The 121,896-nt window shown below is 38.9% G+C and overlaps 4 protein-coding genes across 7 annotated transcripts; 1 reads left to right on the forward strand and 3 right to left on the reverse strand.

The window, feature by feature from the left end:
- Nucleotides 1–33,910: 33,910 nt before the first annotated feature.
- On the reverse strand, nucleotides 33,911–35,205 carry LOC106089135 (uncharacterized). The gene is made up of 2 exons (XM_013254912.2): nucleotides 34,996–35,205; nucleotides 33,911–34,934 (listed from the first exon to the last, which is right to left on the reverse strand). Exons 1-2 carry the CDS (start codon nucleotides 35,131–35,133, stop codon nucleotides 33,924–33,926), a joined length of 1,149 nt encoding a protein of 382 aa, XP_013110366.2. The 5' UTR covers nucleotides 35,134–35,205; the 3' UTR covers nucleotides 33,911–33,923.
- Nucleotides 35,206–51,007: 15,802 nt separating this feature from the next.
- On the forward strand, nucleotides 51,008–83,228 carry LOC106082218 (protein TRC8 homolog). 3 transcript variants are annotated; one of them, XM_013244601.2, is made up of 8 exons: nucleotides 51,008–51,139; nucleotides 51,521–52,306; nucleotides 72,906–73,476; nucleotides 73,539–74,079; nucleotides 74,135–74,309; nucleotides 78,228–78,424; nucleotides 78,486–78,680; nucleotides 82,652–83,228. In XM_013244601.2, the coding sequence occupies exons 2-8, from the start codon at nucleotides 51,955–51,957 to the stop codon at nucleotides 82,949–82,951; spliced, it is 2,331 nt and encodes a 776-aa protein (XP_013100055.1). In that variant the 5' UTR covers nucleotides 51,008–51,139; nucleotides 51,521–51,954; the 3' UTR covers nucleotides 82,952–83,228. The 3 variants fall into 3 exon arrangements, with proteins under 3 accessions (XP_013100055.1, XP_013100057.1, XP_059219477.1); XM_013244603.2 differs by having other exon boundaries at nucleotides 51,009–52,306; nucleotides 78,243–78,424; XM_059363494.1 differs by lacking the exons at nucleotides 51,008–51,139; nucleotides 51,521–52,306 and adding an exon at nucleotides 71,490–71,538.
- A 481-nt stretch (nucleotides 83,229–83,709) lies between these two features.
- Nucleotides 83,710–105,057, reverse strand: LOC106082216 (F-box/LRR-repeat protein fbxl-1). 2 transcript variants are annotated; one of them, XM_013244599.2, is made up of 8 exons: nucleotides 104,914–105,057; nucleotides 97,304–97,726; nucleotides 90,087–90,411; nucleotides 89,405–90,023; nucleotides 89,175–89,342; nucleotides 87,338–87,445; nucleotides 84,368–84,463; nucleotides 83,710–84,300 (listed from the first exon to the last, which is right to left on the reverse strand). In XM_013244599.2, the coding sequence occupies exons 2-8, from the start codon at nucleotides 97,385–97,387 to the stop codon at nucleotides 84,165–84,167; spliced, it is 1,536 nt and encodes a 511-aa protein (XP_013100053.1). In that variant the 5' UTR covers nucleotides 97,388–97,726; nucleotides 104,914–105,057; the 3' UTR covers nucleotides 83,710–84,164. The 2 variants fall into 2 exon arrangements, with proteins under 2 accessions (XP_013100053.1, XP_013100050.1); XM_013244596.2 differs by lacking the exons at nucleotides 97,304–97,726; nucleotides 104,914–105,057 and adding an exon at nucleotides 94,700–94,980.
- Nucleotides 105,058–110,441: 5,384 nt separating this feature from the next.
- Nucleotides 110,442–116,342, reverse strand: LOC106082233 (uncharacterized). The gene is made up of 8 exons (XM_013244624.2): nucleotides 115,898–116,342; nucleotides 114,218–115,153; nucleotides 113,947–114,150; nucleotides 112,239–112,383; nucleotides 111,983–112,183; nucleotides 111,654–111,858; nucleotides 111,520–111,595; nucleotides 110,442–111,460 (listed from the first exon to the last, which is right to left on the reverse strand). The coding sequence occupies exons 1-8, from the start codon at nucleotides 116,144–116,146 to the stop codon at nucleotides 110,468–110,470; spliced, it is 3,009 nt and encodes a 1,002-aa protein (XP_013100078.1). The 5' UTR covers nucleotides 116,147–116,342; the 3' UTR covers nucleotides 110,442–110,467.
- Between the last annotated feature and the right edge of the window lie 5,554 nt (nucleotides 116,343–121,896).

The raw sequence follows: 121,896 nt of genomic DNA on the forward strand, positions 1-121,896 counted from the left end.
ATATCCAACAACTGTGCCAAGTACAGTTCAAATCGGTTCATAACCTGATATAGCTGCCATATAAACCGATCTTGGGTCTTGACTTCTTGAGCCTCTAGAGGGCGCAATTTTTATCCGATTTGAATGAATTTTTGCACGAAGTATTTTGTTATGATATCCAACAACTGTGCCAGGTATGGTTCAAATCGGTACATAACCTGATATAGCTGCCATATAAACCGATCTTGGGTCTTGACTTCTTGAGCCTCTAGAGTGCGCAATTCTTATCCGATTGGAATGAAATTTTGCACGAAGTATTTTGTTATGATATCCAACAACTGTGCCAAGTACAGTTCAAATCGGTTCATAACCTGATATAGCTGCCATATAAACCGATCTTGGGTCTTGACTTCTTGAGCCTCTAGAGGTCGCAGTTCTTTTCCGATTTGAATGAATTTTTGCACGAAGTATTTTGTTATGATATCCAACAACTGTGCAAAGTATGGTTCAAATCGGTTCATAACCTGATATAAAGGGTGATTTTTTTGAGGTTAGGATTTTCATGCATTAGTATTTGACAGATCACGTGGGATTTCAGACATGGTGTCAAAGAGAAAGATGCTCAGTATGCTTTGACATTTCATCATGAATAGACTTACTAACGAGCAACGCTTGCAAATCATTGAATTTTATTACCAAAATCAGTGTTCGGTTCGAAATGTGTTCAAATTTTGACAAATTTTGTTCAGCGATGAGGCTCATTTCTGGTTGAATGGCTACGTAAATAAGCAAAATTGCCGCATTTGGAGTGAAGAGCAACCAGAAGCCGTTCAAGAACTGCCCATGCATCCCGAAAAATGCACTGTTTGGCGTGGTTTGTACGCTGGTGGAATCATTGGACCGTATTTTTTCAAAGATGCTGTTGGACGCAACGTTACGGTGAATGAACACATTTCGAACCGAACACTGATTTTGGTAATAAAATTCAATGACTGTGCAAAGTATGGTTCAAATCGGTTCATAACCTGATATAGCTGTCATATAAACCGATCTTGGGTCTTGACTTCTTCAGCCTCTGAGGGCACAATTTTTATCCGATTTGAATGAATTTTTGCACGAAGTATTTTGTTATAATATCCAGCAACTGTGCGAAGTATGGTACAAATCGGTTCATAACCTGATATAGCTGTCATATTAACATATCTGGGGACTTGACTTCTTGAGCTTCTAGAGAGCGCAATTCCTATCCGATTTGGCTGAAATTTTGCATGACGTATTTTATTCTTACTTTCAACAAATGTGTCGAAAAAGGTTCAAATCGTAACCTGATATAGCTGCCATAAAAACCGATCTGGGATCATGGCTTCTTGAGCCTCTAGAGGTCGCAATTCATATCCGATTTGCCGGAAATTTTGTACGACGGATCCTCTCATGACCATCAACATACGTGTTTATTATGGTCACAATTGGTCTATAGCCCGATACAGCTCCCATATAAATCGATCCCTCTATTTTACTTCTTGAGCCCCCAAAGGGCGCAATTCTTATTCGAATTGGCTGACATTTTACACAGGTCTCCAAGATATAATTTAATTGTGGTCCAAACCGGACCATATCTTGATATCGCACTTATAGCAGAGCAAATATTTTCTTATATCCTTTTTTTGCCAAAGAAGAGATGCCGGGAAAAGAACTCGACAAATGTGATCCATGGTGGAGGGTATGTAAGATTCGGCCCGGCCGAACTTAGCACGCTTTTACTTGTTTATGATATCACAGCACACTTTTTTCAGCATCAGCCACTGTTTGGCTGTTACTGTAAACTTCTCCGAAATACTTTTCTTTGAGTGTAGTGTTTCTCTTAGGATCACATACCACTGTTATGACTAAGTTAAAACTTCAAACATTTGTAGGATCGACTTCAATTCCCCCATTGTCACCAGCATGTGAACGACGACTGAGTGACTGTTGGTTGACCAATGAAAATGAATTCATCTATCCATGAGCCAGCATAGATGCTGTTGGTGATGGTGTAGCCGAGGCTGTGTACTCCTCTATAAATCAAATAAATTATGTGTTAACAAAGTGCATTGCTATTAAATTATTAACTATAGCGGTATCTCTCATAGATTTCTTATTGCATTTTAATGCGTTTTTGTCTTCGTTCATGCGTTTATGGTCAAATGTGAGGCGCAGTGTTTTTTTTTTTTCAATTTTTCAACTTTTTTTTATTAGTCATTTCAGTTTTTGTTTGGTTGCTCTGCAGTATCTTTACAGGTGGGAAAATTCCTATGATTTGTAACAATCATTTTGAAATTCACAACAACAAGCTGTAGCTGCCCCTTGGCCAAAGTGGTTGCTGTGTGATGGACAAGGAATTTCTCGAACAAGTGCCTGAAATGGCAGAGAATGTCAATCATTCACACACAAACCTCTCTCTCTCTCTCTCGCTCAAGCTTCCTGAAGATGTAGCAGCAGCAAAAGGAAATCATCCCAATTGAGCCCATGGACGATAACTGGCCTGGCTTTCTAATGACTGACTGTCATTGAGAATTTCTGCATACAAATCAATGATCAAGAATTTCCTGACTTTTATGGTTAATTATACGATATTGGTCCAGATTGTAAATACGAACGCATGAATATGTATTCGTCTGAATGAATTGTGCAATTACAAAACTAACGAGGGTTTTCATTAAAACATCCAAATGAATTCAAGAGTCTACCTGCTGGCAAATGCTTTCTATGGAATTTCTAATAAAAACACTAGTCTACAAGGATATCGTTTTATTTTTAAGGCAGTATGAACCTGTCTTAAAAAAAATTATATTTAAAGAAATTTTATCTTTTTTAAAACAACAAAACGAGTGGGTTCAAATCCTGACGCTCACAAATATCCCCCTCCTAATGCTGGAGATATTTGTGAGTTGCTACGCCATGCCTATAAGCTATCTAGAAATTTCTCCCCAAAGAGTTGTCGCTCTGCGGCAAGCCATTCGGACTCTGCAATAAAAGAGAGTTCCCTGTGCAATCGTAGCTTATGTTCTAGAGGTCGGGTCCAAGAAAGGAACCTTTGGTAGCACCCGAGGTATCCTTATATCACCCCATAGCAGAGAACTGCAAGCGGAGGCATTCATTTTGTCATACCGTTTGCAACACATCGAAATATCCATTTCCGACCCTATAAAGTATATATATTCTTGATCAGCGTAAAAATCTAAGACGATCTAGACATGTCCGTCCGTCTGTCTGTTGAAATCACGCTATAGTCTTCAAAAATAGAGATATTGAGCTGAAACTTTGCATAGAGCCTTTTTTTGTCCATAAGCAGGTTAATTTTGAAGATGAGCTATATCGGACAATATCTTGATATAACCCCGATATAGACCGATCGGCCGATTTAGGGTCTTAGGCCAATAAAAGCCACATTTATTATCCGATTTTGCTGAAATTTGGGACAGTGAGTTGTCTTAGATCCATCGATTTCCTTCGCCAATTTGGCTCAGATCGGTTCAGATTTGAATATAGCTGCCATATAGACCGATCATCCGATGTAGGGTCTTAGGCCCATAAAAACCACATTTATTATCCGATTTTGCTATAATTTAGGACAGTTAGTTGTGTTAGGCCTTTCGACCTCCTTGTTCAATTTGGCCCAGATCGGCCAAGATTTGTATATAGCTGCCATATAGAACGATCCGCCGATATAGGGTCTTAGGCCCATAAAAGCTACATTCATTGACCGATGTCGCCGAAATTTGGGACAATGAGTTATGTTAAGTCCCTCAACATACTTCTGCAATATGGCACAGATCGGTTCAGATTTGGATATAGCTGCCATATAGACCGATCTCTTGATCTAAGATTTTGAGCCCATAAAAGGCGCATTTATTGTCCAAGGTCGCCGAAATTTGGGATAGTGAGTTGTGTTAGGCTCTTCGACATTTTTCTGCAATTTGGATCGGTCCAGATTTGGATATGGCTCCATATAGACCGATATCTCGATTTAAAGTTTTGGCCCCATAAAAGGCACATTTATAATCCGATTTCACCAAAATTCGATACAGTGACTTACGTAAGGCCTTTCGACATCCGTGTCATATATGCTTTGAACGTGGTGTTTTGGTATCACTTCCAACAACTGCGCTAAGTATGGATTAAATCGGTCTATGTTTTGATATATCTGCCATATAAACCGATCTTGAGTCTTGACTTCTTGAGTATTGATTTCGTGAGCCTTTAGAGGGCGCAATTCTCGTCCCATTTTACTGAAATTTTGCACGTAGTCTTTTGTTATCACTTCCAACAATTGTGTTTAGTATGATTTAAATCGGTTCATAATCTGGTATAGCTGTCATATAAACCGATCTGGGATCTTGACTTCTTGAGCCTCTAGAGGGCGCAATTCTCATTCGATTTGGCAGAAATTTTGCAAAACAGCTTCTCTCATGACCTTCAACATACATGTCTAATATGGTCTGAATCGATCTATAGCTTGATACAGCTCCCATATAAACCTATCTCCTGATTTTTCTTCTTGAGCCCCTACCCGGCGTAATTCTTTTGAAGCACTCATTAGGAATAATTCGGATATTCCGATTTGCGCCATTCTCTGCTAAGTATAAATCATAACAAAACACCTCATGCAAAATTTCAGCCACATCAGATGAGAATTGCGCGCTCTATTGGCTCAAGAAGCCAGGATCCAAAATCGGTTTATATGACGGCTATACCAGATTATGAACCTATTTGAACCATACTTAACACAGTAGTTGGAAGTTATAATCAAATACTTCGTGCAAAATTTTAGTCGAGAATTGTGCCCTCTAGAGGCTCAAGAAGTCAAGACCCAAGATCGGTTTGATCGGTTTATATGGCAGCTATATGAAAACTTGGACCGATTTGGCCCAATTACAATCCCAACCAACCTAAACTAATAAAAAGTATTTGTGCAAAATTTCAAGCGGCAAGCTTTACTCCTTCGAAAGTTAGCGTGCGGACGGACAAACGAACAGACGGACGGACGGTCATGGCTAGATCGACTTCAAATGACATGACGATCAAGAATATATATACTTTATGGTGTCTCGGACGCATATTTCGAAGTGTTACAAACAGAATGATGAAATTAGTATACCCCTATCCTATGGTGGAGGGTAAAAAAACGCCACGGAAAATGTCTTTTGGTAGCAGACCAAATTTTAATAAAACCCAAATATAAACCAATATCCCCAAAGATTTCTTTCGCATGCATTTAACAAGGAACTTTCATTACATCTTGTATTCGCTTAAAACAGCCGATTCTCATACTATTATCAACCATTCATCTTTCACTACTATCTGCTACCAGAACTAAAACTTTGCCATCTCTTTAATCAGCTCGATCTTTAAAACTTCTTAAATTTCTCAATAACTGTTTATCTCTAAATTCACTCTACATAAATTGTGTCTTCCCAAGTAGAAGGACTGTCTTCGCCTAATGATCCAGCCAATCAAATTTATGAATATAATGGATTGTAGGCATACATTTTCGTCAATCTTTCATCCCTGCATGTTCTCATTAATATTTGGCTAATATTTATATGCCAAGCCCGTACAGGAATACGCCAATGGGGCCCTAATCCATTCTTTATGGTATAAACAAATGTTTTATTTATTTCATTTGGGGACTTTTTGATTTTATTGAAATTGATATCCTTTCAATCGATTGTTGGCGGCAACAGAAGCAGCAGCAACAGCAGCCGCCTCAGGAGCACCGAATCAGCCATCCAATTATCGTTTGCATTTTTATACGCTTTTGGCCGAAAGAATAATTAGGTTCATGATTGACATGTGGGATAAGACGACATACACTTGGAATGCCGTAGCAAATTATCGAACGGCTACTGTTACACTGCAAACGAACAATGTTGGCATGGCCAATATAGCCACTCAGCCAACAACTACACGCCATGAGGGAAGCTCAGCCTCTAAGGCTTATCTCTCTGCTGCTCTGCCATAATGGATGGAATGGAAGAAGTCGTCCCTGCGCGATAGCAGTAGGACCTAAACATGGATGATCCACAGGCTTATGAGATTTCTGTGTATTAACAAAATGCCCGATAGTGGCCTGCTCTGGCCCCCTCCCCATAGCAGCCTACCCAGCCATGACAAACCCATTCAACGAAATTCGATGGAGTCTGTTTTGTTATGGCTGCTTTATTGAGTTAATCTGATGTTAAGCCAGATAGCAAATCCTCTTCTCTGCATGTGTGTGTGTGTGTGTGCGAGTGAATGAAGAAAGCCTGCAACTGCTCCTTTGGTTAGCTTTAACTCTTCCCCAGATCGCATTGATCGCTGCCCGAATCAGAGACAATGACAATACAAAACGGGCCATCATCATTATTTTTTGGGGTGCAAGAACTTGTTTAACTAACTTTCGTTACCCAGAAGTCTGCAAATGGCCAGCAGGACCCAGAGTTGTGGCGGCAAACTGTATCGCAGAATATCAACAACATATCACCAACTTAACTCGTGAAGAGCAATTACAATATGTTTAAATGCTAAGCACAACGATATCTTATTATTTTCTGCAAATAAGCCTTGCAAGCCTCCTGCCGTCTGCCATCGAGTCAAGAAAATCAGACGGTAGATGGAGCTCGTTTTGAGGTTTGCTTTTATTTTTGTTATTTTTTGTCATCCGCTGCGCATGTCAACGATTAATTCTTTAAGTTGCCCATCGTCACTTGTATGGGGCATTGTTTAAAACAAACAAACACACACACACACACACCCAAACAAACACTTTAACAATTCTAGCAATAAACATTGTAAGGCACAATTGGGATTTAAGGATCGGAGGACACTGTTTCCGTTACTTCCAGAGCAGTGGCATGAATGTATTTTCATTTCCTCATTTTCTCAGCAACCCATCGAAATCTCCATTTTCAAATGGTCCATGTAAAACTCAAAGAGGATCATATTTATGTTAAGTTTGAAGCAAAAATGTTTTTTTCAAGCATTTCATCAGCATGGAAACAGTGTAAAAGCACACTTGACAAAACTTTGTTTTATTAAACGCATACATCCAACTTCCAATGTCCAAGGAGATCTCATTTTGTGTTCTAACCGAGGTAATTGTGTGCGAAATGCCGAATTAACGGGCAATTGCGAGAGAGCATTGTAAGCGATTGTGTTATCGATGGCGTTGCGCCCTGGAGCCACTTTTATTTATTTGCAATGTGTCGATAATGGAGGATCATCCTTAACACAGCAAGAAGACAAACTGCAAGTCAAGCACGGACATCGCGCAACCAACTATGTGAGTGTGTCGTCACACGAGAACGACTCAACGACAAAATGACCACTGGACAAGTGGTCGGTCGGTCACTGCAAAGAGGATGAGTTTGCAGTTGTGTTTGCAGCATTTTAGAAGTGGACGTTTTTCATTTGCCCAGGTTGGAGACTGATGTGTCTGGGCGATTAAGTTCTTATATTCAGTGCTAAGACGAATTGACTGAATCCATGGACATATTGCCCGAATAACTGACTGACTATTTGGTTAAATCAGCTGACGCAGCGTGACGACTGTATGGGAAAGATGGTTGAATTATGGAACAGTGGGTTTTTCAACCTACTCGTATTACCACAAATAAGGATTGTAATTTCAATCACCGGAGGCCACCGTGTCGCAGATGTTAGCATGTTGGCCTATGAAAGCCTGAGTTGGAATCCTGGGGAGAACAGCAGAAAAAGTTTTCAGTGTCATGATGGCGATATTTGCGAAGAATTAACCAGTTAAAAACTTCTCTGCTAAATTTCGTGGCAAATGACATGATTTCCATTGGGAATGACATGACCCCCAGAGGGAATAACATGATTCCCAGAGGGAATAACATGATTCCCAGAGGGAATAACATGATTCCCAGAGGGAATGGCATGGTTCCCTTAGGGCATGACATCATTGCCTGAGGGCATACCAGGCTTCCTATGGGGAATGACATTTTCCCTTAGAGAATGATAAAATTTGGAAGGAATTGCATGATTCCCATTTGGAATGACATGAATCCCTAATGGAATGCCTTGGTTAGCTTTGATCAATCCGTAAAAAATGTTGTGACTACCATAGGGAATAACATGATTCTTTTAGAGAATAACATGATTTCCAGGCATAAAAACATGATTACCATGGAAAATGAAATGGCCACCATAGAGATTAGCTTAGTAATGGCATCACTACCATGGTTAGGTCAGGTTGAAAAGAGGGTATAGATATTAATCCACCCCATGCCACTGTGGGCATACACCTAAGCCAGTAATCGGCTTGTTGTGTGCTCTAATAACTATAAAGTAACCCCGAAAAAGAAAATTTTAAGTTAGAAATTCTGTGCTGCTTACAAAATCCTTGTTTTCAATACCACTACCCTAAGTTGGTTTATGTCTGGTATTGTGTCCCCACCTAAGACGCTCCAACGTCTCATCATCTTCCCCCATGCCCTACACATGCTATCACTTGCATCGCCGATTTCACATAAGTGAACTTGTAGTCCTATGTGTCCCGTTATGATACCAATAGCTGTACTGACCTTCTTCTTACTTCCTTTCAGTAACAGCCTCGTCTTCTCACGATCTTAATCCCCCCATAGGTTTTTCGCCGTCCTACCGACTATTTCGCTGTTCCACAGTGTTACATGCGCATTCGTCGCCCACTCCTCAACTCTAACGGTGTCGAACCGAAAGGCTTCGGGTTAACCAAGTTTATTGACGGCAGTCACCTGGTCTTCACCACCAAATCGTCTACCCTTTCATTTCCCCCTACTCCGTTTTTGCCCGGCACACAAACGATGCGAATTTTCCCATCCTCAATAACATGTTCCCTCAAAAAATTTACTAAATATCCGTAAGGAATGACCAGATTTTCATAGAGAATGACATGATTCTGGTAGGGAAAGACATCACTCCCATAGGAAATGACATGATTCCCTTAAAGAATCAAGGGAATAACATGATTTTGATTAGAAAGGGGATTATTCCCTGAGGAAATGGCGTGATGATGATGATGACAGGGAATGACATGATTCCCATATGTAATGACATGATTTCCTTAAGGATTGCATGATTGCCATAGGGAATAACTTGATTTTTATAGGAAATGGGATAATGCCAACAAGAAATGACATGATTCCCAGAGAGAATATAAGGATTTCCCTAAGAAATTAGATGATTCCATATATAATCACATGATTCTCTCAAAGAAAGGCATGATTCTAGTATGGAGTAACATAATTTTTGTGAGGAATGGGAAGATTCCCATAGGGAATATTATGATTCTCTTAGAGAAGAAATTGATTTTCAGAAATAAATTTGTGATTTTCATAGAAAACCACATGGCTTCCATAGAGAATGATAAGATTAGCTTAGAAAACGGTATGACTTTTCTAAGCTACATGACATGATTCCCTGAGAAAATTACATGATCCCATTAAGGAATGACATGATTACCATAGAAACTGACATTAGATCCTTATGGAATGACTTTTTCCCTTAGGGAATGACAAAGTTCCCTTAAGGAATGGCCATATTTCATGATTCTCTTAAATAGGTACACAATTTTCAGAGATAAATATGGAATTTCCATAGAATTAAGCCTGGTCAACATAGAGATTGATATGATTAGCTTAGAAAATGGCATGACTACCGTAGGGAATGATATGTTAATCATAGTGAACGGCATGATTCTCAGAGTAAGTGACATGAATCTCTTAGGGACTGGCATGATTTCCTTATGAAACGACATGTGCCCTTAGGGAATATAAAATTTCATTAAGGAACGGCCAGATTTTCATAGAGGATGGTTCTCGTTGGAAATAACATGACTCCATTAGAGACTGACATGATATCCAAAAGTATTTACATAATTCCCGTATGGAATGACATGATTATCCCTAGGAATTGCATGATTCCCATATGTAATGACATAATTCCCGTAAGGAATTGCATGATTCCCATAGGGAATGATATGACTCCCATTGGGAATCACAGGATTATCATATGGAATGCCATGATTTCCTCAAGGACTTGCATGATTCTCATAGGGGATAACATGATTTTTATAGGGAATGGGATGATTCCAATAGAGAATGACATGATTCCTAGAACATTTCATGATTTCCTTAAGATATTATATGGTTCCCATATGGAATGGCACGATGCCTTCAAGGAAATGCATAATTCCCAAGGGGAGTAACATGATTTTTATATGAAATTTTGATGATAACCATAAGGAATAACATAATTCTCTTAGAGAATAATTAGATTTTCAGAGATAAATATATAAATCCCGTAAAAAATTTATATGGCAACCGTGGAAGCTACAGTAGCAGTGGTTAGCATGTCCGCCTACGACGCTCAACGCCTAGGTTTGAATCCTGGCGAGAACATCAGAAAAAAAATTCTGTGTGAAATATTATGCTAAACGTAATCCTCAAAGAAGACGACACTTCTGTGGAAGTCCGTTCGGACTCGGCTACAAAAAGTAGGCTCATATCATTGAGCTTAAACATGAATCGGCAGCACTCAATGAAATGTGAGAATTTTCCCCTGTTCCTTTATGGAATGTTCAAGGGCAAGTTTCATCAAATAACATGATTCCCATAAGGTCTTATGTGATCTAGGAACATGATTCCAATAAGAAATGAAATGACATAATTTTCCTTGGAATTTCATGTTTTCCATGTGGAATGACAAGATCCCTTTAGAGATTTCTAAAGTGAATGACATGATTCCCTCATGGAATTTAATACTTCGCACATGGAAGCCGTTTCAGGACTTGTATAACTCCTATAGGGAATGACGTGATTCCAATAGGGTATGACATTTTTCCCTTATGGAGTAACATCATTCCCATAGGGACTTTCATAAGGAATGGGACATTTCCCGTAAGGAATGACATGTTTCTTATATTGAAGGACTTAATTTCCACCAGATATTGTAATTGCGGATTTTTCATATAGTCGGCGTTGACATTGCATTCTTTCTTCTGTCGGTTATCAGCTGTGACTTTTAGCTTGCTTTAGAAAAAAGTGTAAAAATAGTATATTTGATTAAAGTTCATTCTAAGTTTTATTAAAAATGCATTTACTTTCTTTTAAAAAATCCGCAATTACTTTTTGGGCAACCCAATATAATTTCCTTAAGAAGTTGCATTCCCTGAAGGAGTTACATGACTTGGTAGAAACATGATTTTCGAAGAGTGACATGACCCTTTTTAGGAGTTGCATGATTATGGAACAACATGATTGTAGTAAGGAAGGACATGATTGTCATAGGGAATGACATGATTCCCTCAAGGAATTGCATAATCCCATATGGAATGTCATGATTCCCATAAGGAATTGCATTATTACCATAGAGAATGATGTCATTCTCCCATAAGGAATAACATAATTTTCATACGGATTGGGATGATCAACCAAGGCAATGACATGATATCCATAGGGAATCCCATTATTCCCCTATGGATTGACATGATTCCTTCAAGTAATTGCATGAGTTTGGAGCAACATGTCATGATTTCCATAAGGAATTGCATGATTACCATATGGAATGATATGACTCACATAAAGAATAACATAATATTCATACGGATTGGGATGATTCCCTAAGGCAATGATATGATATCCATAGGGAATCACATTATTCCCTTATGGATTGACATGATTCCTTCAAGGAATTGCATGATTATGGAGCAACATGTCATGAATCCCATAAGAAATTGCATCATTACCATAGGGAATGACATGACTCACGTAAAGAATAACATAATATTCATACGGATTGGGTTGATTCCCTAAGGCAATGACATGATATCCATAGGGAATCACATTATTCCCTTATAGATTGACATGATTCGTTCAAGGAATTGCATGATTATGGAGCAACATGATTGTCACGAGGAATGCGATAATTCCCTTGGGGAATGACATGACTCCCATAGGGAATTATATGATTCCCATAAGATATTGCATAGTTTTCATCTGGAATGACATGCTTCCCTTAAAGAGTTACATGGCTCCCACAGAGAAAGACACGATTCCCTTAAGAAGTTACATTACTGCCATAGATAAAACATGATTTTCATAGAGAAAAGGATTGTTTGTTTAGGAAACGACATTATTCCCATAGACAAACACATTATTTCCATTCGGAATGACATGATTCCCATAGGGAATAATTAAATTCCCTCAAGACATTGCATAGTTTGTATGCTTCCCTTAAAAAGTTACATGGCTCCCACAGAGAACGACATGATTCCCTTAAGGAGTTGCATTGCTCCTATAGGTAAAAAAATAATTTTCATAGAGAAAAGGATTGTTCATAATTCCTACATGGAGTCTTACGATTCCCAAAAGGATTTGCATGATTCCCATAGGGAACGACTTTATTCCCTCAAGAAATTGTACCATTTCCATATGGAATGACATTCTTCCCTCAAGGACTTTCATGGTTCCCATAGAAATTGACACGATTCCTCAAGGATTTACATAATTTTCATACTGAATGATATGATTCCCTTTGGAGTTCTATAATTCCCATTGGGAACGACATGATTCGCTTAGCGAATTTTATGATTTCCGAAGGAAATTAAGTAATTCCTATTGGGAAAGGAATAATTCCCATAGGGATTGACATGATTTCCATAGTTAATAATGAGATTCCCGAAGTGAAAGACTGCATTCTGTTGTAGAGACTAGATTGATTACCAGAGAGAAAGAGAGCATTCCCAAAGAACATATCAAGATTGACTAATTCCTTAAAGAAATGCCAAAATGTTCTTAGGGAATGACATGATTCCCATGACACAATTCTCTTGATTATCGTTGGAAATAACATGATTCCTATGGAGAATGGCATGGCTTACATAGATAATATCATGTTTCCCATAGGGAATGTCCACAATTCCCAAAGAAAATGGCATGATACCCATGGGAATATCATTATTCCCGAAATATCATTCCTTAGGGAATGACACAATTTTCAAGGAAAACAAAATGAAGGCAAAATGCTTTATTTTTAAACCCACCATCATAGGATGGGGTTATACTTCTCTAGTCATTCCGTTTGTAACACCTCCAAATATTTACCTAAGACCCTAAAAAGTATATATATATTCTTGATCGTCTCGAAATTTAAAGTCGATCTAGCCATGTCTGTCCGTCCGTGTGTCGAAATCATGATAGCGGTCACAGATACTTTATATTGATGGAAGTCGTTGGGGATTGCAAATGGCCCATATTGATTCAGATTTGGATATAGCTTCCATATAAGCCCATAAAAATTTGAACATAGTATTCTATTATGACTTTCAAAAACTGTACTAACTATGGTCCATTAACAGAATCCATGGTGGTGGGTTCCCAAGCTTGGGCCCGGCCGAACGTAGCACGACTTTACTTGTTCATTCTTTGAATTAAAGATGTAAACGGCATTTTGTATTTCGTCCTGTTCTCTCCTGTCTAACTCCACTGGGTGTCATTGAAAACCATTTTTATGTATCATCCAAATTTGATTTACTCCAACCAAAGTGCAACTGTAGCTCAGAGGTTAACATGTCCTCCATAGAAGCTGAATGTCTGGTTTCAAATCCCGGCGAGAACATAAAAAAATATTCAGCGATGTTTATCTCCTACTAGCGATAGTGACACTTTAGAGCAGCGATGTCCAGCCTATTACGGTAACTTTGATGGCAAGTCGCACGTATTCTTATTATCTTTGTTTCAGTAGTTGTTGAGACAGTATTCTATCAATATGTAAAAAATCATTTTGAGACAATCCCGGCGAGAACATAATGAAAATAGTCAGCCTTGGTTATACCCTCCTAACGCTAGCGACACTTTAGAACAGCGATGTCCAGCCTTTTACGGTAGCGTTGATGGCAAGTCATACGTATTCTTATTCTCTTTGGTTAATCGTTGATGAGACAGCAATGTTAGGAGCCATATTGAAGAACTAGGTTAGAAACTTGATTACATAGGGTTTCTATTTATAAGTCCAACATTTTCCATATTCCAATGAATAAATACCCTTATGCTATACATAAAGAAGAGATCCATTAAAAACATCAAACAATTTCCATAGGAGGTTCCTATTTTTTTTCCAAAAGTATATGGTGTACATATAGAGAAACTTAAAATTACAAACAAGTAAGAGCGTGCTATATTCGGCCGGGCCGAATCTTATATACCCTCCACCATAAATCGCATTTGTCGAGTTTATGCGCGGAATCTCCTTTTAGGAAAACAAAGAATATTAAATAAGAACTGTTATGCTATTGGACCTATATCAAGTTATAGTCCGATTCGTACCATAAATGATTGCTGAACATTGTAAAAGTCATTGTGTAATATTTCAGTTCATTCGGATAAGAATTGCGCCTTGTAGGGGCTCAAGAAGCAAAATCGGGAGATCGGTTTATATGGGAGCTGTATCAAGCTATTGATCGATTCGGACCATATTGAACACGTATGTTGAAGGTCATGAAAGAAGTCGTTGTACAAAATTTCTGCCAAATTGGCTGAGAATTGCGCCCTCTAGAGGCTCAAAAATCCAAGATCCCAGATCAGTTTATATGGCAGCTATATCAGTTTATGTACCTATTTGCGCCATACTAAGCACAGTTATTGGAAGTCATAACAAAACACTTCATGCAAATTTTTAGCAAAATCGAATGAGAATTGCGCGCTCCATTGGCTCAAGAAGTCAAGATCCAAGATAGGTTTATATGACAGCTATACCAGATTATGAACCGATTTATTGTAAATCAAATGTCTCTACTAGGAAACAAGGAAACATCTGGTTTTGGTTGCCCTGGATTTACCTTCAATTTTTATAATGAATCCAAAATTTTTAGCTGCTCTAAGAACCTTTATACCACTGTCCTTTTTAATGTGATCTCCATTCGCATAAGTTCTTGGAAATCCTACGTACCTTGGCTATGGTATGATTGCGATGCCAAACAGATCTTTATTGTACGATTGGTTTATTTATAATAATTAGGTGTTCCACGTTTAAATATCTTCGTATGTAAGTTTTTTAAGTTTGACTTAAGCAGTAGTCCTGGCTTTGGAAGGGTTTATACATACATATGTGTTTATTTTAGAGTACCAGTGGATTATGTGGCCAACACCAGAAGCTTATCGCAATCTCTGACGTTTTTGTTTTCCTGTTTGCCACACCACATTTTCTCGGCTGGGCTGCAAGTGCAACAAATATCCCAACAAAACAACAGCACCATGGCCAGCGGCATTCCAGTTCCAATAAAAGTCTTAAATGCTTTTGATGAGGACACTCGGAGTGCAGCAGCATCGGTCTTTGCTGCTGCAATTCACAGTCACTGTTTCTTTGTCTCTTTGCGAGAGATATCCTCTGGCATTAATCCTTACTTTTTGGCCTCTGGTTACAGCAAGCAGCATCAGGCTGCCTTTCTCAGCTCATAAACTTTTTAAGCTCGCACCTTTTGATATTTGAATGCCCACTGCCGAGTTCTGACTCCAAAGTTGTTGTTTTTATTTGCTTCTCGGCAATAACAGTCGATGATTGCAATCGATTTTTTATTCCTCCCTAGTTACTCATGGTGTGTCTGTTGTTTTGTTTTTTTTTTTTTTTTTTCTTGGTCTTGGAAGCTTCTTGCAGTTCATTCCGTTTGTAAATTGCCCGCATTAACATGGTTGTTCGATTTATTAAGTAACTTCAATTTGCGTTTCGATTACGCGTGTAACGCCTGTTTTATGCCGGTGGTGTTTGAACAGTTCTCTTCCAAGACCTCAATCTTCCAACGAAAACGTTTGGTCCAAACCACCTCATGTTGGAAGGTTTGCTGAGTGTCATTCAATGAATGGGGGAAAGGTAATTAAATGTGGTAAAGAAGCAGGCAATTAAGGCAGATGGTACTAGAACTTATGAGAATTGTGGGGGCTGATTTCAATCATAATCAAACTTCATTATTATGCTTTGTCACTTTTGAAAATGTGTACCAAAATAGTACTAGAAGTACCAAATTCTGTACCAAATTTTTTCAATATTGCTAAAAATTAAGGGGTGTATAAAAATTCGTACTTTTTGGTCACCAAAAAAAGTGCCTACTATATTGAAAGAGCATTGTTTAGATACAAACTTAAGATACCAAACAAGTAAAAAGGCGTTAAGATCGGCCGGGCCGAACTTTGGATACCCACCACCTCGGACATATATGTAAAACACCTTTATATGGCAGCTATATCCAAATCTGGACCGAACTATCCCATAATGCAGAAGTATGTGAAGGGGCTTAACTTAACTCACTGTCCCAAATTTCGGCGACATCGGACAATAAATGCCCCTTTTATGGGCCTAAAACCCTAAATCTTTATGGCAGCTATATCCAAATCTGGACCGATCTGGGCCAAATTGACGTAAGATGTCGAAGGGCCTAACACAACTCATCATCCCAAATTTCAGCAAAATCGTCTCGTTTTCTCACGATCTGGATCCCCCATAGGATTTTTGCCGCTCTATCGACCATTTCGCTGTTCCACAATGTTGCATGCGCATTCGTCGCCCATTCCCTTAACTCGGACTGCGTCGACCCGAAAAGCTTCGGGTTAACCAAGTTTATTGACGGCAGTCCCCTAACCTTCACCGCCCTGACCTTCACCGCCGTCTGCCCTTTTATTCTCCCTTACTCCGTTATGGCTCGGCACCCAAACGATGCGAATTTTGCCATCCTCAGAGAAGGCGTTAATCTCCCTCTTACACTGCAAGACTGTTCACTACCTTACGGTCCTGGTTGTTATTGCCCTTATGGAAATTTTAGTGTCGGTAAAGATGTTCACACTCGACGTCCTCGTGTTAGCACCACACCACTTCACGCATGCCGTTATCGCCCGAATCTCTGCTTGCAGGACCGTATTATAGTCAGGCAGTCTTACACAGATCTCAGTCACTGGGTTCTCAATGTATACCTCCAGGCCCACTCTGTCCTCTAGCTTTGATCCATCCGTGTAACATGGTCTTCCAGACGGCAATGCTAGGGTTCCTTCAATCCAAGACTGTACCATGGCAGCAATGCCCTGTACTCGACTTCAAGGTTCATCTCAGGTACCCGATCGGAAACCGGTTCCCTTCTTCCAGGTTTCCTATCGTCGCCTCGATTATACCGCGATGGTTTGAGCTGCTCCCATCCTCAATCCATTCTCCCATCGCCTTAAGTCTCATAGCCTTAGTGGCTGCCTCACACTTAATCTGTATGTCAATGGGTGGGATATCTAGAATAGTCTTAAGTGCCCTAGTGGACTTGGTCTTTATCGCCCCGCCTATGCCAAGACAACATGTTCTCTGTTGTGTGGTCCTTATGTTGCACTTTTTCTCCATAGCAGTCCACCAAACTACTGAGGCGTAAGTAAGTATTGGTCTAGTCACGCTACTGTAGACTCAGTGGACTATCCTCGGATTCAGGCCACATTTCGAGCCTAAGGTCCGTCTACATAGTGCCCAACATCTGTGAGCCTTCTCAGTACGCTCCTGAAAGTGACACCTGCAATTGAGTTTCCTATCCATCACACCTAAGTATTTGACCTTGTCAGATATCGAAATCATCTTAATGAGGAAACGGGGTGCGTTAAATTGCCACGCCTTAATCTTCTCGTGAACAGGCATATTTCAGTCTTCTCTGAGTTAACATTGAGACCTCTGGGTCTAGCCTAGTCATATGCCATATGCAAGACCCTTTCGGCCCTTCTGCACAAATTTTCAACTTAATATCTGAAGTATTAAAGACTGTAGCGTGATTACAACAGGCGGACACACGATCCGACAGACATACGGACATCGTTAAATCGCCTTAGAATTTTTCGACGATCAAAAATATATATACTTTGTAGGGTCAGAAATGGATATTTCGATGTGCTGCAAACGGCATTCCTAATGAATATACCTATGCAAAATGCAAATTTTGCCCATGAACATTCCACTAAGGAACAGAGGCAAACTTCTCACATATAAATGAGTGCAGTCCGATTCAGGTTTAAGCTCAATTATAAGGGGCCTCCTTTTTATAGCCGAGTCCGAACGGCGTGCCGCAGTGCGACACCTCTTTGGAGAGAAGTTTTACATGGCATAGAACCTCGCAAATGTTGCCAGCATTAGGAGGAGAAAATCACCGCTGAAAATTTTTTTCTGATGGTCACGCCAGGATTCGAACCCAGGCGTTCAGCGTCATAGGCGGACATGCTAACCTATGCGCTACGGTGGCCTCCATACGGAATATACTTATGGTGGTGGGTATAAAAACAAAATTATAGCCATCTGTTTCTTCATATGTTGTCCATAATTTTTAAACCACCTTCCTTTAGTTGCTCACATGCATAGGCATAACCACCCAAAAGCGACCTATCGATCGTTTGTCCGTACACTCACCACACACATTCAAAAGTGTGTTATAATTATAATTGCATTTGCTCTGGCGCTCCCTGGATGTGTAACTTGAGTCGACTTTTTGCACCCAATGGCCATTTGTGGTAACAATCGATTGGCCATCATCAGTTATTTTAGTGCTGCAGGCAGCTACAAGGAGCAACTGTGCTACTCTTTGCCTGGGCATTTTCACTGTATGGGGATATTTACCATTGGCCCATTCGCCCATTGGCAGCAATTGGGAGCAATGCTCACTAAGCATAGGCGTTGCTGACCAAATTGCCAATTCATTTAAATGAAAAATTGCTCAATTATAAATTGAAAATTGAGTTGTGATTATTAAAAGCTCCTACAATGATGATTAAACGCCTATAAAAGCAGGAATTAACAAATGGATACGAATGTCAGGTACAATCAAGACCCCTCCATCTTCGAAGAGGGTATGGCCATTGGCAGTAAAGACTGTCGGATGTTGGCTGTTGTGTTCAAGGGGCACACCGTAAATGGCCAAGTTTACAAAATAAGCGCTAATAAAAGGTGGGTTTCCATTATCGCAATGAGATAACAACAGGTTAACAGTTGCCCTGAATACCCAAAGTGACAGCTTAAAATTTATATCCATCGATAAGCCATAAATGGACAGCAATGGATACACAACACACTACGATATACACATATAGGAAAAAGTTATTTGTTTATTTTTTAAAAATATATTTATTATTATTATATTAAAAATCTTAGATTCAAGCGATTTATTCTTTACAATTTTAATATTAACAAGTAAAAAGGTGTTAAGTTCGGTCGGGCCGAACTTTGGATACCCACCACCTCGAGTTTATATGTAAACCACCTTTCGTCAAAATCCGGTGTAAATTGCATTCATTATGCCCATTAGCAGCTATATCGAAATATGTTCCGATTTGGACCAAATACTAATCGGTACAAGTCATTCAATTGTGTATAACAAAATATTGGTCTATTTAGAAGCTATAACTAAAAATAAACCGATCTGAACCATATACGACACGGATCTCGAAAAGCCTACCACAACGCATATTCCCAAATCTCGACGAAATCGGACAATAAATGCGCCTTTTATGGGCCCAAAACCTTAAATCGAGAGATCGGTCTTTATAGCACCTATATTCAAATCTAGACCGATCTGGGTCAAATTGAAGAAAGACGTCGAAGAACCTAACTAAACCCGCTGTCTCAAATTTCAGCGACATCAGACAACAAATGCGCCTTTTATGGCCCCAAAACATAAATCCGAGAGATCGGTCTATATGGCAGCTATATCCTTATCTTTACCGATCTGTGCCATAATGCAGAAGTATGTCAAGGGGTTTAACCCAACTCACAGTCCCTAATTTCGCCGACATCGGACAATAAATGTGCCTTTATGGGCCCAAAACCTTAAATTGTGAAATCGGTCTATATGGCAGCTATATCCAAATCTGAACCGATCAAGACCAAATTAAAGAAAGATGTCGAAGGGCCTAAGACAGCTCAACTTTCCAAATTTCAACAAAATCGGATAATAAATGCGGCATTTATGGGCCTAAGACCCTAAATCGGTGAATCGGTCTATGTGGCAGCTATATCTAAATATAGCCCGATCTGAACCATATTTGGGTCCTATGTTGGGTGGCTTAAAGCTACTCATTGTTTCATAATTTACCAAAATCGGTTAAAAAATAAAGCTTTTATGGGCTTCAGACCATTTATCTGGAGAACGGTCTTTATGGCAGCTATATCTAAATAAAGTCTGATCTGTGCCATATTTCGGTCGGATGTTGAGAGGCTTAAAACTGCGCACTATTTAAAATTTCAGCGAAATCGGATAAAAAATAAAACTTTATCGGCAGATCGGTCTATATGGCAGCTACATCTAAATATAGTTTGATCTGAACCATATTTAGGTCAGATGTCGGGAGGCTCAAAATAACCCACCGTTTTAAATTTCAGCGAAATCGGGTAATGAATAAAGCTTTTATGGTCTTCAGATCCTTTATTGGGAGATCGGTCTATATGGCATTATATCTAAATATGAACCGATCTAATCCATGTCTAGGTCAGATGTCGGGAGGCTTCAAATAACTCACTGTTGCACATTTCAGCGAAATCGGGTAATAAATAAAGCTTTTACGGTCTTCAGACATATTATCGGGAGATCGGTTTAGCTATATCTAAATATAGTCCGATCTGAACCATATTTGGATCAGCTTTTGGGAAGCCTTGAACTCGGTCTATATAGCAACTATATCCAAATATGGTCCGATTTGGGCCGTTCAATAACTTAACCAGCGTGCATCAAAAAGAAGTATCTGTGCTGAACTTCAGCTTAATATCTCAATTTTTTAAGGCTCTAGAGTGATTACAACAGACGGACGGACAGACGGACTGGCGGACAGACACACGGACATCGTTAAATCGTCTTAAAATTTTACGACGATCCGAAATATATATACTTTGTAGGGTCGGAAGTTGATATTTCGATGTGTTGCAAACGGTGTGGGTATAAAAACTAGTAAAAAATATGCAGTATGAAAAGGGGTAGAGATATCTCCTTAAAAATTGGAATGGTTAGAGCAGAGATGCTAGAGTGTGCAAAATTTCAAGCTCCTAAGTTTTCGGATAGCCTTTTGGCAGTCCCCTGAAGTTGGTATCCTCGGTATTTCGAAAATTTGTTGGAGATACCAAATCTTCGTTCGTGGTCCGATTCCCTAAATGTTTTTGCTAGATAGCGTACAAAAATCCCTACACAGAGTCCGCTGGAGGTCTACAATGTCTCGTCTTGTTTGGGGTTATTCGACATACTTTTGAAGGAGTAAAGCTGGGCGCTTAAAATTTTGCAAAAATAATTCCAATTAGTGTAGGTCGGTTGGGATTATAAAAGGGCCATATCGGTCCATACTTAGATACAGCCAATATAAACCGATCTCCAAATTTTACTTCTTGAGCCTCTAGATGGCGCTATTCTTATCCGATTTTGCTGAAATTTTGCACAATGACTTCTTTAATGACCTCTAAGTATGGTTCAAACCGGTCCAAAACCTGATATAGCTCCCATATAAATCGACCTTCCGATTTGACTTCTTGAGCCTGTAGAAGGCGCAATTTATTTCGGATTAAAATTTTGTACTATGAAATTTTGTTCTATTAGGTCTTCTATGACATTTAATGGATGTACCAAGTATGATTAGAATCAATCTTAAACCGGATATAACTCCCATTTAACCGATCTCCCGATTTTAGTTGAGATTCTAAAAGACTTCTTGAGATTCTAGATGACGTAATTCTTATCGATTTTGCGGAAATTTATCACAATCACTGTATCTATGACCTCTAACAAAAAATTTATGGTCCAAATCGGTCCATAACCTGATACAGCTCCCATATAAACCGATCTCCCGAAGGCACTTCCTGAGCCCTTACAGGGGACAGTTCTAGCTTAATTTTCTTGAATTTTTGCACAACTACTTCTCCTACAACTTACAATATAAGTGTCATATATAATGTGAATCGGTGTTTAACGTGATACAGCTCCCATATAAAACGATCTCCCGATTTTACTTCTTGAGGCTCTAGAGGGCATAATTCCAATCCGATTTGGCTGAAATTTGCACAGTGACTTTTTCTATGACATACGTTCTGAATATCGTCTGAATCGTCCTTTAACTTGATGTACAAACCGATTTCCCTTAAAGCACTTCTTGAGCCCCCATAGGTCGCAATTCTTATACGATTTGGCTAAAAATATTCCCAATGGCAAATACCATGGTCTCCAACATCCAAGCCAAGTATGGCCCGAATCGGTTCATAACCTGACACAGGTCCAACAGCATAGCAGTTCTTTTCCATTTTCCTTTGTTTGCTTGCAAAGAGATACCGGACAAAGAACTTGACAAATGCGATCCATGGTGGAGGGTATATACGATTAGGCCCGGCCGAAAATAGCACACTTTTAATTTTTATGACTTCTAAAAACCATGGCAAATTCGATCGATAAGTTGATAGAGCTCATATATATGTAAACAGGTTATTCATAGAACCTGTCCCATACGATCCATGACGGAGGGTATAAGCCCTGCCGAACGTTAAGCGCAGTTACTTGTTTTGAACTAGAATGCACTTTTTCCCGTTTCCGGCCAAATACTCATAGAAATACCCTAACTCAAAATGGTTCATATATTTAAAATGATAAAACTGATCCGTAATAGTTTCTAAAATTTTTACAATATTCTAGTTTTCTCTTAAAGTAAAAGAACTGAAGTTTCTGTGTCACTGCGTTGGCTTATTTTTTTTTCTTCGCATAATCTATGATAAGTAACCAACCAGTTGAAGTCTTAAGATAGACAATAGAATGAAAACTCACACCTTGCTAGAAATACTGCCAGTGCCAGTCAGCTTAGCACAGACATAAATCGATTAGTAAATGTTTGCACATAAATCCTCAATGGGATACAATTATTTCAATCAATAATGCCCAACCACAAATACATACATATGTGAATACATTCAGACAACACACACATTTACATTTATTCGTATATATATATTCGCAATCATCAGTGGCAATCAAGTAAAAATCCAATTAACTCCATAAAAGCCAATGTCAAAGTTTTTTTTTAATTTTAAATCCCCTTACAAATAGGGATGCCATTAGGAGAATTGTGGAATATGACAGGTTCTTTCGATGATTTGTAGGTTAAAACTAGTAGAACATGAATGAAGTCATAACAGAAGATTGTATGCTAAATTTTAATACTTGAGCCCTATAGGTGTCCAAGAAGGCAAACTGGGACATTAGTTTATATAGGAGCTATATACTAGTAAACATAAGCCAATTTGTTCTACATACAATTTACATCGACCTACATCAATAAGAAGTATTTGCGCAAAATTTCGAGCGGCTTCTTCAACTCGTTCAAAAGTATGCATGCTTTCGAGAGATGGACTGACACTACAAGATCCACTTAAAATGTGGTATATAAAGTTTGAGTAAACTTCAAAGCGTCCAATATATTGAGGTGTTACTAGTCGACTTTCGACTAATCGATTAATCGACTTTTTGTGTAAAAAAGTCGAAGTCGATTTTTAAGTTTAAAAAAGTCGAATAATCGACTTTGAAGTTAAAACAAGTAGAAAAAACAATAAAAACAAGTAAGATCGTGCTAAGTTCGGCCAGGCCGAATCTTATATACCCTCCACCATGGATCGCATTTGTCGAGTTCTATGCGCTGTATCTCTTTTTAGGCAAACATAGAATATTGAATAAGAACTGTTATGCTATGGGAGCTATATCATATTATAGTCCGATTCGTACCATAAATGATTGCTGAACATTGTAGAAGTCATTTTGTAATATTTCAGTTCATCCGGATAAAGATTGCGTCTTGTAGGGGCTCAAGAAGCAAAATCGGAAGATAGGTTTATATGGGAGCTGTATCCAGCTATTAATCGATTCAGGCTATATAAGACACGTATGTTGAAGGTCACGAGAGAAACTGTTGTAAAAAATTACAACCAAATCGGATAAGAATTGCGCCCTCTAGAGGCTCAAGAAGTCGAGATCCCAGATCGGTTTATATAACAGCTACATCAGGTTCTATACCGATTTACGCCATACTTGGCACAGTTATTGGAAGTCATAACAAAACACCTCATGCAAAATATCAGCCAAATCGAATGAGAATTTCGCGTTCTAGTGACTCATGAAGTCAAGATCCAAGATCGGACGAGAATTGCGCCCTCTAGAGGCTCAAGAATTCAAGACCCAAAATCAGTTTATATAACAGCTGTATCAAAAAATGGACCGATTTGGCCCATTTACAATCCCAACCGACCTATACTAACAAAAAGTATTTGTGCAAAATTTCAAGCGGCTAGCTTTACTCCTTCGAAAGTTAGTGTGCTTTCGAAAGACGGACGGACAGACGGATCAAGAATACAATCAAGAATACATATACTTTATGGGGTCTCAGACGCATATTTTGAGGTGTTACAAACAGAATGAGGAAATAAGTATACCCCAATCCTATGGTGGAGGGTATAAAAACCGATCTGAACCATATACGACACGAATGTTGAAAAGCCTAACATAAGTCACTGTGTCAAATTTCAGTGAAATCGGATCGAGATAACGGCCTATATGGCAGCTATATTCAAACTTCGACCTATTTGGACTAGGTTGTAAAAAAATGTCGAAGAGCCTAACCCAACTCACTGTCCCAAATTTCGGCGACATCGGACAATAAATGCTGCTTTTATGGCCCCAAAACCTTGAATCGAGAGATCGGTCTATATGGCAGTTATGCAAATCTTGATCGATCTAGGCCAAATTGCAGAAATATGTCGAGGGACTTAACTTAACTCACTGTGTCATATTTCGCCGACATCGGAAATGCGCCTTGCATGGGCTCAAAACCTTAAATCGAGAAATCGATCCTTGCATGGGCTCAAAACCTTAAATCGAGAAATCGATCTATATGGCAGCTATATCCAAATCTGGACCGATCTGTGCCATCTTGCAGAAATATGTCTAGGGACCTAACTTAGCTCTATGTCCTAAATTTCGCCGAAATCGGTCAATAAATGGGCCTTTTATGGGCGCAAAACCCTAAATAGAGAGATCGATCTATATGGCAGCTATATCCAAATCTGATCCGATCTGAGCCAAATTGAAGAAATATGTCGAAGGCCCTAACACAGCTCACTGTCCCAAATTTCAGCAAAATCCAATGATAAATGTGGCTTTTATGGGCCTAAGACCCTAAATCGACGGATCGGTCTATATGGACGCTATATCCATATCTGGACCGATCTGGGCCAAATTTAAAAAAGGATGTCGAAAGACCTAATACAACTTACTATCCCAAATTTCGGCAAAATTGGATAATAAATGTGGCTTTTATGGGCTTAAGACCCTAAATCGGTGGATCGGTCTATATGGGAGCTATATCAAGATATAGTCCGATACAGCCCATCTTCGAACTTAACCTGCTTATGGACAAAGAAAAGAATCTGTGCAAAGTTTCAGCTCAATATCATTATTTTTAAAGACAGACTGACGGACTTGTAAAATCGTCTTGGGATATTAACTCTTGGCTTGTTCTCCTACATGGACATCCCTAGTCAATAGACAAGTAAAAGTACTCAGACATAAATGTGCAACATAAAAACCCATATAAAACTCATGTTGTTGCAACATAATTTCCACCCAATGACTCTCCAAAGCACATTGCCCGCTGACCATTGCCACTATTTTGCCAAATCCGGACTGCAGTTGGGGTTTTTTTTTTGTTTTTCTATAAAAAGGTAAAAATTTGTTATTGATCTGTAAAACTTAACAGTTACCAAGAATTGATCATGGTTAACACTTTACTCCAGTTTAGGTCCAAAACATGCTTGCATTGGCAAACTTGCCTTCATGAAGTTTCACACACTCGTACACATCTTTCGTGGCCAGGCTTCAGCGTGTTGGGATACGAGTATATATGGCGGACCACTTACATGGACCACTAGCGATTTAATGGTTCATGTGTGTGTGTGTGTGTCAGAGATCTCTGTCGGTCGTCTGGTAATGGTGTTAACGCTGCTTGCTCCTGCCATGCCTTGGTGCTGATGATGTTTGCCCAGGAATATCAACCCGCCAGCCAGGTTGTAACCCAGCGTTTGCCACTGTGCGCGCGCTATTAATAAAGACTTTATCTATTAGTGGTAATCGCTAAAATCCTTTACCTCAACGACAGCCAATTCGACAGTCGAACAAACGTAGTGGTAAATGGCCATGGAAAAAAATAGCCTGCAACTTAACTTGTGGCAAATATTGTGTCCAGAAACGCATTCACATGTCGTTCAAGTCAACATTCGTAGGGGCACTGCAATGCACCACCGCAGCAGATACCTCTCTAGCCCATGTGGCGATGCATTCTGGCCAAGATAAAATGAAATGAATTGTCAATGTTTAGTGTCTGCCTGCCTGCCTGCCTTTTTCCTGGCCTCAATTGCACCTCACTCTCAGTTATGGAGTGAACAAATGATGCTGATTAAAATGACGATTGCTTCTGTTTTGGAGTTTTTCTCTCCCAGGAAAAGATAACGCCGAACATGGCTACTTACATAGTATGTATTCCTCTTTCCTACATGTATATATGTTTGAATCTTAAGGAAAACATTTAGAACAAGATTAGCTTCAGCTTCGTCTCTGGATTCGGGAAGATATGAATGAAGCTTTAAACTGGAAATCCAAGCTAGAGCTAAGTTCAGTGGTGAAAGGATAAGGGCGGTCATTATGTTTGGAGAAAGTGACAAAGTTATATCCACAAACATCCTTCCCTATAGGGAACCAATGGGAGACTTTTCTGAAATCAATGAGTGCTTCCCAAACACAGACAAATCGAGAAAATTATGTAAGGGTATATAAAGTTTGAATAAACGTCAAAACGTCAAATATTTTCAGGTGTAACAAGCGCTCTAATAGCCGATTTGCTTGCGTCCTATTCCTATCTGTTACAAATTGTGTAAGTAACTGACTGCAACTATTTCCTTACCTAACCTACAAAAGGTATGTTTAAGTTATTAAACATACCTTTTGTATTGAAAATGGCTTGGTATGGAGAAACATGGTCCCGAAAGTGGGTATGAATTTCGTGCTCTACTCCCAAATAGCTTTCATTTGAGGCCCATATTGCCATGGTTGAAAAAATTTCTCCAATTATGTTCAATTTAGGGGTGTTTTTTGAGTGAGGAGGTCCCCCAGGCACTTAGCCCTGAAAAAAATATCAGCATCATGATCTACTCTCAAATATCATTTATTTTAAACCGATATTGCCATTGCTTTAAGGGGGGTTTACAGGATGAAGCGTCCCCCAAACACATGACCCCCCAAAATTGGTTATCAAATTCGTTTTCTAATCTCAAATACCTTACATTTGAGGCACATATTGGCATGGTCGAAAAATTTTTACTCTTTGGGGGATGTTTTGGGGAAGGGGTTATGCCCTAAATACATGGTCTTACATTTGGATATCATATTCGTATTCTACTCCCAAATACCTTTATTTGAGCCTCATATTGCGATAGTCAGGAAAAAGTTGCTATTGTGGAGTATTTTGGAAAAGGGGCAAACATGACCGGTTTGACCGGTTTTGGGGGATGGAGCGGCCACTCAGTGACTTGGCTTTGAAGATATATATCAGATTCGTGTTCTACGCTAAAAAACTTTTATTTGAGCCTCATATTGCAATGGTCAGCAAATACTTCCTATTTGGGTGGTGTTATGGGGGTGGGGTGGCCCCATAGACACTTTCCCGAATATTGATGTCAGATTTTTGCTTTACTTCCAAAGGCCTTTCATTTGAGGCAAATATTCCTATGGTCATAAATTTGTCCTCTTTGGGGGATAGGCGGCCCCCAAACACTTGGTCCCACATTTGAATATCAGATTCGTATTTTACTCGCAAATGCCTTTCATTTGCGTCCCATATTGCCATGGACGGTATATATGTCCGATTTAGGGGTGTTTTGGGGGTTGAGGTGGTCCCCCAAACACTTAGTCCTACAATTGGAGATCAGATATGTTTTCTAATCTTAAATACCTTTCATTTGAGTCCCATATTGTGGTGATTGGCCTATATATATATATATATTTGGTAAGTTTTGGGGGTGAGGCGGCCCCCCTAGGTACCACATTCGAAATTTGGATACCAAATTTTTGTTTTTGTTTTTTTGTTTTTATGTTACTATAAGAGAGCACACAAAATTTGGCTTAAATCGCACTCCCATTTCCAAGATCTGGCGTTTCTGAAACTTAGGGTAAGGGGGAGGGTCCGGGCCCCTTCTGATATCAAAAAATGTAGTACCCTATTTTCACCACGGGATCATTATGCACCATCTGTGAAAATTTCAAGAAAATCGGTTCAACCGTTTCTGAGTCTATAAGGAACACACAACCCAACAAACTGACAAACAAACACAAATTGATTTTTATACCCACCACCGAAGGATGGTCGTATATTAATTTTGTCATTCCGTTTGCAACACATCGAAATATACATTTCTGACCCTATAAAGTATATATATTCTTGACCAGCGTAAAAATCTAAGACGATCTAGACATGTCCATCCGTCTGTCTGTTGAAATCACGCTACAGTCTTTAAAAATAGAGATATTGAGCTGAAACTTTGCACAGGTTCTTTTTTTGTCCATAAGCAGGTTAAGTTCGAAGATGGGCTATATCGGGCTATATCTTGATATAGCCCCTATATAGACCCATCCGCCGATTTAGGGTCTTAGGCCAATAAAAGCCACACTAATTATCTGATTTTGCTGAAATTTGGGACAGTGAGTTGTGTTAGGCCCTTCGACATCCCTCGTTAATTTGGCGCGGATCGGTCCAGATTTGGATATAGCTGCCATATAAACCGATCCGCCGATTAATGGTCTTAGGCCCATAAAAGCCACATTTATTATCCGAATTTGTTAAAACTTGGGACAGTGAGTTGAGTTAGTCCATTGGACATCCTTCATCTATTTGACCCAGATCGGTCCAGATTTGGGTATAGCTGCCATATAGACCGAACTCTCGATTTAAGGTTTTGGGCCCATAAAAGCCACATTTGTTATCCGATTTAGCTGAAATTTGGGACGCTGAGTTATATTAGGCCCTTCGACATCCTTCGTCAAATTGGCTCAGATCGGTCCACATTTGGATATAGCTGCCATAAAGACCGATCCTCCGATTTAGGGTCTTAAGCCCATAAAAGCCACATTTATTATCCGAATTTGTTAAAACTTGGGACAGTAAGTTGTCTTAGGCCCTTCAACATCCTTCTTCAATTTGGCTCAGATCGGTCCAGATTTTGATATAGCTGTCATATAGACCGATCTCTCGATGTAATGTTTGGGCCCATAAATGGCGCATTTATTGTCCGATATTGTCGAAATTTGGGACAGAGAGTTAAGTTAAGCCCCTCCATATATTTCTGCAATTTGGTATAAATCGATCAATGTTTGCATTTAGCTGCCATATAGACTGATATCTCGATTTAAAGTCTTGGGCCATAAAAAGCGCATTTATAATCCGATTTTACTGAAATTTGAAACAGTGACTTATGTTAGGCTTTTCGACATATATGTTGTATATGGTTCAGATCGGTTTATTTTTATATACAATATATCTACTAAAAAGACCAATATTTTTTTATACACAATTGAACAATGACTTGTACTTATTTGTATTTGGTCCAAATCGGATCATATTTCGTTATAACTGCTATGGGACATAAGGTATGCAATTTTCACCGGGTTTTTAAGAAAGGCCGAACTTAACGCCTTTTTACTTGTTATATATAAGAATCATCATTGGGAATATCTCCCAATAGACCCTAACTATGGTCAATGTTTAACTTCCATATTCTTAAGAATCAATAGATTGACAAATTGTTTGCACATCAAACAGGAAGTCATTTTAAAAACATTAATTATAAATACGTAGCATTTAAACTAAATGTAACGGTGACTGCTAGTAACAGAGAGTAATTAAATTGTTCCCCTGAGACTTGGTGTCCTCGGTGCATCATTGGACTAAACAATGCTACACAAAGTTAGCCATTGAGGTACATATTAAAAATGGAATTAATTACACCAAACCATACCAAAGCTTATGAACCAAGTAGTTAGACCATTTTCTTGGTTGGAGGCTACTGCTGTAAGTTGGTTGGTTGGTTGGTTGGCCGGTTGCAGCAACTAATAAAATGGCATCTTAACAACCTCCAGCTACCTCACAATAAAGTGTTGCCACTTTGTGACAATTACAAGTGGTTAAATTAGCACATCTTACCATAAATAGCTGTTGCAAGTTCTGTTTAAGTCATGTACGTTTATATGTGGTTGGGTTCTCTTACAATTGTTGCTGTTTATTCTGGCTTGGTGATGAATAGGGGGAGTTTGGCAAATACTGGTAGAAGCACCATATTAGACAAACTTGTCTCTGTGTGGGTGAATAAATTTTGTTAACTTGTAGGAGAACATCATGAACATGGGAGAATGAGGAAAATTTAATACGAATAAAACCTTCAAACTAACGACCTTATTCACAAAAATTAATGTAGATTTGAAATATTTTTTTATACCCACCACCATTTTGTCATTCCGTTTGCAACACATCGAAATATCCATTTCCGACCCTATAAAGTATATATATTATTGATCAGCGAAAAAATCTAAGACGATCTAGACATGTCCGTCCATCTGTCTGTTAAAAATCACGATACAGTCTTTAAAAATAGAGATATTCAGCTGAAACTTTGCTCAGATTCTTTTTTGTCCATAAGCAGGTTAAGTTCGAAGATGAGCTATATCGGACTATATCTTGATATAGCCCCCATATAGACCAATCCGGCGATTTAGGGTCTTAGGCCTATAAAAGCCACATTTATTATCCGATTTCGCAAAAATTTGGGACAGTGAGTTGTGTTAGGCCTTTCGACATCCTTCGTCAATTTGGATCAGATCGGTCCAGATTTGGATGTAGCTGCCATATAGACCGATCCCCCGATTTAGGGTGTTAGGTCCATAAAAGCCACATTTATTATCTGATTTCGCTGAAATTTTAGACAGTGAGTTGTGTTAGGCTCTTCGACATCCTTCATTAATTTGGCCCAGATCGGTCCAGATTTGGTTATAGCTACCATATAGACCGATCCTCCGATTAAGGGTCTTATTGCTATAAAAACCACATTTATTATCCGATTTCGCTGACATTTGGGACAGTGAGTTGTGTTAGGCCCTTCGACATCCTTCGTTAATTTGGCTCAGATCGGTCCAGATTTGGATATAGCTGCCATATAGACCGATCTTCCGATTTAGGGTTTTAGGCCCATAAAAGCCACATTCATAGCCCGATTTCACTGAAATTTGGGATAGTGAGTTGTGTTAGGCCCTTCGACATCCTTCGTCAATTTGGCCTTGATCTGATCAGGTTTGGTTTAAAGTTTTGAGCCCATAAAAGGCGCATTTATTGTCCAATGTCGCCGAAATTTGGGACAGTGAGTTAAGTAAAGCCCCTTGACATTCTTCTGCAATATGACACAGATCGGTCCAGATTTGGATATAGCTGCCATATAGACCAATCTCTCGATTTAAAGTGTTGGCCCCAAAAAAGGCGCATTTATAATTCGATTTAACTGAAATTTTACACAGTGACTTATGTTAGGCTTCTCGACATCCAAGTTCTGCATGGTTCAGATTGGTTTATATTTAGATATAGCTACTAAAAAGACCAATATTTTGTTATACACAAATGAACAATCACATATATATAACTTATGCATTGTATAACTTATGTATAATAATAAATATAAGTCATTGTTGAATTTTGTATTTAAAATTTCAAAAAAATCGGGTAATACAATAAATAAAACTTCTATGAGCTTCAGATCGGCATATCGGTCTAAATGGTAGCTATATCTAAATATAGTTCGATCTGAACAGTACTTGAGTCAGATGTCGGGAGGCTTAAAATAGCGCAATGTTTCAAATTTCAGCGAAATCGGATAATAAATAGAGTTTTATGGGCTTCAGACCCTTTATCGGCAGATCGGTCTATATGGCAGCTATATCTAAATATAGTCCCATCTGAACCATATTTGGGTTCTATGTTGGGAGGCGTAGAGCTACTAACTGTTACAAATTCCAGTAAAATCGGTTAAGATATAAAGCTTTTATGGGCTTCAGACCCTTTATCTGGAGATCAGTGTATATGACAGCTATATCTAAATATATTTCGATTTGATCAATATTTAGGTCAGATGTTGGGAGGCCTAAAATAACCCACAAGTTTCAGCGAAATCAGGTAATAAATAAAGCTTTGATGGGCTTTAGACACTTAATCGGCAAATCGGTCTATATGACAGCTATATCTCAATATACGCGATCTGAACCATATTTGGGTCGATTTGAACCATATTTGAATTAGATGTCGGGAAGCCTTAAACTACTCACTGTTTTAAATTTCAGGGAAATCGGGTAAAACATAAAGCTTTGATGGGCTTTAGACCCTTTATCGGCAAATAGGTCTATATGACAGCTATATCTGAATATAGTCTGATCTGAACCATATTTGAGTCCTTCGATGGGAGGCGTAAAACTACACACTGCTTAAAATTTTTAGCGGCAGATCAGTATATATGGCAGTTATATATAAATATAGTCCGATCTGAACCATATTTGGATTTGATGTCGAGAAAACTTAAACTACTCACTGTTTCAAATTTCAGCGAAATCAGATAAAAAATAATGGCATTAGAAACTTTATCGGCAGATCGGTCTATATAGCAGCTATGTCTAAATATGGTCCGATTTGGTCCGTTCAAGAACTTAACCAGCGTGCATCTAAACTACCTATTTGTGCCAAATTTCAGCTCAATACCTTAATTTTTGAAGGCTCTACAGTGATTACAACCGACGGACGGACAGACGGACATCGTAAAATCGTCTTAGAATTTTACGACGTTCCGAAATATAAATACTTTGTAGGGTCGGAAATTCATATTTCGATGTGTTGCAAACGGAATGACTAAATGAATATACCCCCTATCCTACGGTGGTGGGTATAATGTGCTATTTGAGAACGGATAGAGATAACACTTTGAAATTTGAAGTGGTGAGAGCTGAGGTGTTATTGAGATCATCACCAAAATTGCAAGGTTCTAGATGTTGATGACGCCTCTTAGCCCTAAAATTGGTAACTTCGGCAATTTTTCGGGTTGCTTAATCTTCATTTATAGTCCGATTTTTATACCCACAGTCATAGGATGGGGGTATACTAATCTAGTCATTCCGTTTGTAACACCTCGAAGAATTGATCTAGGCCCCGTCCGTCCGTCTGTCGAAATCACGATAGCGGTCAAATGCGTAAAGTTAGCCTCTTGAAATGTTGCACTGTGATACTTAATACTGATGTAGGTTGTTGGAGAACGCAAATGGGGCATTTCGGTTTAGATTTGGATGTAGCTCCCATATGAACCGATCTCCCGATTTAACTTCTTGAAGCCTTGGAAGTCTCAATTTTTGTCCGATTTAGCTGAAATTTTGCATGTGGTGTTCTGCTACGAACAAATGTGCCAAGTATGGTCCAAATCGGTCAAGAATCTGATATAGCTCCCATATAAACCTATCTCCTGATTTGACTTCTTGAGCCCCTGGAAGCCTCAATTTTTGTACGATTTGGACTAAATTTTTCATGTAGTGTTCCAACAACTGTGCCAAGTACGGTGCAAATTCGTCTCCCGATTTTACTTCTTGAGTTCTTACAAGTCGCAATTTTTGTCCGTTTTGGCTAAAATTTTGCATGCGGTGTTCTGTTACGACTTCCGATAAATGTGTCTATAACCTGATAGAATGATTTGGACAGTACAACCGGTCTCTCGATCATCGTTGTTTGGTTCTCAGAAGCTTTATTTTTTGCTGGATTGGCAAAAGTTTGGTTTGTAGAAATCTCTTTTTTCTTGGCTTAAGTATCGCTCTCGTCCAAAGCATTATCACCAAATAATACTTCCTCGTCTAAGTACAAAGATTCAGCATTTCCTTCACCATAATCACATTCTTCTGTTTGACAAGAGCAAGCTTCACATTCACACACTGATTCGCATATAGACAGCTCTTCAGTTTTGCCACTGGAGCAAGGAAAACAGGAAAACTCTTGCGGTAAACTGATTTCCAATTCGTTCAAATCATCTGCTTCATATTCCTCAAGCTTGACATCAAACCAACGACAATCAAAAGGGCCTTGACTATAGCCAGTGTTGCATGATTTGGCCAATTGATCATAGGTCAAGTCAGAATCGCTTGGCTTTAAAGCAGGGCACGTACAAGGTTTCCTAGAGACGTTCAACAGATCCTTTGCCTCTTCATTATTCGTTTCGTTTTCCTGCTTCATCCTGATTTCTTTTACGATTTTTTGATACATCTCCTCATAGGGATCTGAAACTTTATGCATTCCAGTTGTTACCTTAGCTGCCCTTAGACCTTCTCTGGCCAGTCGCTTAGGACATGTCGTGCAAGTACACTCTTGATTCTCATTCGGCAAAGATCTTTCACAGATACGATCATATAACCTCTTATATAGGCCTCTGATTTTGGCCACCACATTTTTTTGGGTAACCATAAACATACCCTCATAGGCAGTAAAAACTTGAGCAGTACGAGTGGCAGCATGTGCCCACATACATTCCGCAGTATGTTTTAGTTGAGAATGTAACCAGGGATTGGGAACCCCACCTTCTCCGCTACCATGGTAAAAAGCTCGAAATGCACGCTTTACTATGGAATACGACATTTGAACTTCCATGGGTTGCATATCACATTTGCCTTGTAAGTCATGCAATAGATTCTCCCGTAACAAACGTTTCTTGGGTATGGCGTCAATGCGTTGGAGAAGTTCTTCAAAATGCAGGAAATATTTGGTGACTACTTTAGCGGACAATCTTGCTTTGCGAAGTGAAATGTGACAGATTTCCATAACCTACTTAGGGGCAGAACAAGGTTAGTGGTATATTAAAACCTCTCAATTCTAATGATCTTACCTCAACTAATGTTTCAGCTACATCTTGCACATTTTCCATATGAATTTTGGCCGCTATTGCCTTGTAGGGACAATTACAATAGTTATGGGGCTGAAAACATTCGCATTTATAACTCTGTATAAAGCGTTGAGGAATCATTGCAGGGACTGTTATAATTTGGTTGAAAAAGTCATAAAACTAATTCAAAATTTAAATTCAAAGTAAATTGTCATTGAATACACTAAGAAGGGTAATGTTGTATTCAGTTGGAATTTATTTAACTCTATCATTACCAAATGGAAAACAAAACTAAGCATAAATCAAGTAACAGCTGTCATAAACCACCCACTGCGCCTTCTTTAACTCCCTAATATGTTTTCAGGGTGGGGACACTTCGCCTCGAATGCGGATATCGAATTCGTGCCATTGTAGCCTATGAGGCTAAGAGCGTTCGAATCCTGGCAAGAACATCGGACTAAGCGTTGGTTATCCCCTCTTAATGTTGGCGACATTTGCGAGGCACAATGCCATGCCTGGTCATTAAAAAATTTTTCCCAAAGAGATGTCGCACTGCGGGACGCCGTTCGGACTCGCTTATAAAAAAGGTCCCTTATCATTGAATTTAAACTTGAATCGGAAAGCACTCATTGATGTGTGATGCTCGGTTCCTGGTGTTTGTAAAAAGTAGGGTAATGAGAAGTGCTTGTTAGGGGAGGGATGGCACCTCATACATTTCGACTCAAATATGGATATCAACTACGTGCTGCACTTCCAAATTCCTTTAATTTGAGCCACACCCCAAAACAATTGGCTCCAAAATTGGATATCAAATTCGTTTTCTACTCTCAAATGCCTTTAATTTGAGTCCCATATTGTAACCCGCCTCCACCCTATATCTAAAAATCATATAGCTTATGTTTCCTTCCAGACAAACGCACACAATCTATGATAATTTTAAGAAAATCGGTTCAACCAAGTATCATATAGTCATAATGGGTCTGATGACGTTTTTGAGGGGTGGCGTGACCCCCTATACCTCGATCTGATTTTGTTCAACCAAGTATCGTATAGTCATAATGGGTCTAATGGCATTTTTGACCCCCTATACTTCGATCTGATTTTGTATGCCAGATTCGAAATCTACTCCCGATATCTTTCATTTGAGCCCCATATTGATATGAACGTCCAATATGTCTGGGGGAGTTTTGGGGTTGGGGCGGCCCGATGGGTACTTAGACTCAAATTTGTATACCATATTTGTATTCCACTTTCCAATGCCTTTCATTTGATACCTATATTGTCCCGATCGGTGCACTTTTGATTTTGGGTTGTGGTTTTGGCATAAGGGGGAGCGTCCGTCCCCCGTCCGATATCGGAAAATTATATAGCCCATGTTTCCTTCCAGACCAACCTACGCAATATGCGAAAATTTCGAGAATATCGGTTCTGCCGTTTTTCAGTCTATACAGAACAAACAAACCGAGTCCCATATATCCGTGATTGGCTAATGTGCCCATTTTGGGCGTTTTTGATTTTGGGTGGTATTTTTGGGATAACGGTGGAGGATCCGCCCCTTCCGCTATCAACAAATTATAAAGCCTATTCCATCTTCCTGGCCATATTCGTAATCTACTCCCGTATACCTTTCATTTGAGTCCCATATTGTCATGATCGTCAAATAAACCTATTTTAAGGGGTTTTGGGGCTGAGGCGGCCCCCAGGTACTTGGACCCAACTTTCAACAACAACAACAATACCTTTCATTTGAATGCCATATTGTCCCGATCGGTCCACTTTTATTTTTGGGTTGTACTTTGGGGTTAAGGGGGAGGGCCCGCCCCCCTCCCGATATCAAAAAATTATATAGCCTATATTTCCTTCCAGACTAACCTACACAATCTATAGGAGACCCCTATACTTCTACAGAAATCTCTTCAATTGGCAAAGGCGGGCATTGAATTATTTTTAAACCCTCCACCATAGGATGGGGGTACACTAATTTCGTCATTCTGTTTGTAACACCTCGAAATATGCGTCTAAGACCCCAAGAAAGCACACTTACTTTCGAAGGAGTAAAGCTAGGCGCTTGAAATTTTGCACAAATACTTCTAATTAGTGTAGGTCGGTTGGATTGTAAATGGGCCAAATCGGTCCATGTTTTGATATAGCTACCATAGGGTCTTGACTTCTTGAGCCTCTAGAGGGCGCAATTGTTATCCGATCCGGCTGAAATTTTGCACGTGGTGTTTTGGTATAACTTCCTAATCCAAATCGGTGCATAACCTGATATAGCTGCCATATAAACTGATCTACTGCTTATACTTCTTGAACCTCTAGAGGGCGCAATTTTTATCCAATTTGGCAGAAATTTTGCACATATCGTTGAAAAATTACTTCCAACAACAGTGCCAAGTATGGTCTAAATCAGTCCATAACCTGATATGGACGCCATATAAACCGATTCACAGAAAACACACTTATGCGGAAGTTTGTGTAGCCAATTAACTGGAGGTCCACATGTCAACATTACAAATTATTCGTCATTTTCTCGAGGATCTTTGAATAATCAAACCAAGTTACAGCTTGCTTTGCTATCCCCACTTCCGTCATGCGCAGTTACACTTCGGGAATACCCGATCAGACCTCATATCGGAGAATTGTGTTTCTTTAGTAACTGAGGATACTGGAATCTTGGAATAATGAAGTTAATCCAAGGCTTGTCATTACAGAATTTATGGTAAAGGAACCCTTGAGAAGCCTTAAGTCACCCGGACCCGATGGAAAATTTCCAGCGTTAGTACAGAAGGAGGCCGAATATCTAGCGCCCCATCCGGCCCCTATTTTCACGGCGTGCATATACTCCGAAAACCTGGCAGGAGGCAAGGGTGGTATTTATACTCAAGCCCGGCGAGGCAAGTTATGCGACACCAAAGGCCTTCAGACCTATAAGCCTTACGTCTACTCCTACCCTTCTACTTAAACCGATGGAACGCGATAAAGAGTAAGACATCCAGCAACTGCTCAAGTACGAACAGCACGCCTATGTCAAGGGGAGGTCGGTGGATACTGCCCTGCATTAGGTTGTGCATAAAATAGAAGAATCCTTTGATGCCAAGTGTACACATTGAAGGTATAAATTGACATTGAGGGGCTTTTAACAGTGTGCGGACCGACACACTGATCCAATTCGTAGACCAGTACCGGGTGGACCAGGTCTTTAGAGTCTGGATATACCATATGCTAAGGACCAGATGGATAAATTGTGGTTCACATCAAGCAAATGTAAGGGTTTCTCCCTTACAGGGCACGCCACAGAGGGACATTTTGTCGCCACTCTTATAGGTGACCACCATAAATTACCTATTACGGATGCTGACTGAGGAGGGATCTGAACCCGTCTGCTGCGCAGACGACGTTATAATACTTCCAAGGGGGTAAGGATCCGAAGCAGCTTTGCAGAAAGGCCGAAAGGGTCTTGCAGATAGCATACGACTAGGATACACCTATGGGTCTCAATGTTAACCCAGAGAATAATGAAATCTGCCTGTACAAGAGGAAGACGAAGGTGGGCCAATTTGATGCACTACGTTTCCTCAATAGAACGATTTCGATATCTGACAAAGCAATTACTTACGAATGATCTTGGGCAGGAAAAGACTTGGAACGCTCACATTCAGGAGCGTACCGAGAAGGCTGACAGATGTTGGGCACTATGTAGACGGACCGTAGGCTCTAGATAGGGTCTGAATCCGAAAATAGTCCAATGGCTCTACAGGAGCGTGATTAGACCAATACTTACTTATGCCTCAGTAGTTTGATGGACTGCGGTGGAGAAAAGGTGCAACGTTAGGAAATAAAACAGAATCGTAGAAAATGTTATCTTGGCATAGGCGAAGCGATGAGGACCAAGCCCACTAGGGCACAGGGAACTATTTACGATCCATTGATATATAGATTAGGTGTGAGGCAGCCACTGCGGCTATGAGACTTAAGGCGATGGGGGAGTGGATAGAGGATAGAAGCAGGTCATACCACCATGGTAATTTCTAGGCAACGATAGAAAAACCTAAAGCAATGGAAGAGGTTTCCGATCGGATACCTGAGATGACACTTTAGGTCGACTGTGAGGCACTGCGGACAGCGGCACAATCTTGGATTGACGGAAACCTGATATTGCCAGAGGACAGAGTGGGCCTGGGGCTCTACATCGAGAACCCAGGGAATGAAATCTGTTTTAGACTGCCTGACCATAGTAGGGTCCTGCAGGTGGTTCTCCGGAGGCCACCGTAGCGCAGAGGTTAGCATGTCCGAGGTTGGATTGACGGAAACCTGGTATTGCCAGAGGACAGAGTGGGCCTAGGGGTCTACATTGAGAACCCAGGGAATGAAATCTGTTTTAGACTGCCTGACCACAATAGGGTCCTGCAGGTGGATCTCCGGAGGCCACCGTAGCGCAGAGGTTAGCATATCCGCATATGACGCTGAACGCCTGAATTCGAATCCTGGCGAGATCCTCTGAAATAATTCTAAGCGGTGGTTTTCCCCTCCTAACGCTGGTAACATTTGTGACGTACTATGCCATGTAAAACTTCTCTCCAAAGAGGTGTCGCACTGCGGCACGCCGATCGGACTCGGCTATAAAAAGGAGGCCCCTTATCATTGAGCTTTAACTTGAATCGGACTGCACTCATTGATATGTGAGAATTTGCCCCAGTTCCTTAGTGGAATGTTCATGGGCAAAATTTGTTTTTGTAGGTGGATCAGCGAGCGATCACAGAATGCGTGAGGTGGTATGGGACATCGAGTGTAAACATTTCGACGGACACTGAACTGGACTTCAGGGCAATAACAACCAGGAGGGTAAGGTCTCGAACAGTCTTGAAGTGTAAGAAAGAGATCAACGCCATCTCTGAGGATGCGACAATCCGCAGCGTTTGGGTGGCAGGTAAAGCGGGGTAAGGGGGAATGCAAAAACAGGCAATTGGCAGTAAAGGGCAGAGGACTGCCATCAATTAACTTAGTTAACCCGAAGCCTTTCGGGTGGACGCAGTCCGAACTAAGGGCGTAGGCTACGAAAGCGAATTTTTGCCAAGTGCTCAAGACTTGGATAATGCTAATAGAGGGTCACGATGAACTCATTAAAGTTCGAGACGTCTAGTTCTTAGACGTAGTCCTATAAACACACATGTAAGTTTATTTCACTTGATCCCACTCCTTGCCATATTAAACCTATGAGATCATGTCCTTGTGACCTAACCCCAGCTTACAACTTACTTCACATATCCGCCTCAATTCTATTGTCTCATTTACACCTATATCGAGAGACAGAGAGAGAGAAAAAACGAATTCCTGGAATGGTGTCATTGGTTAAACACCTTTCTTTAGTAATTGTATGTCATTTCCTGCTAATTCGATCATTTTATCATGTCTCTTGCACACAGTAACAACAGCACAAAAAATTACAATTGACCTTTTAAACAAATAAACTCCCAGAGCAAAGTAATAAATCTCCAAAGGAAGCCTAAAACAGAGACGACTTCTGCTCAGCCACATACTTTCAACACCCAAAAAGCCCAACGTAACATTGGCGCAGAAGGAGAAGAGCAAAGGCGAAAAATAAACTCCAAGCCAAGAAGTAATCCACAAGAATCTGTTAACGATTCCACACAACACAAACTTAATTTTCTTTTAAAACTACGATGTTGCTTACAAGGGACGACAATGACACTGGTCCAACCAACAACTCCATATGGAATAGACAAAGGCATTTCGAGCAGTAGCGAGAGTAACCCATGTGAGGTGAGATGAGTTGAGGTGGGAAAGGCAAGCTAAAAGGCCATCTAAAAATGTTGTAGAGCATGTCTAGTTTAAGCTTAAACATTAAACAGCCAAATCGCTGATCACAATTTAGTGCAGCCTTTGCTAGAGTTTGTGGCAAAAAACAGTCACAACCCCAGCCAGCCAGCCATCCAGAAGCCATTGATTTAGTCTAACCATCCATCCATCCATTTGCCCAGTTAGCTTCAAGTACACCTCTCTGAGGTGCTTAAGGAGTGCACCAATGCCACGTATGTTGTTGTTGTTGTTGCTGTTGTGGTGGTGCTTAGTTGATTTAACTTTAAAGCTATTACTTAACATCAATTCGTATGGCCTTCTGGAATTACAAACAACTTCATCGCCAACACCAGCCAGCATCAGGGCCCCACCAGGCACACAATGCTGACGATGACGACGGCGGCGTCGACAACCAAGTGCCGCCTGGCTGCCAGCCTTGCGAGGACCAGTGAACTGGATGGACTCAAGCCTTTAGCAGCAAGACAAGGGAGTTTCTCTTGAATTTCTGTATTTCTTTCCGTTCATTTCCATTCTAATAGTTTTGCTATTAAAGCAACATCGCTAGCCTCCTCCCCGCACACCCGGCAGCTTCAACTCTCAAAGCTGTAATCGTTTAACTCCAGTCTGAGGAGTCGTCTAGGGGAAAGGACAACCAACTGACTACCTTTAAACGTTGACTTTGGGGGTTTGGTTGGTTGGCTGGTTGGCTGGTTTGCTGAATGGCTGGCTGCCCGGTTGGATTGATTCTTTCCGGTGAACATTTTGCGCGAAAAACGTGAGCAAAGCAATTAATTAGTTGTACACAAAAACCCTTTTTTCTTTCTTTTTTCGCTCCCGATGCTGTAGCTGCTGTTTTCATTTAACGTTTCACTGCATCCATCCATCCCGCCTTTGTGGCATATGTGTGAGAGAGTATGCTAGTGTGTGTGTGTTTGTGTTTACTTTGGTCTTTTGTGGAAAAATTTTAATTGGCAATTGTTGTGCGCTTTGTATGGTCATAAAAATTCCTACACTTCTTCATGTTCTGCTCCTTTGCTTCTTCTCCTTGAGAAGAGCGCGCGCCGCACTACTACGGCTGCTGCGCACACAGCTAACTTAGGCTTATTTATTTTAAAAAGTTTCCCCGCAAAATATCACCACAGCCGTTAGTGACGCTGCCCCGTCTTTGCAATGACTGAATGAATTCAACTCTGTGATATTGGTTACACTCAGAGAATAATGGACGTGTTGCCAACCTAAGAAATGCCAAGTGGCAGTCTAGAGGGCATAATTAGCTGTGTTTGGGAACACAAAAAAAAATTGTGGAAATTTTTACTGGAAGTCGTTCGCGTACTTTATTTGCCTGCCTGAAGAGAACGCGAGAGAGAGCAAATTTTGACAGTTAGAAAATAGAGAACATGCTAATTTCTACTGTGACTCTTTTTGCCAGTAGAAATTTGCAACAGATGTTTTGTAAAGGACAGCTGTTTTCTGAAAAGCGGTCGTTACTTGAAAATACAAAACCTAACACCAAAATGGATAAAAAAAAGCAGAGGTAAGTAAAATACAGGTAAAAGCGTACTAAGTTCGGCTGGGCCAAATCTTATATACCCTCCACCATGGATCACATCTGGCTAGTTCTTTTCCCGTTATCTCTTTTTAGGCAAACATATGATAAAAGAAAAAAATTGCTATGATATTAGAGCTATATCAGCTTATGGTCCGATGGTCCGGACCATAATTAAACTGAATGTTGAAGACCATAGCAGAAGTCGTTGTGTAAAATTTCAGCCAATTCGAATAAAAATTACGCCCTTAGGGACTCAAGAAGTAAATAAGGGAGATCGGTTTATATGGGAGCTGTGTCAGGCTATAAACCGATTCAGACCATAATTGACACATAAGTTGAAGGTCATGAGGGAAGTCGTTGTATAAAATCGGATAATAATTGCGCCCTCTAGAGGCTCAAGAAGTCAAGATCCTAGATCGGTTTATATGACAGCTATATCAGGTTATGAACCAATTAAAACCATATGTTGCACAACTGTTGGAAGTCATAACAAAACACTTCTTGCTAAATTTCAGCGAAATTGGATAGGAATTGCGCCCTCTAGAGGCTCCAGAAGTCAAGATCCCAGATCGGTTTATATGGCAGCTATATCAGGTGATGAACCAATTAAAACCATATGTTGCACAACTGTTGGAAGTCATAACAAAACACTTTTTGCTAAATTTCAGCGAAATTGGATAGGAATTGCGCCCTCTAGAGGCTCAAGAAGTCAAGATCCCAGATCGGTTTATATGGGAGCTATGTCAGGTTATGGACCGATTTAAACCATACTTTGCACAGTTATTGGAAGTCATAACTCTCAGGCTCAAAAAGTCAAGATCCTAGATCGGTTTATATCACAGCTATATCAGGTTATGGACCGATTTGAGCATAGTTTTTGGAAATGATAACAAAACACCTCATGGTAAATTTCAGCCAAATCGGGTTCAGAATTGCGCCCCCTAGTGACTCGAGAAGTCAAGATCGAAGATCGGTTTATATGGCAGCTATATCCAATCCCAATCGACCTACACTAAGTAGGCAAAATTGCAAAATTTCAAGCGGCTAGCTTTACTTCATCGAAAGTTAACGAGTTTGGTTAGATCGACTTAAAATGTCATGACGATCAAGAATATATATACTTTATGGGAATGACGAAATTAGTATACCCCTACCATATGGTGGAGGGTTTAATAAAAATATTATTTATTGGTATTTATTATATATGTTTCATTTTTATTTTTTTTTTTTTTTTTAATGAAGATTCAAGGCAGAAAACTCGCCAAATAAAGTTCTTATTTTATCTCAAGTCGGTTCTACATTAGAAAGTAAGTGCAAAATTTTCCGGAATTATTTGGAAATTCTTGAAATATTAAAACATTGCATCCTTCCAGACACCAAGAAAAGAGCAATGATCGGGTTCTTAAGTGTTTTGATGGAATCATTCTCATCAGAGAGCTACTATGAAAACAACACCGTTCCTTTGAATTTGTTAAAGTGGGAAGATGCTGTCATGGTATTTAGTGGGTTTGGATGCTGTCATGGTATTTAGTGGTTTGGCACAGTGTCCGTAGCCGCTAAATGACCAAATAGAAAGCTCAATTTGTCTAGCCACAATATCAGCACACCAAGTGCTGCCGACAGGGGACTTGAGAACGTTGTTTCTACTTTGGTGTACGGTGATGGCATGTAAAGCAGTTGTAGTCCTACGTAGCCTTCAAATAGCGTGCTGATGCTCGGCGAATCGAAATTGTCCAACGGGAGGATCGGAAGTCCTCATGTGTCCCTCATGTGTCTTGGCTACTGATGAAAGAAGACAGATCGGTCTATACGACTTCCGCTTGCTCGTGTCCTTTCCAGGTTCCAATAGCGGGATTACACTGCACATCTTCCAAACATCGGGTACTATAATAGTGTTCAAACAGGCAGATCCAGATTCTTCGGCATCAGTGTAGAGATTCCGTCTGGGACCAGTGCCTTGCGCGACTTGCGCCACGGATGACATTCGTAGCATCGTGCACTGTAAATTGTGATGGCTGTCCACCGGCACAGAGATCATGGATACGACAAATGGCTCCCATTATAGCCTTGTCACTCTCGGGCTAATAAATTGACGTTTATCTAAGGAAATTACCTCACAAGTATAGCCAGCATTTTTTATTTAAAAACAATTGTTTTCCTAAGCAAATAAAAAACCAACCAAAACAAAAATCATTTGTTGTTCTTTTGAATTGTGTATGGATGTGTGATATGCATGAATATGCATATCACACATCCATACACAATTCTTAAAAACAGTTGCATATTTTGGTATTTTTATCGATTATTCAGCCATGATATCGGATTTATTTGGGATGCAAAAAGTGGGATTTGTTTTTGTATGATAAAACCTGCAAAAAAACAGGATTTAGCACATAAATCTCGAAAGGGCTATAAATCGAAACAGAATGAACGCGTTGAACTTTGTTATATTATGTTTCCACTTTGAGCAAATCTAGATTTCCGACACATTTTTCCCATACATAATATATACAGTAATATTTATAGTCGTCAAAGTTTAATATTGTTTAACTTTTGCCAGGATGCACTTATAAGGTGAGGTCATGCGAATAGCTGATTACAATTTTATACCCTCCACCATAGGATGGGGGTATACTAATTTTCTTCATTGCTTTTGTAACACCTCGAAATATGCATCTAAGACCACATAAAGTATATACATATATACCTGATCGTCATTCTTAAGCCTCTAGAGGGCGCAATTCTCATCCGATTTGGCAGAAATTTTTAACAACGGCTTCTCTCATGACCTTCAACATACGTGTCTAATATGGTCTGAATCAGTCTATAACCTGGCAGCTCCCATATAATTCGATCTCTCAATTTTACTTCTTGAGTCCCCAGAGGGCGCAATTCTTATTCGAATTGGCTGGCATTTTACACAGGTCTCCAACGTATAATTTAATTGTGGTCCGAACCGGATCATATCTTGATATCGCTCTAATATCAGAGCAAATTTTTTTTCTTTTATCCTTTTTTTTGCCTAAGAAGAGATACCGGGAAAAGAACTCGACAAATGCGATCCATGGTGGAGGATCTTAGCACGCTTTTACTTGCTTTAATTTAATTTTTTCCCAGAAGTTTGATATATAGATTTAAATTTATTTTGTATAAATTCTTAGCTGAATCCATGGTGGTGGGTTCCCAAGATTCGGTCCGGCTGGACTTAGCACGCTTTTACTTTTTTTTGGCAGAGTGTTGTGTACCATTTTTTCGTCTGCTTGATTTTGTTGATTTTCCAGATCCAGAAATTTTGCGACTAAGATGGGATGCGTTCAGAGGGATCTGGGTCTGGCTGACAAACATCCAGCACGTTGGCGTCAATCCTTGCTCTGTGGGAATTGAGGCGACTGCATCTGTCAGATCGTAATTGAGCCAAAACTACTGTGGTTTGCCGGGGGAGGTCAATTTCTTCAGGTGAAATGGGAGGCGGTCGTTCTCCAAGGACCACATTGACCCGGTAGCTATACACCGCATCTGCTACCGGGTCTGCATGAATGTTGTCTAGACACGCTTGATCTAGAGGCTCTCTTGTGGACCTCACGCTCTAGATCATGTAGATCTACCTTAAGACTTCTGCGCGATTAATACTTAACCACAAAATGATGATTTGGATGATATTTGCGATAACAGCTCAGAAGGTGTTGCTTAGACAGCATGTATTTATGTCTTCGCACGGGTAGGATTTGTAACTCCTGTTGGAGATGGTCCATGTGAGAACTGAGGAGTCAGTAAAGTTGGCAAACCAAACAAACAAACAAAACCAAGGTTAATAAAGTCAATTGGAAGTCATGCGAAAAACCATTGTACAAAATGTTAGCCTAATCGGATGAAAATAGCGCCCTATGTAGTCGGATTGCATATTTTTATTTAGTTTTCCAAAAAATATAAGTTTTGCGATTGTATCCATCGGAAACATATCAATCGATATTCCGTCAAAAAAATAAAAATCGATAGTGACATCGATATTTTGCTAGCTCTAGGAGACAGCCCGTCGCAGTTCGAAGAGCGGCATTCTGACAGTTCTGAATATTATTCCACTGCGTGTCACTGAGTTGACGAGACCACACTGGCGCTGCTCGTTTCTACTTTTGATTTTATCACAAATTGTAGTGGCATTTGAAGAGAATTTAAAAGAGCTGTCAAATGTGACACTTGATGGTCGGAATTGTCACTCCGTCGACCATCACTTTCAGCTCCTTACGCATCTCAGCGTATATTTAGTGAATGTGGCTGAAGATTTGGTGGCAGATATCTTCAGACCTCTTGCAGCGAAATATGAGGCAATTTCGTTGAGGTAGACGTTCAACCTATCGCAGATGTCATCAATGGGTGGTGGTCTGATGCCGTGATAGTACAATCGTCCGCATATGATACGATTTCTATGCCGACTGGAGGGGGTGAAATGGAGAATAGGTAGAGGTTAAACAGCGCCAGAGATATCACCCCGCTTTGGGGAACTCCCTGTTTCACTTTTTAGGTAACCAAGATTCGGCCTGGAAGAATTTTGTACGTTTTTACTTGTTACGACTAGGACCTAACATCCCAGTTTGCCTTCCTATCCCTTAAAGTTTCTCTGAGTGTATGCATCAGTCATTTTAGCAACCTACAGCTTTTGTCAACGTAACACCAAAGTCATTGGCAAACAGCCCATATTTTTACATAGGGAAGGACACACACATATACACACCACATATTCAATACAAATGGGTTACCCACATATACACATTTCACAACATTCATTGGCTTCATTGTTAAATCCACTGCGCCATAGGAAATTTTTCTTTTGAATCAGCATAAGGCATTTGATGTCATATCTGAGCGATTTGCAAGGACTTCAGTCTTGACAACACTTAGCCTAGCCTTGTTGTTGTTCGTTGCTCTAAGAAGATTCCAATTGGAATTGGAGTTTAGTTGTCGAATTAAGCATACGACTGATTAAACATATCAGAAAGTTGTCGTTCTTCTACTACTGTTCAACTGTTGTACTTGGCCATGTTCGCCATGGACAGACGAACGGGCGAATGAGTCGACATGGACACAATTTCATTTGAATTGGCAGCGATGAATGATTCCGATGTGTTTTCTGAATTAATGTAAATGCTTAATTGTTGTTGTTTTCACCGAGGCTTAGTCTGAACGAGCCAGAGTCTCTTTCTCCCTGTCTCGGTTGGCCTTATTCCAATGCCAAATTAATGGTCAATCTGTGAACGGATTAACAGTGAAAGATTGCGCTGGTAACAAGAAAAGTCTTGACCTTTTATTTTGTGGTAATTAGAAAATTAACTGGAAATCATTGGTGTGTTGGGATACTTACCATGGCGAAAAAGTTTCCAAAAATAGATGGTGCTTCAAAAATACGAAGAAAGTGGTGCATAACTGGTAAGCTATTGTTAAACACCCTTGAATGACATATTCTAATTTTGTTATCCCCTTCTAATGCTGGCGACATTTATGAGATACTATGTCATGTAAAAACTTCTCCCCAAAGAGGTGTCGCACTGCGGCACCCTGTTCGGACTCGCCTATAAAAAGAAGGCTCCTTATCATTGAGCTTAAACTTTAATCGGACAGCACTCATTGATATGTTAGAAGTTTGCCCCTGTTCCTTACCGTAATGGAATGTTCGTTCGTCACGTTAGCATGACTTTGGCAATTCATATTCAGTTTAAAATCAAAGGCAAAGAATAAGGTTTAAAAATAATATACTCGCCTTAAAGTATGCAACATTTTTTGTTTCGTATAGAAAAATTTTATTAATCAAACATTTTGTCGTACAATAAATCGCCAATGCAGCTCAAAAAAAGTTATCGTTAAATACATAAATACGTACAGTGGTTCAGAAGAAAATTTTATTCGAATAGATAACGTCACGTCAAGCCGAAAAATATCGGTCAAACGCTTTAGGTACTTAAAAATGTAATGTCATATGTTTGAACATGAAAAAAAATTTGTCCTCCTTTAACTGTCAAGGCGGACATGCTAACCTCTGCATTATGATGGCCCTGCAAAAGAGTAACGACTCCAAATCGTTGAAATTTAAAATCAAAATTCGTGCTCTCTATAACTCGATGAGAATCCACTGTTAAGGGCAGTATGCACCTCTGGCGAAAATTTCGTTTCCATAAAAAATGCAGTGACTAATCCTAGGCAAAATTTTCGGTTTAAACGTGGTGTTCCATTTAAAAGGAAAGCTCTCAACCTTGGACATTTCCCTGAGGCATTTCGAATATATATGGCTAGCGTTGAACTATGCGCATAAATTAAAAAGTCGTTCGCGTATATGATTGTGAGTTTGTCATGAAGCAATAGATTGAACAGGTCTCAAAGGAGATAGCCGCAGTACAAACTTGAAGAGCATGCTGTTGTGGAGTGCACTTTCATAAATCCGAATTTGAAATTCGAGATGGGATCAACGGTTAATTATTATTCAATTTTCTCCTTTAGGACATTTTTCAAAATTTTTCCCGACATTTGACAACAGTGAAATTGGACGAAAATCTGCGAAAGTTGTATATATGTTTACGGCTTTCGGATAATAACAATTGCTTATGCAGTTGTTGTATTTAATAGCGAGTAATTTTATTGGAACATGATTCAAAAGAAAATTGGAGATGTCATCGCACACATTACATATCTTCCCATTACTAATCACAGACGGGATTCTCAAAAGAATTGAAGTTGTTCGTAGATGAGTATAAATGATTTAAAACGAATTTGATACATGACTCCACCCTTGAAAACAAATCATCAACAGTGTTATCAGGATATGTTTCGGAAATGAATTTCTTCTTCCTGATATTGAATAAATTTCTATAAATGCAGGCGGACCTTTTGTTGAAGAGCGCTAAAGGCCTCAACAGAATGAGCGCCGAGTTGAAAAATGCAAAAATTAAACAATTTTTAGCTTTGGCGACCAAAAATTCTACTTAGCGTGTGGCAATACAGAATGACTTTTCCGCGTTGCTTTTATGGAATTCGTGTACAGATTTGTATTTTTGTAACGCGACGCACAAATCCAATGCTCAACGCCTCCATTCTGTTTTGGTCTTAACGCTATTATCTTATTTGTTATTGTTTTTAATAGCTGGATTTACTAGGATAAAACCAGGATTGACTTATGAGGTGATGGCATGCGAACAGCTGAGTACAACTTTTTTTATTTTTTTTTTTTTTCTGTAAATCTAAATGTCAAAGGCTTGATAACACAGCTGTGATTTTTTTCTAAATACGATATTCCACACATAAGGAACAAAACAGTGTTATAAGGGTGAATTTACAAATATTAAAAAAACATTTGAGAAAGACAAGTGTAAAACATGCTAATAATTATGTCATGCTAATGACCCTATCTCTTAATTGTACCATGGATGTATTTATTGTTGTTATTATTTTGCCGCCAAGACATATAACCCAGGTAGTGTACAACAAACCGCTGAGTATAATTTTTCTCGCGAAGTGCACTATCTGTCAACGAGTTTTGGTTGTGTAAGTTCATTATAGTTAATAACCACAATAGACTCAAATCTACTAATTATTGATTTTGACAGATAGTGCGCTCAATGTTTGGTTGCAAGGCGGATTTAAAAAGATGGTCTCACACAAACAACTGTTAACAGCCGGCCAGTTTGGACAGTATTAAGATGTCAGATTTTTGTTTGCATCCTCTTTGTTGTAATCTTCTTTTTCGCATATTCTCTGCTCATGTACGTACACAAATTTCTTTTTGAGTGTTGGCAAAACGACGGTCTGGTTGATGGCAAGACGGCGGATTGCACCATATGATTTTTGGTTGTTGTAAAGGGTGACTTTTTTGAGGTTAGGATTTTCATGCATTAGTATTTGACAGATCACGTGGGATTTCAGACATGGTGTCAAAGAGAAAGATGCTCAGTATGCTTTGACATTTCATCATGAATAGACTTACTAACGAGCAACGCTTGCAAATCATTGAATTTTATTACCAAAATCAGTGTTCGGTTCGAAATGTGTTCATTCACCGTAACGTTGCGTCCAACAGCATCTTTGAAAAAATACGGTCCAATGATTCCACCAGCGTACAAACCACACCAAACAGTGCATTTTTCGGGATGCATGGGCAGTTCTTGAACGGCTTCTGGTTGCTCTTCACTCCAAATGCGGCAATTTTGCTTATTTACGTAGCCATTCAACCAGAAATGAGCCTCATCGCTGAACAAAATTTGTCAAAATTTGAACACATTTCGAACCGAACACTGATTTTGGTCATAAAATTCAATGATTTGCAAGCGTTGCTCGTTAGTAAGTCTATTCATGATGAAATGTCAAAGCATACTGAGCATCTTTATCTTTGACACCATGTCTGAAATCCCACGTGATCTGTCAAATACTAATGCATGAAAATCCTAACCTCTAAAAAATCACCCTTTACAAACGAGACCACCTTAATTGTTTCGCCATGGTTTGGATGTTGGGCAACTACTTCTACCTGTAAATTAACATATCTTGGTCTATGAGTAGTCTTGACTTTTTAATCGATTATTTGATTCGCTTAAAGTCGATTACCCGATATCATACTCGATTATTTGTTTAATCACTAAATATCGAATATTGACTTTGACAAAAAGTCGACCAATCGGTTAGACCAAAAAAAATTAGTCGAAAGTGAAGCAAAAATGATAAAATAATTTATAGAATATAAGAATATAATAAATACCCAATATACGTTTTCAAAATCAAAGCCTACAAACACCAAGTGCTACAGTAAATAAAAAAGAAAGAAAAAAACACATAGCCGAAAGTTCGGTGATTGAATCGTTTGTATAGTGGGTTTATGTCCGTCCGTCATCGTCTTGCTGTCATTGTGCATTGCGAAAAAAAGAAACGAACCTGACGGAGAGGCCTTTAACATTTCTTAGCATTTTAGCGTGCAGTTAATAATAGACCAATCCAAAGGAATCGGGAACTGAATTGAACTCTAGACAACATTTTCTACACCAAAACAGCGGTCGAGGTGACACTTGTGTTCTTCCACAAACTAACATACACACAACAGCACTACCAACCGAGCAATCAACAACCAACCATCTCCAACTAAATTAACCAAAGACAACAAACCAACCTAAAGAAGCATTCCTTTTTCAGACTGCACTCAAAGAATTCCTAGCAAGAAATATCATACACACACACATACACCGTAGCTGGCTCTTAGAGAAGGAAGACCTTGAGAATATTATTGCAAATAGCAATACGTGACGTGAGCTGCCCCTTTGCCTATCAAACAGCACAGCACATCAGCCAGCCGTTCATTTATTATATTGCAAAAACCCCATCAAAGACCAGACGCATTTCAAAATACGGCATACATTCGGCCAGTTAATGAGATAAAAATTTTTGTTGAATGTCGCTTGTTGTTGCTGCCCGTCTAGAAGTTACTTTTTTTTATTTGCAAAATCGTCAGCTGTGGAGGAGATTGTAAAACAACAACATTGCTGAGGTGGCCGGAAGAATTAATATATTTCGAAAGAAACTGTTTTCTCAACTGAGACGAAAAGCCCCACCGTCGACACCATCGCACAATGTCGATAAGAACCAAAGTTTTGGGCATGGTGGATGTGATGATGCGAGTGCCGCCCATTTTAGTTATAGATGAAATCCTTAAAATAGACATGGGTTGGCCCAGCAGCGGAGGAGGAGGCGGCGGAGGTGGTAGTGGTGCTAGCAGCCTTGGCGCCACTGTGACTGACGCCGTCACTGTAGAAGACGCTGCAGGCGTCGTCGAGTCCATAGTCTCCCCTGCCAGCGGTGGTGTTGGTGGTGCTGGTGTTTTAAGTCAATCCTTTGGAGGACTAGTCGATGAATTTGCAAAAGACACACACATCTCGGACCTGCTTGGACTAACATTAGTCAAATTTCTCATCTGTCTGTTGGGTGAGTGAGTTATTGCGGATTAATCATATGTTTTTTATTACTCTTTTTTTCTGTTTTCCCTATTTCATCATCTCGTTTTGCTGTTTGCATTCGTGTACTTGTTTATATTGTTGTTGGATTTTTGTTCATTCTACTTTGACCTGTGTGATGACAGAATGGCATCTCAAAACGAAAAACGAAAATTTTTGTTTTGCTTATTTATTTATTTTTCGTTTTTTGGTTGAGGGGGTGGTTGAGGGGGGGCACGCCACCATCAACCTGTTAGGCAAATCAATAAGAAATGCAAAAATTATAAACAAATTGCTTACACCACATGATGCTAAATGTTTTCAAAGGCAAATATTGCTTATATGTATTTATTTGCTTGCGTGAGTGTGCTAAACACAATGTATAAAAAAAAACTATGTGATTTTTTGTTTATTAAATCAGACCAGAGATGTCATGCGAATTCAAATAACACAGATATTGAGGTTTGTGAATGGTATCCGTCAGGCATCATTTTGAGTTTGGTAACTACCATTCTGGACCAAAGATTTATTTGTTCCATTTGGAGACATATTATAGGACTTTTTTAACGTCATTCCATTAAGCAGCCAAATAATTAGTTTTTTTGTCTTGGAATGACGGACAGTATTGGCATAATTTTATATAAATTAAATTAAAATAAAAAAATTAATTCCTAAGCCAATATGCGTTCATAACAATCAAGTATTTTCGTAATATTTTATGATCATTTAACGAAGAAAAGTGAATTTTAATGACATCGACATAAAACCGCACCTACTTTTGAAAGTAGTAGGCTTATCACCACATTTAAGTCGATCTAGTCATGTCCGTCCGTCCGTCTGTCGAAAGCACGCTAACTTCTGAATTAGTAAAGCTAGGCGCTTGAAATTTTTCACAAATACTTCTCATCATTGTAGATCGGTTGGGATTGTAAATGGGCCATATCAGTCCATCAGGTATAGCTACCATATAAACTGATCTTTGATCTTGACTTCTTGAGCCAATAGAGGGTGCAATTCTTATCCGATTTGGCTGAAATTTAACAAGAAGTCATTTGTTATGACTTCTTTAACTACCAGAGGGCGCAATTCTTATCCGAGTTGGCTGATATTGTGCATGAGTAATTTGTTATGACTTCCAACAACTGTGCTAAGTATGGTTTAAATCGGCGCAAAACTCGACTAGCTACCGTATAAAACGATCTTGGATTTTTTTTTATTTATTTATTTCACTTCATGCAATGCGAAGCCATCAGGCCTATAAATAATCACACGATGCATAAGACGTACTTTTTCTAACATAAGTTAAAAAACTACTCAAACCTGATTTTTACTTCTTGAGCCATTAGATGGTGTTATTCTCATACGATTTGGCTAAAATTTTGCTTGAGGTATTTTGCTATGACTTCCAAGCAACTGTGCTAAGCATGGTTTTAGTCGATACATAACCTGATATAGCTGTCATATAAACCGATCTGTGATCTTGACTTTGTAGTCCTCTAGAGGGCCTCATTTTTATCCGATTTAGCTGAAGTTTTGCATGAAATGTGTTGTTGTTGTTGTATCAGTGTTGTACACTGAGGCGGCAGCCCTTGCCGATGAAGGAATCCATCGGGTCAATCCGGTACGAACAACCAGCTGCCATGGGATTGAAATGTTTTGTTTTGATTTCCAACAATTGTAATAAGTTTGGTTCAAATCGGTCCATAATCTGGTAAAGCTGCCATATAACCGATCTTGGATCTTAACTTCTTCAGCAACCAGAGGGCGCAATTCTTATCCAATTGGGCAGAAATTTTGCATAGAGTACTTTGTTTTGATTTCCAACAACTGTGGTAAGTTTGGTTTAAATAGGGCCATTACCTGATACAGCTTCCATACAACCTGATCTTGGATTTTGACTTTTTGATGCACTAGATGGCGCAATTCTTATCGCATTTGGCTGAAATTTTGTATGAAGTGCTTTGTTATGACTTCCAACAACTATGCTAAGTATGGTTTAAATCAGTTCATAACTTGAAATACTTGCCATATAAACCGATCTTGGATCTTGACTTCTTGAGCCACTAGATGGCGCAATTTTCATCCGATTTGGCTGAAATTGAGCATGAAGTGTATTTTATGATATAGGTGCCATATTAACCCATCTTGTATCTTGACTTCTTGAACCAATAGGGGGCGCAATTCTCATCTCATTTGGCTGAAATTTTGTATGAAGTGTTTTTTGTTGTGACTTCCAAAAACTGTGCAAAATATGGTTCAAATCGGTACATAACCTGATATAGCTGCCATATGAACCGATGTGGGATCTTGATTTCTTAAGCCTCTGAAGGCGCAATTCTTATCCGATTTGGCTGAAATTTTGTACAATGGCTTCTCCCATGATATTCAACATGTGTGTTTAATATGGTCTGAATAGGCAGTACAGGAGATGTGGCATTATAAGAGCATGAACCAGTCGTTCCTTAATATATCGAGGTAATACTAAGTTAGTGCTATAAAGCTGGCGCAAGCCAAGAGTTATCTTGGCGACAACATTATGTGCAATCATTCGATTTTCACATTGAATATCATGAACAAATCCTTTTTCATCCCCATTATATACCAGCCTCAACGCCTGAAGTAACATTTGTTCTGAAGAAAAGAGCCTTAATCTTTGCCGCATTCACAGACAGACGTCTAGTTGTTTTTGCAGTCTTCATTCAATAAAAAGTCCAAAAAACCATCGATATAGCTCTCATTTTATGTGCTTTAAAATCCTTTATTTGTCCGTCTATCCTCTGTCTATATTTTTTTGCCCATAACTGTATATTTTAACAATTAAGAGCGTGCTAAGTTCGGCCGGACCGAATCTTATATACCCTCCACCATGGATCGCATTTGCCGAGTTCTATGCGCGGTATCTCTTTTTAGGCAAACAAAGAATATGGAATAAGAAATATTATGATATTGGAGCTATATCCAGTTATAGTCCGATTCGGACCATAAATGAATGCTGAACTTTGTAGAAGTCATTGTGTAATATTTCAGTTCATTTGGATAAGAATTGCGCCTTGTAGGGGCTCAAGAAGCAAAATCGGGAGATGGATTTATATGGGAGCTGTATCAAGCTTTTGATCGATTCAGACCATATTGGACACGAATGTTGAAAGTCATGAGAGAAGACGTTGCGCAAAATTTCTACCAAATTTGATGAGAATTACGCCCTCTAGAGGGTCAACAAGTCAAGATCCCAGATCGGTTTATAAGGCAGCCATATCAGGTTATGTAACGATATGCACCATACTTTGCACAGTTATTGGAAGTCATTACAAAACACCTCATGCAAAATTTCAACCAAATCGGAAGAGAATTGCACGCTTTATTGGCTCAAGAAGTCAAGATCCAAGATCGGTTTATATGACAGATATACCAGATTATGAATCGATTTGAATCGTACTAGGCGCAGTTGTTGGAAGTGACATCAAAACACTACGTGCAAAATTTTAGTCAAATCGGACGAGAATTGCGCTTTTTCTAGAGGCTCAAGAAGTCAAGACACAAGATCTGTTTATATGGCAGCTATATCAAAACATGGACCGCTTTGAATCATACTTAGCGCAGTTGTTGGTAGTAATGCCAAAACACCACGTGCAAAATTTAAGTAAAATCTAGAGGCTCAAGAAGTCAAGACCCAAGATTGATTTATACGGTTTATATGGCAGCTATATCAAAACATGGACCGATTTGGCCCATTTACAATCCCAACCGACCTACACCAATAAAAAGTATTTGTGCAAAATGTGCAAAAAAAGCGGCTAGCTTTACTCCTTCGAAAGTATGGATGCTTTCGACAGACAGACGGACGGACTTGTCTAGATCGACTTAAAATGTCATGACGATCTTCTTCTGCCTTTGCTTGGGCTTCTCCTGCAAAATATTGGGTTGCCCAAAAAGTAATTGCGGATTTTTTAAAAGAAAGTAAATGCATTTTTAATAAAACTTAGAATGAACTTTAGTCAAATATACTTTTTTTACACTTTTTTTCTAAAGCAAGCTAAAAGTAACAGCTGATAACTGACAGAAGAAAGAATGCAATTACAGAGTCACAAGCTGTGAAAAAATTTGTCAACGGCGACTATATGAAAAATCCGCAATTACTTTTTGGGCAACCCAATACGTGCTGACTTGAGAAATTACACCACTAACTTGTTTTTTTTTTAACGAATGGGACTTTTGAAATCTGGCTTTTAGTCTATAAATAAATGGAGGGTATTGGACTGTTCCTCATGTGTCTTTTCTTGGATCTGATGCATTTTAAATATCTATTCTGGTTCAATTGCTATACTCAGTCTTATGAGGGCATCTCATTATGACCAGGTGTTAATTCGAGTGGTTTTAGTAATTCCTCAATGCATTTTCCAGTTTTTGCTTCATTAAATACTAAACATGCTTGATGGGGCTCAGGTCTTAGATCAAAAAAACATACGAGCCCAGTCATTCTCTCAATGAGCTTGCTGTATCTTTGTATTTGTTACATTGTTGTAGGATCTAATGAGCTGGTAACAGTATACTCCAAATATTTAACAGTATTGTCTACTAACTAAAGCATGACTTGACAACCATCATTCACACTAAAAACGTGTCCCCCTTTGTTTCCTAATGGATCGTGGTTCGTGGGAGAAACACAAATGCAATTCATTGAAAATGTTTGTGCGAAAGTTACCTTTCTCCTTTGAACATTGTGATATCAAAATGGCATTAAATTTTAAATTTTCATTCTGCTGTGCCTTATCCAAAATAATTTGTTCATTCAAAACAAATAAGACAAAAAAAAAGAATGGAAAAACGTAAAAACAATTGCAATGCGATGATATTGGTTTCTTTTCATTCTATAAACTTACAAATGTGGTGCTGATAACGAATCTACGTACTATTTTGGTTATTTGGTCGGCCGGGGCGGATTTGAATGGATTTGTGTCTTGTTATCACTATCAGCTATCGCCCGCCAAAGCCCCATAAACGCAATCCACTGCTATATTATTATTGGAGAATTTTTATAAAAATAAACCATAATAAATTTTTGTTTACCAAAAATATGCATAATGACGTTGTATAGGTCGAGTTTAAGCTATAAAAATATATAATAATTAGCCGAACCTGGCCCGGTCCGCTGCGCCTTCTTTTACTCTCTAATATCTTTTTTATGGCTGGGACACATCGCCTTGAATGTGTATTCCGAATTCGTCTTATGCATAATGACGTTGTGTAGGTCGAGTTTAAGCTATAAAAATATATAATAATTAGCCGAACCTGGCCCGGTCCGCTGCGCCTTCTTTTACTCTCTAATATCTTTTTTATGGCTGGGACACATCGCCTTGAATGTGTATTCCGAATTCGTGCCATTGTAGCCTATGTCCGCCTATAACGCTGAACGCCTGCGTTCAAAACCTGGCGATAATATCGGACAAAATTTAAAGCGTTGGTGATCTCCACTTTTTAATGTTGGCTACATTTGCCATGCATGGTGATGTAAAAAATTGTCCCCAAAGAGATGTCGCACTGCGGCACGCCATTCGGACTCGGCTATAAAAAGATTCCCTTATCATTGGCTTTAAACTTGAATCGAAAAGCTTTTATTGATGTGTGAGAAGTGTGTCCCTTCTCGGTTCCAGGGTAAACTTTTACCTCACTCCCAAATACCTTTATTTTGAATCCTATATTATAGTATTGATAAATATTTACGTTTTAGAGAGGCACTTGGACCTTAATGTAGATATACGCTTCGTGCTCTACTTTCAAATACATTTTATATGAGCCCCATAATGACATGATCGGTAAATAAATTATGTTTGAGGGTGGAATGGACCCCAGGGATTTTGTCCCAAAAATGAGTATCAATTTCCCGAAAATCAATCAATTTCAACATCAAATAGCTTTTATATAATAGGGAGGTGTTTTCGGTTGGGGCAGTTCCCAAAACACATGCCTCTTCAATTGGATATAAAATTTGTTGTTTTCTCTCAAGCACCTTTCGTTCATGTTGTCAGAATGGATGAAGAAGCTCCAGCAAAGAAGTCTTTTGAAGGCAAACACGGTGGTACACGCCAACCCGGGAAGACCAAAAGCCCGATGGAAAGATCAAGTTGTGGGAGACACCTCGAAACTTGGTGTCAGATATTTTAGAATGAGCGCAGAAGTTCGAGACGCTTGGAACGCTATTCTACGTTCGGCTAGTGGAACAAATATTCTATCATAGCCAATTAAAGTTAAGTACCTTTGGTTCTTTATTGTCGTGATTGGTCTATATACCTATTTGCCTGGTTTTGGACGGCCACCAAGGCACCCGACCCCAACATTTGAAACCATGTTTTGTTTTGACTGTAAGAGTGCAAAAAATTTTGAACGAATCGCATTACCAATCTTTTGAAAATTAAGGTAATGAGAAGTGCTTTTTAGGGGAGGGATGGCACTCAGACATTTCGACTTAAATATGGATATCAAATTGGTGCTGCACTCCCAAATCCATTTAATGTGGGCCCCATATTGCCATGGTTAGTAAATAAATGTTTGGAGGATGTTTTGGGGCGGCCACCGTCACTTTGCCCTGAAAATAGTTATCAAATTCGTTCTTTACTCCAAAATACTGTTGATTTGCCACTATCGTAAATGAAGTTCAGTTTAGGGAGTGCTTTTGGGCGTACCCCAAAACACTTGGCTCCAAAATTGGATATCAATTTCGTTTCCTACTCTCAAATACCTTTCATTTGAGTCCCATACGGCCACCAAGGCACCCGACCCCAACATTTGAAACCATGTTTTGTTTTGACTGTAAGAGTTCAAAAAATTTTGAACGAATCGCACTACCAATCTCCGAGATCTAGTGGCTTTGAAAATTAAGGTAATGAGAAGTGCTTTTTAGGGGATGGATGGCACTCAGACATTTCTACTCAAATAAGGATATCAAATTCGTGCTGCACTCCCAAATCCATTTAATGTGGGCCCCATATTGCCATGGTTAGTAAATAAATGTTTGGAGGATGTTTTGGGGCGGCCACCGTCACTTTGCCCTAAAAAAAAGTTATCAAATTCGTTCTTTACTCCCAAATACCGTTGATTTGCCACTATCGGAAATGAAGTTCAGTTTAGGAAGTGCTTTTGGGCGTACCCCAAAACACTTGGTTCCAAAATTGGATATCAAATTCGTTTCCTACTCTCAAATACCTTTCATTTGAGTCCCATATTGTCATAATGGGTCAATCAATCAATTTAACTTATTTTTGGAAGAAAAGCGCCACCTAGAATTGAACATGGTCGGCTAATATGCCCATTTGGGGGTGGGGCGACCTCCTATTATTTGGACCTAATTTTTTATGCCATATTTGTTATCTTCTGCCTAATACTTTTCATTTGAGTCCCATATTGACATGAACTTCGAATATATCTCTTTAGAGAAGTTTTTGTGTTGGGGAGGCTCGCTGAGTACTTGGAACCAAATTTTATTACTATATTCGTTTTCTAGTCTCCAATACCTTTTATTTGGTACCCATATTGTGCCTATCGGTCCACTTTGAACGTCGAATACATCTGTTTAGTGGAGTTTTTGTGTTGGGGAGGCTCGCTGAGTACTTGGAACCAAATTTTAATACAATATCGTTTTCTAGTCTCCAGTACCTTTCATTTGGTACCCATATTGCGCCTATTGATCCATTTTTGGTTTTGGATGGCGCCCCCATCCGATATCTAAAAATTATATAGCCTAGCCAGATAAACTAACACAATGTATGAAAATTTGAAGAAAATTGGTTCAGCCATTTTTGATTCTACGAAACAAACAAAAAAACCAAGTCCCATTTAGTCATGATGGGTCATATGGCCATATAAGGCGTTTTTGGCGGGTTAGCTGAACCCGAACTGAACTTCGATCTGATTTAGTATGCCAGATTCGTAATCTACTCCCGAATACCTTTCATTTGAGGCCCATATTGACATGAACGCCCAATATGTCTGTTTGGGGGAATTTTAGGCTTGGGGCAGCCCGATGTGTACTTAGACCCAAATTTTAATATCGTATTCGTATTCTATTTTCCAATACCTTTCATTTGATACCCATATTGTCCCGATCGGTCCACTTTTAATTTTGGGTGGTGTTTTTGGGTAAAGGGGGCGGGGCCGCCCAAACACATGACCCCAAAATAGGTTATCAAATTCGTTTTCTCAGCTCAAATACCTTTCATTTGAGCCACATATTGGCATTGTCGAAAAATTTTTTCCCTTTGGGGGTATTTTGGGAAAGGAGTAGACCCCCAGAAAATTGGTCCCGAAAATGGGTATCAATTCTTGCTCTGCCCCCCCCCCCCCCAATACCTTTCATTTAAGCTCCACATTGACATGGTCGGTAAATATGCCCGATTTAGGGGGGTTTTGGGGATTGGGGTGGTCCCCCAAACAATAAGCCTGGAAAATATATCAGCAACGTGCTCTATTCTCATATATCTATATATCATTTATTTGAACCCCATATTGTCATTGCCCTCAAATTCGTTTTCTAATCTAAGTCAGCAAATATGTCCGGTTTGGGGTATTGGCCCTAAAAACTATGCATATTTAGTTCCACTCTCTTTAAGACCTAAATTGTCTTGGTGAGCAAATACGTCCTATATGGGCGTTGGCCCCTAATTTTGATATCAGATACGTGGTCTACTCCCACTTACCTTTAATTTGAACCCCATATTTCCATAGTCGGCAGGGCGGCCACTCAGTGAGTTGGCCTTGAAAATATATATCGGATTCGGGTTCCACTTTAAAAACCCTCTTATTTGAGCTTCATATTGCAATAGTCAGAAAATACTATTTGGGTGGTGTTGTGAAGATGGGGTGGCCCCATAGACACTTTTCCCGAATATTGATATTAGTGTGCTTTACTCCCAAAGACCATATTTCTATGGTCGTAAATTTTTCCCCTTTGGGGGATGTTTTTGGTGAGAGGCGGCCCCCCAAACACTTGGTCCATATTTGGATATCAGATTCGTATTCTACATTCAAATATCTTTTATTTAAGCCCCATATTCCCATTGTCAGTAAATAAATAAGTTCTGTTTGGGGGGTGTTTTGGGAAAGGGGTGGACCCCCAGAAACGTGGTCCCACATTTGGATATCAGATTCGTATTCTACTCGCAAATGCCTTTCATTTGAGTCCAATATTGCCATGGTCGGTAAATATGTCCGATCTAGGGGTGGTTTGGGGCTTGGGGTGGTCCCCCTAGCACTTGGTCCGGCAAGTGGATATCAGATACGTTTTCTTATCCTAAATACCTTTCATTTGAGTCCTAAATTGTCGTGATTGGTCTAAATATATGTTTGGTAGGTTTTAGGGTGGGGCAGCCCCCCTAGTTACTCCATCCGAAATTGGGATACAAAATTTTTATTTTTTAGGGTGCTATATGAGAGCACACAAAATTTCGCCTAAGTCGCACCACCCATCTTCGAGATGTGGCGTTTCTGAAAATTAGGGTAAGGGGGAGGGTTCGCCCCCTTCAGATATCAAAAAATGTAGTACCCTATTTTCACCACGGGGTCATTATGCACCAAAAAAATCAGATATCAAAAAATGTAGTACCCTATTTTCACCACGGGGTCATTATGCACCATCTGTCAAAATTTCAAGAAAATCGGTTCAACCGTTTCTGAGTCTATAAGGAACACACAAACATACAAACAAGCACAAATTGATTTTTATATATAAGATTTATCACGTATAGAGTTTCATCTTGTGTGTTTAGACTTTAAAGTTGCTATCAAAAAGCAGTAACATTTAATAGGTCCTAAAATAAAGCATGTATCACTTGTTTGCCTATAGCAAGCTGGATGAATAAACTTATCGAAAAATAATCGAAAAGCGATAATTGACTTATATGTTTAAAATCAACCGCAGGTCCATATTAACTCATCCACATTTGCCCATGAACATTCCATTAAGGAGCAGGGGCAAACTTCTCACAATGACTGCTCTCTGATTCAAGTTTAAGCTCCGAGTCCGAACGGCGTGCCGCAACACGGCGTCTTTGGGGAGAAGTTTTTACAAGGCAAAGTACATCACAGATGTCGCCACCATTAGGAGGGGAACCACCTTTGCTTTTTTTTTTTTTGTGACGTTCTCGCCAGGCTTCGAATTTTTTATATTGGGTTGGCCAAAAAGTAATTGCGGATTTTTTAAAAGAAAGTAAATGCATTTTTAATAAAACTTAGAATGAACTTTAATCAAATATACTTTTTTTACACTTTTTTTCTAAAGCAAGCTAAAAGTAACAGCTGATAACTGACAGAAGAAAGAATGCAATTACAGAGTCACAAGCTGTGAAAAAATTTGTCAACGCCGACTATATGAAAAATCCGCAATTACTTTTTGGGCAACCCAATATAATTTAAAACTTTCCAATTGCACTTCTCTAAATCAAGCTTGTCGAATGTCTCATTATATTAATATCTCATCTATCATTTTCGACATCATCATCGACAACATCATCTGGTTATACTAGTTTATAATGAAACTGAATTTTCGTTATAAAAGCATTTTTAAACTGGACCGTGAATTATAATTGAAAATGGAGTTTAAAATAACTCACATTAGCCAGGCTTTAAGATTCCAGTTTTGAATTTAAAGCATGCAGCCTTAGCCTATCAAATTCGATTTGAACCTTAATGTTGGTAGCATAGAATTAAGTTATTGAAATGTCAGTTTTATACCTTTTGCATGCTTAATTAATGAGTTGCTTTGAGAGACTAGCATTGGAAACATTTCATCAGAACTGTATGCTGTCAAGTTTTCATATGATTTATTTTATATGCAATTTAAATGTATCTATTATCACCTAATCTAAAGTAGGTTCATGCTGCGTGAACTACTTTTGGCTGTGATAAAAACCGTAAGGTGGAAGCGGTCATATACTTATCATTTATTGCTTGTCAACAATTTGTTATCTGCCAAAATGCCACTATTTTGGCTCGTTTTTAGTTGGAAATGCTTATGCGAAATCACATTAGATCATAATTGTTTTGATATAAGTTAAGATTTCATAATCTAAAAATGGCAACAAATGGGCGCTTTTGGAAAATTTTTCAACTGCCAGTCATCAATTGCCACCACTACACTTCAACTACAGCATGGCATTACTATATGAGCACCACACGGATTGAAATTCTGAGGTACGATTTGTTTGGTGTTCAACGTCATCACGAGAAGTTCAGCTGGGAGCTACCGCGCCCGTCCACAAGTTTCGAGTGGTGGGATGCTTTGTATTGAGTAGACAGTGAAAGGCCGTCCTGTGATACTCATCAATACGAAGTATCTATGAAAAATTTCATTCCTTCAAACACTATCGTGATTTCGGCTATCTGTTGAACGAATGGACGAATATGGATAGACTGATTTTGCTCATTAACGACGATGGGTATAAAAATACCCATCGTCTACCGGGCCCGTCCACATGTTTCGGGTGGTGAGATGCTCTTTATGGAGTAGACAGTGAAAGGCCGTCCGACACAGGCTGTTCCTTAAATACTTATCACCTGTGATACTCGTTATGACAAGGCGAGTTATGAGAGGCCATTGAGGAATCATAACAAAGGGGAATATTCTGGAGGTTGCGATTCTCATTGCAAGGGTCTATGTATAGAAACCACTGCTTGCCGACTTCGGACAATAAATGCGCCTTTTATGGGCAGCTATATCCAAATCTAAACCGATCTGAGCCGAATTAAAGAAGTTTATCGACCGACTTAACACAACTCACTGTCCCAATTTTCAGCAAAATCAGATAATAAATGTGGCTTTTATGGGCCTAAGACCCTAAATCGGCGGATCCGTCCACATGTCATCTATATCCAAATCTGGACCGATCTGGGCCATATTGGAGAATGATATCGAAGGGCCTAATACAACTCACTGTTCCAAATTTCAGCAAAATCGGACAATAAATGTGGTTTTTATGGGCCCAAAACTCTAAATCGGCGGATCGGTCTATATGGGGGCTATATCAAGATATAGTCCGATATAGCCCATCTTCGAACTTAACTGGTTTATGGACAAAAAAAAAGAATCTGAGCAAAATTAAAGCTCAATATCTCTATTTTTAAAGACTGTGGCATGATTTCAACAGACAGACGGACGGACATGGCTAAATCGTCTTAGATTTTTACGCTGACCAAGAATATATATTCTTTATATGATGGGAAATAAATATTTCGATGTGTTGCAAACGGAATGACAAAATGAATATACCCCATTCCTTCGCTGCTGGTATAAAAATTAAGTACTCGGAGCAGGTCTGGTATAGACACATCTCGCCTGCGTCTGGCGCTAGTGACATCTACATGGAAGAACATAGAGGTCCGGTCAGTTACTACCCTACCCCAGTTACCTTCGGTGGGTATCTGGTAAGTTATGCAGCGCCAGTGAGGTCTCGTCAGCTCTGTGAGATGCAGTGGAATAATATTTAGATCTGTCGGAATGCCGCCCTCCGAACTGCGACCGGTTGCCTCCTCAGTTCTCATTTGGACCACCTCCATCAGGAGACAAAGATCCTACCACTGCGAAGACATAACTACTTGCTGTCAAAGCAATACCTTTTGGTTTGTTATCGCAGAGACCATCCAAATCATCACATTGTGGATAGACATCCAACGCTCAGAAGCCTTAAGGTAGATCTACATGATCTAGAGCGTGAGGTTGAGCGCTATAAGAGAGAACCTCTAGATCAAGCGGCATATCAAGCAAGTCAACAACGTTCATGCAGACACTGTAACAGATGCGGTAAATGGCTACCGGTTGAATTTAATCCTTGGTGAATGTAATATGATAACTTGTTATACTCGTATTTATAAGAAACTTTTGATGAAACTAAGTAGACTAGCTTGTTTCTTTAATGTTGTTTGTTTGAAAAATATAATAAAAAGAGTCAGTTTGTTGACAGAAGCTTTACAATTGTTTGCGGAAGAACATCACAGGACACGCCAATTGCTCTATTGTTAAAAGCGACACCCAATGTATTTGTATTCATTAAATCGGAAATAACTGATGAAGTCCGGGCGGCAGAAACAGAAGCAGCAGTCCCTGAAGTACCAGGAAATTGTCTTTGAACTGTATTTACAGGAACGGAAGCAGAAGAATTATAGACGGAAGGTACGGAAGTAATTACGGAAGGAGGCACTGAAGTCTGTGTTTGCCGAAGATTTGCACAGGATACGCCAATTTCGCTGTTATTAAAAGCGACACTCAATGTATTTCTAGATATTAAATCGGTTGAAGTCCGTGCGGCAGAAAAACAAGCGGCAGTTCCAAGAACCAATTCAGTTTGATTTGTGGACTCACCATTACATTGAAATGACTGAAGCAAATTTTCAGGATCGGCAGTTGCGGAATTAATAACGGGAGTTTCATTCAAAGTATTGGATGACATTGTAGTGACAGTTACAGATGAATTCCCAGCAGAATCAGAAGAAACCACATTTCCAGAAGGCAATTCAGTCTGCTTTGATGGACCACCGTTAACTTGCAAAGAATCATATAATGTTCTCAATTGTGCAATTGACGCTGTTTCTGGAAATTCCACATTTGAAGCTTTCAAAGCTGAAAGAATTCTTTCTCGAGTAGGGCGTGAATCCATATTTAAAAAAAAATTTTTTTTTTTTGAGTCTTCTTTTTTTTATTTATTTTTTTTTTTTTTTGGGAACCCCACACCTGAATTGTAAAGCTTCTGTCAACAAACTGACTCTTTTTATTATATTTTTCAAACAAACAACATTAAAGGAACAAGCTAGTCTACTTAGTTTCATCAAAAGTTTCTTATAAATACGAGTATAACAAGTTATCATATTACAGTGAACCACCGCCTCCCATTCCACCCGAAGAAATTGACCTTCCCCGGCAAACCAGAGTAGTTCTGGCTCAAATACGTTCCGGTAGAGACAGCCGCCTCAACTTCTACAGAGCAAGGATTGATGCCGACGTGCAAGAGGTATGTCGCGATTGTGACCAGAGACCACACGATACACATCACCTGTTTAACTGCCCAGCCAAGCCCACTTGACTCAGACCCAGATCCTTTTGGAAGCACCACATTCTAGTTGCAAAACAAACTGCTACAACAACAACAACCTCCGGTAGGTGGTTGTGTGTTAATGCCCGAGTTTAATTAATTAATTGAATACTGTCTGGTCATAATCGCCTGTTTCTATGAGACTTTAGTGCACAACAAGTTATATGGAGTTCTCCCCTAGATAACGACCAGCGGGGCATAGCTTTGGCAAACCAGATTGAAGGCTCCATGTTCTGCACAGTGAATGAGGATGCCTCAACTAGAATTCCTCATAATACTCAACATCAACCGACCTCCCGACTTCATAGCGCCTGACATTTATTAATCACAAGAAGACAAGAAGGCCAATTGGATCGTCTTCAGAGATTACACCAATCGCCGCTGACACATCCTCTTATGTGTTAGTTGCTGAGAGGAAATTCCGTGGCATTAACGCAGCAATCGTTCGCTGTATACCACCCGGTTGAATACACCAAGGGGTTGTGGGATTGACCCGATGTATTCCTTCATTTCCTTCATTCAACAACAAGAACTAATTTCCCGGCGCAGGTAGTGGTACTCGTCAAGGGATTCGTTGCACGGGCCACACAAACCCGATAAATCGGCGTACTGAATCTAGAAATAAACAGGGTACATAAACGGAATATTTGACTTGGCACCTGAAACTATGTAACTTTGGTACCGCTTTAGGCAAGCTGTGGTATACTGTTAAATCACTCTCAAACCCCAGAAGAAATGATGAAATGACCTCAATCACTTTTGGCAACATAACTGTTACTGACCCGTAGAAATGCGCCAGGTTGTTCAACCGTCAATTAATGGATCATCCCGAGAGGGACAAGGCTAGGAGGATAGTCATTGGGCGTATACGTGGTCTCCGAGCCAAAGAACAACCATCACAATTTACCGTGGACTAACGGTAGCCGGTTGTACGTACCAGATTAACTCGATGAATTCCTCCATCGGCAAGGGCTGCCGCCTCGGTGTACAACAACAACAACCATGGTTAAGTTACGAATGTCATCAATGGCTCCAAGCCATCCAAGGAGTTGGGCCGGACGGAATCTCTGCACTGATGCTGAAGAATCTGGATCAACCTGAAGTCGAGTACCTTACAACTGTCCTCAACATGTCGTTGAACATTCTTATAGTACCCGATGCCTGGAAGATGGGCAGAGTGATTCCGCTACTGAAGCCTGGAAAGGATCCGAGTAAGGGGGAGTCGTACAGACCGATCTCCCTACTCCCACCAGTAGCTACGACGCTTGAGGCAATACACCTCCCGATGTTCGATGGAGAAATTCCATTTACCGAGCATCAGTATGGAGTTCGAAGACTGCCTAGCACAACAACTGCTTTGATGGACGGAGTCATACCGATACAGAAGCCTGGAAGGGACCCGAGTAAGGAGGAGTCGTTCAGACCGATCTACCTACTCTCACCAGTAGCCAAGACGCTTGAGGCAGTACTCCTCCCGAGCTTCGTTGGAGAATTTTCATTTGCCAAGCATAGATTTCGAAGACTGCATAGCACAGCAACTGCTTTGCATGCCATCACCGCACACCTTTGCCCAGGCTTCAGTCAGCACAGGCCATGTAGTAGGACTGTCCTCGTGGCACCGGACCAAACAAAGGCATTTGACATGGTCGGGCATATCAAACTATTTAGGAGTATATATAATTGTAACACATTTGTTTTGCCCGAGGAGGCTTATGTATTGGTATTAAGAATAATATAAATAAATAAATTTTGTACAACGTTTTCATAGAAGACCTTAAACATACGTGCCAAATATAGTCTGAATCGGTCCATAACCTGATATTACTCCCAAAGGAGGCGATTTCCTTATTTTACTTCTTGAACCCCCATAGGGTGCAATCCTTTTCCGAGTTGGTTGAAATTTCGTACAGTGCCTTCTACTATGGTCTCCAACATTAAAAAAAATTATAGTCCGAAAGCGGCCCATAGCTGAATAAAGCTCCAATAGCATAGCAATTTTTATCCATTATACTTTGTTTTCCTATAAAGAGCTACATATCAGGCAAAGAACTTCACGAATTCGGTTCTACGGTCCTTGAAGGGTATATAACACTCGACCCGGCCTAACTTAGGACGCTTTTACTTGTTATATCCTCCACCATAGGATGGGAGTATACTAATTTCGTTATTCTGTTGGTAACACCTCGAAATATACGTCTTAGGCCCCATAAAGTATATATATTCTTGATCGTCATGACATTTTAAGTCGATCTAACCATGTCCGTCCGTCTGACCTTCCGTCCGTCTATCTGCCGAAAGTACGCTAACTTTCGAAGGTGTTAAGCTAGCCGCTTGATATTTTGCACAAATAGTACCTATTAGTGTAGGTCGGTTGGAATTGTAAATGGGCCAAATCGGCCCATGTTTTGATATAGCTGCCATATAAACCGATCTTGGGTCTTAACTTCTTGTGCCTCTAGAGGGCGATATTCTCATCCGATTTGAATGAAATTTTGCATGTGGTATTTTGGTGTCACTTTTTAACAACTGCGCTAAGTATGGTTCAAATCGGTCCATGTTTTGATATAGCTGGCATATGAACCGATCTGGGGACTTGACTTCTTGAGCCTCTAGAGGGCGCAATTCTTATCCGATTTGGCTGTAATTTTGCACGTAGAGTTTTATTTTAGTTTTCAAAAACTGTACAATGTATGGTTCAAATCGGTTCATAACCTGATATAGCTGGCATATAAACCGATCTTGGGTCTTGATTTCTTGTGCCTCTAGAGGGCGCTATTTTCATCCGATTTGAATGAAATTTTGCACATGATGTTTTAGTATCACTTCCAACAACTTTGCTAAGTATGTCTTAAATCGGTTAATAACCTGATATAGCTGCCATACAAACCGATCTTGGGTCTTGATTTCTTGAGCCCCTAGAGGGCGCTATTCTTATGCGATTTGGCTGTAATTTTACACGTGGTGTTTTATTATAGTTTTCAAAATCTGTACTATGTATGGTTCAAATTGGTTCATAACCTGGTATAGCTGCTATATAAATCGATCTGGGATCTTGACTTGTTGAGCCTCTAGAGGGCGCAATTTTCATCCTATTTGGCTGAAATTTTGCATGAGTTGTTTTGTTATCACTTTCAATAACTGAGCTAAATATATCACAAATCGGTACATAACCTAATATAGCTGCCATATAAACCGATCTGGGATCTTGACTTCTTGAGCGTCTAGAGGGCGCAATGCTCATCCGATTTGGCAGAACCTTTGTACAACTGCTTCTCCCATGACGTTCAACATACGTATCCAATATGGTCTTAATCGATCTATAGCTTGATACAGCTCCCATTTAAACCGATCTCCCGATTTTGCTTCTTGAGCCTCTACAAGACCCAATTCTTATACGAATGGACTGAAATATCGGATCGGACTATAATTTGTTATAGCTCCAACAGCATAATAGTTCTTATTCATTATTCTTTGTTTGCCTAAAAAGAGATACCGAACAAAGAACTCGACAAATGCGATCCATGGTGGTTGGTATATAACATTCGACCCGGCCGAACTTTTTATTTTAATTAGGGCCCATTGTGGTCGCGAAACCACAATAAAAAATTAATTTTCATAATATGATAAACCTCATTAAAAATAAAAATCTAATCGTGTCGGTCAAGTTTGTTAGTTCTCGTTCTATGATCAATACCTTTATATTCGAGGGAATATTTCAAATTTTCAAAAAAATTAATGTTGCATGTGTCCTACTATATCTTAAATGAATGAAAAAAGTACAATTGGCTTTATATTCAACAAATTTTTTTTTTAATAAATGCATTGCTAAAAGGCGATTGCTAGTTGGCCGGCATTTAGAATTTGTAATTTTAATGAATTTTTTTTTAATGTCTTTGAGAAAATGATTAGGCATTCGTTCTATTTGCAGGGAAAATGCAGTAAAAATACTTCGTCATATACCCAGTTGCATATATTTAGTTTTTTGTTCTGCTTCAATTAAGCTGCTTTATCCATAACAGCAATTGGATTATATGTCAGACCGCTTTTTATACACACCACCGTAGGATAGGGGGTATTTTCATTTAGTCATTCCGTTTGCAACACACCGAAATATCCATTTCCGACCCTATAAAGTATACATGTTCTTGAACAGCGTAAAAATCTAAGACGATCTAGCCTTATAGACCGATCCGCCGATTTAGGGTATTAGGCCTATAAAAGCCATATTTATTATCCGATTTTGCTGATGGGCCACCCGACATCATTCTTCAATTTGGCCTAGATCGGTCTAGATTTGGATATAGCTGCCATATAGACCGATCTCTAGATTTAAGGTTTTGGGCCCATAAAAGGGGCACTTATTATCCGATTTTACCGAAATTTGGGATAGTAAGTTGTGTTAGGCTCTTCAACAACTTTCTGCAATTTGGCCCAGATCGGTTCAGATTTGGATAAAGCTGCCATATAGACTGATCTCTCGATTTAAAGTCTTGGTCCCATAAAAGACACATTTATAATCCGATTTCGCTGAAATTTGACACAGTGACTATATTTGGATATGGATTCCACAAAGACCAATATTTTGTTCTACAAAAATGAACAATGACTTGTACTTGTTATTCCACTCAATATCCGTGTCGAATTTGGTTCAAATCGGACCATATTTCCATAAATCGGACCATATATTGATAAAGCTGCTATGGGGGCATAAGGTATGCATTTTTCACCGGGTTGTGATGAAAGGAGGTGTACATATATACCCGTGGTGTTGGGTATCCAAAGTTCGGCCCGGCTGAACTTAATGCCTTTTTACTTGTTTTTCTTTATCAAAACAAAAGCCTTTTATACTTTCTGTTTCACACCTTGTTCGCATTGCATTTTCTATAAATTTTCATTTAGTTTTTGTGCAGTGATTGTGTAATTTTTAGTATTTGTTATGAATTTTAGATTCTCTTAGATTATTTGTCGATTCTTTGAAATGAAATGAAAGTGTATGAAGACAGAGGGTTTATATAGTTCACAATGTTGCTATATAGTGTTGCGCTGCTAGATCTGCATAAGATTCTATACGGCACGGGATAGCTGTAAGCATCACACAGGCTGGAACATTGAGGCCCGATGTGTGTTCATTGCTGTCAAGAGAAGCTTAGCTGTGAGCTACTGGGAGAATCGCCACATCCACATGAAAATGGGGCTACAACTACTACTACTAGTTGTAGTAGTTGTTGGGCTTGAATTGCCCAAAAATTAATTGCGGATTTTTCACATAGTCGGCGTTGACAAATTTTTTCACAGCTTGTGACTCTGTAATTGCATTCTTTCTTCTGTCAGTTATCAGCTGTTACTTTTAGCTTGCTTTAGAAAAAAGTGTAAAAAAAAGTATATTTGATTAAAGTTCATTCTAAGTTTTATTAAAAATGCATTTACTTTCTTTTAAAAAATCCGCAATTACTTTTTGGGCAACCCAATATCTTCAACAAGGTCCTCAAGTTACTTGCTGGCAGCACTTGGGGTGCATGCAATCCCATGGCAGCCGGTTGTACGCACCGGATTGACCCGATGGAATCCTCATCGGCAAGGGCTGCCGCCTCAGTGTATGTGTTCGTCTTTTTTCGCCATGGGAGAGGCACATCCCGGAGTGCCTTCTCCGCACGCTTCTGGTCCGTGCCGGGATTGAAAAGAACCCCGGACCCTGGTTCTGTTCGGTTTGCCAGAACCGCCTTCATCATCGGTCGGTGTCGGTGAGATGTAACCGGTGCATGGAGTGGGTACATTTCCGGTCTTGCTCTGGCCTCACTTCACTACGGGAGTATAGTCATACTGGCTGTATCGCAAGGTGCTGTGTGAACATAGCCAGCAGTGAGTCACAAGCGTCGTCGTCGTCGTCGCCTTCGGCGTCCTCGGACTATGTGACCCCCCCGACCTCTCCAGTACGGCAATTTACGCAACGGCAGCATCCTAGCCCTAATATTGCCAGGCCAGTGCCGGGAAGTGTATCGTTTTTGTAGTTAAACTGCAACGGACTTCGTGGCAAACCTTGTTGACCACGTACAAAGCAATTGGCCGGTCTGTGGTAAGTTATACAGCGCCAGGTCTACACAACATTCTTGCAAACACGGTAGCAGATGCGGTAAATGGCTGCCGGTTGAAGGTAGTCCTTGGAGAACGACCGCCTTCCATTGCACCTGATGAAATTGACCTCCACCGGCAAACCAGAGTAGTTCTGGCTCTATTACGTTCAGGCAGATGCAACCGCCTCAATTCCTACAGAGCAAGGATTGATGCCGACGTGCAAGATGTATGTTTGTAACCGGGGGACCGCACGATACACGTCACCTGTCAGACCCACTCGACTCAGACCCAGATCCCTGTGGACGCACCCCATCTTAGTCGCAGAGTTCCTGGATCTTGACACTCAACCGAATCATGCAGACGAAATATAGAACACAATAAACTGCTACAACAACAACTATCTTCTAAAAAATGTTTAATCTTTTTCCTTTTTTCGTTTCTTTACAGGCCTCATATGTGCTTTATGTATAGTAATGCTATGGACCAGACATTTGGTGATGGTGTATATGTTTGTGATATCATTGGGTCTAACTTTCCTCTCACACTGGTCCAATGTGTCAGCGCTGGCGATAATGGAGAACAGTCCCTGCATATTGGAGGATGTATTGTCCATGAATACGACGCGTTTACTTGACACTGGCAGTGTTGTGGTGGCCATAGCTCCCCATGTGGTGGCGCAATGGTTTATGGGAATGCTGTTTGCCTACATACATCTGGGACCTCGTTATACCATACTGCAAAAGGCTATGCCAGTGATTTTTGCTAGTCCCATTATTTTGGCCACTCTACCGCTAAAGCCAAGAATGCTTAAATATTTACCCTTAGTTGCCGACGCTGTTCCTTTGATGTTGACAAAAATCACACTTTTAATCAGCGCCATGGATGCTGGAAAAACGGTGTACAATGGCTATCAGTATGCCATGAATTTTGTAAGTAACTTTGGACTCTCAGCGCTGATTGAAAATGAATGGCAGCGTCTCAATGTGCCAAGTGTTTTAAGGGTATTCTGGACCATAAGGTACACAAGTGAAATGTGATATCTCATAAAAATTATTTACCATAACTAATTCTATGTTTTAGAATCACCCAAGGATTTGTGTCAATGATGCTACGTGACGAAGTTAATACCACCAACATTTTACCCACCCTACAGACGCTATTGGTAGATGGCTGTGGAACTTTGACAGCTGTCTTAGGCATGACCTCGGTTATATCAGTTATTTCCCATTACATTGGCAAGGCCTTCCAATGGTATCTCTTGACCTTTGACAATGAGGAGGAAAAATCTTTGGGCACCGTTTCGGCAGTGCTTTTCTACATTTTGGCTTTGCAAACAGGCCTAACCTCTTTGGCTCCCGATAAGCGTTTTGTACGTCTGTGCCGCAATTTAAGTCTGTTGATAACCGCTCTACTGCACTTCATTCACAACATTGTCTCACCAATTCTAATGTCACTGAGTGCTGCTCGTAACCCATCGCGCAAACGCCATTTCCGTGCCTTAACCGTATGCGCGTTTCTAGTCCTGGCTCCCATATGTCTATTGGTGGCCTTATGGCGTCGTCATTCTCCCTCAACATGGTTGTTGGCCGTAACGGCTTTCTCTGTAGAGGTTGTTGTAAAGGTAGATTTGTTGAAATTGAAAAAAAGTACAAAGTCATGAAAAGTTTTTCTTCTAGGTTCTTGTTTCCTTAGCCACTTATACCTTATTCCTGCTGGATGCTTGTCGCCAAACCTTTTGGGAAAAACTTGATGACTATTTGTACTACGTGCGTGCTTTTGGTAACTCCATTGAATTTTGTTTTGGAATTTTACTCTTTTTTAACGGAGCTTGGATTTTGGTTTTCGAGTCGGGTAAGTTGAAAATGATCTTTGATCTCCTTCGTTGGTTTAGTTTTCATTGCCTTTTAGTTGGTAGTCTTATCATTTTATGATTTTGTCTTGTTAAATTTTCATGTCATCGCAAATTTCTTGTATCGAAATTAGCCAAAAATTTCATAATTCCAAGTGTCGCCCCTTCTTTAGTAGGGGTTTATTATCAATTCGGAAGTTCATTTATCAGGTTGAAGATGATTGTTTGGTATATACATATACGTCTATGGCTCTAAAGTACATTTGCAGTTTACAATTTGTAAAAATTAAACTCCAAACTCCTTTGATTTCCTTATTATTTTTTATTTTCTAAAATTATGATTTTTTTCTTGGGCATTGATATGACGAAACGACTTGCCAATAGGCACTATATGCGAACATTTTTAAAGTTGGGAGTGCTGAGTTAATACTCTTGACTCTTACAACAATGGTCTTGAGTTCTATTATCATCACATTAACGATTCTAACATGGAAAATCCCAGTTTATGAATATATATGAAAGGCCACCGTGGCTTATCGCTACCTCCATATGCAAATATGTGGTTACAGCAACAAATAGAAGGTATTCCTCTAGGTAGACTTATTTGCGAATAGGCGTCTCTAAGCGTCATTCCGTTCGTTATAAGCAAAAAACGGACCTTTATGTTATAATTGAGTCTAAACTCTTATCGGACTGATATGAAAGACATTTTTTTGGGGAGAGAACCCTTGTCGACAACCTACTACGAACACGAATACGTTTTCATGCAGAGACGGTAGCAGATGCGGTGAATAGCTCCCGGGTGAATTACGATCCAGCAGATGCAGCCGCTTCAATTCCTATAGAGCAAAGATTGATGCCAACGTGCATGACATATGTCGCGATTGTGACCAGGGACCAAACGATACACGTCACCTGTTTAACTGCCCAGCAAGACCCACTCGTCTCAGACCCCGATCCCTCTGGACGCACCCCACTTTAGTCGCAAAGTTCCTGGATCTTGATACTCAACAGAATCAGGCAGACGAATGATAGAACAAAGCACACTGCTAAAACAACAAATACGAAACTTCTCTAACTTGGTCGTTTAAGATTTCTAGCTAGTATTTGTCTGGTAATTTGTCTCTGGGCGGATGGGCCGTGCGGAGGTATGGCAACTCGCTCTGTAACTGACTGGTCGACATGAATTCGTAGCACGAAATTATTTCTTTTTCGAAGGAATTCCTGAATAAATTTCTGGCTCATGACATACCACAAACTTGGTTCCCGGATATGAAGGTATTCCGAAAAATGGGAAGGCGGACGAATATGTTATATGGTCTTTCATACGTGCCATTTGACGAACTACTGAAAATAGAGATAGAGGTAGTAGAGGTGATGCCCAGTGCGGAGTCGGTGCCGAGGTGGGAATAATGTAGAACTGTCAGAAAATTTGGCCCACTGAAAAATTATTGACCCTATGGCTGCGCACATGGCAATCCCTCCCTGCTGTAAACTGTCTTAATGAGAATTATGAGAAAAAGACGATCAAACACTTGTTTTGCTAATGTCCGTGCCTTCATGGTCAAAGGCTTTCCATCTGGGGGAGGCGGTTTTTCTCCGATTCGGGGCGATCCGGCAGTCGCATTGGTTTCGACGGTGGACCCGACGTAATCCTACATACGCGGTCATGTCTGCGTAAACGCGCTGGACCGCTAATTGAAACACCAACCAGAGACTCAAGTAGCGTAGAGCGGTGCTACGGGCATGCACATGCTTGTCGTCGTTTTTGATAGGTGCTTGCTGCCCGCCCTACTCTCTTAATTTTCTCCATCTCCCTATTTCGTCTGTTCTGGGGACTCACACAACATCAACAAATTTTCATCTACAGGCCTTCAAGTCAAATGACCTTTATGTTGGGATGCCCATTTAGCTTAAACCTGCCTGTTGCGGGGGAGGACATTTCGAGACAGGTATAATATCAGCTTACAACAAACTTCCCAGCTAAGATAGCGAGACTCGCAGTCGAGCGTGATGGAATTCATCAAGCTTATCAAAATGGCTCTAGACTTGGGGAACTAAATCTAGAATTCAGTAGGATATTCAACATACATGACTGACCGGAAAATAATCGCCAGGATTTTGAACCGCATTTAGCACCCCAAGAGTGATCAGCTAGAAGGAGAGGCAATCTTCTCATCTATAATCTTCAAGCTGGTGATTGAGCACAACAATTTGCTGCGTTTCAAGTGATGAACGTCTGCCGTACCGCCCCAGGCGTTTCGCCCGGAATACTCTACTTAATGTTGAAACAGTTCTTGACCAAAATTTTAGTTCCTGACCAAAATTACTTATTTGTCTTTGAAGAACGAACACTTTAGTTGTTCCCGATCTCTGGAAATTGATGGCATGATTCATAGGAAAGATTCAAATAATGGGGAGTTTCATACTCCCACCCGCATCCAAGACACTTAGGGCGTTACTTTTTCAGAAGTGGCTGTCCTTGCCGATGAAGCGATGGAGTCTTTCACCGTCAATCCGGTACGCACAACCCGCTGCCATGGGATTGTATGGGCAATTTTCTAATCATCAACATGGGTTTCGTAAACTGTCCGGTCCTTGTGGCATTTGTACTATCGAAGGCTTCCTTTACTATAATCGGACTTCCCTTGCTTTTTGAGAACATGCAGCCGAAATATGTTGTCTGTTCGCCAATCATATGTTGAATTTAGGGATAAAAGGCCGAAGAGTTAAAGTGATCTGCAATGCCCACCACTGTTTAGCATCTGCCTACCCTTTATTCCATTGCCTCCTGCAGGGTTCTGCAAGTGTTTGCTGCTTGTCGCCAGAAACAATACGGCATACTTAGCACTTTTTCGAGATAACTCTCTTTTTATTGGGTTGCCCAAAAAGTAATTGCGGATTTTTCATATAGTCGGCGTTGACAAATTTATTCACAGCTTGTGACTCTGTAATTGCATTCTTTCTTCTGTCAGTTATCAGCTGTTACTTTTAGCTTGCTTTAGAAAAAAGTGTAAAAAAAGTATATTTGATTAAAGTTCATTCAAAGTTTTATTAAAATGCATTTACTTTCTTTTAAAAAATCCGCAATTACTTTTTGGGCAACCCAATAGATCTAGACCGAAATGTAGCGAAAGGTTACTGGGTGAACACACCATACGCTGTAACAATATTAACAGTAGATCCAAATGCATTTTTGTAAGGAAACATTAAAGAACATTAAAATGCTCCAAGTTAGTAGTTTTAGGTTGCAAAAGGGGGGACTCATCGGGAAGGCAATTTTGTCACCCAGTGTTTCTCAAATGCCTTTAGTCTTCAAAGACAAAGTATTGCTAAAGTCAGCTGTTGTTGCATAAAAGGTGACTGATTACCGGCACTGGCCACTATTACGAAGTGAGCTATCTATCTATTTAATTGATCATATTCAATTTTAATTCTGGCGGATTGAAAATGGAAAATAATAGGAACAGCTAATAAGGTTTCAGCAAAGGATTATATCGTTAATTTCTTTCCCCATCTTTCACATTTCATCCATCATTCAAACGCTGTCAGACTGATACAAGACTTGATGTAAGCTATTAATGACAAGTTGTAATAGTATCAACATATTACTTCGAAAGTCATTGGAAATGCCCTCTCTCATCCACATTAACTTGCCATGAAATTTTCATCCATCCCATCATTATTCACCATCTTTTCATTGTTGCATAATCCAAACAACATATCCTTTCATTACATTCCAAACATCTATCCTATAAGGCTATATAGTATCTGCAAAATTTCCTAAAAACAAAAAATCAAAATTATAACAAACAAATCAAGCAACAAAAAGTGTTGAAAATGAAAGAATACAAAAAATTGCGTGTGCATGTAAATTTTTTTTATTTGGTTGATTGGTACCGTATAATATAACTTGATAGCACAAAATGCTACAGGCGGCGCCATACGAGCCATTATGATGTGTATCCATGCCTACTTCAACATTTGGTGCGAGGCTCGAGCCGGTTGGTCGGTGTTCATGAAGAGAAGATCAGCGGTACATAAAATATCCACACTTCCCGAGGCGACACCCGCTCAACTTCACGCCTTTGATGATGTCTGTGCTATTTGCTATCAGGTGAGTTAAGCACTATGATGTGTCCAGCTTTTTGTATTAAAACTTGAATTTTTTTCTTTAGGAAATGCACTCAGCCAAAATCACTCGTTGTCGTCACTTTTTCCATGGTGTCTGCTTGCGCAAATGGTTGTATGTTCAGGATAGATGTCCTTTGTGTCATGAAATTATGATGTATACAGATAGAACTGATGTAACAGATCCAAATGCTATCCAACAACAGGAACAAGCTGCTCCGGTGCCAATACGTAACAGAGAAGTAAGTATCAAAGTGAAAGATGACCCATTGATAGTTTAACAGACAGCATAGGAAAAAGAAATTTGTGTGCAAAAAGTTTTTGCCACAAATATTGAATGTTGCAAAAATGGTTCACCACGGTTTATAGCGTTATCATTAGCTAAAATTTATTGGGCAAAATCATACCAGAGAAGTAAGTACCAAAGTGAAAAGTCAATCCCACGCCAGCCGGTTGTACGTACCGAATTGAGCCGATGGAGTCCTTCATCGGCAAGGGCCTCAGTGTACAACACACTGCTACAACAACGGCTGGAACTTCAATCTGTGTTGTGTTCTTCGTTATCACGAGAAGCTTAGCTGGGAGCTACCGGGCGCGTCCACAGGTTGCGGATAATAGCATGCTCCATACGGAGTAGCTGCAACTGCAGTCGCGGACAATCAGCGATTTCGAGTGGAGGGTCTCAGTGAGAGGCCGGATGGTTTCGGCTCTTGCTTAAATACTGAGTGCCTAGATGCTCGCTACGACAAGGATACTCGATACGCCATCATGTTACCGCGGCGATAGGTCGTAAAGACCGGAACTAGCTTGATCGCCTATAAGAGTTTGACCAGGATCACCAACTCCCCATTCAAATGTGGCTACATCAACAACGTGAAAAATCAAATGATGGCTAAAAATGGGGAAAAATTACCTATTGATAGTCTAACATAAAATATAGACAACGGCATGTTTAACAAAACGAAATTTGTGTGCAAAAGTTTTTGCACCAAATATTGAATATTGCAAAAATGATTTATATTCGATGTTTTGTTTTGAGTGGACAACTTTCACAACACCCAACAGAATTGTGACTTGGCTTATATGACGATTATTACTTACGAATATGGCGAGTACAACCATATGGAGAGTACACCATGAGATGGGGGTATACTAACTTCGTCATTCTGTTTGTAACACCTCGCAATATGTGTCTGAGACCCCATAAAGAATATATATATTCTTGATCATCATGTCATTTTAAGTCGATCTAGCCATGTCCGTCCGTCCGTCTGTCTGACGAAAGCACGCTAACTTTCCAAGGAGTAAAGCTAGTTGCTTGAAATTTTGCACAAATACTTTTTATTAGTGTAGGTCGGTTGGGATTGTAAATGGGCCAAATCGGTTCTTGTTTTGATATAGCTGCCATATAAACCGATCTTGGGTCTTGACTTCTTGAACCTCTAGAGGGCGCAATTCTCGATCGATTTGACTGAAATTTTGCACGTGGTGTTTTGGTATCACTTCCAACAACTGCGATAAGTATGGATTAAATCGGTCCAAGTTTTGATATAGCTGCCATATAAACCGATTTTGGGTCTTGACTTCTTGAGCCTCTAGAGGGCGCTCAAGGTTGACTGAAATTTTCCACGTGGTGTTTTGTTATGAGTTCCAATAACTGTGCTAAGTATGTCGCAAATCGGTACATAACCTGATATAGCTGTCATATAAACCGATCTGAGATCTTGACTTCTTGAGCCTCTAGAGGGCGCAATTCTCATCCGATTTGGCAGAAATTTTGCACCACGGCTTCTCTCATGACCTTCAACACATACGTGTCTAATATGATCTGAATCGATAAATAAATAGCTTGAAACAGCTCCCATGTAAATCGATCTCCCGGATTTCGCTTCTTGAGCCCCTACAAGGCGCAATATATATTATAAATATTACACAACAACTTCTACAATGTTCAGCATTCATTTATGTCCTGAATCGGACTATAACTTGATATAGATCCAATAGTATAACAGTTCTTATTCAATATTCTTTGTTTGCCTAAAAAGAGATACCGCGCACAGAACTCGACAATTAAGATTCGGCCCGGCCGAACTTAGTACGCTCTTACTTGTTTTTTGTTTTAATTTTTTCGGCGTTGTAACGTTTTTGATATTTAGGAGGGTCCGCCCCAATCGGCTTATGTTTTACCCAATTGGGCCGGACCCTCCCCCTTACACCAATTTTCAGAAACGGCAGATCTCGGAGGTGGGTGGTGCGATTTAAGCCAAATTTTTTGTGCTCTCTTATAGTAACCTACAAACAAAAATTTTATATCCAAATTTCGGATTGGGTACCTGGGGCTGTGCACCACCCCCAAAACCTACCAAATATATATATACACCAAATCACGACAATATGGGACTGAAATGAAAGGTATTTTAGATTAGAAATTGTATCTGATATCCAATTGTCGGACCAAGTGTTTGGGAGACCACCCCAACCCCCATAACACCCCTAAGTCGGACATATTTACCGACCATGGCAATATGGGACTCAAATGAAAGGTATTTGCGAGTAAAATAAGAATCTGATAACCAAATGTGGGACCAAGTTTCTGGAGGTCAACCCCCAAACTGGACTTATTTACTGACCATCGCAATATGGACCTTAAATAAAAGGTATTTGAGTGTAGAATACGAATCTGATATCCAAATGTGGGACCAAGTGTTTGGGGGCCGTCCATCCCCGAGAACATCCTCCAAAGAGGAAAAATTTACGAAGTAAAGCAAGAATCTGATATCAGTATTCGAGAAAAGTGTCTATGAGGCCACCCCACCCCCATGAAACCACCCATATAGGAAGTATTTGCTGACCATTGCAATTTGAGGCTTAAATAAGATGTTTTTTAGAGTAGATTACGAATCTGATATATATTTTCAAAGCCAAGTCACTGATTGGCCGCCCCCTATGGAAAAATGGGGCTCAAATGAAAGGTATTTGGGAGTAGACCATGAATCTGATATCAACATTCGGGACCAACTGTCTAGGGGACGTCCCACCACTATAACAACCCCCAAATAGGACGTATTTTGCCACCATGACAATTTGGGTCTTAAAGAGAGTGGAGCTCGCTATTGATAATTTTTAGGGCCCTTACCTCTTAAATGAAAGGTATTTGAGATTAGATAACGAATTTGGTATCCAATTTTTAGACCAATGCCAATGTGGGATTCAAATAAATGATATTTGAGAGTATTTTACGACGCTGATAATTTTTAGGGCTAAGAGTTTTTTGGATGTCAAATGATAGGTATTGGGGAGTAGAGCGCAAAATGTATACCCATTTTCGGAACCAATTTTCTTGAGGTCTACCCCTTTCTCATATGGAGCTCAAATAAAGGTATTTGAGAGTAGAATACGAATCTGATATCCAAATGTGTGAGCATGTATTTGGGGCACCGTTCCTTCCTCAAAGAGTACAAATTTACCGACCATGGTAATATGTGGCTTAAATGGAAGGTATTTGAGATTGGAAAACTAATTTCATAACCAATTGTTGGGGCCAAGTGTTTGGGGACGCTTCATCCCATAAACTCCCCTTAAACCAATATGAGCAATATGAGGTTTAAATAAATGGTATTTGAGAGTAGAGCCCAATGGTGATATATTTTTCAGGGTTAAGTGTGTGGGGAACCACCTCATCTCCCAAAACACCCGTAAATCTGACATATATATGAACCGACCATTGCAATATAGGGCTCAAATGAATGTTATTTGGGAGTAGAGCACGAAATTGATACTCAATTTCGGGACCACGTAACACACCAACCACCACCCTAGATTCCTTCCCATTCCCAAAATCCCCATGAGAATATCGGGCTCAAGTAAAGTCTTTTAAGAATGGCCCTAAACCCTCCGAGCGAATTCATAGACCAATTAAGATCATATGGATTCAGATAAAGGCAGTTATAGTGTTAGTCAAGCGATATACCATTTTCGCAGCATGGCAATTCACTAAAAGGTCTTTAATTGCCGAAAATTAATATTCAAAGGATAATTTTGTTCCATATAAAGTAAAAGAAGGCTCAGCGGAGCAGGCCGGATTCAGCTAGTATAGTGATAAACATTCAATTCTCGTAAAAAATATAATTTTTGTAAAAAAGTCGTTAAAAATATTTTTTTTAGAATTTTTTACCGAAATGACTATTTTGATTATATTTGATCATTTTTTTAGGACAATGCTTTGGATAACAGAAGTCGTTCCACAGATGAAAATAACTCATCATCGTCAACATCTGCCAGCCTGTTGTCAAGTAGCAGTGGTAGTAGTGCTACTGCTGCTGTGGGAAGTGTTAGCTCCAGCCTAGGGAGCAGCAATTACACAATGGCCAGTACTACCGCACATCCATCACAGACGGCGGCCAATAGCACTAGTGCATCGACAACATCCACAACGGCGGCTGTGGCTACAGCGGCAGCGAGTAATACGACTCATAGTTTTCGGTTTTCACCCGACCTTGATGTACAGGATTAACTATAATTTAAAATAATGTTATACATAATAATAAATAAAGCAAAAAAAAAAACCAATATAATATAAATACTATAATACTTTAGGTGTACTTATGTATAAAAGAATTGAAAAGAGAATCCACTTAGACACACACAAACACCCAAAAAACCAACTACAAACATATACATTAAATTTAAATTAAATAAAAAAAAACAAGACCATACTCTTAAGATACGAATTCTATTTACGATGCACTTTTGGCGATTTAAAGAAAACAAAAAAAAAGGAAGAAAAAGAAGAGAAAGAAGAGAAAGTTTTTTTGTTGCATGTGTTTCATAGAAATTAAATACTATTTGTGTATATTTTGTGTTGATTTATAATTTGTTTTTAGAAAGAAGGAAACTTTGCTTGATTTTGTTTTTATAAAATAAAAAAACTACCAAAATATGAACAACTCTTTGAGTTTCTTATTTGATGTGAAAAACTTAAGATGCAAATGCAACCTACTAAAGGCAGCTGTTCCTTTATGACTTCCGTTCCTTAAAAAAAAAGTGTACTTTTCCAAAACTTTATCCTTGATATGTAAACATCATCATTCAAAGATTCCTCCCTTCTCTCTTACCCTCTCGCTCTGGCGATCTATCTCTACCAACTTGAGTTTAGTTTAGTTATTACAAAAGAACGCAGAATTCCCCTCTCCCTCACTCTCCTCTAATAAGATAACTATGAAAATATTTATATTGTGAAGTCTGAATCATGATGAAATCTTAAGCAGAACATAAACAAACAATTAGCAATGTATATTTTTTAAAAATTTAAACAACAACAAAGTTAATGTTTTAGGCTAATTTTATAATGAAAGTGAAAATATAAACATGATTAAATTATTATTATTATTATTTAAACATCTTGGTTTGGAACGAAAAAGAAGAAGATGATTAACTTGGGAGACCCCCCTAGAGAGGACAAAGAAAAACTTGCATTAAATTATTATACGATTGTACATTGAATATAATATGGAAAAATATATAAAACAACAAAACTTAAAAAAAGTGAAATAATTACAAAAAACCAAAAAAAAAAAAATCTTTTAATTCATCTAATTGCTTTGGCAAACATAAATTGACGTTTCTATACAAATTTCAAAGACATTTCATGTAAGGCACTGCTTTGCTTATTCTTTTGGAGACTTATCCTCCCTGTTTCTGGTGTCTTCCCTATGGCTGGCTTGCACCTAATTGAAAATCAAATCGTTGTAGTTACTTAACAAGTGATATGGTGAGACACGGCAACAGGTTGTGGTGCGCACCACGGTTACACGATCGGCACGTTCAAAGTTGGCCTTCACTGTTTCATAATAGCGGCCATCACTGAATTATTGAAAGACGAATATTAGATGGTTTAAAATGTTTTGGTTTTTTTAGTTTGAGTACTAACCTTAATACCATGCAACGTAGTTTTAAACATTTTACACGCAACAAGTCAATGGCCTTTTGACTTTTGTCCGAAAAACGTAAATTATCTGGATCCCATCTAAAAAAAAAACGAGAAAAAAAATTAATTTATACCAAAGACAATTAGATATTTAAAAAAATCCTTAATATCAAACGGCCTGAATAATCCCCTAAACAGTAATTTTTTTAAATTCGTGTCTTCATGTTACATTAACTTAATAAAATGGAAAAACAAGTAAAAAGGCATTAAGTTCAGCCGGGCCGAACTTTGGATACCCACCGCCTCGGCTGTATATGTAAATCCACTTTCGTCACAATCTGATGAAAATTGAATAACTTAAGCACCCTAATTCGGCACGGACATTGAGTGGTCTAATATATATGTCACTATTCAATTTTGTAGAACAAAATATTGGTCTCTTTGGCAGGTATATCCAAATATAAACCGATCTGAGCCATATTAAGATCGGATATCGTGAGGCTCAGAAAAACTCACTATTTCATATTTCAGCAAATCGGTTAAAATTTTTTAGCGAAATCAGTTAAAAAAAGCTTTTATGGGCTTTAGACCCTTTATCTGGAGATCGGTCTATATTACAGCTGTGTCTAAATATAGTCCGATCTGTGCGGTATTTGAGCCGGATGTTGGGAGGCTTAAAACTGCACACTATTCCAAATTTCAGCGAAATCGGATAAAAAATAAAGCTTTTATGGCCTCTTTCGGGAGATCGGTCTATATGACAGCTATATCTAAATATAGTCCGATCTGAACCATATTTAGGTCAGATGTAGGGAGGCTTAAAATAACCCACTGTTTTAAATTTCAGCGAAATCGGGTAATAAATAATGCATTTATGGGCTTCAGACCCTTTATCGGGAGATCGGTCTAAATGGCAGCTATATCTAAATATGGACCGATCTAATTCATATTTAGGTCAGATGTCGCGAGGCTTAGAGTAACCCACTGTTGCAAATCTATATATAAATATGAACACATTTAGGTTAGATTTGTGGAGGCTCAAAATAACCCACTGTTGCAAATTTCAGCGAAATCGGGTAATAAATAAAACTTTTATGGCCTTCAGGCCCTTTTTCGGGAGATCGGTCTATATGGTAGCTATATCTAAATATAGTCCGATCTGAACCATATTTGGATCAATTGTCGGGAAGCCTTAAACTATTGGACCCTTTATCGGAAAATCGGTCTATATAGCAGCTATATCCAAATATGGTCCGATTTGGCCCGTTCAAGAACTTAACCAGTGTGCATCAAACAGACGTATAAGTGCCAAATTTCAGCTCAATATCTCAATTTTTGAAGGCTCTAGAGTGATTACAACACACGGACGGACAGATACAGGGACATCGTTAAATCGTCTTAGAATTGTACGACGATCCGAAATATATATAATTTGTAGGGTCGAAGATTGATATTTCGATGTGTTGCAAACGGAATGACTACGGTGGTGGGTATAAAAATGAAAAATCGAATCACTTTTTCGTCAACGCCATGCAATGGTGCCCAATGTGGTCTATATGATAATGAAAGGAAATTTGGTTTTTGTCCAGTTCTTCGAACAATGTTGTTCCGAAAGCCCATAAACTAAAAGGACATACGTAGTTGTAACATAACATACAAAGCTTAATCCCTCTAGGATCTCAAGAATGAGAAACGGTTTCTATGGGACTTATACAAGGTTAAAATCTACCTAGCGTGGATGGATGAAGTTGATGATGACCAAATCAAAGCATTAATCGAATTAGATCGTCATGTAACTGAGCGTTCATTATCACATAAAAAGTCTTGGACTGGTGAAAAAGCTTGATATTTGGGTACCACATGTTTTGAAAGAAATTCATTTAACAAACCGAATCAACGCTTGTGATATGCACCTTAAACGCAATGAATTCGATCCGTTTTTAAAACGAATCATAACTGGAGATGAAAAATGGATTGTTTACAACAACGTTAGTCGAAAACGATCGTGGCCCAAGCATGGTGAACCAGCTCAAACCACTTCAAAGGCTGATATCCACCAAAAGAAGGTTATGCTGTCTGTTTGGTGGGATTGGAAGGGTGTGGTATACTTCGAGCTGCTTCCAAGGAACCAAACGATTAATTCGGATGTTTACTGTCAACAATTGGACAAATTGAATACAGCCATTAAGGAGAAGCGACCAGAATTGGTCAATCGTAAAGGTGTCATATTCCACCAGGACAACGCTAGACCGCACACGTCTTTGGTCACTCGCCAAAAACTGAGTGAGCTTGGCTGGGAACTTTTGATGCATCCACCATATAGCCCTGACCTTGCACCATCAGACTACCATTTATTTCGATCTTTGCAGAACTCCTTAAATGGTAAAACTTTCGGCAATGATGAGGCTATAAAATCGCACTTGGTTCAGTTTTTTGCAGATAAAGGCCAGAAGTTCTATGAGCGTGGAATACTACATTTGCCAGGAAGATGGCAAAAGGTTATCGAACAAAATGGCAATTATATATTTGATTAAAGTTCATTCTTAGTTTTATTAAAAATGCATTAACTTTCTTTTAAAAAATCCGCAATTACTTTTTGGGTCTCTATGGCAGTTATATCCAAATATGGTCCGATCTGGACGTTGTTCGACACAATGGGGTAGAGGTCTATCAAAACGCACTGTTTCAAATTTCATCAAAATCGGATGAAAAATGCTCCTTTGCTCCTTTTATGGGCTCAATACTCTATATCGGGAGATCGGGCGGTCGGTCTATAGGGCAGCTATATCCAAAGTATGCACCGGATTGACCTGATAGAGTCCTTCATCGGCAAAGGCTGCCTCCTCAGTGTACAACTGCTACAACAACAACGTTCCTTCGCTCACACACAGGAACTTGAGGAGGATCATTACCTCCACATGCAAATATGTGGTTACTACAGCAAACTTCTTAAATTCATTAGTTTTTACTCACCTCAATTCCAAACGTTCCAAATTTGTGCAGGCTGATGCAATTGTATCCATCAATTGATCAACATGAATATTTACACCCAATTTCTCAGGTGTACCCATTACCAAAATTCTGAAATATATAAAAGATACAATTAAAATACAGTAAATTATACAAAAATTATAACAAAACTTTATCTTGGACCACCCGGGTTTAAACTAAATATTAATTTATATGTCAATAAAAAATGTGTTTACTTTCATATCTTAAATCACGTCAATTTGGGGTACAAACCCATGTGTCCTCAAATTTGGCATGTTTAATTTTGCATGTCCTCAAAGTCATAAAATTTTAGTTTCTTATAAAAAATTAAAAATTGGACATATTTTTACAAAAATAGCCTTTTAACATTTTCCATTAGCATAATTCTGTTCCTTTTTGGTGTAAATACTGAGGAGATTTTCTATAAGTGTGCAATATTGTGGGTCCCTATTACGTTTGCAATTTAAAAGTATGTTCTAATTAGGGAAATGTGATAAAAATCTTAATGTTGGACGGGATTGCAAACTAAATATAATTTAAAACACCATAAACAAATAATAAAAATGATTTAACAATGTCCCCAAACTGCGATAGTTTCTTCATTGTGTTTTCTTCGACATGTCCTCAAAGTTGAAAAGTATGAGAGCAACGTGATGGCTGTGGCTTGAACCGAAAGTGAAGGGTAGGCGTAATGTCCGGTCTGACGTGACCCATAGATAGCAGCAGTTTTAGATGGTGTAGGGATCCCAGAGACGAATTTCGGCTAATCAATCAGTCGACTATTTGCGTAAAAAAGTCGAAGTCGACTTTCTATGATTAAAAAGTTTAATAATCGATTTTGAAGTCGAATGGTCGAAAAGAAAACTACACAAAAAAAGCTGCACAAGTTTAGCTTTGCTAATGTTGCTGCTTGGTAAGAACTGTTTCCAATTTTACCTTTCATTGCTCTTTAGTTTACTCTTGTTGCCATAAAAAACTCGTGCAAACTTTGGCACATATTCAAGCCAAATTTTGGGATTACACCATTTTAAGCTGAATTTGGCAAAAATGTATTTTTTATCCGTTATGTTAGAAGATGGAAGTCTTCTGAAGGCAAAGAAGTCTTCTGAAGGCGACCATTAAATCAAAAGGGGAAGACCAAAACTCCGATGGAGTGACCAAGTGGAGAGCGACATCTCGAAACTGGGTGTCAGAAAATGAAGAAGAAGCGCAGAAGATCGATGCGCTTCTTCTTAAGCCTGCACCAATTTGTCTAAAATGTTATGCAACTTTTTCTCGCCCTGGCGAAAGTATAATCCATGAACGAATCGGCCAATACTTTATAATAACCAATTTCAAGCTTTAATTCGGGGTTCAGTCAATATTGCATTTAAAACTTTTCTTAATACCTCCCCTTAACGAAAATACAAAGAAGTGGAAAAAGTTTACAAAAACTTGTAAACTTAATAAAAAAAAAATTGTCTTTTTGATAAAGTCGAAAAGTCGACTTTTTATAAAGACAAGTCGAAACGTCTAAAAGTAGACTTTTCGTCCCAACTTGGGATGCCTAAGATGGTGATCCGCTGCTAACCAAGGTGACAGATACGTAGTGGCAAACTTTCACTGCTCATGGGTGAGTCAATGAAACTACTAGGACGCACCATCATTGAACACTTACTTACACAGACCCCAACATTCTTTCAAATAAAGAATTTTGAATATAACTTTAAGCATTCTAAAGTAACACCATTATTTCTAAGAAAATTCGATTTGGTACCACTGGGGTATGTCCGGTAAGAATCGTTATTGCAATAGATTGATAAAAAAAACCATTACTTACTTTGCATTAGTCAAAACGGGTAAAATACTCATCCAAAGTTGATCGGTAATATGAGGCATACCGGACAAACAACAGGCACCCAATTGTTGACCATGGCGTGTCAAAAACTTTTGCAAACCATCATCGGTAATATTATCCGAAGAATCCAAATCGATGGACACCAAAGACCTATAAAACATTAAACATTAATTTATGTGCAGAAAAAAAGTCTGCCATATTCAAATACCTACCTAGGCATACCAGATTCCATCCACATCTTCAATACAGTATCATTGAAACCATTGATTTGACCAGCGGACAAAAATCTTAAATTGGGTATACGGGTCAACATATCAATCAAACATTCGGTGGACAAATCGGTGGCTGTAATATCCAATTCTTGCAGAGCACATTTATCCCAATCGGCTTGCATCACAAACTCCGACTTCAAACTGGTGCCATTCATTAGCAAACAGGTCAAGCGTTTTGAGCGTTGAATCAGGGTCTTGAGGGTGGAACCGGTGACTTTATTACAAAAATTCACAGCCAAGCATTCCAATTGGATACAATTGGAACTGAAGGCATCAATGTGGGAGTCATCAATAAAATTAATGCCATACAAATTGATGACACGCAAATTGGGGGTGGCCGATTTCAACTTGTGGACATTGATGACTTCATAGATTTCCTCCTCCTCCTCTTCGCACTTCTCATAGGTGCCGATGAGATGTAGAACCTCTAAGCCATTGATGAAGTTGTAGATTTTACGCATAAAACCTTCCATAAAGATGACCTCAGACAAGCAGATGCACATGTAACGCAGTTTGGTGGGAAAGGCCTGCATTTCACTGAAATCGTGAAGCTGCATAGCTGTAAGAGAAGAATGTCTACGAGTTTTAATCCGAGTCTGATTTTAATGATCGCAGAACTTACCTGTGGAGAAATCCAAGAGCATATGTGTTAAATTGGGACATTTGGCAGATAGTTCATGTAGCACAGTATGGGTGATGAGTTCAATGGGCAATTCAATGTAACGCAGAGTGGGTCCAAAACGTACCGCAATCAAAGACAACAAGGATTCCAATGAACCCACATGCAAACCGGATACTTCAGGTCGTAGGGAGACATTTTTCCATAGGCGTGTATCGTAGGCAATTTGACGCCAGCGACGACATACTCTTGCCAAACGACAAATTTCACGATGTGAAAGATATGAGAAAATTTGTAGAATCACCTTGTCGGGAAGCTTTTCGATTGTCTATATATTGAAAAGAAAGGAAATATCTTAATTGTTTTGTATTATAGATAAATAGGCCTGGATTTAGGAATTTTGTTGCATCCGCATAAAATAAGGCATACTAGAAATATGTTGTAATAAAAAATTATCATTTTGGTTTTCAGAATGCAGCTGTGTATTAAAATGTCACTAAGTTGGCATACTCGTTCAAGCAGGTAAAATCAATATAACAGTAACTGCAGTCTTTAAAAATCGAAGAAGAAGCTGCCAAAGTGGGTCTTGCAGGAAACCGCAGATTAAACCAAGACAGAGAGAGAGAGAGAGGTTGTTGAAAGCTTTAGGACTGTTCGCGTACTTTTTCGGTAAAAACTTGCAGGAGAGTAAGCACAGCCTTTACTCTCTCTGGCTGTGAGAGGAAAGCGTAAGCACAGCCTTTACTCTCTCTTCCCATTTATTTGAATTAAACAGCTGGTTTTCATAAATCAGCTGTTGGATGCTGCAAATTTTTGCTGGAAAACTCCAGTAAAAATTAGCAAGGTGTCGAATTTCGCCATCACGCACTCTGCCGCTCTCTCTGGCAATAAAATATGCGAACAGTTTCCAGTAACAAATTTGCACAAATTTTAGAGTACGCGAACACATATTATAAGGTCTGTTCCCGTACTTCTCCAGTAAAAATTTTAAGGAGTGTAAGCATAGCCTTTACTCTCTTTTGCTAATACTTATTTAATTTAATTGGCTATGACAGAACATTTGTTCCACTAGCCGAACGTAGAATAGCGTTCCAAGCGCCTCAATATTCTGGGCTCATTCTAAAATCTCTGACATCAATTTTCGAGGTGTCTCCCACCACTTGATCTTTCCATCGGGCTTTTGGTCTTCCCGGTTTGCGTGTACCACCGTGTTTGCCTTCAAAAGACTTCTTTGCTGGAGCTTCCTCATCCAATCTGACAACATGGCCTAGCCAACGCAGCCGTTGTATTTTGATGCGTGTAACTATGCTATCGTCTTATACAGCTCGTGGTTCATACGTCGCCTATATTCTCCATTAACGCAAACTGGTCCATATATTTTACGAAGAATCTTTCTATCAAATACTCCATGCACTGCCTCATCTGCTTTCACAAGTACCCATGCTTCAGAACCATATGACAGCACGGGTAGTATCAGTGTTAGGTTACGGTGGCGCAGAGGTAGATAAAGTTACTATCTCAAAGATGTGGTTCCCAACTTTCTCCATTTTCTTTATCTGCTCGGTTGTACAATGTGTTTTGGGAGATGAAACCATCCATTTCGTCTTATCTCCATTTTTAATGACTCTGTTTCGATTCTTTCAAAGGCAGCAGTTATTACTTTCGGTGACCGACCTATGATGTCGATGTCGTCGGCATAGGCGAGTAGCATGTGTTCTCTTGTGATTAGTGTGCCATATCTATTCACATCTGCATCTCGTATAATCTTCTCCAGCAGGATATTAAAGAGATCACACGATAGGGTGTCTCCTTGTCTGAAACCTCGTTCGGTATTAAATGGTTCGGAGAGATTCTTTCCCATTTCTACTGAGGAACGCGTCTCAGCAAGTGTCATCCTGCAGAGTCTTATTAATTTTGCAGGGATACCAAACTCAGACATGGCTTGAAATACATTTGAACGTATAGGAGTATCGAAAGCGGATTTGAGGTCAACAAAGAGATGGTAGGTGTTGATTTGTCCTTCTCGGGTCTTTTCCAGGATTTGGGCCAGTGTAAATATCTGATCTAGGGTGAATTTATTTATTTATTTATTTAGCGCGTCGCCTCCGGTCTTAAATATTTCAGCGGGTAACCCGTCGGCTCCTGCTGCCTTGTTGTTCTTCAGTCGGGTCACTGCTACGTGGACCTCATTCTGACTAGGAGCTATACATTCCATACCATCATCATTGGTTGGTTCTGCGGCATCCTTTGCCGCCAACGTCGGACACTAGCAGTTGGGTAAAATGTTCTTTCCATATCCTCTGCAAGAGTATGTGCCTGCTCCAAAGCCATCGGTTTGATGTTTAATTCTTTGGTAAAATTTCCGAACTTCATTCTGACTCCTGTACATCTCAATTCGCTCACACTTACGCCTTTCCATATCTGTTTCTTTCTACGGAATAGACGTTACTTCTCTCTCCTTTTCTCCCAATACCTCTTCTTCTTGTGGCGCGTTGCTATTGATTGCAGGGTTGCTTTATATGCTGCATTCTTGGCTTCAGTAGCATCTCGACACTCTTGGTCGTACCATGGGTTTCTTGGAGGAAGCTTCCGGTACCCAAGCACGGATTTCGTGGCATTTTCCATGGAGTGGGGAATAGTTTTCCACTGCGTCATTATCTCATCGGAACAAGGAGGGCTTTCATCAAGCAGTTTGGTCAGTCGAGTGGAGTATGCCGCTGCCATCTGTTGTGTTTGCAGCTTCCGTGCAGTGTCAGATCGTACTTTCCTCGCCATGTTCAAACGGGTGCGAACCTTTGCTGCAACAAGATAATGATCCGAATCTATGTTCGCTCAACGGATCGATGAATGCCTTACATCTATCACAACGTGATCAATTTAGTTCCTTTGTAAATATTTTTATGTTGAAATCTGGTGCTACTAACTACCATGTTTTTTGCCGCGGCGAAATCTATCAGCCTCAACCCATTACTGGACGTTATCTCGTGGAGGCTTAACTTTTCGACTGTCGGACCAAAAATGTCTTCCTTCCTTATCTTCGCATTAAAATCTCCCAGAACGATTTTAATATCATGGGCGGGGCAGCGGTCATATTCTCTCTCTAGGCGCTCGAAGAAAATATCCTTTGTCTTCCGTCGTGGCACGGACACAAATAAGGCTGATGTTGAGGAATTTGGCTTTTATGCGGATTGCGACTTGCGGATTCCGTTTGTACTATTCCTTTGTTTCTCATAGTTTTTCGGGGGCGGGCTACTGGCCCAGCGTCGCAACCGCATGGGTTTTGTGGGATTGCACATGTATGCCTCGTTGCGGCGAGCCGCTTGCTCCAAAATTCGACGCTCGCCTCCAGCCGCCCCTAACCTTGGAACAGGCGCTCTTTTACTATTTATTTGAATTAAACAGCTGGTTTTCATAAAACAGCTGTTCAATGCTGCAAATTTCTGCTAGAAAAATATAGGTCGTGGCAGTTGTCCAACAACAAAATTTTGAATGTTGAGTCAAAATCAGTGATCAGTACTACTCTGATTTTGACTATGTTTCTAGTTCGCTCCATTTTTCGGTGTTATGGTTCTTAACAATAATACACACACAACCAAAACTCGTTGATAGATAGTGCACTTCGAGAGAAAAAATTGTACTCAGCTGTTTACGGTACACTACCTGGTAATTATATCATGGTTACACTGCTGTAAGTAGTTAACATTCCTGCTTTTACAGAAGTAGTGGTAGTGAGTCATACTCGCGCTAACTGGTCATTCAACAGTTCCATATTTTGAATAATAAATTGAACTTGCTGTCCACAGAAATTATGCCTTTGCTATATCATAAGCATGTTCCTGTCAAGACAGACAATATTAAGGACCAATGCCAGAAAAATCATTTGGTTTTGTACTGTTTTGTGGTAAATCCGACAAGGTAGTAATCACATCAGTGACAGAAATGGATTGTAAATATATGAACGGCTAATGATGATTTGATGCAGACGTTGATTTTAACATTTATATTTCGGAAACTTATATTGAGTAGATGAGTTTTTTTTTGATAATTTTTTTGTGAGGTATGCTTTGAGGCAATTCCCGGTTTGTAGATCGTGTGTAAACTTACTTTTGGTCCACGTTTGATTAATATATACAATTTTAATAGGGATATTATCAATTATCTTAACGAGCCGCATTGACAAATGTTCATTGATCATAATTTTTGGTTTTAAATCACATGCATTTGGACACATTTAAATTATAGAAAAATTTCTATTATTTTTGTGTGTATTTTTGTTTGTCCATTTCGGTATTCGCTTTTTTGGTACATTGTTGCGGGTGTCATTCGTGTATTCAAAATGCTCCACAATTTTGATTTTACTTTTCATTTGGCTTATTCTATATTTAGATTTTTTCCTTCCTTTTTTATATGAAACAAAATGAACACATTTTTCTAAAGAATTGAATTATTATATGGAATATTTGAGGTAATTTACAAGATTTCTTAAATATGTTTGAATTTTTTTGACCTTTTCCTCTTAAATGTTCATATTTTTATTATTTATTTGTTAATTTATTGTTTCCTTTTTGGTTTTGTATAACGAACTTGGCACAATTATTTTTAGACACAAAACGTACCGTATCTGCGAAGGGGCTACGCACTGTACCGTCCGAAAGATACACCTGGGATGCCTCCACCGCCAATTGGCCCCAGATATCAGTAGACAAATCCATATTAAAGAATTTACGTTATTTATAAGGATGTAAGGGAGATTGTGTACTTTTTATTTTAAAAAAATGTGCTAAAAGCTTATGTAAAAAACGATTTTAATTTATTCTACGATATCTGCTCAAACGACCGACAGCAACCAACTCAACGCTATTACTGTAAGGAATCTCCAAAAAATTGAGAACAGAGTCATTCTAAATTTAGTTAGAATCAAAGAGGTAACATCTATGGATGAGAACCAATTAGTGAGTGTGGGAGAAAGGAAGAGAACGTAATTTTTCACGCATAGTCTTTGTGAAAGTGTTGCCGTTACGAACTTTTAGATAAAATTTGAAATTGTGATTCAATTTCGATGAAATTAAATAACATAATATAAAATAAAATAAAATAAAATAAAAAAATCAATTAAAATAGAATAAAAAAATCTAAATCAAACAAAAATTTAAATAAATAAAATGGCATTAAGTTCGGCCGAACCGAACATTGGATACCCACCACCTCGGGTATATATGCAAACTACCTTTCGTCATAATCCGGTGAAAAATGCAAAATTTATGCCCTCATAGCAGCCTTATCGAAATATGGTTCTATTTGGACCAAATTCGATACGGACATTGAGTGGTCTAATAAGTACAAGTCGTTGTTCAATTTTGCAGAACAAATATTGGTTTGTGGTAGTCATATTCAAATATAGACCGATCTGAACCATATTCGATACGGACGTCGAAAAGTCTATCATTACTGTGTCAAATTTCAGCGAAATCAGATTATAAATGTGCCTTTTATGGGACCAAGACTTTAAATCGAGATATCGGTCTATATGGCAGCAATATCCATATCTGAACCGATCTAAGCCACATTGAGGAAGGATGTCAAAAGTCCTAACACAACTCACTGTCCGAAATTTCGGCGAAATCGGCCAATAAATGCGCCTTCTATGGTCCCAAAACCTTAAGTCGAGAGATCGGTCTATATGACATATGTATTCAAATCTGGACCGATCTCAGCCAAATTGAGGAAGGATGTCAAAAGTCCTAACACAACTCACTGTCCGAAATTTCAGCGAAATCGGCCAATAAATGCGGCTTTTATGGTCCCAAAACCTTAAGTCGAGAGATCGATCTGGGCCAAATTGCAAAAAATTTTCGAAGAGCCTTACTCAACTTACTCTTCCAAATTTCAGCGAATTCGGACAATAAATGCACCTTTTAGGGGCCCAAAACTTTAAATCGAGAGATCGGTTTATGCGGCAGCTGTATCCAAATCTGGACCGATCTAAGCCAAATTAAAGAAGAATGTTGAAGGGCCTAACACAACTCACTGCCCCAATTTCGGTGCAATCGGACAATAAATGCGCCTTTTATGGGCCCAAGACCTTATACCGAGTGATCGGTCTATACGGCAGCTATATCCAAATCTGGACCGATCTGGCCCATATTGCAGAAAGATTTCGGCGGGTCTAACTTATCTCATTGTCCCAAATTTCGGCGACATCGGACGATAAATGCGCCTTTTATGGGCCCAAAGCCTTAAATCGAGAGATCGGTCTATATGGCAGCTATGTCCAAATCTGGACCGATCTGGACCAAATTGCAGAAATATGTCGAAACACCTAACACAACTCACTGTCCCAAATTTTGGGAAAATCGGTTCATAAATGCACCCTTTATGGGACCAAAAGATCGGTCTATGTGGCAGCAATTTCCAAATCTGGACCGATCTGGGCTAAATTGAAGAAGGATGTCGACTGGTCTAACACAACTCACTGTCCCAAATTTCAGCAAAATCGGACAATAAGTAAGCCTTTTATGGGCCCAAAACCTTAAATCGAGAGATCGGTCTATATGACAGCTATATTCAAATCTGGACTAATCTGTGCCATATTGCAGAAGTATTTCAAGGGGTTTAACTTAACTAACTTTCCCAAATTTCGGCGACATCTGAAAATAAATGCGCCTTTTATGGGCCTTAAACCTTAGATCGAGAGATGGGTCTATATGACAGCTATATCCAAATCTGGACCGATCTGAAGAAAGATGTCGAAGCGCCTTACACAACTCACTGTCCGAAATTTCAGCGAAATCGAACAATAAATGCCCCTTTTATGGTCTCAAAACCTTAAGTCGAGAGATCGGTCTATATAGCAGCTATATCCAAATTTGTAGGGTCGGAAACGGATATTTCGATGTGTTGCAAACGGAATGACAAAATGACCCATCCTTCGATGGTGGGTATAAAAAAAAGAAAATTAATTATAAATTTGCTTGTATAAATTTAGCTTGTGGCAACCCTTGTCAACAGTAAAGATCTGCATCTCTCAACAATGCTATTGTTTTGGTTGGGGGCTTACCAACACATTCTCGCATATTAAGCCCATTGACACAAATCAGCTGATTTTTCAACTCAAAAAAGGAAGGCATTGAAATGAGATTTTTTGTATTTTGTTTGGGATGAAGATGCAAAGATATAATGAGAAAAAACGATACTCTTGAATTATTCTTTTACATACTCACCAGTTTCTCTTTGGATACCAAATTCACATCATCCCGACCGCCAATGGCCGATTGGTGGGCTGTCAAAACATTCCAATTATCCATGTTTTAGATGCTTTTTTTTTATTTTGTTTTAATGCTTCTCTTTTTTTTTGGAGGGTGCGTAATGCAGGAAAAGCAATCAATTCGATCAATTGCAGCACGTTTTTTGTTTTGTTTACGTTTTTTGTTTTACAAAAGTGTGTGTGGTTTGTTTTTTGTTGTGAATAAAGGAACCAAGCCGAATAACAGGTGCTACTGATGGAATGGTTCGCCAGAACGATTGGGCAAAATATGTTTGGGTATGTATTTTTTTCTTTTATTTTGATAACTTTGCAATTTTGAAGTCGAATTCTTTATGAGAATTCTTAAAGGTGACCAGACAGTGTGCTTGAAGGAAGATACCTAAAAATAAGATGGAAAAATCTGTCTATGCTGTACTTGAAATCCCATTCTTTAATATTTTCACATCTTCAGAAGAATAAGTCAAGTACAACAGGTGAGTCATAACAGATTTTAAGTCATTCTAGGTTAAAAAATGGTCTACGGGTGCCAGAAAGGAGTACTGTATATAAAACAAATGGGTTTGTTTTAGGAACAGATAAAATGTTACATAAAATGTTTTACGTTTTGCATGGCTTCAAAGATTTATTGATCCGATTCGCACAGTGGTATCCTAGGAATTTTAAAAAAGTTTTGAAAGTTTGCTCCCATATACAAAGAAAATGTTTAAAAAACAGTTATATAACGGAAATATGAATGTTGTTCTCGTCAAGACGTGAAAATAATTTTATTACATGCCTCTCGATAGTATGCTCTGTTGAATTCCTAAGTTTGGTTACAAGACTTTAAGGAATTTTTGTGTGCTTTTGCGTATTGCTAGCATCAAAATTAATATAAATCATACGCACAATGGGCTCAATGTCCCTTGATTTAGTGACGAGCATGCACAACTTTGAAATGTCTATATCCTAAACTACTGTTGTGGTACAGGGTATGATAACTTAGTATTATTTTTTCAAACACCCAAAAGGAAAAGTGACATATCCATTATTAAGATTTAAAAAATTTGTAAATTGTTTTTTTTTTTTTCGAGGCAGAGTTATATGACGTAATGAGGACCAAAACTACTCACTATAGCAAATTTTAATTTAGTTTATAGATGCAATAACTAAGCCAAACAAGGCCTTATATAGTTACAAAATTAACAACATTAATGCAAAATACTCCATAAATATAATCCGATCTCGACCATACTCAGTACAGATGTCGAGGGGTTTAAATAACCTGATTCACTGAAATTTGGAAACTCAATGTTCTAAATCCCAGCGAAATCAGGTCTCGGGTTTTCCAATAAGGATTTGACTCATGAAACGTACTCTTCATTAAATCGATTTAAAGTATGGTGTGTGACTTGTGGCACCGTCCAGTTGAAACCACATGTCATCCAGGTCCATATATTCGAATTCAGGCTAAAACCAGTAAGGAAAGGCAAAAGTAGGGCGAAGCCGACTATATAATACCCTACACCACCTAGTCTACGTACCAATTTTAATACACAGAACTCATTTCCAAATCTTGTCAGACTTAAATTTTGCACACCTCTTGGAATATCGAATAAAATCTTGTACGATTTTCTTACGATAGAACAAAAATTCTGAATATCTACAGCCTTAAAAAGTCATATCGGATAAAAGATATCTAAATCTAGGACGTCAAATATATTGGGTTGCCCAAAAAGTAATTGCGGATTTTTCATATAGTCGGCGTTGACAAATTTTTTCACAGCTTGTGACTCTGTAATTGCATTCTTTTTTCTGTCAGTTATCAGCTGTTACTTTTAGCTTGCTTTAGAAAAAAAGTGTAAAAAAAGTATATTTGATTAAAGTTCATTCTAAGTTTTATTATGCATTTACCTTCTTTTAAAAAATCCGCAATTACTTTTTGGGCAACCCAATAATATCTCACATCCAATATTGTAGAGATCTGACCAAAATTGTGGCTTCTACTGCCTCAAAAGTCCATATCGGATGAAATATATATATAATAACTATATCAAAATCAGGACCGATTTTATTGAAATTTTGCGCATGTATTGGAACGCCAAATAAAACAACTCATGCTAAATTTTGTAAAGATCGGACCAAAATTGTAGATTCTACAGCCTTAAAATTCCATATCGGATGAAAGATATATATGGGAGCTATATCTAAATCTGACGATATTTTGCGCACATATGAAGACGCATAATAAAACACTTCGTGCCAAATTTGGTAAAGATTGGACCAAAATTGTGGCTTCTACAGTCTAAAAATTCCATATGGGATGAAAATATATATGGGAGCTATATCTAAATCTGAACCGATTTTTTTTAAATCAATAGCGTTTGTCCTTGGCCCATGAAGTGACATATGCAAAATTTCATGATAATCGGAGTATAAATGCGACCTGTAACTTGATCACAAGAATACATGGACAGACAGACGGACATAGCTGAATCGAATCAGGAAGTGATTCTAAGCCGATCGGTATACTTAACAATGGGTCTAGCTCTTCTCCTTCTTAGCGTTTCAAACAAATGTACAAACTTATAATACCCTGTACCACAGTGGTGGTGTAGGGTAAAAAGAATCAGTGAGCATGGTTTGGTAGCGTTGTTCATAACGTGACGATTTGCATCGTCGATGAAGAAGCCCAATGACACAGCCGGCATGCAAACAGCACCAAACATTTATTTTTTGTGGATGAAGTGTTAATGAGGCACATGTTGATTTTCACCTGACCATTAACGCATATTTTGCTTATTGACGGATCCATTAAGCCAAAATTGAGCTTAGTCGCAAATGGAGTTAAAGGTCTTAAAGTAGCGGTCACCGACTCCGAATTTCGTTAGTTAATCTTTATGATTTGCAGACTTTGTTCGTTCGTCTCAATACCATGATGAAAATGTAGGGTTTCCTCGTAGAAAAAAAAAACAAAAAAAATATGTCATATGAAATCGGTTAGAGTTAACTCTTTGAAATTTGAATTTGTTGGAGCTGGGGTGTTATTGAGATCATGTGCAAAATTTTAAGGCTCTTGGTGTTCCGGGCGTCTCGTCTGTCAAAAGCACGCTAAATTTCGAAGGAGTAAAGCTAGCCGCTTGAAATTTTGTACAAATATTTTTCTTAGTGTAGGTCGGTTGGTATTATAAATGGGCCAAATCGGTCCTTGTTTTGATATAGCTGTTTGATATAGCCATATAAACCGATCTTGGGTGCAATTCTCGTCCGATTCGACTGAAATTTTGCACGTAATGATTTGATATCACTTCCAACAACTGTGCTGAGTATGGTTTAAATCGGTTCACAACCTGATATAGCTGCCATATAAACCGATCTTGGGTCTTGACTTCTTCAGCTTTTAGAGAGCGCAATTCCTATCCGATTTGGCTATAATTTTGCACGTGGTGTTTCGGTGTCACTTCTAAGCTCTGTGCTAAGTGCGGTTTAAATCGGTTAATAACCTGGTATAGCTGCCATATAAACCGATCTGGGATCTTGACTTCTTGAGCCTCTAGAGGCCGCAGTGATTATCCAATTTTGTTGAAATTTTGTTCAACGGCTTCTCCCATGACCTTCAACAAATATGTGAAATATGGTCTGAATCGATCTATAGCTCGATACAGCTCCCATATAAACCGATCTTCTTATTTTGCTTCTTGAGCCCCTACAAGATGCAATTCTTATCCGAATGGACTGAAATATTACACAATGACTTCTACAATGTTAAGCATTCAATTCATTTATGACCCGAATCGGACTACAACTTGATATAGCTCCAATAGCATAACAGTTCTTATTCATTATTCTTTGTTTGCCTAAAAAGAGAAACGGCGCCATGGTGGTAAGGATTTTGGAAATCGGAGCACAAATGAAGATTTCAGACAATTTTTCGAAATGCGAGGTGCCCTATTTTAGGGCCCTGCCAAAGGTGCCCGGATCAACATAACCCCTGAGCTCCATTTTTATCACCAATCCAAATCATGCATCAAAATGAAAATTGAATTGAAAAATGCCAAATTCGGACAAAATTTCAAGAAATAAAAATCAATAGTCGAATATCCTCGAAACCACAGGAGATATTGTATACCTCAAGCTAACTTTTTTGTAGGGATTTTTGAGCAACACAAAAAGAATTTTTGGATATCGGATCACAAATAAGGATTTGGCATCCCGAACAATTTTTCGAAAAGCCAAGGTGCCCAACTGTAGGGCCCTGGCAAGAGGCGCCCGGAACAACTAGGGCCTTGAAATTTTTCACATGATCTAAATAACACCTCAGCTGCAACAATTTCAAATTTCAAATATTCATCTCTATGCGGTTCTCATATGGCATATATTTTTACTAGTTTTTTTTTCGATTCTATCCCACTGTGCGACGTCCAAAGTTAGATGTAGTACTTTCAACAGAAATCAGATGAGTATTTTAGGTCCTAGCATTAAATTGGTAAACTAAGTACACATTTTTATAGTATTTATTATATAAACACAAACAGCACCCCGCACCACTACTGTGGCTGTGATATAATGTATAGCTCGACTCAGATATTCCTCCTAATTCGCATATCATTTTTGTGCCGTTTGTCCGTCCGTGTTTTTTTTTTGTAATCAAAGTGAAGATCATTAGATTTGTTATCCAGTCACCACAATAATTTTAACATATCAAATTTTTAACCCAAAGACAAATGCTATGAATATAAAACGATTGGCAGGAAGGATATATGGACAGACCATCATTTTTATATCTCAGCCACAGGAGTGGTGCAGGTTACAGCTTTTATAATAAATTCCATATAAATGTTTCATTTGTATACCACTTTCATGCTAGGACCTCAAATTAAAAAGCTTTTCATCCAACTTTGGACGTCATGTCGGCACGGATTATCCTCATATTATTTCGTATTTTGTTTACTTGGATCAAAAAGGAAAAATTGGGTATAAAAAAATACTTTTTGTTTTTTGGGACACTCTAATGCACACGTTAGAGAGCCTTTAATATGAATATTTTGCCTGAGAATACCAAACGCTTTTTGGATTTTTACTCTACTGACTTAATAATTTTATTCTTACTTGAAAACTCCCAACCCCAGACCATGACCCCGTCATTGTTCCACAGCATTGTTTTTGTGTACCACGCTGCTGTCAGTGTTGGGTTCTTATAACACGTGTTATACAAAACGTATAAGTAATCTGAACTAGCCATCACGCATACGTAGACCTCTAAAAATACTTCATCAATGTTTCGCGGGAAATAAAAAATTTCTTGAAAATCCAACATAAATCTCAAATTGTAAGTGGACATAATCCCTATTTTGAAATATTCTACGATGAACGAAACCACATTTAAGACGTTTCCCATGTTTCAGTGGATATAATCATTTATTTTCGATAAGTGAATTATATCCCCGAAGCAAATGCTCAAATACAAATTTGGTACATAAATACATATGTATGTATTGTTCTAAAATTGCTAGTGGCTGATATAAGGTGAGGCCAGGGCCTCCAAAGATTCTATCAAAAAAGAAATCGACACGTTTTTGCTTTTTATTCCCTTCATTATAGGATGGGGGTATTCTAACTTAGCTCCAATAGCATAGGAATTGTAATAAATGTGGCAAAATCGGGTAATAAATGTGTCTAAGACCTAAAATCGGCAGAAATAGTCCATATGGGGGCTATATAAAGATATAGTCCAATAACAATTCCAGAAAGAGTTCGGGATATAAAATAAGCATACGGATGGATATATGGGAAGAGGGGGCTAGATCGACTTAAAATGTCATGACGATCAAGAACACATATACTTTATGGGGGCTTAGACGAATATTTCGAAGAGTTACAAACCTATGATGGAGGGTATAAAAGTCTTATGAAGGGAGAACTTCCCCCCTTTCGTCATTCTTCTTCAATTTGGCTCAGATTGGTCCTGATTTGGATATAGCTTTCATATAGACCGATCCGCCGATTTAGGGTCTAAGGCCCATAAAATCCACATTTATTATCCGATTTTGCTGAAATTTTGGACATTGATTTGTGTTAAATCCTTCATCATTTTTCATTTTAGCTCAGATCGGGCAAGATTTGGATATAGCTGTCGTATAGACCGATCTCTCGATTTAAGGTTTTGGGCCCATAAAATGCGCATTTATAGTCCGATGTCGCCGAAATTTGGGACAGTAAGTTGTGTTAGGCTCTTCAACATTTTTCTGCAACTTGGCCCACATCGGTACAGATTTGGATATAGCTGCCATATAAACCGATATCTCGATTTAAGTCTTGGCTCGATAATAGGCGCATTTATAATCCGATTTCGCTGAAATTTGACACAGTGACTTACGTTAGGCTTTTCGACATCCATGTCGTATATTGTTCAGATCGGTTTATTTTTAAGATATAGCTACTAAAAAGATCAATATTTTGTTATACACAATTGAACAATGACTTGTACTTAATAGTATTTGGTCTTAATAGTACTTGTACTTAATAGTATGGTGGTCTCCGTTAAAATCACTTTGGAGAATTCATTTTGGTTATTTTGTTATACATTTCGCCTAGTTTCATAAGGCCTTGCCAAATATGCCTCTGGAAGTTGTTTAGGCATCCATGTTTTTTTTTAAGGTTTAAGTGTACAACGAGCTATTATGGCTTTCACCGGGGACTTATATCAAACGCAAGATCATCCAGGGCGTGTGTTAGATAAATATTATTTTGCAAACCATCAACAGAGTAAATCCTTTCTAAAATTCCCAATGAACGAATCACACTGTGCATATCAATCTCCTTTGTTTGTTTTCCAATGTCCATTAAATTGAGATGAATCATTTGAAAAACCAGCAGAAGTTCGACCTCCAATAACCAATGGACAGATTATTGTTGTTCACGGATAGGTGCAGAATCAAGCACCATTGAAAATAATGCTCAGTTTTACACGAAACAAAGAAGCAGATATGATTTTTTTTTTCATTTCTTCGTTTTGCAAAACATTTTTTTTTTCAAACGGTTTTTTGATCTAAGCAATCTTCGCATGGGCGGACGAAGAAAAGCCAAGCAATTTAAAAGTGCCACATGCTCTATCGAAATATTTTGTTGTATGTGTGTGTATATCGGGCGGACTTCATAAATTAAATTTGCATCTAAGGGCATTGGCAATAAATTTGGCAAATTTGTGTGCTTGTTTTTTTACACACAATTTTTAAAAAAATTATATTTACCCATTGTGTTTTTTTTTTGATTTGGTTAGAAAATGTTAGATATGGTTTTAGTTGATTTCAAAAAATTTTATAGTTTTTCAATATTAGTTGTTAATTTTGTTTTATTTTTTTTCCTTCAATTGATTTCTAAAAATATAAATTTCAAGGGTCTCTTCTTGCAGAAATGCAGGCGAAATTTAAAACTTTTCACTTTGAAACTACCTTTTTGTTATCGTTTCAAATTTAAATTGCATTAACAAATTCACTAATAATATTTAATAAAAATTTTGATTTGATACGAGTTTTCCAAATTCACTCTTCACCGATTTATTATCTCAATGCAATGATTTTTGGCTAATACCTAGACCTTGCATAAGTATATTTCTGTATGCACTTATTTGTTATATCTGGTCTAGACATGCAGGCCTGTTTCTTTATTGGCTGCAACAGTGTTTGGTAGTTGAAATTTTTTCTGGTATGATGTCGATCTCACTGCAATTCCCGCACAACTGAATACAAATTTTAAATACTTGGTCGAGATAGAACCATCAAGGAGCATATTTCCGTTGTAAAGCCAACAAGTACAGGGAAAACAACACATGTGTGCGTGTGTGTGTGTCGATTCATTCATTTGTACTCATACACTTCATCTCTCATATGAGTACTTTTTTCAAACTTGTAAATAATTTTCATTCGGGTCATTCCATCAGCTAGGCATGGCTCTTTTTAGTGAGTTTTTATATATTCTCAATTTGTTATGAACAACAAGTAAAAAGGCGGTAAGTTCGGCCGGACCCAACTTCGACCACCAACTCGGGTATATATTGGGTTGCCCAAAAAGTAATTGTCGGTAATATAGTAGTAATATAGTCGGCGTTGAAAATTTTTTTCAACGGCTTGTGACTCTGTAATTGCATTCTTTCTTCTGTCAGTTATCAGCTGTTACTTTTAGCTTGCTTTAGAAAAAAAGTGCGCGAAATTTTGTTTACATTTGTTTGTTTGGCGTCAATTTTAATATGGGTACCACATGTATTGAAAGAAATTCATTTAACAAACCGAATCAACGCTTTTGATATGCACCTTAAACGCAATAAATTCGATCCGTTTTTTAAACGAATCATAACTGGAGATGAAAAATGGGTTGTTTACAACAACGTTAGTCGAAAACGATCATGGTCCAAGCATGGTGAACTAGCTCAAACCACTTCAAAGGCTGATATCCACCAAAAAAGGTTATGCTGTCTGTTTGGTGGGATTGGAAGGGTGTGGTATATTTTGAGCTGCTTCCAAGGAACCAAACGATTAATTCGGATGTTTACTGTCAACAATTGGACAAATTGAATACAGCCATCAAGGAGAAGCGACCAGAATTGGTCAATCGTAAAGGTGTCATATTCCACCAGGACAACGCTAGACCGCACACATCTTTGGTCACTCGCCAAAAACTGAGTGAGCTTGGCTGGGAACTTTTGATGCATCCACCATATAGCCCTGACCTTGCACCATCAGACTACCATTTATTTCGATCTTTGCAGAACTCCTTAAATGGTAAAACTTTCGGCAATGATGAGGCTATAAAATTGCACTTGGTTCAGTTTTTTGCAGATAAAGGCCAGAAGTTCTATGAGCGTGGAATACTAAATTTGCCAGGAAGATGGCAAAAGGTTATTGAACAAAATGGCAATTATAGATTTGATTAAAGTTCATTCTAAGTTTTATTAAAAATGCATTTACTTTCTTTTAAAAAATCCGCAATTACTTTTTAGGCAACCCAATATGTAAAGCATCTTTCGCCAAAATCCGGTGAAAAATGCATACCTTATGCCCCATAGCAGCTGTTTCATACCTTATGCCACATAGCAGCATAATGCATACCTTATTCAATTGTGTATAACAAAATATTGATCTTTTTAGTAGCTATATCTAAAAAACAAGTAAGAGCGTGCTAAGTTCGACCAGCCGAATCTTATATACCCTCCACCATGGATCACATTTGTCGAGTTCTATGCGCGGTATCTCTTTTTAGGCAAACAAAGAATATTGAATGAGAACTGTTATGCTATTGGAGCTACATCAAGTTATAGTCCGATTCGGATCATTAATGAATGCTAAACATTGTAGAAGTCATTGTGTAATATTTCAGTTCATTCGGATAAGAATTTCGCCTTGTAGTTGCTCAAGAAGCAAAATCGGGAGATAGATTTATATGGGAGCTGTTTTAAGCTATTGCTCGATTCAGACCATATAAAACACCTCTGTTAAAGGCCATGAGAGAAGCAGTTGTACAAAGTCCAAATCGGATGAGAATAACGCGCTCTAGTGGCTCAAGAAGTCAAGATCCAAGATCGGTTTATATGACAGCTATACCAGATTATGAACCGATTTAAATTATAATTAACACAGTTGTTGGAAGTGATACCAAAACACTACGTGCAAAATTTCAGTCGAATCGGAGAAGAATTGCGCCCTCTAGAGGCTAAAGAAGTCAAGACCCAAGATCGGCTTATATGGCAGCTATATCAAAACATAGACCGATTTGGCCCATTTACAATTATAACCGACCTACACTAATAAAAAGTGTTTGCGCAAAATTTCAAGCGGCTAGCTTTACTCCTTCGAAAGTTAGCGTGCTTTCGACAGACTGACGGACGAACATGGCTAGATCGACTTCAAATGACATAACGATCAAGAATGTATATACTTTATGGGGTCTCAGACACATATTTCGGGGTGTAACAAACAGAATGACGAAATTAGTATACCCCCATCCTATAAATAAAAAGTATAAAAACATCACTCTCCCCCGACTACGTTGGCACAAAACCTTATAACATAGACAGTAGTATAACATAGCGTAATGATGTTCATGTGACCTTGTTAAGTTGATAAACCAGATCACGCTGTTAATCACCCAAACACGCACCGGATTCACCAAAAAAAAAAATGGCATATGGTTCTATTGACTGTAATTGGAACAAGTGTCAAAGAATCTAACACGAATTTTGTGTTTCAAATTTTCTAAAATTTGGAGAAGAAATCCAGCGTTTGTTGGGAGATCGTTCTAAATAGCAGCTACATGCGACTTCTGAGTGGTTTTATGCAACTCAATATTCCAAATTTCGGCCAAATCTTGTAGTAAATACACTTTTTATGAACGCAAGACCTTAAATCGGGAGATCGTTTCATCTAATATAATTCCCTATTCAATTTCAACGAAATGGAGCCAGACGGACGGATGGACATTACTAGATTGCGTATATGAATTGTTCGACGATCTTGTATATATACTTTGAAATGTTCAAAAGGGATGAGTCGATGTGTTGCAAATGGAATGACAAAATGCATATGCCTAACCATTCGATGAATTAAAAAGTAAAAAGGCGTTAAGTTCGGCCGGGCCGAACCCACCACCTCGGGTATATATGTAAACCACCTTTCATTAAAATTCGGTGAAAATTTCATATCTTATGTCCCATATCAGTTATATCAAAATATGTTCCGATTTGGACCAAATTCTAATAAGTACAGTAGCTATATCTAAAAATAAAACGATCTGAACCATATACGACACGGATGTCGAAAAGCCTAACATAAGACTGTGTCAAATTTCAGTGAAATCGGATTATAAATGCGCCTTTTATGGGGCCAAGACTGTAAATTGAGATATCGGTCTACGTGGCAGCTATATCCAAATTTGGACCGATTTGGGTCAGGTTGCATAAAAATGTCGAAGAGCCTAACTCAAAGCACTGTCCCCAATTTCGGCGAAATCCGACAATAAATGCCTCTTTTATGGGCCCAAAACCTTAAATCGAGAAATCGGTCTATATGGCAGCTATATTCAAACCTGGACCAATCTGGGCAAAATTGAAGAAGGACGTCGAAGAGCCTAACTAAACTCGCTGTCTCAAATTTCAGCGGCATCGGACAATAAATGCGTATTTTATGGGTCCAAAACCAAAAACCTAGATATCGGTCTATATGGCAGCTATATCCACATGTGGACCGATCGGTGCGATATTGCAAAAATATGTCAAGGGGCTTAACTTAACTCACAGTCCCGAATTTCGGCGACATCGGACAATAAATGAGCATTTTATGGGCCCAAAACCTTAAATAATGAAAAAGATCTATATGGCAGCTATATCCAAATCTGAACCGATCTGGGCTAAACTGAAAAAAGATGTCGAAGGGCCTAAGACAACTCACTGTCCCAAACTTCAGCAAAGTCGAATAATAAATGTGGCTTTTATGGGCTTAAGACCCTAAATCGGAGGATCGGTCTATATGGCAGCTATATCCAAATCTGGACCGACCTGGGCCAAATTGACGAAGGATGTCGATGGGCCTAACACAATTCACTGTCCCGAATTTCATCAAAATCGGATAATAAATATGGCTTTTGTGGGCCTAAGACCCTAAATCAGTGGATCGGTCTATATGGCAGCTATATCAAAATCTGGACCGATCTGGGCTAAATTGACGAAGGAAGTCGAAGGGCCTAACACAACTCCCTGTCCCAAATTTCAGCGAAATCGGATTATAAATGTGGCTTTTTTGGGCCTTAGACCCTAAATCGGAGGATCGGTCTATATGGCAGCTATATCCAAATCTGGACAGATCTGAGCCAAATTGACAAAGGATGTCGAAGGGCCTAACACAACTGTCCCAAATTTCAGCAAAATCGGATAATGAATGTGGCTTTTATGGGCCGAAGATCCTAAATCGGCGGATCGGTCTATATGGGGGCTATATCAAGATATAGTCCGATATAGCCCATCTTCGAACTTAACCTGCTTATGGACAAAAAAAGAATCTGTGCAAAATTTCAGCTCAATATCTCTAATTTTGAAGACTGTAGCGTGATTTCAACAGACAGACGGACATGTCTAGATCGTCTTAGATTTTTACGCTGATCAAGAATATATATAGGGTCATAAATGGATGTGTTGCAAACGGAATGACAAAATTAATATACCCCCATCCTTCGGTGGTGGGTATAAAAATCATAGGTTTTAGTTAGTTTTTGTTGCGACTTTTTCAAAATTTTGGTAGGAAATAATTTGTTTTGGGTGGCAACACTGGTCCTATGATAGCAACCCCTAACCAATGAGAACTCTAGTCAATCCGTTACAATAGGACGGACTGTCGTGGAATTACGACTTCCAATTCTCATGCATTGGCTGGTCCATGATGCTTTTGTTGAGCTCATTTCATAGGGAATTGCCGCAATATAATCACAAGACAGACACATGTTTGTTATGATGAGAAATTTTTAATTTCTTATATTTTCTTGTTTTGCCGTTTCAATCTCATGCATAAAATGTATTCAAATTGTCTTGAACAACCAGCAAACAAAGTGGTATCTCATCTCTCTCTCTTATATTCAAATCTGTTTCAAGATGAGAATCATGCATATGTATATACACATGTCTGTTACCACAATTTAGAAATGTAGAATGTTTATATGTAAACAAACAAAACAATGCGAGGACTGCCGGCGGTATTTGAACTATTTCTTTAGGAAGTACAAACTTTTGCTTTTATACATGTATGTATGCATATATTTGTATGTACGCAGTTGTCCACCAGTTGTTAAGTCCATATAATTGATGAATGAATAAATTTTATTGAGAGCAGACAATTTATATGCTTCAATATGTTCTGATGAAAAACTTGTGTTTCCAAAAGGGAAATTTATTTTCCCTTTTGACAAAAACATTGCACAAACATTCGATACTTATTATTTTGCAAACATTTATTTTCAATAAATTTTTGAATTCTTAAACAGACTAAGAGACATGTCTATTAATTTCTAAGCAGTATAGTATTTAAAAAATAATAATCACATTAATTGTAACAATTAAATTTTGGGGGGGGGGGGGGGGGGGGGGGGAGAGTATGTTTATCGAATCTTAAAAACCATTGCGACATCTGGCCAGAATAGCCTCCATAATCATTTGAAACCATTCCGTTGAGTATGTCGAATAGTCAGCAGTCCTAAATAGATTAACCTTAGCTTCAGTACTTAGCGATGAACACAAATAATAGTTGATGGTCATTTCAGTTAATTCGACATGATAGTTCTTCATGGACCACTCCAAGACATCCAGACAGTTAGTCTCATCTAGCAGGGCTATTAGCATTTGCAAAACGAATTGCTCCATTTCTGGTATAATGTAGATGCGAGACATCTCAAAAGCTTCCAAGAGGGCGGAATATTTGTCGGCTGGCGGTATATTATATTTGAGATTTTTCGATTTGCGCACTATTAAATTAAGGAAATAGCGTAGGCCACTGACCGTATAATTACGCAGATGTATTTCGCCCTCTTTGCCTTCGCGAAAATCACTATTCAACATGGTATTGAAAACATCGCTGGTGGAACAAAGTAAAGCCTTATTGAAATCTACATTTGTGGTGGCGGTGCTGGTGGTGTTTTTATCATCTTCAACGCATTCAAAACTTTCACTTCCCTCCGTGCTAGCTTCATTTTCTCTAAGCGGTGCGTGTACTACAAAACGCATATCACAGTGCTCGTGTAGAGATTGGCCGGCATCCTCTACAAACTCATCGTATTCATCCAAACGTTTATCGCCATTAAGTTGAGGCACATTAATGCCCAATGTATAGCGGGACATACATGTCAGAGCATCAACAGCCTCGGCAGTGAAGTCATCCTGTCTGGAACTTAGTATAATACCCAGAAGAAGAGTCAAGGCATTGCCATCATTCAAAAATTGATACAATAACGGCTTGCTTCGTATTAAATAGCCCACGGTAATGGCGGCACGTTTCTGTGAGATTACATCATCGCTGCGCAAAAGACGAGCTAGTTCCTCTTTGCCATAATTGCATTCGCCAACCGAGGTAAGGGTATCCAAAAAGCCAAAACCATCTTTGCTGGTCTGAAAATTTAAATTGTTGACACATTCCAAAAGTCTTTTACAAGGAAAATCTAACATACCTCCTTAACTTTAGTCAATTGATACAATTGATGGGATATACCTTGCCTGATGACATTACCAAAGAACTGACTTTCCCTGTTATTGAAGAAAATTTTGAAAATGTTTACATTTTTTCATAGTTTGAGAAACTTACAGCAGTATATTGGTAAGAGATCCAGAGAAATCGGTATTAACCCCAAATAAATTTAAAGCCTTTATCAGTGTATTCATAGTCTCAGGTTTGCCCAAATCATTGCTCTTCGTCACCAAACATGTTACACGAAATAGCAAATTGTCAATAACGTCTATAGTGTTATGGGGCAGATTTCCCAATTGAGGCAATTTGATGGCAGGTACATCTAGGAGAATACCAAAAAAAAAATTAATATTGAATTCTTAATTTCGGAAGCTTGAATACACTATTCTATGACGTTTTAAGCTGAAAATATCTGCTATCTTGGCTGACATACAACATTATTTTACCTTGGCTGATTTCTTCCTCATCTTCTATTAAAATACTATCTTCCTCAGAGTGGGCAGCCAAATCCAAAAGATTCATTATAATAGTGTGATCGTTATTACTGGCATTTGGGTTATTATACAAATGACTGGAAGTGTCTTGTTCATCCTCCTCCTCCTCATCGTCGCTGCAAACCGGAGAGTAAGATTCTTCATCGGAATCGGCTTGAGAAATAAAATCATTCAATAAATTCAAATTAGCCACATAACAGTCATTTACCTTGATTGGGTTGATATAAATAACCACTACCCACGGGTGACATACTGCGGGAACTACTGCAAGGACTTGAGGGTCCATTATAAGACCGGGGCGAACTACTGGGTGAGTCACTGTCAAAAAACGTTTCTTCTCGTACTTTGGCGAACTATAAAAATTTAAAAAAAACGAATGAAAAATTTAAAATTTTTAAAATAAAGAGTGTTACAAATGAACTTGGAAACTTTGAGCTTTTAAAGAAGTCAATGTTCCAATGCAAAAAATGAAAAGATTGCCAAACAGAGAAAATAATGTACAAAAATGGATTGCTAGCAAGTCGTCATACAAAGACTGAACTTGAATCTGAAAATAGGATTCACGCACTCATCTCATCTAAAATCAGCCAAATCATAAACAACAGAGAAAATTGGAGTCTCCCGCCAAGAATATTAGAACAACTTCTAGCCTGTCGTTATTCCTTAATTAGTATTTTTAGTCTTAAATATTTGTTTTTTTTTATACCCTCCACCAAAGGATGGGGGCATACCAATTTCCTCATTCTGTTTGTAACTCTTCGAAATATTCATCTCAGACTCCATAAAGTATATATTCTTGATCGACATGACATTTTGTGTCGATCTAGCCATGTCCGTCCGTCTGTCTGTCGAAAGCACGCTAACTTTCGCAGGAGAAAAGCTGGCAGCTTGAAATTTTGCACAAATACTTTTCATAGATGTATGTCGGGTGGGATTGTAAATGGGCCATATCGATCCATGTTTTGATATAGCTGCTATATTACCCGATCTTGGATCTTGACTTCTTGAGCCACTACAGGACTCAATTTTTACCCGATTTGGCTTAAATTTTGCATTGTGTGTTTTATTGTTACTTCCAACAACTGTGCTAAGTATTGTTTAAATCGGTTCATAACCTGATATAGCTGTCATATAAACCTTGACTTCTTGTGACTATAGAAGGAAGACTCAATTCTTATCCGATTTGGTTGAAATTTTGCATGATGTATTTTGTTATGATTTTCAACAATTGTGCTAGGTATGGTTGAAATCGGTTCATAACCTGATATAGCTATCATATAAACCGAACTGGGGTCTTGATTTTTGGGCCTCTAGAGGGCGCAATTCCTATCCGTTTTGGCTGAAATTTTGTACGACGTTTTCCGTCAGGACTTCCAACAACTATGCCAAGTATTTTTCAAATCGGTCCCTAACCTAATATAGCTGCCATATAAACCGATCTGGAATCTTGACTTCTTGAGCCTCTATAGGGCGCAAATATTATCTGATTAGGGTGAAATTTTGTAGAACGGCTTCTCCCATGACCTTCAACATACGTGTCAAATATGGCATAAATCGGTCTATAGCCTAATACAGGTCCCCTATAAAACGATCCCCTATTTTACTTTTTGAGCCTCTAAAGGGTGCAATTCTTATTCGATATGGCTGAAATTTTACTATGGTCTCCAACATTCATTCCATTATAGTGCGAATCGGCCCAAAACTTGATATAGCTCCAATAGCATAGCAATTCTTTTCTTCTATCCTTTCCTTTGTTTGTCTAAAGTGAGACACCGGGAAAAAGCTCGTCAAATGCGATCCATGGTGGAGGGTATATAGGATTCGGTCCGGCCGAACTTAGCACGCTTTTTCTTTTTTAATTTTGCTGTAGGAAAATGTTTTGTTTTAGTTAATTATTTATGTTCTCCTTTAATTACCTTGCATTTCCCTTCCTTAACAACATCGGGTAACTTCCTCTTCTTTGTTGATTGCAATTTCTCCTCTCGTTTCTTTTTGTAAAATTCCTCCTCACTGCTTATATAAACATTAAGTTCCTTTATGAGAACTAGGACAAGGCCTTCACGTAGCATTAAATCCATACTCATATTGTCATATTGGAAATTTATTAAAACATTTAAGATCTGTGTAGGAAAATAAAAAATACAATATGTATTCATCAATCGAAAAAAAAGTTTATTACAAACTCACCGAAGCTTTTTCAGCAGGAGGTCCTGTGTCCTTTATCATAGCTATGAATTTGCGCAATGCTCCCGAGCGTCGTATTTTGGAACGATTGCAAGCATCTGTGGATAAAATACTTATTATATGAATACAATGCCTTCTTTCGCTTTCACTTAGGTCTTCATCGGCCACCAACAGCTCGCAGGCTGCCAATATGGAATCAGCCGAACTTAGAATATAAAATGCTCCTTGATTTTTTGACAAATTCGATAGAATTTTCAAGGCTGCGCTGCGATGTTTGTTTTTCTTTTCATCTGTTATGAAATATACTATGGGAGCCAAGGTACAATTGGCTCGGTTAAGAGATTCCCACACTACATTGCTCATCTGTAGTTCCGAAATGACAAGTAAACATTTCAAAATTTCACACACAAGATCCAAGGCTGCACGCTCTTCTGGTATAATGTAAGCATTCGAGTTGCGAGTGGAATTTTTTAGAACTTCATGATCAAATATGTCACTACGGACACCTTCCAAATTACGAGCCACCTCTTCAAAATATTTTTCACGATGTTGATTTCTCTTAAGGCCCACCTTAAGGGGTGCCTGAGCGTCAGTAAGTAATTTCTCCTCTGCATCATTCGATTCATTTTTCATAGTCGCTGATAATATGCGTAGCAATATAGTTAAGCCAGAGGATTGCAGAAAGTGCTTCATAAATTGGGTGTTTGCCAAGAGGAAGCGGCAAGCACGGAAAGCCATCATACGTGTTTGTACATCAGAGGCATCTTCAATGATGCGACACAATGCCTGGGCAATCGCTGGACAATGGGTAGATAACAATTGATTGGCATCTACCTTGGCTAAATTGCCTAGAAGACGACAAGCGCGGCACTGTATCAAGGGATTTGGAATGGACTTCAATATTGTGGCCAAAGGTATGAAAATCTTGTTCTCCAGAGCCTGCAATAGAGGAAAAAGCATTTAAGCAAAAGACAAACAATTCTCAAATATTATTTGGGAAATATAGGTTGGGGGATAAATTTGTAAAATAGGACGTTATGGTGATTCATTTTTATTTCTCTTTCATGGGATCAAGGTGTTCCACTTCATTTCGTTTATAACACCTCGAATTCGTTTATAACACAGTCGAAAAAAGATAATTTTTAACGAAATTTTTATAGCCAAACGACTGTACTGCGTGTCTCTTTGAGAAGTATTTTTTATATGGCTTAATACCTCAAAAATGTCTCCAGCATTAGGAGTCGATAATCATAGCCGATTTTTCGAATGCAGGCGTTCAGTGTCATAGAGGTATTTACTTCTGGGCCACGGCTGCCTTCATGTAAACCCATCTCTTGATTATAAGTACAATTGTTATCTGATTTGGCTGAAATTTGGCAAGTGACTTTCACCTATTATTTAAAAATCTATGATATATGACCGTTAGGATAAACCGCTAAAAACTCGGTTTGTACTTTCATTAGAAATTAACGTCAACAAAAATACGATCGTGGCTAGCTCATTATAGCCGTGCGTCTATCTTCCTTCTTTATGGGCGTGACAATAGTGCTCACTATGTTATAACACTTTATGGCATAGTAGTGTAGTAGTTTTTGCAAACATTCTTTTGATACGCCTTGACCGACCCCCTCTTCCTTCACCAACTATACACACAACTATAGCAAAGTTCATATATGTACTTACTTCTTTGCAGCTTAGTTCATCCGTACAGCAATTACCCATGATACTCAAAGCCACCTCCAAGATTTGTTCATGGGGTTTTGACAAGAAACGCACCATTGGAGCCACTCCTCCAGCTTCTCTAAACAATAGTATACCATTTTTATCTTTGACGACATCTGTCCGAAGTTTCGTAAGTCCCTTGACAATGACTGATTTGTCAGTGGATGCCTTTATTACGGCCAATATATTTTCCACCAATTGGCGATTCATGTTGTTGGAATAAGTGCTGCTAATTCATTTAGAGTTTAGTAAATATCGAATTAAAAATATAATTTACAAGGAAATAAAGGAAAAATTGCTGCCAGTCTACAGAGTCGCTAAGAGTCAATTTAACGCAGAGCCGCCGCAAGCTGGGCTATATTCGAATTTGTTTGTTCTTGTTTTTGAAAGGAAAACGACATCATAAAAACTAATGATAAAGTATTTTATGTTCGAAAAAATTTTGTTAATAAAAGTGTACTGATTTTTTCGTTTAGATATCATATATATTAAAGAAAAACTAAAACCTGAAAAACTAAAAACTTGAAACCTTTCCAACGCCGTTGTTTACTTTAAATCTGACTTAGGTGACAAGCATTGACTTGATATGGCAAGACTCTATTCGCCAATCTATTACCAACATGGCAGCTCGGCTAACTTTTGTTGTTCATACCTTGTAAGCCCTTTACACGTGAAAGTTACATGTGCGACAAATCGTTTCAGCAGGTAACTGCGTCATTAGGTTTGGTATTCTATTCTGCTTTCGGAATAGTCACTGAAATGTTTAATTGTTTCACGAGCGAAATTTGACAGTAACCATATGTTTTTATTTTAATATCAAAAGACGTTTTTTATCTGCATTTATGGTTTTAATGTCTTTCGCAAACAAAATAAAATAACAAATAAAAAACTAACCATTGCAACCAATAAAATATATTGGGTTGCTCAAAAAGTAATTGCGGATTTTTTAAAAGAAAGTAAATGCATTTTAAATAAAACTTAGAATGAACTTTAATCAAATATACTTTTTTGCACTTTTTTTTCTAAAACAAGCTAAAAGTAACAGCTGATAACTGACAGAAGAAAGAATGCAATTACAGAGTCACAAGCTGTGAAAAAATTTGTCAACGCCGACTATGTGAAAAATCCGCAATTACTTTTTGGGCAACCCAATATAATCCTCCAATATATTTGGTTTAATACAGTGAACCAATTCTCACGAAATTTGACACAATATACATTTATTGATACCCATATACATTTATCTATCACCCGACTTTCGCTTCTAAAGCCTTTGCAATTACATTTATCAACCGATTTTCTCAAACCTTTTGCACAACGCTTTCCTCTACGACTACTACAAAACTTGTGGATTTTGGTCGAAGTCGGTTCAGATTTGGATATAGCTCTCATAAACATATATGTATTAACCGATTTTCATATTAGGAACCTTTGTCAGCGTATTTCTAAACAATTTTTCTCTAAATTTTGTCTTTCTGTTGTTTCAACTATGTATGCCGATTTTGGTTAAAATCTGTTGCGGTTTAGATATAGTTCTCATAATAATTTTCTTTCATTTTGGCTTATCATTTGTTAACCGATCTTCACAAACTTTGTCACTTAGGTTTCTCTTGCTCTTCTGATCACTTTCATAAAAATCTGTTCAGATCTAGGTATAGCTTCCACATATATATGTTTCCCCCGATTTTCACTTTTAATGGCTTTGCTTACTCATTTATCAACCAATCCTCCCTAATATTTTGCACTACCATTTTTTCTATAACTCAAATTCAAATTTTTAATTCAAGCTAATTTTAGTTCCGACGACTTAACCTGCATACCCAATGTGGTGTAGGTTATCAAAAGGTCAGCTTCGCCCGACTTTAGCCCGTCCTTACTTGTTTTGAAGATTTCAGTCAAGGTATCGTCGGCATTTTTGAGATTGTAGAAATATTTCGTAACTGATTGCAAATCTGATTACACCACTGGAAAGATTACAAAATTTTCAAAATAATTAATATATATTGTCCTTCACAACTTAAAATTTAAGAAAAAATTAAAATTCGAATTGTGACAGGAAATTAAAAAAAAAAATAATTTTTGTTTTATGTTTTGGTTGAAAATATTAAATTATTAAAAAAGAAAAAAATTTAAAATTGGAAAAAAATATTGCATTTAGTATAAATTTTCCACAAATTTTGACTTTGATGACCCATAACAACCTACAAGGCGTAGCACCCTTTTCAAACATTTACTTGGTCCGATGAATTCTTAACTATCTATCAAATGCCATTTAATCATTTAATTATTTCACCAAGGCGTATTTAAAAAGGTGGTCTCACGCGAACAGCTGTTAACAGCCGGCCAGGTTTGACGGTATTAAGATGTCAGTTTTTTGTTTGCACTCTCTTTGTTGTTATCTTCTTTCTCGCATATTCTCTGCTACTGATATACCCTGCTACCCTTGATATAAATTCTAGAGATCTCAATCATGCATTACTTTATTCATTCAAAATAAATAAAATGGGGGTATGAAGTTTGGTTCCAGGAAATGACACTCCAAATCCAAAATGAAAATGTGCCCACACAGGTTTTTTGGGGCCTTTTCTCATGCAGCTATTGAAGCCAATTTGGGGTTTCCTCCAGTAATTTTGAATTTTTTCAATTAAATTGGGGCACATTTTCATTTTACTGTGGGGTCTAATTTCACCATTTTGGGTCTCAAATGTATTTATTTTGTAGTAAAACCACATTTTGGAGTACATTTTCTGAAATGTGGATAAAACGAGTAAAAGCATGCTAAGTTCGGACGGGCCGAATCTTACATACCCTTCACCAAGTTATGAACCGATTGGGGCCATACTTGGTTTGGCTGTTGCAGATGGAAGTCTTTGTGCAAACTTTCAGCCAAATCAGATAATATTGCTCCCTCTGAAGGCTTAAGAAGTATAATCGGGAGATCGACTTATTTGGGAGCTATATCAGGTTTTGATCCGATTTGGACAATACTTGGAACAGTAGTTGAAAGCTAAAACGAAACACTTCATGCACATTTCAGCCGAATCGAATAAGAATTGCGCCCTTTAGAAGCTCAAGAAATCATGATCCAAGATCGGTTTATATGACAGCTATACCAAAACATGGACCGATTTAGTCCATTTACAATCCCAAAGACCTACGCTAATAGGAAGTATTAGTGCACAATTTCAAGCGCCTAGCTTGATTTAGTATGTAAGCGCGCTTTAGACAGATGGACGGACAGGGCTGAATCGATTTAGAATGTTAAGACGATTGAGGATATATATATAGTTTGTTGGGTCTCAGATCAATATATAGATGTTTTACAAACGGAATGACGAAATAAGTATATCACCCATTTAATGGTGGAGGTTATAAAAACTAAACCCGACAAAATTTATTTTTTTTTTATAAAATGTTTACATGTTTTATAATACACCAATAATGATATATGATGTTGTGGGCTAGTGGACGGCATTTCAAAAGTCCACCTACTGCTCAATACTTAATAAAGGATGACTTGTTTGTGCATCACAGCCGCACTGAGGACGACCCCATCTGATGCTCTGAATTTAATGCTACATCTATGCTTCGGGACATTGTGGCTACACAAATTGCAACGACCACTGCCGTTAGGTTAAGAGAGCTTGCTCATTGGTCATGTGGCGGCTACAGACACTGTGTTATCCTTGATACCATATCCGATGTTCTAGGCAGTGTGAATTACACCCTACATGAGCCGATTTTTGATAAAAATTACTGCACCACTATTCCTGAAAGAACCGATTGAGACTACGATATCCCTGGTAACAGAAGTTACATAGAATTCTATATGGTTGGTTCCAAACTAAACGACCAGGTGGGCTTTGGGGTGTACTCTAAAGATATAGAACTGGTCATATCAAAGATGTTATCAGACCACTGCAGTGTGTATCAAACAGAGATCCTTGTAATTAAGGAAGTGGCGGAATGGCTAAGATATAATGTCATTACGACGATTGACATAAATATCTTCTCAGACAACCAGGCAGCCATTAAATCCCTGGAGAACACAAAAACCGCCCTCGACTGTCGCAGATCTCTCAACGAGATGGCTGAACAGTTGTGCCAGGGTGCCGGACCACAGAGATATCCCAGCGGCTCACCCCTTTCGTTGACATCCGAACTTGCCCATATCTAGTGATGTGCATAAGCATCACTTCCTACAATGAGGCTTTTATTCCCTACAGAAGTGGCTTCAACCAGCGTCTTCAGGCGGCATCTCTGATTCGTGTGCCATATATAGGGAAGTCAGACAGTAATGAGACTTGTTTATTTCAAGGCTGGCTACTACTAAATATTCTGTGCTTAGCGATGGAAGAAGAAATACATGTATACTACTCTTTGCATGAATACAGGCTCTGTGTCTCCCATTCCCCGTACCCCTTAGAAGTTTAAATCCCGGAATTCTTAGCCAACGAACCACAACCAGGGTTTCTGGATAGGAACCACTTCAAATCCCCCTGCCATCAGGAAGACCTTAAGTGCCGCCGAAGCGGTCTTACAATGGTGGATACCGAACCATAGTCAGGATTCAGAACTTCCACCACTGTTGTGTAAGTCTCGTCTTCTGACTCCATCATCCTCACAAGATTCGTTAGAACTTGTCATGATGAGCTTTCGTACGCATCCAGGGGCAGGTGAGAAAGCTGTGGAACCACTCTTCCTCAGGACACTGGGCACTTGCGGTGTGGATAATTTCTCGTTAGATGCTTCACTAAGTGCTGCTGTCGATGTACTTACTGAGTTTCGTGCTTCCCCGCTGGCGCACACATTGAGCCCATTCCAACTTAGTGACCCACCCGCACAGGGCTTGTCGGGTCCCGTTTCGATGCCATCCCCTCCTGTCTCGGTCGTGGCAGGGGGATTTTCAGTCTCCTTTATTATGAAAATACAGCCAAATTTTAGAACAAAATTTGAAATATTTTTAGTGTGGATTTGCGTACTATGGAGTACATTTGCGCATCCCAATTTTCTCGTTTTTATACCCTCCACCATAGGATGGGAGGTATATTAATTTCGTCATTCTGTTTGTTACTACTCGAAATATTCGTCTGAGACCCCATAAAGTTATTCTTGATCGTCGTGACATTTTATGTCGATCTAGCCATGTCCGTCCGTCTGTCTGTCGAAAGCACGCTAACTTTCGAAGGAGTAAAGCTAGCCGCTTGAAATTTTGCACAAATACTTCTTATTTTTGTAGGTCGGTTGGTATTGTAAATGGGCCATATCGGTCCATAACCTGATATAGCTGCTATATAAACCGATCTTGGGTCTTGACTTCTTGAGCTTTTAGAGAGCGCAATTCTTATCCAATTGGAATGAAATTTTGCGCGACGTGTTTTGTTATGATATCCAACAACTGTGCCAAGTATGGTTCAAATCGGTCCATAACTTGATATAGCTGCCATATAAACTGATCTTGGGTCTTGATTTATTGAGCCTCTAGAGTGCGCAATTCTTATCCAATTGGGATAAAATTTTGCATGACGTGTTTTGTTATGATATCCAAGAACTGTGCCAAGTATGGTTCAAATCGGTTCATAACCTGATATAGCTGTCATATAAACAGAACTGGGGACTTGACTTCTTGAGCTTCTAGAGGGCGCAATTCCTATCCGATTTGGCTAAAATTTTGCATGACTTATTTTATTCTTACTTTCAACTACTGTGTCAAATAAGGTTCAAATCGGTTCATAACCTGATATAGCTGTCATATAAACCGATCTGGAATCTTGACTTCTTGAGCCTCTAGAGTGCGCAATTCTTATCCAATTGGAATGAAATTTTGCACGACGTGTTTTATTATGATATCCAACAACTGTGCCAAGTATGGTTCAAATAGGTTCATAACCTGATATAGCTGTCATATAAACAGAACTGGGGACTTGACTTCTTGAGCTTCTAGAGGGCGCATTTCCTAT

Source organism: Stomoxys calcitrans, chromosome 2, assembly GCF_963082655.1.
Source record: "Stomoxys calcitrans chromosome 2, idStoCalc2.1, whole genome shotgun sequence".
Classification (NCBI taxonomy): domain Eukaryota; kingdom Metazoa; phylum Arthropoda; class Insecta; order Diptera; family Muscidae; genus Stomoxys; species Stomoxys calcitrans.

Coding starts and splice junctions, on each gene's coding strand:
- LOC106082216 (XM_013244596.2), bottom strand. CDS start 94,795: ATGGATTTGTCTACTGATATCTGGGGCCAATTGGCGGTGGAGGCATCC. Junction 90,024..90,086: donor GCTCTTGGATTTCTCCACAG/GTAAGTTCTGCG, acceptor CTTCTCTTACAG/CTATGCAGCTTCACGATTTC. Junction 84,464..87,337: donor TTGGAACGTTTGGAATTGAG/GTGAGTAAAAAC, acceptor TTTTTTTTTTAG/ATGGGATCCAGATAATTTAC.
- LOC106089135 (XM_013254912.2), bottom strand. CDS start 35,133: ATGATTCCTCAACGCTTTATACAGAGTTATAAATGCGAATGTTTTCAG. Junction 34,935..34,995: donor TAGCTGAAACATTAGTTGAG/GTAAGATCATTA, acceptor GCCCCTAAGTAG/GTTATGGAAATCTGTCACAT.
- LOC106082218 (XM_013244601.2), top strand. CDS start 51,955: ATGTCGATAAGAACCAAAGTTTTGGGCATGGTGGATGTGATGATGCGA. Junction 74,080..74,134: donor CTGTAGAGGTTGTTGTAAAG/GTAGATTTGTTG, acceptor TTTTTCTTCTAG/GTTCTTGTTTCCTTAGCCAC. Junction 78,425..78,485: donor TCTGTGCTATTTGCTATCAG/GTGAGTTAAGCA, acceptor TTTTTTCTTTAG/GAAATGCACTCAGCCAAAAT.
- LOC106082233 (XM_013244624.2), bottom strand. CDS start 116,146: ATGAATCGCCAATTGGTGGAAAATATATTGGCCGTAATAAAGGCATCC. Junction 114,151..114,217: donor CTCCTGCTGAAAAAGCTTCG/GTGAGTTTGTAA, acceptor TTTCCTACACAG/ATCTTAAATGTTTTAATAAA. Junction 111,461..111,519: donor AATTGACTAAAGTTAAGGAG/GTATGTTAGATT, acceptor TTAAATTTTCAG/ACCAGCAAAGATGGTTTTGG.